Genomic DNA, 144,179 nt, shown 5'->3' with positions numbered 1-144,179 from the left:
CCTGCCCTTTAAAGTCCCACCAATAGGAAATTCCCCATTGTGTATCTATAGACAGGGATGTGGGCAAGGTGTCTCTTTCCACTAGGTCCCGGTCACTAACCCATGTTGGCAGTTAGGGGTGGAGTTTTGGTCGAAATGTGTCTTTGCACGCATAATATATCGCTGTTGTGCTCTAGAGCTGTTTTCCACAAGGAGGCCCTCTTGGCAGGGTGGTTTAAACCCTTGGCATTGATGGATAGTACATTGAAAGCCATTGTAGAAAGGCGGATGTCGGTGTCACAGTGTTAGAAGAAGAGAAAGAAAAGGAAAACTCACTGTTGATGGATGGACGATATGTGCATAGATGGTTGCGGATGCTGGGTTCCACAGGGCAATCTGCTGGACTCTGTCGGTTGGGAAAGAGTAATTTCTGTGTACTGCAGTGTCTATAGTGGGGAAGTTGAATAAAAGAAGGTTATATTAGATCACAAACTTCACTAAGATGTGTCAAGGTAGGTCCTGACCGTATCTTGGGTGCTGAACGGTTCTTGTGGATAGTAGATTATTAGGTACTGTGCTCCACTGTTGTATAATGGAATAGAGAACGATAAACCAGAAACAGTTAACTGTAACTCAAAGGTTAGTATACCAACGTGTGATACTTACCAATTCAAGGGGGAAAGTTCAAAATAGGTGTTACTCAGCTTGACCTATGACCGGGGTTCTAACACGCTTGGCGAGTTGCTGCCTGCGGGATATTCATTTACCTCTGGAGTTGCGGAGGTCTTTGTGTTGGAAGCCTGTTTTCTGATGTTTAGCAGCGTGCTGCATCATAGTGTTTGGGAGTTCCGGGATTATTCCCCAGGACTGCAGAAGAAGTAGACCATCGTCGATGTTAGAAACTGTGTGGGACGCCCCATTTTTGGTGACAATCACTGTGGCAGGATGACGCCATTTATATGGGATCTTGTGATTGTTTAGGGCTTTAGTGAGTGTTTTCATCTGGCGCCTCATGTTGAGAGTGTATTGGGAGAGATCGGCGTACAGGTGTATGCCAGAGTACGGAGCCGGGAGATCAGGGGTTGATCTCGCTTTTGCCAGGAGTTTCTCTTTAGTGGGGAAAAAGTGAATTTTCATTAGGACATCTCTGGGAATAGATGCCTCTAGGTGTTTTGGTTTTGGTATGCGGTGGATGCGATCGATACTTCTTTCAATCGGAGATATGTCTGGTAGTAGTTGAGCTATCATATCTCCCGCAAATGTTTGCAGATCAGTCGGGGCTACGGACTCGGGAACCCCCCGCAGTTTAACATTGTTTCTTCTCGAGCAGTCCTTGAGGTTCGCGAGTTTTGCTTTAATCCAGCCACTGTCATCAGATTGCTCTTTGTAAGCGTCTATGAGGTCGTTTACAGTAGTGGTACAGGCATCCATTTTGTGCTCAATGTGCTGTACCCTCTCTCCCAGTCCCTGCATGTCAGATGAGAATTTGCCAATCATGGTGGAGATATTGAGCATTAGAGATGATTGTAGGGAGAGGAGCATGTCCTTCATTGTGGTGTCCAGGACCGGTTGGCCAGATGTGGGGTAGTTAGCTATTAGTGCAGGTGCGTTTAGGCCTACCTGATCCGGGGAAGAGGCAGAGCATACAGCACCTGAGGCCTGTGCCGCGGGATCCATTCTCATCCGCGCCTTAGCTGGGCTGTTTGGCTCCGAGGAGGGAGGATGCGGGCTCCGGGCTAGTGGGAGATCGTTTTCAGCCGCCCATGTTCGAGGATTGTCATCCGGGGGATCCGTGTAGGATGATGATGCCTGTGTACTGTCCCCGCCGGCGCCATCTTGCCAGGTCTCTCCGGCTGTCGCTGGCATCGTGAAGAAGTCGGTGAGCTTCTTAGGGTATCTATCTTCCTTACGGGACTGCATAGGGTGGGCTCCGGTAATGCTGTGGAGCTGTCGGATGGCTCCTAATGTGGGTCCTACCACTGGTTAAGTCGCTTGTCCCCGGCGCTTGGTCAAAGCTGTTAGCTTAAGCGGCCATTTCGATTGCGCCACGCCCTCTTCCCAGCAATCTTTCATATTACTATTTCTGGCCTCAAATATCTGTGTGCTAAGCATACCTTTTTGTTTCATTCTCATAGGGGGGCAAAGACTCGGGACATCAGAGGACACAGGGACCCCCCCATTTCCTGAAGAAGGGGATCAGAGGTCACAACCTGAGGATGTGGAGGAAGGGGAAGTGGTGGAGATTGTCATCGCAATAGGTGAGTGTCTGACACCACAGTTTCAGGTAATAGATGTATGCCTGCATATTTATAATACATGGTGTGTATTTTATTTTTTAGGTGATGTACAGGTTGTGGAAGAACAATCTCATCATTTCACCAGTGACAGTGCCCAAAGGCTAATCCAAGAGATAATGTGTTGTATTCGGGATTTAGACTGTATAAAGCAAAAAACAATTGCGATTGAACAAAAACTGAAGAACATGATTGATGTGCTAGGAAGAATCTAAATACCCAAAATATGCCAACTTTTTTTTATTTTTAAAACACAAATTTTTTACATATTTTAAAAGCCAAATTTTGAAGAAGCACACAGTCAACATGGGCTATCTGCCATCATGGTCGATCAATGTACGCGTTTTGTGGCTGCAACCCCTTCCTTGAAACTCTAGTAGGTGAGAAGAAGGGGTTGCACCTCCAAAACACGTCCATTGATCCCCCATGATGGGAGATAGCACATGCTGACATTAGGCATGAGATCAGGAGGGAAATCCCCAGTTTGACTTCCAATTTGTGTGCATCTTCAAAATTTGGCTTTTCCAGGGGTGACATCACTCCATCTGATGAAGGCAATATCAACACATTTTGGACACTATAATGTCTGATATTGCCTTCAGTGTTTCAATGTTGAACTTTGTAAGTCCGTGAGTTGTGTATGTTATGTTTTGAAACATGCCTGTTTATGTACCCTAAAAAATCTAAAAAAAAAAATGAAACCAAGAATTGGTGTTTTTACCAAAAAATATGTTTTACAACGCACATGTACATGTGCACAGAATAAAAGATTTTATACTCAACAATGTGTGGCTTCTTCTTTCAATGATCAATAACAGTTTTTGTGTTAAGTTGGTGTTTGCAGTGAAAATGTTTTTTTTTAATAATGGAAAAACCACTACAAGTGCACTAGGAGAACCTAGGAGACAGCAAAAATATACCCAAGCAGTAAATGAAAATCAAGATTTTATCTGATAAAAAAGAATATTTATTCCAAATGTGGTGGCAAAGCAATGGCCCCCCCACCCGTAAAATATTGGACATAATTTTCTCTCACTTCACGGATACTTTGGGGGGGCAAGCCAGGACGGCCCGCTTCCAGGGCCATCATTGGAACTTCTGAAAGTCCGGTCTCAGGTCCAACGGAGGCAACAGAACTAGCATTATGTTTTTTAAGAAAATTGTGCAGGATGCAGCAACTCAAAATTATATGGTTCAGTTTGTATTCCGCCATATTTATGGCTGTTTGAAACAGGCGGAACTGACTGGCCAGGATCCCAAATGCATTCATCATGACTCTTCTGGCTCTGGCCAGCCGGTAATTAAAAACCCTCTTCTCCGGGGTGAGGGTCCTCTGGGGGAATGGCCTCATCACATGGTCACCCAGACCGAATGCCTCATCTGCAACTAACACAAATGGCAGTCCTTCCACGTTCTCCGGAGGTGGCAATCCCAAGCCATCACTCTCAAGACGTCGGTAGAACTCGGTCCGGGCAGATACGGCCATTCCTCCCCACATCCACATATAAAAACTCATATGTCGCAGACACCACCACCATCAACACGATAGTATCAAACCCCTTTTGTAATAGTATGTAATAGTATGACCCCGAATGGGGTGGTCGGACGATGTGGACGTGTTTCCCATCAATTGCCCCTCCACAGTTGGGAAAGTCCCACCGCTCGGCAAACTGGGAGGCCACAGTCTGCCATTCCTGTGGCATTGCAGGAAACTGTGGAGTCAAACAAGAAAAAAAATGTGTCATTTTGCACATAAACATTGCAAGCAGATTACACACAAACATTCTTGGCCAACATCCGTATAACATTTATTTGAAGGAATATTAAAAGGCCAAAATATAAGGTCCACTTATCAGATTCATCACCCCCTCTGATGGCCATTGTAAAAATTTTAGGGGGGAGATGTTTTGGACAGGTAACTCCACTTCATTGAGAGCTGAATGCCTAAATAATGTGTTTTACTTTGGCCAGCCCCTCCTTACTTACACTATTGGCAGCCCACTGGACAGGTAGGAAGTGTCATAATAGAAAAATCTAAATACACACTGTAAAAATTGAAGCACATTTTTACATTCTGCAATTACCTATCAAGATAATAATAGGAGAACAAAACTTTAAACAGTACCATTTGAAAGTATTCAGGCAGGCCCTTTCACTACATGCTTTGGGGAATTCATCCAAAAACATGACCACAAAGGAGGTAGGTATAGTTTGTATGGGTTGGCAAAGTCAGCAGATAGAGGATTGGTATGGGTTGACTTAGTGGTTGGGGGGGGAGGGTTCCAAATGAATTTGGGACCCCCAAAAAAATCCTATGGCACTCTGCCTGAATTTTAGGACCCAAATAACATTTGTACACATTTTAGGGGGTGTTTAGGGTAAAGCACTACAATGGAGCTGACAAAATACATTGTTAAGTGACTAGGCTAGGTGTATATGGGCCCAGGATAGCATGCTGGGGAGGTAAGTGAAGGCAAATATGCATGAAGGACAAAAAAGGAGCATTAAAAGCTTCCAGCATGCATGAGAACAAAGGGGACATTTGCTGCATATTACAATAATGGTAATTAGTGAATGATTAAATAAATACATTACATTAGCAAACATTAAATACATATAATGTGATGTTAAAGGAGAAAACCTACCCTAATATAGTCCTTCTGCAGGACCTGGATGATGGCAGAACAGGTCTCTGGGATAATGATCCCCAGAGCCTGGGGGGAGATGCCTGTCGAGAACTTGAGGTCCTGCAGACTTCTCCCCATCACCAAGTACCGCAAGGTGGCGCCTAGCCTCTGCTCCGGAGTGATGGCTTGCCGCAGGCAGGTATCCTGCCTGATAATATAAGGGGACAGCAAAGCCAACAGACGGTGAAAAATGGGGTCCGTCATCCTAAGAAAATTCCTGAAATCATCAGGGTTATTCTCACAGATCGCACGAAGCAAAGGCGTATGAGAAAATTGGTCACGCTGGAGCAACCAATTCTTGGTCCATGAACTCCTCCCCACCCTGTCCATGGACTGGGCTTGGGCCAAAGTAACAACCCCAACACCAAGCTTCCGCACAGCACGAACTCTACAACAAGTACGTAACCGTAACATGGCTTCAAAACGGTCGGCTAGTCAGAACGAAGTAACAGAACGCACTGAAGAACAGCAAGGCCTGTGAAGAGCGAGCTGAAATTCAGCAACGAGCGGACAAGAACGCACTGAAAAAACAGATTCAAACTGTCAACACGCACTGAAAAGCAGATACAAACCCACAAGCACAAACTGAACAGCAGTAAAACGATCTGAAAAGCACGAGTCTGAAAAGCGCGAATCGTCTCTCACCAAACTTTTACTAACACAAGATTATCAGAAGGAGCCCAAAGGGTGGCGCACTTTGTATTGAACTCCCCTTTTATAGTCCCGTCGTACGTGTTATACTTCACTGCGTTTTTGGCGGTCGGAATTTGGTGTGACCGTGTGTATGCAAGACAAGTTTGAGCAGAATTCCGTCGAAAAAACCATCATAGCCTTTTCCGACGAGAAGTCCAATCATGTGTACGCGGCATTACAATATTCATGTATGTTTTATTAAAGCTTGGTTATGGAGAATGTTTGGATGAAGATGAGACATTTACCATAATGTTTTGTTTTACAGATGGGAAAACGGTCAGCGTCCCTGAAACAAAACTTCCAGAGTAAGAAACAGCCACATAAAAAGAAAATCATCCTGATGAGCTCTCCTCCTCTGTGACCATCCTTCTGATGAGCTCTCCTGCTCTGTGACCATCCTCCTGATGACCCCTCCTGCTCTGTGACCATCCTCCTGATGACCCCTCCTGCTCTGTGACCATCCTCCTGATGACCCCTCCTGCTCTGTGACCATCCTCCTGATGACCCCTCCTGCTCTGTGACCATCCTCCTGATGACCCCTCCTGCTCTGTGACCATCCTCCTGATGACCCCCCTGCTCTGTGACCATCCTCCTGATGACACCTCCTGCTCTGTGACCATCCTCATGATTACTCCTCCTGCTCTGTGACCATCCTCCTGATGACCCCTCCTGCAATGTGACCATCCTCCTGATGACCCCTCCTGCTCTGTGACCATCCTTCTGATGACATCCCCTGCTCTGTGACCATCCTCCTGATGGCCCCTCCTGCACTGTGACCATCCCCCTGATGGCCCCTCCTGCACTGTGACCATCCTCCTGATGAATTCTCCTCCTCTGTGATCTGTGATTTTAGTACAAGGACTGCAGTTCCTTTTTAACCACTTGACCACTGGACACTTAAACCCCCTTCCTAATCAGACCAATTTTCAGCTTTCAGCACTCTCACACTTTGACAATTACTCAGTCATGCAACACTGTACCCAAATGAAATTTTTGTCCTTTTTTTCACACAAATAGAACTTTCTTTTGGTGGTATTTAATCACCACTAGGTTTTTAATTTTTTATGCTATAGATGAAATATAAGAAATAAAAAAGAAAAAAATTCTGTAAAGAAAATACATTTTTCTTTGTTTCTGTTATATAAATTTTCATAATAAATTTTGTCCAAGCTTTATACTGCTACATATCTTTGGAAAAATAATCCAAATCTGTATTATTTGGTCTGTGTGAAAGTTATAGAGTCTACAAGCTATAGTGACAATCACTGAAAATTGATCACACCTGATGTACTGACGGCCAATCTCATTTCTTGAGACCCTAACAAGCCGGAACAGTACAAATATCCCCCAAATGACCCCTTTTTTGGAAAGTAGACATTCCAAGGTATTTAGTAAGAGGCATGGTGAGTTTTTTGAAGTTGTAATTTTTTCCCCAAATTCTTTGCAAAAAAAACAAGATTTTTTTTCTTTTTAAACAAAAGTGTCATATTATCAGGTTATTTCTCACACACAGCATATGCATACCACAAATTACACCCCAAAATACATTCTGCTACACCTCCTGAGTATGGCGAGACCACATGTGTGAGACTTTTACACACCGTAGCCACATAGAGAGGCCCAACATGCAGGGAGCACCTTCAGGCGTTCTAGGAGCATAAATTAAACATCTAATTTCTTGACTACCTCTTTTGAAGGCCCTGGAGCACCAGGACAATAAAAACGCCCAAAATGACTGCATTTTGGAAAGAAAACACCCCAACGTATAATCTATGAGGCATATCGAGTCTTTTGAACATGTCATTTTTTTCTACAAGTTTTTGGAAAATGTAGAAAGAAAATGAAAACGCATTTTTTTTACACAAAGTTGTCCATTTATACAATATTTCTAACACATAGCATATACATGGCAAAAAATACACCCCGAAATAGATTCTCCAACTCCTCCTAAGTACGGTGATACCACATGTGTGTGACTTTTACACTGCCTGGCCACATACAGAGGCCCAAAATGCAGGGCCTGTAGTCAGGCGTTCTAGGGGCATACATTTCAAATCTAATTTGACTACCTTTGAGGCACTGTAGTGGCATGGATGAGCCGTGGATGGGGATGGCTAAGCATGGTTGAGCCATGGATGTGGATGGCTGGGTATGGCTGAGTATGGATGGGATGGCTGAGTGGGTATGGCTGAGTAAGAATGGGTGGGTATGGATGGGATGGCCGGGTATGGCTGCGTATGGCTGGGTGGGTATGGCTGCGTATGGCTGGGTCGGGTATGGCTGAGTGTGGATGGGATGGCTGGGTCGGGTATGGCTGAGTGTGGATGCGATGGCTGGGTTGGGTATGGCTGAGTATGGCTGGGTATGGCTGAGTGTGGATGGGATGGCTGGGTATGGCTGAGTGTGGATGGGATAGCTGGGTTTGGCTGAGTATGGATTGATGGATGAGTATTGCTGAGTATGGATGGATGGATGAGTATTGCTGAGTATGGATGGATGGATGAGTATTTCTGAGGATGAATGGATGGATGAGTATTGCTGAGGATGGATGCATGGCTGGATGAGTGCTGGAATGGGCACAGATCAGCGCTATGGGCAGTACACATCCAGCCCACAGCGCTGCTGCACCTGATCTCTCCCCTCTCCCCTCCCTCTGTACCGATTCGGTATGAGGAGGAGAAAGATGAACCGGATATGACGCCGGTTTGTTTACAAGTGATGTGGTAAACGCCCGCTGTCAGCGGCCATTTACTGTGATCCGTGATGCGCAGGGTCAGGTCATGGATATTTCCAGGTGCGTGCACCAGGGGGGCATAGGAGCAAGATTCTGGGAGGACATCCATGGATGCCTTCCCAGAATAAGCTGATCGCGCTGTAGCCGTCTTTCGGCTATGGCCCGGTCGGCAAGTGGTTACTATTGTACCATGAGGCTTTTGAAAGCAATTGATTTTCACTTTTCTTCATTGAGGTTTCATGTCTAGTTTGTATTACTATCTACCTTTAGCCAATCTCCTTTGCATAATGTTTTAACATAGAAGCACATTGATAGGATTTATTGCACTCAGTTGATCACTTTTACGGGTAAAAAGCTATACATCCCCTGCAGGCGACATTATTTCAGGTGACACATTGAGGGAGCTTTACTAAAACTGGAGCACTCAGAATCTGGTGCTGCTGTGCATGGTAGTCTTTTAACTTCAGCTTGTTCAATTAACCTCCCTAGCGGTCAGGGCCATCTTTATTATAGATTGGACCCTGTGCAAACAGTTTCTTGCCCCCCCACCTGCTCTGAGTCTGAGACATACAAAAAAAAAACAGTTTACTTAATCAAATCAGGCAGCTGTTGAGATTGGTTACCAGAGGTTACAGTGTATCATTACCCCAGGTTACAGCACAAGTTATGGCTCACTTATTATTTGATAGAGGCTACAGCACATGATTTCTGCTTGTTTAGTGGTTGCTAGAGGTTACTGGACATCCCTACCACTCACTAATTGGTTGCTAGAGGTTACTGCACAGTATTACTGCTCACCAATTGGCTGCTAGAGGTCACTGCATATCCTTACTGCTCAATGATTGGCTGCAAGAGGTTAGTGTACATCATTACTGCTCACGGATTGGTTGCCAAAGGTTACAGCACATAATCTCCATTCTGCCTGCACAGGAGGGGTGGTGATCAGTGGCAATTCTTGGGGGTTGATGGGATTAGTGGCAGTGGTGGTGGTGGGGGGGGGGATTAGTTAGGAGACAGTACACTGTGGCAAATTCTGAATCATGTAGAGCAAAGCTGGAAATCTTTAGGGACTGAAGATTCCCACTGAGGCAGATCGTGCGGACGGAGCGGAGAAGAAGCCTGGAGGAAGATGCAGGACGGGAAGAGCAGAGGAAGAAGAAGATGGAGAAGAAGATAAAGAAGATGGAGGAATAAGAAGAACACCGAAAGAACACCAGAAGAAAGAAGATGGAAGAAGAAGCCGAAAGAAGAAGAAATTAATAAAGGACTTGTCAAAAACCATCTCTTGTGTTTTTTAACATTTTTGACACTTTTTTTGTGAAATGGTAGGGGTACCCCATTACCTATTCACACAGGGGGGGGCGGTATCTGGGGGTCCCCTTGTTAAAGGGGGCTTCCAGATTCCGTTAAGCCCCCCGCCCGCAGACCCCCACAACCACCGGCCAAGGGTTGTGGGGATGAGGCCCTTGTCCTCATCAACATGGGGACAAGGTGCTTTGGGGGGCTACCTCAAAGCACCCTCCCAATGTTGAGGGCATGTGGCCTGGTACGGTTCAGGAGGGGGGGCGCTCTCTCTCGTCCCCCCCTCTTTTCCTGCGGCCTGCCAGGTTGCGTGCTTGGATAAGGGTCTGGTATGGATTTTTGGGGGGACCCCACGCCATTTTTAAAAAAAATTTGGAGCGGGGTTCCCCTTAAAATCCATACCAGACCTGAAGGGTCTGGTATGAATTTTGAGGGGGACCCCCACGCCATTTTTTTTTAAAATTTTGGCGCAGGGTTCCCCTTAACCACTTAAAGACCAGCCTTGTTTTGGAATTCAGGTGTTTACAACAGTAAAAAACAGAAAATTTTGCTAGAAAATTACTTAAAACCCCCAAACATTATATATTGTTTTTTTTATAACACCCTAGAGAATAAAATGGCGGTCATTGCAATACTTTTTTTCACACTGTATTTGCGCAGCAGTCTTACAAGCGCACTTTTTTTGTAAAAAAATCACTTTTTTGAATAAAAAAATAAGACAACAGTAAAGTTAGCCCAATTTTTTTTTAAATTGTGAAACATAATGTTACACCGAGTAAATTGATACCCAACATGTCACGCTTCAAAATTGCGCCCGCTTGTGGAATGGCGTCAGAGGGGGCAGGGCCACCCGGTTACATAAACGGGTGACCCGCCCCCTCTGACGCCATAGGGAAGCTATGAGGAAGTCCCCCTGACATCAGAGGGGGCGGGGTCACCCTCAGTTATATAAGAACTGTCAAAGGCAGAGAAGTGTCACACGGCGGGAGCCTCCCATGGAGGCGGGTCGGTTGCTGATTTTTCTTTTTCGGTCCGTCGCGGCGAGATAGAAGATGAATGGACATGGTGGGACTTTTTTATTTTTTAATAAAGGACTTGTCCCCAAGCTGTGTTTTGTCGTTTTTTAACATTTTAACACTTTTTTTGTGAAATGGTAGGGGTACTTGTACCCCGTTACCATTTCACACATGGGGGAGGCCCTCTTGTTAAAGGGGGCTTCCAGATTCCGATAAGCCCCCCGCCCTTAGACCCCCACAACCACCGGGCAAGGGTTGTGGGGATGAGGCCCTTGTCCCCATCAACATGGGGACAAGGTGCTTTGGGGGGCTACCCCAAAGCACCCTTCCCATGTTGAGGGCATGTGGCCTGGTACAGTTCAGGAGGGGGGCACTCTCTCGTCCCCTCTTCTTTTACTGCAGCCTGCCAGGTTGCGTGCTCAGATAAGGGTCTGGAATGGATTTTGGGGGGACCCCCACACCATTTTTTTTTCAATTTTGGTGCAGCCCCCCCCCCTGAAAATCCATACTAGATTTTGGGGGGCCCCTACGCCATTTTTAAAAAAAAATTGGCACAGGGTTCCCCTTAAATTCCATATCGGACCCGAAGGGCCTGGTATGGATTTTAGGGGGCCCCCATGCAATCTTTTTTTAAATTTTGGTTCGGGGTTCCCCTTAATATTCATACCAGACCCAAAGGGCCTGGTAATGGACTGGGGGGATCCCATGCTCTTTTTTTCAATGAGTGTTATCTATATTGCTGAGACCTGACAATTCATTACAGCCACGATCAGTTTTAGATGACAATTTTTCCTTTAGTAATGTCATTTTGTGCAGGCACTGTTCTAAAAAAAAAAAAATGCGCCACTTTACAGGCATACTATTGACACCCCCCAGGCACAATATTTAAAGGAATATTTAATTTTTATTGTTTCACTTTAGGCTCGGTTCACACTGGAACCCGCTGCGGATCGCACAGGAGCGCTGTGCGTCCCTGTTCCCCGTTTCAGGGATGAATCAGGGTCGATTTTATGCCTGAATTCGACCCTGAAACTGAGCCAAAGATGCACAGCGTTTCTGTGCAGTGCGCTCCACAGCCGTAACGGAGCTATGTGAACAGGCTTCATAGGGAGCGAGTCACATTCTCCTGCTATGCGAATTAGATGCAGGGAAACCCACATCTAATTCGCATAGGTGTGAACCCAGCCTCAAGCATTAAAAAAATCACTGCTCCCGAAAAAAATGGCAATTTTTTAAAAAAATGTTTTGCATTGATCCATGTCCCCTGGGGCAGGACCCGGGTCCCCAAACACTTTTTATGACAATAACTTGCATATAAGCCTTTAAAATGAGCACTTTTGATTTTTCTTGTTAGTGTCCCATAGACTTTAACGGTGTTCCAGCGGCTTTCAAATTTGCCCCGAACACCGCATATTGTTTGCTGTTCGCAGAACATCCGAACAACCAAAGTTCGGCCTGAACTTATGCTCAGGCCGAACCGTTCGCCCATCCCTATTAATGACCAGTTGTAGGCAAGACTTTGAAGCATGCCCCTTTAACTCCCCAGTGGGCAGCATTCAGCAGAAGTGATGGTGGATATCATCTCAAGGGGGCATGATATACATATGAATGCTGCTGGTCCGCAGCTATTTACATAGTAATGCCACTGCTATTTACATAGCAATTCAGGTTATTTACACATAAACACAGGGTCTGCAGTTGAGTCATCTGTACACAGCAATAGGGCAGAGCTAAGCAGCATTAGTAACATAACTTCACACTGAGATATCAGGACACAGCACGGGACTAAAACTTCAAGGTGAAAGAGAATTCAAACTGGGATAGTTGGCAAGTAGGAGGCAGCTGCTAAGGGCCCCACAACAATAACTGGGCCCAGGGCAACTGCCCCTTTTGCCCTGCCTTAAAGACAGCCCTGCTAGCAGTATTCCCGAGTGTGGCTCGGGGTGAATTTTCAGTACCAAAAGCGGTAACCCCCGAGTCACACTCGGGATCGCATTGCAGGATTCAGGCAAAGTTACTTACCTTGTCCCCAGGATCCTGCGATGTCTCCCCGCTGTGTGTGCGTGCCGTGTCCTCCACTCGATTCATCACAGCGCCAAGCTCCGTTCCCTGCGAGCGTTGCGACACACGGGGACGGAGCACAGTGCCAAAGGTAAAAACACACAATACATACAATACACTGTGATCTTACAGATTACATAACTGTATTACATTACTTCACATCCCTTTTGTCCCTAGTGGTCTGTCCCGTGCCCTGCATGCAGTTTTATATGATATATACTGTTCTTTCTGCCTGGAAACTGGAGATTGTCCATAGCAACCAAAAAGTGTCCCTTTACGTCAAAAGTGGTTTTAGACCAACTAGAAAACAGCGATAATAAATTAGAACACTTGCAGAATTGAGCGATAGTGAATCGTGGGGAAGTCCGTCATCAAACACTGAAAGTAACGACAGCGACAATTCTGCAACTGAGCAAATTTCAGGGTTTTTGCTTTGATTACATTATTGAATAATTTTTATTATTGTTATTCCTAATGCCGCGTACACACGATCGGACTTTCCGACAACAAAACCGTGGAATTTTTTCCGACGGATGTTGGCTCAAACTTGTCTTGCATACACACGGTCACACAAATGTTGTCGGAAATTTCGAACGTCAAGAACGCGGTGACGTACAACACGTACGACGAGCCGAGAAAAATGAAGTTCAATAGCCAGTGCGGCTCTTCTGCTTGATTCCGAAGCATGCGTGGAACTTTGTGCGTCGGACTTGTGTACACACGATCGGAAATTCCAGCAATGGATTTTGTTGTCGGAAAATTTGAGAACCAGCTCTCAGACATTTGTTGTCGGAAATTCCAAAAGCAAATGTCCGATGGAGCCTACACACGGTCGGAATTTCCGACAACAAGCTCACATACAACATTTGTTGTCGGAAATTCCAACCGTGTGTATGCGGGATAAGAATTACAGGCCTACAATATAAAACGCCAAATTTTCATGCAAAACAATTGTACCGCTTTGAGAATCAAAAATCTGACATAATCATCCCGCCAGGGAGGTTAAGCTTTGACAATAAAACCTGGAAGCTGATTGGTTTCAATGCAGAACTGCACCAGATCACTCTCCAAGTCTTAGTAAATAACCCCCATTGCAGTACCGATATTGTGAAATCAGTAATCTCTTCATACCCTTCATACTGTGATAGTGAACTAAAGTCTCCCTGACCAATCTGGTTGGCCGTTTTTGCAGAGTCTCAAAAGCCCCCAGTCTTGCTTATCCACCCCTCACAAGTAGGGGCAGATGTGATTGGTCCTGGGTTGCAGAGCACAGATTTGCTGGCATTCCACCGCTAACGTTTGCTACTGTAATGGCTCTGTCTGAGGTGCCCACCCAAGCCAGTCCCACCATCAGGAACCATCTAGATATATTTGTAAATCCATTGTATTGTACACAAATTGTTCTACTACCTAAAAACAGATGGCGTAAGAAACCAAGGAGGTCTATTAAGAAAGGTTTTCACCCAAGATTCACACAACTTGTACTCAAGATTCACATGTGTAATAGAATCCAGTTGGAAAAACGGCCAAACCTTGTGTATAAACGCTTATAAATAGACGTTCAAATGTTATGTAACTTCAATATATATTATATATTTTATACTTTGTTACATTTTTGTAACAGGACTTTTCCAAAGCCTCTCCAATCCTATGGAATGCCCTACCCCAATCTGTCCGCTTATCTTCTACCTTATTAGCTTTTAGATGATCCCTAAAAACCTTTCTCTTCAGAGAAGCCTACCCTACCCACACCTAACAACTGGATTTTCATCTTCTCCATCAGCTCATCCCCCACAGTTATTACCTTTCGTTTCCACTTGACCCTCCCTTCTAGATTGTAAGCTCTAATGAGCCGGGCCCTCTGATCCCTCCTGTATTGATTTGTATTGTAATTGTACTGTCTGCCCTCCTGTTGTAAAGCGCTGCGCAAACTGTTGGCGCTATATAAATCCTGTATAATAATAATAATAATAATTTTTGCTAATGTCTAAAGCAACTTAGTGATTGTAAAGGATTGCTTTTTTATTTTTATTTAAATAACAAGCATGTCATACTGACCTGCTCTGTGTAATAGTATTGCACAGAGCAGCCCCAATCCTCCTCTTCTCCAGTCCCCCACCAACGCTCCTGGCTCCTCCCTCCTGCTGAGCGTCCCCAGAGCAAGCCACTTGCTATGGGGCACTTGTATGTGCTCGCTCCTGAGCCGCCTTTGTCCCTCTGGCTGTGATTGAGAGCAAATATGAACAGAAGAAAAGTATTTCTCCTGCGCTCGTGCAGGCGGTATTGATATAAAGTGGTAGTCATTTTCGAATGGTGGGTAGTATAGGATGATCATGCGCCATGTGATACATCTCCCAATCAGCCACTCCTCTCTATGTATATCTACCACATTTTACAGACTTTTCTTTTGCTCTCCAAGGCTCTGATGAAGAGGGAACCCCTCGAAACGCGTTAGCTTACCGTTGAGCATTTGCCCTTGCATGGGCATGATTAATTCTTTATGAACATTTTGTAACCTAGTTTTTATGAATACGTAGTAATTTCTTTGTACTCATCCACTTTGTGTTTGAGAGCAGCAGGAGCCATTGGCTCCTGCTGCTGTCTCTGAGCCAATGAGGATGGAGAGAGCCGCTGCTCTCGTGCACAACGCTGGATCGGGCTCAGGTGAGTATTATTGGGGGCATTAAGATAAGAAAAAAGTTTTCTCTGTTGCACTTTATAAGTATTGGGTTACTCCTTTTTTTTTTTTGCGAGGTAGTAATCTGTACACAGTATTGTGAAGACAGGATTGTATTATGCTTTCTGGAACACTTGTGCGGTGATCCCAAGTTTTAATATAATCTGTGAATAGTTTTTTTTTCTTGCTACAGTCAGAATGATCCATTCCTTAAAGAGTAATTCCTCCGGGTGATCTGTGTACATTGGAGGGATTTTACCAAACTTGTTTTCATTATTAGTCAGCTGCTGTACCTGCAGGGCTCTAATGAGGAAAGTGGCAGGGTGCGTATGCCTTTAGATGTAATTTCCCTTTGGGAGCATCTCACCAAAAATGACATTTATGTTGCAGGGGATGCCCGAAATCTGACTTGTATCTGAGTGTAGACTTCTGGGAAAATTAGTGAGCCAATCACACGAGCAGGAAATTACATTTCTGGGGGGGGGGGGCTCTGTATACCATCTGTGTACAGAGCGCCTCCAGGTGGCCATATTGCATTTTACAGAAAATTACAGCTCTGCGGATTGGGAGGTAAAGATCACTTAAATTACATTCAGGCCGGGTTCACATATGTGCGGCGGCGTCGCATTTGTGTGAACCCGGCCTTAATTACAATATCACTTGTGTCGCAATTGTATGTTTTATTATTTTTTATTTTATTTGCTAAAAAAATTAAGATTAAAAAATTATATATATATATAAAATTAGGATATATATTAGTTTTTTTTTTTTTTGGTCATTGATAATAGTGATAATATTTCCCTTCCCTTTCTGTCCCGGTATCCAGTGCAGTTTGTAAATTGGCCCCCCCGATGTGTCCTCCACCTTGGAGTTTCTCCAGTGGCATAACTAGAACCCTCAGGGCCCCAATGCAAGAAACCATGAAGGGCCCCCCTGACTCTTTTCTCAGAGCCTGATGGCAGAACACCAGGGCCCGGTCACAAGTGGGTGGCCGCATATAAAGGAACCAATTTCTCCAACCCCCCCCCCCCCCCCGCTTCTCCTCCTCCTCTCCCTCCCACAGGCATTCAGCGGCTGCAGGAAGAAAATGGAGAGATTGTTTTCCTCTATGTCGGTGTTTCTCAATCTTTTTCCAGTCAGGGCACCCTTGAAGTACACCCCTAGGGGAATGGAGCTGCACTGCAACCACCTCGCAACTGTGTGCATTGCATGCAGTTGCGGGATAGTGATGGTGCATTTAAGAGGTTAAAACAGGCGGTCAGTAGGCAACATATTGCCTCTTTACCGGCTGTCAAATGCCTCTGAAATGCGATCTGAGCATGGATCGCTTTTCGGAGGAACAGCATTTTTTTGCTGGTACTATGAACAAGCAAAAAAAATAAATAAAAAAATCGGTTTGGATTGTACACATATAGAGGGTCAGGATTAAAAGCGCATACATAGAATGTGCATACATACATGTAAACACACACACATAATACACACACATATATAAACACACACATATATATAAATGCACATATGCACGCACATATAAACCAGTGGCGGCTGGTGCTCAAAATTTTTAGGGGGGCGCAAGCAAACTGAAAAATTCAGAAAAAAAACATCAATGTGTGCCCATCAAACTCTGCCGCTGTGCCCATCAAATGCCGCCAATGTGCTCATCAAATGCTGCCAGTTTGCCCATTAAACGCTGCCACTGTGCCCATTAAACGCTGCCACTGTGCCCATCAAACGCTGCCACTGTGTCCATAGGAGTCTGCCACTGTGCCCATCAAATGCCGTCACTGTGCCCATTAAATGCTGCCACTGTGCCCATCAAATGCTGCCACTGTGCCCATCAAATGCTGCCACTGTGCCATCAAATGCCGTCACTGTGCCCATCAAATGCTGCCACTGTGCCATCAAATGCCGCCACTGTGCCCATCAAATGCTGCCACTGTGCCATCAAATGCTGCCACTGTGCCCATCAAATGCTGCCACTGTGCCCATCAAATGCTGCCACTGTGCCCATCAAATGCTGCCACTATGCCATCAAATGCTGCCACTGTGCCATCAAATGCCACCAGTGTGCCCATCAAATGCTGCCTCTGTGCCCATCAAATGCCGCCAGTGTGCCCATCAAATGCTGCTGGTGTGCCCATGAAATGCTGCCAGTGTGCCATCAAATACTGCCACTGTGAATCCCCCCCCGCCCGCTCACTGTCTGCCCAGCACTTACCCTGTCTCGGTGGGGCAGCGGGTGATGCCCACGAGTGGGGTCCTCCATGCGTCTCCTGCCATCCTCATCTCCCATCCTCTCCTCCTGATAGGCATCCAATAGCCACACCTGTCGTTTCAGCCAATCAGGTAACGCTTAACAGATCCGAGCACCTCATTGGTGGAGAGTCAGTTCAGTGTTAGGAAAGTGAATATTCATTTGCTTTTCTAACACACCTGGGTGGACTGTGAGCGCCAAGCATGACACTCGCAGTTCACCTATTTTGAAGCCTATTAGAGCCTATGGCTCCAATCAGGTGCTTTAAACCCCCCCCCCCCGCCGCTGTAATTTAGGTGCCCGAAAAGGGGCCGGGGGCCTGAATAGGGGCTGGCAGCGCTGGCCATGGATAGATTCATGCTATGCATGAATCTGTCCATTGGTCATAGACAGGGTGGCTGGAGAGAGGGGGCGGCACCTGTGTGCCCTTATGGATGCACCGCCACTGATAAACACATGCACATACATGCACACTCACATACATGCACACTCACATACATAAATGCACACTCACATACATAAATGCACACTCACATACATACATACATGCGCACTCACATACATGCACACTCACATACATACATACATGCGCACTCACATACATGCACACACACATTCATACATACACACACACACATATAAACACACATACAGTAGATAGATAGATAGTCTTATAAAAAAATGGCAGACCCTTAGTTCTTCCTGCCGGGTACTGCACTGTAGGGGGAGACAAAGAGCACAGCACACACTGCTTTCACTTTAGGTTAATGTGACGAGCTCCCTGCACAGCGCCGATTACAGTTCGGCTAACGATCGAGGAGCTCGTCTCAGCTGCCCCTGCTGTTCCTCTTATCGAAGACTACGGGGGGCCCTCAAGCGCCCTCTACAGCAAGGGGCCCGGTCGCCATGGCGATCTCAGCGACCCCTATAATTCCGCCACTGAGTTTCTCCTCTCTCATATTCTAAGAGAGAGAGAGAGAGAGAGATGTTCATTGAGAAATACATTGGGATTGATTTACTAAAGGCAAATAAACTGTGCACTTTACAAGGGCCTTTGCTCCAGAGCTTAGTAAATGAGATGAAGCTTCACTTTGCAAAGAATACCCAATCGTGTGCAAAGATAAAAAAACAGCATTCTTGCACATGATTGGATGATGGAAGTCAGCAGAGCTTCCCCTCATTTACTAAGCTCTGGAACAACTGCCATTGCAGAGAGCAACTGCACTTTCTGAAGCGCCTTTAGTAAATCAACCCCGTAATGTCCCACCAGAGACTGTCCACCTAAAATACCCCCGTGTTATTAGATGAATACATAGGTGTGTGCACAGGGTGTGCCGGATGTGCCTGGGCACTCTAATCGCTTCCCCATGCTTCCTGGCACCATCTTCCCTCTTCTCCCTTCCCTCTGGCTGCTGAGGGAAATGTTTCAGGATGGAGAGCAAGAGAAGGGGAGCGGTAAATATTTCATTTATGGGCCCCTTCCTTTTCTGAATGACCACGGTGAGTGATCTGTACCGATCGCTCCTGTGTTTATTCTTAACTGAAGCATAGTAAACTACGCCACTCAGCACAGAGCACTTCCCAGTCCTTCACTGTCCAGTGCAGCTGAGGCTGCAGAGAAAGGGACTGGGGAAGCTCTATCCTCAGTCCTCTGTCCTCAGTCCTCTGTCCTCGGTACCTAGTCCTCTGTCCTCAGTACCTAGTCCTCTGTCCTCTGTACCTAGTCCTCTGTCCTCTGTACCTAGTCCTCAGTCCCCAGTACCTAGTCCTTAGTCCTCGGTCCTCAGTACCTAGTCCTCAGTCCTCTGTCCTCTTTCCTCAGTATCTAGTCCTCAGTCCTCTGTCCTCAGTACCTAGTCCTCAGTCCTCGGTCCTCGGTCCTCTGTCCTCAGTACCTAGTCCTCTGTCCTCAGTACCTAGTCCTCAGTCCCCAGTACCTAGTCCTCAGTCCTCGGTCCTCAGTACCTAGTCCTCAGTCCTCTGTCCTCTGTCCTCAGTATCTAGTCCTCAGTCCTCTGTCCTCAGTACCTAGTCCTCAGTCCTCGGTCCTCAGTAAATAGTCCTCAGTCCTCTGTTCTCTGTCCTCAGTATCTAGTCCTCAGTCCTCTGTCCTCTGTCCTCAGTCCTCAGTACCTAGTCCTCAGTCCTCGGTCCTCAGTCCTCTGTCCTCAGTACCTAGTCCTCAGTCCTCGGTCCTCAGTAAATAGTCCTCAGTCCTTTGTTCTCTGTCCTCAGTATCTAGTCCTCAGTCCTCTGTCCTCAGTCCTCTGTCCTCAGTACCTAGTCCTCAGTCCTCGGTCCTCAGTCCTCTGTCCTCAGTACCTAGTCCTCAGTCCTCTGTCCTCTGTACCTAGTCCTCAGTCCTCAGTACCTAGTCCCCAGTCCTCTGTCCTCAGTACCTAGTCCTCTGTCCTCAGTACCTAGTCCTCTGTCCTCTGTCCTCAGTACCTAGTCCTCAGTCCTCTGTCCTCGGTCCTCGGTCCTCAGTCCTCAGTACCTAGTCCTCAGTCCTCTGTCCTCGGTCCTCAGTCCTCAGTACCTAGTCCTCAGTCCTCTGTCCTCTGTCCTCAGTCCTCTGTCCTCTGTCCTCTGTCCTCTGTCCTCAACCTTTCTCTTTCTCAAAACTGAGACCTCAGGGGTCTAAAACAGTTTTATACTGCGCTAAAGTGCAACACAGAAAAAATAGCTACAACAAAAACCATCAAATATCTCTATGGTGTAAGTGAAATAATAAAAAACCTAAGTTGCGCTAAATATGAAAAATCACAGATTAAGTGACATATAGTGCAAATTAATGAATTAATAAATAATGAACATTCAAAAAACATCCATAAACCCAAAAAAGAATATAGAAAAAATTGAAAGTGAGACAAAAAATTGGTGAATGGATGAGAAAATGAATGAAAAAAAAGAGTCAGTTGAGGTAGTAAATTGGCGAGGTTATCCACCTTCACCAGAGGAGCGGAAGGAGAGGGGGAGAAGGAGAAAGGATCTCAATCTGAGGAGAAGATCCCACTCCGTAAGTGGAAACCCTTACCCGAACAGGTGGACCCCCTCAAGAGCGTGGTCATATACGCAGGCAGATTAAGCCCGAGAGCCTCCTATTATGGACGGGAGCCACTCAGTGGGGTATGATGGATCCAGACAAGCAGGAACGCCACTCAATACACTCCAAGGGTCCACATCATCCAGAGAAAAAGGGGACTGGACCACCAAACCCACACCACTGTCTTCCCTAGGGCAGGTTTGGAGGCAAAAGAGGTAGCAGCTCTCTGGTCTGTGTATCTGCTTAGGAAACAGAGATAACCCACAAGTTCTTTTTTTTTTTTTTTACCACTACTATTTTGCCTTTTACGGCTTTTGAAATGTACAAATGCAGCAATTTAGAAATCAGATGAAAGGTTTAGCTCTGGGAAACACTTTTTCAAAGATTAAAAGTGCATTTTCTATACAACTATATAGATCAGACCAAAATGAGGGACAAATGAGGAGGAAAGAGGGACAGAGGGACATTGCTCCAAATCAGGGACAGTCCTTCGAAATCAGGGACAGGTGGGAGCCATGTAATCCTATGTGTCTTTCTTGAAGTCCAAAAATATATAATTTTTTGTGTATATTTGCCTACGATTGGGATAAGGTATTTAATATATGTATAATTAGATTTAGTCCATACATACATATACAGTAGAGGACTTGTGGAAAAAGTAAGTACACCCCAATGCATCTATCACCACTTCAAATCCATCAAAATTAGAATCTGGAGTTTCTTCAGATTAGATCATCCAAGGGGAGTAGGGATGAGCCGAACACCCCCCTGTTCGGTTCGCATCCAGAACATGCGAACAGGAAAAAACTTTGTTCGAACACGTGAACACTATTAAAGTCTATGGGACACAAACATGAAAAATCAAAAGTGCTAATTTTAAAGGCTTATATGCAAGTTATTGTCATAAAAAGTGTTTGGGGACCCAGGTCCTGCCCCAGGGGACATGGATCAATGCAAAAAAAGTTTTAAAAATGTCCGTTTTTTCGGGAGCAGTGATTTTAATAATGCTTAAAGTGAAACAATAAAAGTGTAATATTCCTTTAAATTTTGTACCTGGGGGGTGTATATAGTATGCCTGTAAAGGGGCGCATGTTTCCCATGTTTAGAACAGTCTGACAGCAAAATGACATTTCTAAAGGAAAAAAAATCATTCAAAAGTGCTAGCGCTAGTGCCGGCTATAATGAATTGCCGGTCCGACAATACACATAAAAGTTCATTGATAAAAAACGGCATGGGAATTTCCCCACAGGGGAACCCCAAACCAAAGTTTAAAAAAAAATGAACGGGGGTTTCCCTAAATTCCATACCAGGCCTTTCAGGTCTGGTATGGATCTTAAGGGGAACCCCCCGCCGAAATTTAAAAAAAAATGGCGTGGGGTCCCCCTCAAAATCCATACCGCACCCTTATCCGAGCACACAACCTGGCAGGCCGCAGGAAAAGAGGGGGGATGAGAGAGCGCCCCCCCCTCCTGAACCATACCAGGCCACGTGCCCTCAACATTGGGAGGGTGCTTTGGCGTAGCGGTTCTTCTTTCCCCGTTTCTTCTTCTATCTTCTTTCTTCTGGTCTTCCTTCGGTGTTCTTCTTCTTCCTCCATTTTCTTCTTCCTCCGCTGCCTTCTCCGGTCTTCTCGTCCGCCATCTTCCTCCGGCTTTTCTCCCCCTTGTCCTTGTCCACGATCCGCCTCAGTGGGAGTGTTCTGCTGTGTGATGCTTCTGTTGAGGTGACAGTTCTTATATAATGGAGGGCGGGGCTACCCAGTGATCCTGCCCCTTCTGACGAATGGGGATATCCCTATGGCTTTCCCTGTGTTGTCACAGGGGGGCAGGGTCACCCGTTTACGTAAACATGGTGACCCCGCCCCCCTCTGACAACACGGGGAAAGCCATAGGGATATCCCCATTCATCAGAGGGGGGCAGGGTCACCGGGTGGCCCCGCCCTCCATTATATAAGAACTGTCACCTCAACAGAAGCGTCACACAGCGGAACTCTCCCACTGAGGCGGATCGTGCGGAGGATGAAGGTGGAGAAGAAGCCAGAGAAAGATGCCGGACGAGAAGACCGGAGAAGGAAGCGGAAGAAGAAAAAGATGGAGGAAGAAGAAGATGTAGGAAGAAGAAGAACACCGAAGGAAGACCAGAAGAAAGAAGAAGAAACGGGGAAAGAAGAAGAAATTAATAAAGGGATTGTCAAAAACCGTCTCTTGTCTTTTTTAACATTTTTTACCTTTTTTTGTGAAATTGTAGGGGTACATTTGTACCCCATTACCAATTCACACAAGGGGGGGTGGCATCTGGGGGTCCCCTTGTTAAAGGGGGCTTCCAGATTCCGATAAGCCCCCCTGCCCACAGACAGGTTGTGGGATGAGGCCCTTCTCCCAATCAACATGAGGACAAGGTGCTTTGGGGGCTACCCCAAAGCACCCTACCAATGTTGAGGGCATTTGGCCTGGTACGGTTCAGGAGGGGGGGGCATTCTCTTGTTGCCCCCTCTTTTCCTGTGCCCTGCCAGGTTTCGTGCTCGGATAAGGGTCTGGTATGGATTTTTGGGGGGACCCCACGCCATTTTTTTTTACATTTTGGCACGGGGTTCCCCTTAATATCCATACCAGACATGAAGGGCCTTGTATGAAATTTAGGGGGACCCCCACGCATTTTTTTTTTTTTAATTTTGGTTCGGGGTTCCCCTGTGGGGAAATTCCATGCCATTTTTATCAATGAACTTTTATGTGTATTGCCGGACCGACAATTCATTATAGCCGGCACCAGGGCTAGCACTTTTAAATTACTTCTTTTTCCTTTAGAAATGTCATTTTGCTGGGGGCGTGGTTTGGAGCCGCTCTAAGATGGACGCGTTGTGCTGAAGCTCCCATCCATGAGGTCTAGCTTCTTTAGCGAACCGCCACCATACAACACTCTGCTATGGTAAGGACAGCTCGCAGTATCTCCGCATCCAGATCCAGGTCCCCTCGGAACCAAAATCCCCCGCGGGAAGGGCATATTCCTGAGATCTTCCGATCCCAGCCCAGAGGCGCCATGCAGGCCGTTCAGCCAGCCGCCTCGAGTAGATCACAGCCCCAGAGCGCCAGCCCCCTCAGCTCAGGTAACCAGAGCCAATGGGGTCAGAGCAGAGACATCCGCCCGCAGTCAATTTGGATGACCTCCATAATGTTGCTGCGGACATTAAGAACACCCTGATGGCAGCTATCTCAGACATGAGGTCTGATTTACAAGCAATATCGCTCAGAGTGGAGGAGGTTGAAACAACTCAGACGCGCCACGAGGCCTCCCTGTGCCATGTGCAGCAGCTCACAGAGTCTCACGCCGTGCACCTGAGAGACATCAATCACCACATGGAGAACCTCGACAATCGCGGGAGACACCGCAACCTTCGATTTAGGGGGATACCAGAATCGATCGATTCACAGCAGTTATCTCAATCGGTTACAACCATTGTGAACGAACTCCTAGACAGACCCCAAGATGCCCCGGTAGTCTTTGAACGCATCCACAGGGCACTACGGCCAAGAGGGAGGGACACAGATCCCCCCAGGGATACAGTATGCTGCCTTATAGACTTCTCGCTTAAGGAAGACATTTTGAGGTCATCCAGAAACCAAAATCAGATAATCTTTCAGGGCTCAAACATCAAGATATATCAGGATCCCTCAAACATCACCCTGCAGAGGAGACGCGAATTAAGGCCGCTACTGGACACTCTGAGAGCCAGATCTATCGTATATCGGTGGAAATTCCCCTTTGGCCTGTCTGCAACACACCAAGGCCGAACGGCACTCCTCAGGGTCCCAGAAGACTTGGAACACTTCTGTTCTACACTAGACATCCCAATTGTTGCTCTGCCGGACTGGTACAGTGATTTCCGTCTTCCTCAGATGCACAGAGCTACATCGATGGATGGCATTGCAGAAGCAGGCAACTTCCACCTTGGACGTCGCCGACATCACCAAGGGCCGCACCTCTCACCGCTAAGAGATCCAGGCATGCCGAGGAATGGCAGCCCCACAGCCTCCCCTGCACATCGCAGAGCCCGGATCACTTAAAGGAACGGTAATATCTCTCTCATCCTTTTGTATGACCCAGGAGACAGTTTGAAAGTGACCCTAATTGACATTCTTTCCCGATAAATGATTACAAATACCTGTAAAAGTCATATAGACATGCCAATGTCCTCTTCCGTGCATCACCGTGATTTGAGACAGCCCCATTACCCAACCCGACGTTGCATACCACCTATGGACCCTCACTACTTCCGCCATGGTAACACCATTGAGAGACAATGACATTTTTGCTAACCGAATAGAGCTATACAAACAGGGGCGTAACTACCACCATAGCGACCCATGCGGGCGCTATGGGGCCCGCAGCTGAGTGGGGCCCAGTGAGGATGAGAGCACCGCCGGCACAGTCTCCCAGCCAGGGGAAGAGAGAGGAGAGGAAGAGGTGAGCTGTCCGTATCAGCAGAGAGCTGAATTGCCGGATGTAAGAGCTTTCATTAGAACTTCCAGTGTTCCCGGGGCTCACGTCACATAGCTCCACCTCTTAGCCCGGTGCCTTTGATAGACAGAACGCCGATCCAATGGGGGATGTGTGACGTCATCAAAGGCGTTGGGCCAAGAGGTGGGGCTATGTGACGATGAGCCCCGGGAAGACAGGAAATTTAAATGAAAGCTATTACAGCGGGCAATCCCGCTCTCTGCTGATCCGGGTGGCTCGTGCAAAATAGAAGCTACTGTCAGTAATGTTTACTTTGTCCATCTACACAGATCCGGAACTCAAATGCCGCCTAAACAGAGGGTTAAGAGAAGCTGCTTTGATATGTTATTAAGGACTCCTACAGTAAATATATATATCTCTCTAACTCCTTCCTTCCCCCTGCACACCTCTGCTCTCCTCCTCCTACTTATTCTCATCTCTCAGGGTCTTCTCCCTAGCTCTCTCCCTCTTAGAAATATTTCAGTGACTCACCCTATAGCCTATACTCTCAAACAATGATCTCTCATCCTAAAAACAACAATTTACTGGATATATGAGGGCATTACTATTACTATTGTGTTTAAGTTTAGGTGTTATGCCATATTGCTCAGCACCCCCCTAGTTTTTTTCTTCTTTGTTTTTTTTTTCGGGTGAATAACTCTAAAATTTAAACCCTAGGTAATTTGGAACGTCTTAGTCTGTCTGGAAGTCAACAGGGGCGGGCTCAGGTAAGCGAATTACATCAAAACAACCTACTCATCCACACACATAGTACACACAAAATTAATTTGACCCTTCCCCACAAAACTTATAGTACATTTTAATCAACAACCCTCGGAGGGCAAAACACAGGGTTAACACCCAGAGATTATAACTGAGCAAGCCCCTCTCGATACCAGAAAGAGTTTGCTGAGGACTTTTCTTTTACAGGTACGAATATTAATGGTAACCTGTTGCTAAGTTTAGCTCGTTTAGAATGCAACTGAGCAAGTTTGCTCAATTTTTTGTATGTTTCCTGGTTAAATTGGGTTAGGTTGTTTACACACCCAAGAATTTTACTACACGCTTGCATATTTTTGTAAGTGCAGGTAACAATAATTACTTTAATTATTTTAACATCACCTAACCACAGTCCATCTGGCATAAGAGGCAGAATGACATTGATACCATTTCACAGACATATGGTACACATACTAGGCACCGACAACCCCCTAAAGCACACCGTCTAAACCAGAACCTCTCAGAGACATGAGACTCAGAACACCCTTCACGACATACAGCTCTCCTACATTAAGGATGCAATAATAATTCTATTACACCATAGTCAGAAAACAATTAAATTTCCAATCGGGCTCACAGTTAGACCCCTTTAGCATACACGGCAGAGCCCCAACCCGCAAATCAAGCAACTACATAGATAGCTCCACATGACCTCTATGGGACACAGGACATCCGCCGTCTGTCGAATGTCACCTTCCACTCCCGCAACCAGCGGAATCCAGTGGTTCCTGCTGACTCACACCGGTCCCCCTCATAGTTAATAAGTGGGTTTGCAGGCCAGCCCACACAACCGGTTATCCTAGTGTACTTTCCCTAAAGTTACACCTTCATACACCCTCCCCTCACTCCTCTACACCAACCCTTACCCCCAATCCTAAGCTGATAGCCCTCAACCCCCAACCCCGACACAATCACAGCCCAGTCTCTGACTCCTCTTAGATATAATCACAAACTTTGGTAACCAAGCCTTAATAAGGATAATAATGGCCCGTTGCCAAGCTCCATCAGTTACCCATTCGCTGAAAGTCATATCTATCAACGCAAAAGGCTTAAACATCCCTGAAAAGCGATCGCAGCTACTTGCTCAAATGCGTAGCTCGAAAGCGGACGTAATTTTCATACAGGAGACTCATTTTTCCAGCACAAATATCCCTAAACTGACGAACCATTTCTTCCCCTATTGCTATCATGCCACCGCACCAACTTCAAAGACAAAAGGGGTTTCTATACTCCTCTCCAAGAATGTACATTTGCAAATATCGGACACATTGACAGACGAACAAGGCAGATTCATCTTTCTTAAAGGCACATTCAAAAACAGACCAATTACCTTAGCAAACATCTATAGCCCTAACACTTCCCAAGTACCATTCTTCCGCACAATAACAAGGGAATTAATAACCTTTCAGAAAGGTCTTTTAATCCTGGGGGGAGATTTTAATGTCCTCCTAGACCCTATTGTACATTCCTCCACAGGAAAATCCCACTTACCGTACAGAGCCCTAAAACAGATCAAAAATTGCCTACAAGAACTATCACTGCATGATTCGTGGCGAACCCTACACCCAAAGGACAACGACTACACCTTCTTCTCTGCCCCCCACAATAAATATTCCCGTATTGACTACTTGTTCCTATCACAACCGGACCTCCCTACCCTCTCAACAACGACCATTGACCCTATGACACTCTCAGACCACCATCCCATTTTAATGTCGCTCAATCTCTCAGACACCCCACACAGACCCTACTTGTGGAAATTAGATCACACACTCCTAACGGACGAGCTACAGGTAGAAGAAATCCGTTCCTGTCTGAAGGATTACTTCAAATAACACCCCAGACACGTCCCCCCTGACGCAATGGGAGGCGCACAAATGCGTCATAAGAGGGAAATTGATATCCCTCACAGCTTCCATCAAAAAAGCCAAGAAAACCACTCTATACAACCTTTTCACGAAACTAAAGAAACTCGAAGCGTCCCATAAACAATCGTTAGCACAAAACACCCATGTAGAACTAACGGAGATCCGCACACTTATCAAATAAGAAATATATTCCAACCTTAAGAAAAAATTCATTCTTTCGCACAAGTTATTTTATGAGTTTGGTAACAAGAGTGGCAGACTCTTGGCAAGGGCCTTACGTAAACAAAAAGCTAATAATTCAATACACAAACTGCAATCCGCCTCCGGAACGACCCTTACACAAAATGACATAGCAAAGGAATTTGCAAAATATTATTCCTCCCTTTACGACCTACATACATCTGAACCCACACCTACCCCAGGGTCATTAAGAAACCGAAACATTAAATCATTCTTAGATCTATATACCCCAGAGAAAATAACGTCAGAGGTAGCAGCATCTCTTGAATCACCAATTACTTCTACGGAATGGTCTCAAGCACTTAAACAGCTTAAACCTGGTAAAAGCCCAGGCCCAGATGGCCTACCGGCCGTCTATTACAAAACATTTACTGACACCCTTCAAACTCCATTCCTTAGGACCTTTAACTCTCTCTCCCCTACAAATCCCCTCACAGGTGGAATGTTAGAAGCCCATATAGTGGTTATCCCCAAAGAAGGTAAGGATCCCTCCCACACGAGCAATTATAGACCGATTTCTTTATTAAATGTAGACATCAAAATCTTCTCTAAAATATTAGCCAACAGATTACTAACCCTTCTCCCCTCCATCATATCCCATGATCAAGTAGGTTTTATCCCTGGACGAGAAGCCAGGGATAACACGTGCAAAGCAATTAACCTACACCACACCTACACATACAAAGCAAAAGGGATTCTTCCTGTCACTGGAAACGGAGAAGGCGTTCGACAGAGTATCTTGGGATTACATGCTGGCAGTTTTACAAGCCATAGGGCTTGGTCCTCAGATGATTGGACTTATTATGTCATTATACAGCACTCCTTCAGTGAAAGTGAGGATCAATGGTACTCTGTCGCACCCCTTCCCGATCCGTAATGAAACGAGACAGGGGTGCCCTCTGTCACCCCTCCTATTTGTATTAACCCTAGAACCCTTCCTACGAAAAATTAAACTTAACCCAGACATAAAGGGAATTCATTCACCAGAAAAGGAATACAAGTATGCGGCTTACGTGGACGACATATTATTATTCCTCTCACAACCATTAACCACTTTACCAATCTTACTAGCGGAATTTAAGCTCTTCCAATCCCTATCTAATCTGAAGATCAACTTCACTAAATATTTTGCTCTTAACATATCACTAACCCAAAATATAGTGGACCAATGTAAACACAACTTTCCGTTCCAATGGAAACAGGACTCATTAACATACTTAGGGATACAGATCCCATCCACACTCTCTGATCTATATACTAAAAATTTTCTCCCCCTTTTAAACAGATTATCCTCCGACTTCGAAACATGGAACAAATTGACATTCTCATGGTTCGGCAGAGCAGCCATCCTAAAAATGAAGGCTCTTCCCCGTATACTATATCTACTACAGACGATCCCGATACAGATTCCTCCTCTGTTTTTCAAGTCATATAGACAGATCAGCTCTAAGTTCTTATGGGGTAAACACAGACACAGAATTAGCCACCACTTGCTCTCTCGCCCGAAAAACCGAGGAGGAATAGGCCTTCCCAACATTTCCAATTACCACACGGCCACCCATCTTACCAGGATAGTTGATTGGAATGTACATATCCATCAGAAAGACTGGGTCTCCCTTGAAGCCTCCTTCACGAAATTAGAGTGTAAATCACTTCCGTGGATTTCTCTTAACCAAATTCCACAAGAAATCCAAACACATCCGACGGTTGGTCCCACCTTACGTTGTTTTCACCTAACATGCAAAACTGTCCCGATATCTTCCACCCCCAGTCCATTGACACCAATAAAATTGAACCCGGACTTTCCACCAGGTATGCATCATCAGTTTTTAGATGGCAACCTACCGCAAGGACAGACCAGAGCTCACCACTTCCTCCAACAGGGCAAAATTCTCTCCGCAACGCAAATCGCAACGCGCTTTGAAAAAACGCCTATCCCACAATGGACATTTCTAATGATAGCACACTACATCCAAACTCTCGACAAGAAGGGTCAATGTTCCAGACAACTCACACCCTTTGAAACATTATGCACCAAAATAACACCACAAGCACACCTTATCTCTCAAATACATAACATGCTTTTCGCTGACCTTAAAGCAAATGACAGTCAGTTCTGCAGGAAATGGGAGAAGGACTTATCCATACAAATTACGGAAGAGAGCTGGGGGCGAATATTCTCACACATACACAAAGGCTCAATTAATGTCTCCACTCAAGAAAATGGTTTTAAAATTCAGTCGAGGTGGTACCACACCCCAGCATCGTTACACAAATTCAAAACCAATATCCCTGAATCATGCTGGAGGTGCCACCAAGAAAAGGGCACTTTACTCCATATTTGGTGGTCCTGCACCCCCCTCCAAGCCTTCTGGTCAGAGGTTCACAGAATAATTGGACAGATCACCACCTACAATCTAGATTTCACCCCAGCTCAATTCCTCCTCCACCTATCTCCTTATCCACACAACACCTACCATAAATCACTTATGATGCATTTGATCAACGCAGCAAAACAATGCATCCCCATACGTTGGAAATCAAACAAGATACCCACTCTGGCAGAATGGTTCGTCAGAATAAACAAAATAGCAGAAATGGAAAAATTAATACATATCACTCAAGATACACCAACGAAATTTAGCCACAAATGGGCATGCTGGACCCACTTTCAGACTCAGCCTGAATACAAGACATCTTGAACTCTCCTACACAATGAGACATGGTCAACTAGGGTCACCACCCACACACACAAACTAGATATACTTATCTTTTACCCCTACCTCGACGAAGACTTATCCCCTTATATAAAAATACTCAGACACTCTGGAAATATCAAGACACTCCTACCATTACCTAGAGGAGTCAGAGACATCCCAGTCCCACCTTTCCCATCCCTCCTGCCCCCTTTCCCATGTCCTACCTACCCCCTCACCCGCCCCTCCTTCCTCCCCCATCCTCATTCTCTCCCACGCCAGGTTTCTCATAACCAATACGAGACTGTAAGTCACTCATGCCACATACCAATTAAATACCCAACTTGTGATATACGTGCCAGAGACATATGAGAGGGTCTGATACGAAGAAAGAGGGGTCCCTACTCCTCGGATCGAGTTCTTCCATGAATAGCAAACCAACTATCTACTCCACACTGAATAGATGACAGTGAACAGAATACAAGGTAGTCCAATGCCGCGTACACACGGTCTGACTTTTCGGCTACAAAAGTCCGACAGCCTGTCCGACAGACTTTCGACTGACTTTTGGCGGACTTTTGGCGGACTTTTGGCAGACTTTTGGCGGACTTGCGGCAGACTTTCTTACGAACGGACTTGCCTGCATACGATCACACAAAAGTCCGACGGATTCGTACGTGATGACGCACACCGGACTAAAATAAGGAAGTTGATAGCCAGTAGCCAATAGCTGCCCTAGCGTGGGTTTTTGGCCCGTCGGACTAGCATACAGACGAGCGGATTTCGGGGTCCGGCGTAGTTACGGCGTAAAGATTTGAAGCATGTTTCAAATCTAAAGTCCGTCAGATTTGCGGCTGGAAAAGTCCGCTGAAAGTCCGGGGAAGCCCACACACCATCGGATTGTCAGCCAGCTTTAGTCCGTCAGCGTCTGTCGGACGAAAAGTCCGACCGTGTGTACGCGGCATTAGTTCTTAGGCTGTTAAGACCCTCTCACAGATACATGTTGGGTACTATACCCCTTATCAACTATGATAGTATGTTTGCGACCTTCAAGCCCGGCTGGGATCTCTCTTAAGTTTTAAACTCATACTGTAATAGTATTCATGATCTATGTTTACTGTTGTTTGTAACACAATTGCTGTAAAGACTTTATAATCTTCAATAAAATATTTGAAACAAAAGAAATGTCATTTTGCTGTCAGACTGTTCTAAACACAGGAAACATGCGCCCCTTTACAGGCATACTATAGACACCCCTCAGGTACGAAATTTAAAGGAATATTACACTTTTATTGATTGACTTTAAGCATTATTAAAATCACTGCTCCTGAAAAAACGGACGTTTTTAAAACTTTTTTTGCATTGATCCATGTCCCCTGGGGCAGGACCCAGGTCCCCAAACACTTTTTATGACAATAACTTGCATATTAGCCTTTAAAATGAGCACTTTTGATTTCTCCCATAGACTTTTAAATGGTGTTCTGCTGCTTTCGAATTTGCTGCGAACACCCCAAATTGTTCGCTATTCAGCGAACGGGCGAACAGCCAATGTTCGAGTGGAACTCATGTTCGACCCGAACAGACAGCCCATCCCTAGTGGGGAGTATGGAGGTGGAACCTGTCTTAATTAACCACTTCAATACCAAGCACTTTTACCCCCTTCCTGCCCAGGCCAATTTTCAGCTTTCAGCGCTGTAACATTTTGAATGACAATTGCGCGGCCATGTAACGCTGTACCCATATGACATTTTTATAACTTTTTTCCCCACAAACAGAGCTTTCTTTTGGGGGTATTTGATCACCTCTGCGGTTTTTATTTTTTGCACTATAAACAAAAAAAGTGTGACAATTTAGAAAAAAACGCAATATTTTTTACTTTTTGCTATAATAAATATCCCCGATTTACTTAAGAAATTCTTTTTTCTCAGTTTAGGCCGATACGTATTCTTCTACATGTTTTTGGTAAAAAAAAAAATCGCAATAAGCGTATATCGATTGGTTTGCACAAAAGTTATAGCGTCTACAAAATAGGGGAAAGATTTATGGCATTTTTATTATTATTATTATTATTTTTACTAGTAATGGTGGTGATCAGCGATTTCTATCGGGACTGTGACATTGCGGTGGATAGATCGGACACTTTTTTGAAACCATTGACATTTATACAGTGATCAGTGCTATAAATAGCCACTGATTACTCTGTAAATGTCACTGGCAGGGAAGGGGTTAACACTAGGGGGCGATCAAGGGGTTAAGTGTGTTCCCTGACTGTGTGTTCTAACTGTAGGGGGGATGGGACTGACTGGGGGAGGAGACCGATCGTTGTTCCTACATACTAGGAACACACAATCTGTCTCCTCTCCCCTTAACGGACGTGGATTTGTGTGTTTTCACACACAGATCCAAGTTCCTGCTCTGTCACGAGTGATCGCGGGTGCCCGGCGGACATTGCAGCCGCTGGGCACGTGCATCGGCTCTTTGGTGCAGGCCCTATGCTGGTGGGAAGCCAAGGACGTCATATGACGCCCACCTTGCGGAGAGCCACCTTGCGGACGTCATATGACTATGGGCAGGATGGGAAGTGGTTAAAGGGTAACTCCACTTTCCTGGGAAAAAAAATAGCAAATAAAATAAAAATAATAATAATATAGAGTATACAATTGCGACACAAGTCATATTGTAATTAAATGTTATAAAAAATGACCTTTCCTTTTCCGTCTGCAGACGCTCTGATTTTCTGTAAAATTCAATATGGTCACCTGGAGGCGCTCTGTATAGAGAATGTATACAGACACCACTCAGAAACTTCATTTTCTGCTTGTGTGATTGGCTCACTGGTTTTCCCAGAAGTCTGCACTAAGATACAAGTCAGATTTCTGGCATCCCCTGCAACAAAAATGTCATTTTTGGTAGGATACCTCCAGTAGGAAATCACATCTAAAGGGATGCAGACCCTGCAATTTTCCTCATTAGAGCCTTGCAGGTGCAGCAGCTGGTTGATAATTATCTAAGCGCTCCCATTAGGCTCATGTCCGCACATGAACACAGAGAAACACACAGGGATTTCTTCAGAATAACAAAAGGTAGGAATCTGCAACAAGGTTTGTTAATATCCTTGCAAGGTACAGAGATCACCCAGAGGGGAATGTTTTTTTCTCAACAAAAGTGGAGTTACACTTTAACCACTTGAACTCTGGAAGATTTACCCCCTTTCATGACCAGGCCATGTTTTGCTATACGGAACTGCGTTACTTTAACTGACAATTGCGCGGTCGTGCGACGCTGTACATATATGAAATTGATGTCATTTTGTTCCTAACAAATAGAGCTTTCTTTTGCTTGTGTTTGATTACCTCTGCATTTTTTTTTAATATTTTGCTCTATAAACTTAAAAAGACCGTCAATTTTGAAAAAAAAAACAATATTTTTTACTTTACTTTACTGCTATAAAATGTATCCAATAATTTTTATTTTTTTTTAATCAAATTTTTTCTTCAGTTTAGGCCAATGTTTTTGGTAATAAAAATCAAATAAGCGTATATTGGTTTGTGCAAAAGTTAAAACGTCTACAAACTTTGAGATATTATTAATATTTTTTTTTTACCAGCAATGGTGTCGATCAGCGACTTATAGCGGGACTGCGATATTGCATCAAACAATCTGACACTAACTGACACTTTGTGGGAACCATTGACACTAATACAGTGATCAGTGCTAAAAATATGTATTATCAGGGCCGTCTTTAATCACTTTTAGCCCCGGAAGATTTTTCCCCTTAATGACCAGGCCATTTTTTGCGATACGGCACTGCGTCACTTTAACTGACAATTGTGCAGCCGTGCGACGTTGTACCCAAACAAAATGTATGTCCTTTTTTTCCCATAAATAGAGCTTTCTTTTGTTGGCATTTGATCACCTCTGCGGTTTTTATTTTTTGCACTATAATAAAAAGAAAGCTACAATTTTAAATAAAAAAAACACAATATTTTTTACATTTTGCTATAATAAATATTAAAAAAATACAGTTTAGTCAGATATGTATTCTTCTACATATTTTTGGTAAAAAAAATGCACTAAGCGTATATTGATTGGTTTGCGCAAAAGGTATAGTTACATATACAAAATAGGGGATAGATTTATGGAATTTTTATGGCATTTTTATTATTATTTTTATTTTACTAGTAATGGCGGTGATCAGCGATTTTTAGCGGTACTGTGACATCGCGGCGGACAAAACGGACACTTTTGACACTTTTTTGGGACCATTGACATTTATACAGCAATCAGACCTAAAAATAGCCACTGATTATTGTATAAATTTCACTGGCAGGGAAGGAGTTAACACTGGGGGGGGTGATCAAGGGGTTAAATGTGTTCCCTCGTGTGTGTTTCTAACGGAGGGGGGGGGACTGACTGGAGGAGGAGACCGATCGTTGTTCATAATTACTAGGAACAGCAGATTTGTCTCTCCTCTCCTGTCAGAACGGGGATTTGTGTGTTTACATACACAGATCCCCATTCTGGCTCTCGTACCAGCGATCGCGGGTGGCCGGCGGACAAACGGGGCAGCTGCCCTGGACCCAGATATTGTTGTGGGGCCCAACATCTGGTCAGATAGTGCAGCTGTAGCTGAAGGGAAAAGGAAGCAGTAAGCCACACCATGACGGACACCGGAGCTGGCCGAGTGGAGAGACACACTGACAAGGGGCTGCAGGGGCTGGAGGAGTGAGGGAGGACAGCAGAGAGAAGGCAATGACATTTCTCAGGCAGCATGGATGAGCGGAAAGTCAATGGACGGGGAGAGTTCTGACTTGTCGGCAAGGATGACCAGACAGCTGGAATGTTCAACAACCTGAATTAGCTCATTTGTCCTGCTGAGTTGAACTCTTTCACTGCTTTAGCCACTGAATTATCACTCATCTCTGCCTCTTTGCTTGCTGTGATCACTGACAGGATTGTTTTGAAGGTAATCCTAGTCGGCTTCATTATCCCCATCTTTTCTGCCACATGTTACATTCTGTTGCACTGCAAGGCAACACTTCTACTCTGGCAAGGGGACTGCTGTGTGAGTTTGTATCATATTCGATCTAACAACCAATCAGTTAGCAGTAATGGTGTGCAGTAACCTCTGGCAACCAATTAGCAAGCAGAAATGATGCGTGGTAACCTGTAGCAACCAGTCAGCAAATAGAAAATATATGCTGTAACTTCTAGCAACTAGTCAGTGAGCCTTAATGTGTGCTGTAAACTCTAACAACCAGTCAGTTAGCAGTAATGATGTGCTGTAATCCCTAGCAACTAATCAGAGAACCGAAATGTGTGCTGTAACCTCTGCAAGCCAACCAGCAAGCAGAAATGATGTGCTGTAACATTTATCAACCAGTCAGCAAGCAGTGATGATGTTCTGTAACCTCTAGCAACCAATTAGTGAGCGGTAATGATGTGCTGTAACCTCTAGCAACTAATCAGTGAGCCATAATATGTGCTCTAACCTTTAGAATCCAAACAGCAAGCAGAAATGATGTGCTGTGACCTCTAGCAACCAGTCAGTTAGCAGTAATGATGTGCTGTAACCTCTAGCAACTAATTAGAGAGCTGTAATGTGTGCTGTATCTTCTAGTAACCAATCAGCAAGCATAAATGATGTGCTGTGACCTCTAGCAACCGATCAGTTAGCAATAATGATGTGCTGTAACCCCTAGCAACTAATCAGAGAGCCGAAATGTGTGCTGTAAGCTCTGCAAGTCAACCAGCAAGCAGAAATGATGTGCTGTAACATTTAACAACCAGTCAGCGAGCAGTAATGATGTTCTGTAACCTCTAGCAACCAATTAGTTGGCAGTAATGATGTGCTGTAACATCTAGCAACTAATCAGTGAGCCATAATATGTGCTCTAACCTCTAGAAACCAAACAGCAAGCAGAAATGATGTGCTGTGACCTCTAGCAACCAGTCAGTTAGCAGTAATGATGTGCTGTAACCTCTAGCAACTAATTAGAGAGCTGTAATGTGTGCTGTATCCTCTAGTAACCAATCAGCAAGCAGATATGATGTGCTGTAACCTCCAGCAACCGGTCAGCAAGCAGTAATGATGAGCTGTAACCTCTAGCATCCAATCAGTGAGTGGTAATGATGTGCTGTAACCTCTAGCAACCAATCAGCAAGCAGAAATGATGTGCTGTAACCTCTAGCAACCAGTCAGTGAGCTGTAATGATATGATGTAACCTCTAGTAACCAGTCTGTGAGCGGTAATGATATGTTTTAACCTCTGGCAACCAATCGCAGTCACTACCTGATCTGCTGCAGAAAAAACGTATTTTGACTCTATCCGCCATTTATTGTATGTCTCAGAGGTGGAGAGCAGAATTGAATGGTAGGGGGCTGGGGGGCCCAAGAAAACGTTTGCCCAGGGTCCAAGCAATATTAAAGATGGCCCTGTGTATTGCCTCTACTCCATGATATTGGTTTCTTCACTCTATACTGAGCCATTTTAAATGGGCTGCCAACAAACCAGAATGCACAAAAAAGCACATGTGGCATTTTGTTTGATGTAGAGCACTATACTGAACGGTGTTGTATTATGGTGTGGTATGACATGTTGGAATTGCCAAATTTTCTAAGCTTTTAAAGGATCTATTTATGTGCACTGATAATAGAGCGAATGAGGTGGTCATGACAGTACGAGTGGTAACAGCATGAAGTTTATGCTGATTGTTGGCAGATATGTAATGGAAGCAGAAAGTAAATGTTGGGTGTAGAGAGGAATGTACTCTAATTGGAGGGTAAATGTTGGGTGTAGGGAGTAAATACATAAGGGGGATATGATCACCATGTATAAATACATAAGGGGGGATATGATCTCCATGTATAATACATAAGGGGGGATATGATCACCATGTATAAATACATAAGGGGGGATATGATCTCCATGTATAAATACATAAGGGGGATATGATCACCATGTATAAATACATAAGGGGGGATATGATCTCCATGTATAATACATAAGGGGGGATATGATCACCATGTATAAATACATAAGGGGGATATGATCTCCATGTATAAATACATAAGGAGGGATATGATCTCCATGTATAAATACATAAGGGGGGATATGATCTCCATGTATAAATACATAAGAGGGATACGATCTCAATGTATAAATACATAAGGGGGGATATGATCACCATGTATAAATACATAAGAGGGATACGATCTCAATGTATAAATACATATAAGGGGATATGATCTCCATGTATAAATACATAAGGGGGGATATGAACTCCATGTATAAATACATAAGGGGGGATATGATCTCCATGTATAAATACATAAGGGGGGATATGATCTCCATGTATAAATACATAAGGGGGGATATGATCTCCATGTATAAATACATAAGGGGGATATGATCTCCATGTATAAATACATAAGGGGGGATATGATCTCCATGTATAAATACATAAGGAGGGATATGATCTCCATGTATAAATATATAAGGGGGGGATAAGATCTCCATGTATAAATATATAAGGGGGGATATGATCACCATGTATAAATACATAAGGGGGGATATGATCTCCATGTATAATACATAAGGGGGATATGATCACATGTATAAATACATAAGGGGGGATATGATCTCCATGTATAAATACATAAGGGGGGATATGATCTCCATGTATAAATACATAAGGGGGATACGATCTCCATGTATAAATACATAAGGGGGATATGATCACCATGTATAAATACATAAGGGGGGATATGATCACCATGTATAAATACATAAGGAGGATATGATCTCCATGTATAAATACATAAGGGGGATATGATCACCATGTATAAATACATAAGGGGGGATATGATCTCCATGTATAAATACATACGGAGGGATATGATCACCATGTTTAAATACATAAGGGGGGATATGATCTATATGTATAAATACATAAGGGGGGATATGATCTCCATGTATAAATACATACGGAGGGATATGATCACCATGTTTAAATACATAAGGGGGGATATGATCTATATGTATAAATACATAAGGGGGATATGATCTCTATGTATAAATACATAAGGGGGATATGATCTCCATGTATAACTACATAAGGGGGATATGATCTCCATGTATAAATATATAAGGGGGATATGATCACCATGTATAATACATAAGGGGGATATGATCTCCATGTATAAATATATAAGGGGGATATGATCTCCATGTATAAATATATAAGGTGGGATATGATCTATATGTATAAATACATAAGGGGGGATATGAAAAAAATGATAAAAATGTAATTTGGGTACAGTGTTACATGACCGCCCAATTGTCATTCAGCGCTGAAAGCTGAAAATTGGCCTGGGAAGGAAGGGGGTAAAAGTGCCCGGTATTGAAGTGATTAGCAACAATCCTGTAAGCATTTTTTCTTCTATGTATAAAATATGCAACGACGCTTAAGTAAAGAATGTTCACAAAGAAGCAGAAGTGAGTTAAAGGAGTTAAATGTTTGTGTCTCCATTTGCGTTTGTTCTTCTAACAAAGTATTTCAAAATATGTTACAAAAGACAGGGGAACGTGTGTGAACAAGTCTTGTTCCACAAGAACTCAGGAAGCAGAGAAAGCAAATCTTGTGACGGAAGTTGATCAAACATTAGAAATCATAAACCAAAAGGATAAGTGACAGAGAGAAGGAGCCGAGCAAGACAAAGCCAGCTGAAAGAAGAGAGAAGATCTGAGGACATTTTCCAGTTAGAAGGTACACCACCCATATATATATATATATATATATATATATATATATATATATATAAAGAACAGCTATGGATATACACAAGTAGCACATAGTAGTGACGAATTGCACAGATTGAGGCATGGGGTTATTAGTGATTGATCTCTACTCCATGATATTGGTTTCTACGCTCTCTATGGAGCTACCTCTATTGGTTTCTACACTCTTGTTTTTGTGGTGGAGCTACCTAGGTTCATTTACCATCCTAAATCTGGGTCCAGCACCTCATACGAACTTGATTCTTGGTTACTTATCTCCATGGAAGCTCACAGTGTGTGGTGAAATCAGCGTAAGCCACTTCAGTACAGGAGAGGAGCCGGTACAACTGTGCAAGACTGAAGGGAAGGTTGGAGGTCAGATTATCGGATCTGGCATTCAGTATATGCTATATGTGTGTTTTTATTGGTGAAATGGTTTGGACAGCTACCTGTCACAGCAGATGCTAAAAGGTTTATGTTGCAGAGATGGGGGATGGGGAAATTGGTCCTGTTCATATAGAAAAGATTACAGGATTTTCAAAATCAAAGTGTTCCTTGACGGTAACTTTTTTTCTCTCTCTATCCAGGTGTAGTATCTGTTCTGACCATGCATATCATAAAGGTAATACATAAATTATACTTTTAATCCTGAGATACTATTAACAGACCACTATTATAGTGTACTGATGGAATGTCCTACAGAACCATCTAGAGCAGCATTTCTCAACCAAGTTCCATGGAAGCCTAGAGCTCCTTCACAGGTTGCTAGGGGTTCCATGGAATCCTAGGGTTCCTCCAGAGGTTGCTAGGGGTTCCATGGAATCCTAGGGTTCCTCCAGAGGTTGCTAGGGGTTCCATGGAATCCTAGGGTTCCTCCAGAGGTTGCTAGGGGTTCCATGGAATCCTAGGGTTCCTCCAGAGGTTGCTAGGGGTTCCATGGAATCCTAGGGTTCCTTCACAGGTTGCTAGGGGTTCCATGGAATCCTAGGGTTCCTCCAGAGGTTGCTAGGCGTTCTATGGAATCCTAGGGTTCCTCCAGATGTTCCTAGGGTCTCTTGAGCAATTGAGCAATTTTTTCTTCTCAGATATGTTCCCACTGATACCATTGATCTTTTTAGCTATGTGCAAGGGGGGAATTCTTCCCGATGACCACAAGTGTAAGGGGAATTCTTCCCACTGACCATCACACTAATCTATCATGAGTTATAGATTCAATCATTTTTAGCAGAGGTTTCCCAAGCCTGAAAAGTCATTTTAAGGTTCCCCTGTGTTGACAAGGTTGAGATAGGCTGATCTAGAAAGAATGATGGTCCACATGATGCAGATGCAGGGCTCTTGGGTTCCTGCATCACTGAGTCTCCATGTCACTTGCCCTTTAAACTATTTCACAAACTATAGAAAATGTTTCTTGAGTTTCTAACAGTAGAGCTTGTGACGCATTGGGGTTACTTAGCTCAATGGTAGCACCAAAACAGTGAGTTTACTCCACGCCAGATATAGTTTTCAGGGCTCTCCTTCCCACTTTTATTAAACGGACATCAAAACTTCACATAGGTTTGTCTTCTCTCACAGGGGGTTCTCACCATCACTACAAAAACCTAACATTCAGCCTCCTGGCCCTCTTCTGGCAGCTTTACTGCTCCAAGCACCTCTTCAGAGTCTTCCTGACCATGAAACATATCCCAGTGTTTATGCGCAGATGTTGCACCTCAGCTCTGCGTTTTCCTTACAGCTTCCTAGCTGCTTGGTCTCTTCTGGACTCTCTCTTAGGCTCAGGCCTTGCTCTGTCCCAACCTGGACACCATGGTGCACACTCCACACCAGCATCTCTCAGGACTTCCTTTACACACTGACCTCCTTGAGGGGGTGAGGCCCTGACTATCTCTGGCTCTCCTACAAAGCCAGCTCACACCTGTGCCATTAGTGTGCTTGCTTTTCCCAAAATCTAGCGTAAACCACCATATTAAACCTTGGCACGGGGTCATCCTGCTACAAGCTGTATGGATCACTAATTTTTTCCTGGGAGATGCTAATACTTGGTTACTGTGTCTGTATTTTATGTCCTCTTTATTGGTGAGGGAAACATTCCATGTCATGTCAGAGCCATAAAGGAAGTAAGTGGGGACCATCACCCTTGTTCTGATAGATCTCACATGGTAGGCGATCACAGTGGCAACTTCAGTCTACACAATATGCCAATACCCAAAATTTCCCCCACAGGAAACAAAGGCCCCCTTGTTTGAGAGCAGGTCACAATCCCTGCAAACATCAGCCAGGCTTTACCCATCATCAGTCCCAGCATCCACACAAGGAGTCTAACCTTAGCCTAGAGTCCATCACAAATGATTCCTCACAAGGACACCAGACCTGGGAGACCCATTACCTTTTCTGTTTAGCAGTGTAATGGTGGCTTCCATACTCTAGTCCACAAGTGTTTGAGGGTCATCTCATGTGGTCCTTGCACCTCATCTGCAGTTGTGGTGCCCCCCTTGTCTCCGCCCCACCTTGTCTCAGCCATCAGCAGGAGAGAGGAGGACAGAACTCCTCCACCAGATACTGCACTTCTCTGTGCAACCACAGAGAGGCTTGTCTCTGCCCACCTCCTGTCTCAGCAGGTGGCAGCAGAGAGGAGGACAGCACCCCCTCATCTCTGGTTCCCTTGGTCGCAGCATTCAGAAGACCCTGTCAGGTGACTCCAGTCCTCCTCTGGTCCTCCTCCAGACCCTGCACTTTTTGCTTCCCAGCTCCTCCCAAAGCTTATTCCTGGCAGAAACACAAGATGCACTGTGATGTAAGGGAGGGTGGGGTACTCTTGACTTCTGATGGTGGTGGTGGGGGGGCTCTTGATATCTGATGTTAGGGGGGCTGGGAATCTCTGCACATCTAGTCTTACAGAAACAACCGGCTCTTTGTGGGCAACGATAATGCTGATGCAACCAGCAATGAAACTGAGTATGTGTCAGAAACCATGAATCAGACCAAGACAGAAGTACAGTTAAATCACACTTGTTTAATAATAATAATAATAATAAAAAAAAGGTAAACAGAGTAAACCTAGTCAAAACATAGCCAGAGTTCAGGAACGGATAGTCAGACAAGCCAAAACGTAGGGGAGCCAGAGATCAGCGTAGTAGAACAGCAAGCAGGATCTGGAGCCATAAGGAATGTCAGCCAAGCGAGTCTTTAACAGGAACACAGGCGAGCGTCTCTAGAGATGTGACCAAGGCGAAGGCAGAGATCATCTGGGCTAGACTGACGAGCAGGACATCATCAACAGGTGACTCACTGTGGAGAGATAAGAGCTGGCAATTAGCCGACAGCTGAGCGGCCAGCTTTGAGAAGGAAGGGCTGAGCCCAGTCCTGACAGTATGACACCCCTGCTTTAATCATTTCTGATCCATTACCCTGAGATGTATCTCATTCTCTCCCAATATAGCCATCAAGCACTGACTGTCTTGTACTTGAATTCTCAGTCCAACTCCTGCCTCCCAAGATCCTAACATACTCCATCTGCCACTCGCAGGCTCTAAGTTAGCTCTGCTAGAATACAACACACCAATGCTAAATACATAGGGCACACTAATTGTAGATACTGTTCATTGGAAACACCAATACACTATATTGTCAAAAGTATTGGGACGCCTGCCTTTACACACACATGAACTTTAATGGCATCCCAGTCTTTGTCCGTAGGGTTCAATATTGAGTTGGCTCCGCCCTTTGCAGCTATAACAGCTTCAACTCTTCTGGGAAGGCTGTCCACAAGGTTTAGGAGTGTGCCTATGGGAATGTTTGACCATTCTTCCAGAAGGCCATTTGTGAGGTCAGGCGCTGATGTTGGACGAGAAGGCCTGACTCGCAGTCTCCGCTCTAATTCATCCCAAAGGTGTTCTATCTGGATTAGGTCACGACTCTGTGCAGACCATTCAAGTTCTTCTTCCACCCCAAGCTCGCTCATCCATGTCTTTATGGACTTTGCTTTGTGCACTGGTCCAAACAATTTGGTGGAGGGGGGATTATGGTGTGGGGTTGTTTTTCAGGGGTTGGGTTTGGCCCCTTAGTTCCAGTGAAGGGAACTCTTAAGGCGTCAGCATACCAAGACATTTTGGACAATTTCATGCTCCCAACTTTGTGGGGACAGTTTGGGGATGACCCCTTCCTGTCCCAAGATGACTGCACACCAGTGCACAAAGCAAGGTCCATAAAGACATGAATGAACGAGTTTGGGCTGGAGGAACTTGACTGCACTAAGTCCTGACCTCAACCCGATAGAACACCTTTGGAATGAATTAGAGCGGAGACTGCGAGCCAGGCCTTCTCATCCAACATCAGTGCCTGACCTCACAAATGCTCTTCTGGAAGAATGGTCAAACATTCCCATAGACACCCTCCTAAAACTTGTGGACAGCCTTCCCAGAAGAGTTGAAGCTGTTATAGCTGCAAAGGGCGGAGCCAACTCAATATTGAACCCTACGGACGAAGACTGGGATGCCATTAAAGTCCATGTGCGTGTAAAGGCAGGCGTCCCAATACTTTTGACAATACAGTGTATATGTGGAACACAGCAATACGATATACACAGGACACAGTAATGTTATACACGGTATACAGTAATACCTTAAAATGGGTATTACAGTATACAATGTGAAAGCAAAGCCAAGCTGCTCCAGGTGAGAGCAATCCCATGCTTCAACCTCATGGTGCCGGTCCAGTCCGCAATCTGGATAGGAGCCACAGGAACAGGAAAAGGTTTGACCGCAATCACAGGATTGAAGCAAAAGTGAGGTTGGAAATCATCAGACAACATTGTAGACATCATGACATCAATGCAGACCTGGCAGAGATCAACGCGTTTCATGAATTGGAATCATTATACTATGTGCCCTAAAATTAATTTGTTCCTAAAAATCTAGATTTGATAACCAGTAGTAATTATTGTGTGACATAAAAAGGTGTAACTGCCACAATTTGGCATAAATATAGCTTTCTGAATTTTTTTTATTTTTTCGGGGGGGGGGGGGGGGTTTAGTCCTAAAATGTGTATATGAGCAGAAAAACTCAAAGAACAACACTGGTGGCAAAAGGGTTAAACATGAATGAATATTTATATATACATTTCCATATTCAATTATGAACACCTGAAAAAAAAGTAACAAACTGATAACAAAACTCCCGAATTCTCAAAAAAAACCCTACATTTCTGTTTGTGATTGAGACTAATAGTGCGATATCAGGTGTGCTATGGAGGCCCCTAGTGGTCACATATCACCATTACACATAAAAAAAAAAAAAATTCTTGTTGATCCTGCCAGAAATCTTTCCTGTGCTCTCAGCCTGTGTTGATTTATATTTATTACATTGTTCTTAGTGTAGCTCTGAAGAATATGGAGCCCCTCTTCTGACAGATCAGGTGGATGATGACAGCTGATTTAAATAAAGGAGCAGGGTCTCTCCTTAAATTCATACCAGACTTGAATTTGGGGGTGACCACCATGCCATTTTGGGGTCGTTTTTGCACGGGTCCCCCTTTAAGTTCATAGCAGACTTGAATTTGGGGGTGACCACCATGCCATTTTTGGGGTCGTTTTTGCACGGGTCCCCCTTTAAGTTCATAACAGACTTGAATTTGGGGGTGATCCCACGCCATTTTTTGGGGTCGTTTTTGCACGGGTCCCCCTTTAAGTTCATAACAGACTTGAATTTGGGGGTGACCCCACGCCATTTTTTGGGGTCGTTTTTGCACGGGTCCCCCCTTTAAGTTCATAGCAGACTTGAATTTGGGGGTGATCCCACGCCATTTTTTGGGGTCGTTTTTGCATGGGTCCCCCTTTAAGTTCATAACAGACTTGAATTTGGGGGTGATCCCACGCCATTTTTTGGGGTCGTTTTTGCACGGGTCCCCCTTTAAGTTCATAGCAGACTTGAATTTGGGGGTGACCCCATGCCATTTTTCGGGGTCGTTTTTGCATGGGTCCCCCTTTAAGTTCATAGTAGACTTGAATTTGGGGGTGACCTCACGCCATTTTTTGGGGTCGTTTTTGCACGGGTCCCCCTTTAAATTCATAACAGACTTGAATTTGGGGGTGACCCCACGCCATTTTTTTGAGTCATTTTTGCACGGGTCCCCCTTTAAGTTCATAACAGACTTGAATTTGGGGGTCACGCCACGCCATTTTTCGGGGTCGTTTTTGCACGGGTCCCCCTTTAAGTTCATACCAGACCTACTGCGAATTATAGAGCAACCCCCCCACACATAGACAGTAGATGTCCTCTGGTAACCTCTATAGCAGAGCCTCATCTAGGATAAGGGTCTGGTATAGATGAAGGGAATCCCCAGCAGCTTTGTTTACAAACAGAAGGAAGAGGCCGGGAAATGTCATTTACCGGCAATTCAAACACATTGTTGTCTTTGTAAGTGTCGGCGTTGCTGTAGAAGGTTGTATACAACATGCAGATGAGCCACTTCACAGGCAGGGTCAGGGCACCCCCCACCAAATGTTATTTATTTGAGTTTTGCGTTTTTAACCTTGCACTTTAAGCAACAATAAATTTCAAACTGCTTATGGTACATTTTCTCCAGGGCAGTGCCCAGCCTTCCCCCCCCCCCATGCCACGTGTTTGACAATCCCTTGCCTATTATTGTAGGAATGAGTTAGCATGGTCACCAGTGGTGGCTGGTTGTATATATTTTTCGGCAGGTCACCCGACCTCCCGCCACAATCTCCCTTCTCCCCCCCCGGTTGGTTGGGTCACCACACGTACCTAGGTTGCAACGGCAACGGGTGGCGGCTTCCCCTGCGTCACCTCATCCCCTGCATAATGCAGTGCGTCTCCTCCTTCCATCTCCTATTGGCCAATCGAGTGACGGGTCTCAGGAGCCACTTCCTGATTAGCTGGGAGGAGAATAAGGAAAGCTATTATCACACAAGTCGGTGTGCCACCCTCATTCGAAGCCTTTTAAAGCGCCAGGCTCTAATTATGTGCTTAATAACAAAAACAAACAAAACCCATTGGAATTCATGGGTCCGGTGCCCTGCATGTAGAAAACGGGGCCTGACAAACAGAAGGGGGGGTGGCGCTCCAGCGCCCCTTAAGGACAGGCTGCCACTGATGGTCACCTCAAGAAAGGAGATATGCTACTGGCAGGATCACCAGGTGAAAATAATTTCCAACCTTGTGGTAACAGTTTAGTGAAGACCAAGGCCAGTTCCATAAAGACACATCCAAAGAGAGCAGAAGTACACTAGGGCTGAAACAACTAATCGATTAATCGACAACTAATCGATTATGAAATTAATCGATTACTATTTTCATAATCGATTAATCGGCCAGTAACATAATGGGGTTAGGAAAAGCTAAAATGAGCCCGTTATAGTACAAAAAGAGCAAGTAATCACTACTGTAAATATTACTTTCACAGTTCTACAGTAAAAAAAATGAACCCCTTACAGTAGTGATTATCTGCTTTTTTTTGTACTATAAAGGGCTAATTTTAGTTTTTTTTTTTAACTCCATTATGTTACTAAACGTCTTAGACCTGGTTGCACTACAGTTCATTCACATGGTTTCCTATGGGACGCGTTCACATCTTTGCTTTTTTTTTTTTAGCCGCTGCGTATTTGGAAAGGGTCAGGGACTTTCTTTTTAACGCAAAACGGTGCTTTTTTGGTTCAATATACTTCAATGGAGAAGCTGCAGAAAAGCATGTAATGCGTTTTTGCAGAAATTTGTGTTTTTTAATCTGCCCAACAACAAGTTGGCCAAAAAAAATGCAAAAACGCAAATCACAGCAAAATCACGTGTGCAAAAATCAAAATGCACAGCAAAAAGCACTGCAGAAACAGATCAGAAGCAAACTGCACAGGTGTATACTGAGCTTTCTGCTGGCCACACGGATCAATTTTCAGACAAGAATATTCAGACGGAAAATCTTTGTACATTCGCTGAATGAAAGAATGTTTGAAATTTCCACTTGGTTTTTAACATTCTGTTTTTAAAATGAAGGAAAATCACATACACCGTCTGAAAATTCCTTTGACCAAGAAGTTTTCACCATGGTTGAAAATGAACGTCGATTTGACCCCACTAACGATTAGAAAATCGAACTAACGTTCTTAAAATGCCTTTTTTTTTTTTTTTTTTTTTTTAAGGAAGGCATTGTTTTTTAAATAAAAAAAATTTGATCTCTGAGTCTGATGATATTTACAAGATTCACCCTTTAATAGTATATATCCTCCAATAGCGTATACATACAAATACGCATATACATATATATATCTCTTCTGTCTGTTATTCTCAGAGTGGATTAGATATTTTGCTCCCTAACCATAGTTATTTATATTTACCACTGCATAGAGATATTTAAGGATAAATTGCCTTTTTTTAAAACTTTACATATTAACTAAATTATACACCACACTTTTTTTTTTTTTTTTAAGCTTATTAACCGATTAATCGATTAATCGAAACAATAATCGGCCAACTAATCGATTATGAAAATAATCGTTAGTTGCAGCCCTAAAGTACACACTGGGAAACCACCCAGTTAAAGGAGAAACATATCGGTTTCAGCGTGTTTCCTCCTGAAGCCATGACTCCTAACGTGTTTCACCAGCACAGTCCTCTTTGAAACCTGGTAGAGGTGCATGACTTTAGGAGGGGACACGCTGAAGCCGATATGTTACTCCTTTGACCGGGTGGTTTCCTGATGTGCACTTCCACGCTCTTTGGATATGTCTTTATAGAGCCGTTTTGTACGGAGGGGCGCAGTTATGGGGGGAAAAGAGAAGGTTCTTCATCAAACTTTTACCACAAGGTTGGAAGGGATTTTCACCTGGTGATCCTACCAGTAACACACATCCTCATTAAATATTCTCACCTCAGAACTACTGAACACCTTTGGGATGGAATGCTGATGGTGAGCCAGGTCTTCTCATCCAACATGAACTCACAGATGGGCACACATTCCCACAGACACCCTAAAAAATCTGGTGGTAAGCCTTCCCAGAAGAGTGGAGAATGGTATAGCCACGAGGGGGGCGATTACACAGTATGTTAATGGCCATAGTTTTGGGATTGGATGTCCAACAAGCTCATGTTCGTGTGATGGTCAGGTGTCCTCACACTATTACCCATATAGTGTGTGTAATATGATGGCCAATCCATTACTTTTGCATCCTGCCTGACAGGTCCTCGATGTACATTGTAACTTGTATGGCCACTTTAAATCGTAGTGTATCTGGATTTTGCAAAAGCATTTGACACAGTTCCCCATAAACGTTTACTGTACAAAATAAGGTGCGTTGGCATGGACCATAGGGTGAGTACATGGATTGAAAACTGGCTACAAGGGCGAGTTCAGAGGGTGGTGATAAATGGGGAGTACTCAGAATGGTCAGGGGTGGGTAGTGGGGTTCCCCAGGGTTCTGTGCTGGGACCAATCCTATTTAATTTGTTTATAAATGACCTGGAGGATGGGATAAACAGTTCAATCTCTGTATTTGCAGACGATACTAAGCTAAGCAGGGCAATAACTTCTCTGCAGGATGTGGAAACCTTGCAAGAAGATCTGAACAAATTAATGGGGTGGGCAACTACATGGAAAATGAGGTTCAATGTAGAAAAATGTAAAATAATGTATTTGGGTGGCAAAAATATGAATGCAAGCTATACACTGGGGGGGAGAACCTCTGGGGGAATCTAGGATGGAAAAGGACCTGGGGGTCCTAGTGGATGATAGGCTCAGCAATGGCATGCAATGCCAAGCTGCTGCTAACAAAGCAAACAGAATATTGGCATTAAAAAGGGGATCATCTCCAGAGATAAAACGATAATTCTCCCGCTCTACAAGACTCTGGTCCGGCCGCACCTGGAGTATGCTGTCCAGTTCTGGGCACCAGTCCTCAGGATGGATGTACTGGAAATGGAGCGAGTACAAAGAAGGGCAACAAAGCTAATAAAGGGTCTGGAGGATCTTAGTTATGAGGAAAGGTTGCGAGCACTGAACTTATTCTCTCTGGAGAAGAGACGCTTGAGAGGGGATATGATTTCAATATACAAATACTGTACTGGTGACCCCACAATAGGGAGAAAACTTTTTCGTGGAAGGGAGTTTAATAAGACTCGTGGCCACTCATTAAAATTAGAAGAAAAGAGGTTTAACCTTAAACTACGTAGAGGGTTCTTTACTGTAAGAGCGGCAAGGATGTGGAATTCCCTTCCACAGGCGTGGTCTCAGCGGGGAGCATTGATAGCTTCCAGAAACTATTAGATAAGTACCTGAATGACCATAACATACAGGGATATACAATGTAATACTGACATATAATCACACACATAGGTTGGACTTGATGGACTTGTGTCTTTTCTCGACCTCACCTACTATGTAACTATGTTCAGAAGGATTTAGGTTGTACATAGATGTCACAATTTCTAGGCAGTCAAGTGACTAACTCTAAAGTGATTTGTCTTCTGATCACATTGTATCTTTTTCATTCTAGATTCTGAGTTTACTCTTTGCCTTTGCTGATGTCATACTGTCTGGTAAGTCGTTCTTGAAGGACATTTTGAAGCCAGCTTGTCCTGTTTGAGTATTTCCATTATTTGTCCTTTTGAAAAAAGATTCTGATGAAATCATTTTTTTGCTGATATTTAGGCACCATGCACACAGGGCAATAGATAACTTTTCCTAAACGCCTTTCCGCTCATCAGCCTCCTTTTTGCAGGAAACTAATTGCATTGACCATTAATTCATTGTGTTGGCCAAAACGATGCTGCTCCTGGATGGGGGAAGGGGGGGTCCTGCCTCTGAACTCCTGTAAACATCTTTGTGTGCATGGGCAAATAGGCTGACATACAGGGGCAAGTAGAGGTAGAAAAAAAAAAAAAAGGACAGGCACCCCTAAAAGCAGCCTTAAAGCGGGGTTCCACCCAAATTTTGAACAATATCTGTATGTATTCTCTTCCTTGCCTAGATGCTGACATGCCGTTTAAAAAAATTTAAATCGCAGTAATTACCTTTTTATTTTTCTATTCTTCTTTGCACTTCCTGGTTCTCCTCCCGTGGGAGTAGGCGTGTTTCTAGCCTCTCCCAGACTCCCGGGAGCTAGTCTCAGGCTTCCCAGGATGCCACTGAGCATGTGCGGGAACGAGCGGTGAATGCTGGGAGCACAGCATTCACCACATCCAGGAAATAAATGCTTGTGGGCTTCAAATGCCCACAATGAAGATGGAAACCGCCTGCAGTGAATAATATAAGTTATTCTTTCCGACAAAATCTGACACAGGCGGACATATTACACACAATATGTGAGTATGTAATGCTGAGAAGAAAAGTTTGTGAATGAACTCAAAAAAAATAAAACGATAGATAGGTGACACTGGTGAGCACTGCTTAGCAGTACTGATATGCACTGGTAGGTGGCACTGGTGAGCACTGCTTAGCAGTACTGATATGCACTGGTAGGTGACACTGGTGGGCACTGCTTAGCAGTACTGATATGCACTGGTAGGTGACACTGGTGGGCACTGCTTAGCAGTACTGATATGCACTGGTAGGTGACACTGGTGGGCACTGCTTAGCAGTACTGATATGCACTGGTAGGTGACACTGGTGGGCACTGTTAGCAGCAGTGGCTGTCAGTGTGCGGGAAAAAAAAAAGCCGATTACCGGCTTCTGTTTACATCACATGATCAGCTGTCATTGGCTGACAGCTGAGCACGTGGTAGAGGCCTTTACTCCAATCTGTGATCAGCTGAGTCCCATGGATGATCACAGAGCACACTGCTCACTCCGTACATGGACGCCCTCCCGGCAATTTAGGCCCATGCTGTAGTCTTTCGGCTATAGTGTGGGCGGGAAGAGGTTACAAATGCGTGTGTATGAGTCCCTTAGGCTGAGGACCATGGAACCATATGAAGGAAAATGGAATCTGGATGGATGTCAATCCCACTGTTCATGTCCTGCGATGATCTGTAGATGTTTCCAGTTTATATGTAGTGTAAATAGGAACGCGGCTTTATCAGGGGTGCCATCAAGATGCCAACAAATGGCAACATTTGACCCCCAATGACAATGACCCTCACACTGTTTTCGTTTTTTTTTACATTTTACACCGAGGTGCCTCAAGATTTTGCATACTTATAAAGGGAGCTACGACTATAAAAAAAGTCGAGAAACATTGGGCTGTGGATTGTAAAACTGGATATAGTGATAACTTGTTGCTTCATCATTATGTTTCCAGAAACGAAAGTGTTGAAATTTGTTTCAAAGTTTAGTAACAGATTAAGTGCCGGTTCACACTACAGCGACTTGGGATCCGACCTGTAAGTCCTCAAGTCGCCTCAAGTCGCTGGACATAAGAAATTACATAGAAGTGAATGAGAACCATCTTAATGTACACTACTGAAGTCACTCCGACTTCAGAAAAGGTTCCTGTACTACTTCTAGGCGACTTGTACCCATAGATTTCAATGGAAGTCGCCTCCAAGTCAGATCTCCATCTATATTGAAGCGACAGGTAAAAGAAAATAATTTACCCCGGTACTCCCCACGTTTACCCGGGCACCCCCCCCCCACGGAGCTGATTATTCTGTGATTGGCCACAGCCAAAGTCCCCTGTCCTGGAGGCGACTTTAAGTCGCATTGTAAGTTGCTCAAAGTCGCACTGAAGTCACCTCCAAAACGCCTTGCAAAGTTGTGCTGTAAGTCGGGTTGCCCCTGTGTGAACCGGCCTTTGGAGAACTATTTTTGAAGCATCATTTGAAATGTCAACATTTATTATACCAGATCCCACTTCCAGTAAATGACCTCCCTGGAGTGATGGACATGTGATGGACTTGCGGTGCACATGTGATGGACATGTGGTGGACTTGTGGTAGACATGTGATGGACATGTGATGGACATGTGGTGGACATGTGGTGGACATGTGATGGACATGTGATGGACATGTGATGGACATGTGGTGGACATGTGGTGGACATGTGATGGACATGTGATGGACATGTGGTGGACATGTGGTGGACATGTGATGGACATGTGATGGACATGTGATGGACATGTGATGGACATGTGGTGGACATGTGATGGACATGTGATGGACATGTGATGGACATGTGGTGGACATGTGGTGGACATGTGATGGACATGTGATGGACATGTGGTGGACATGTGGTGGACATGCGGTGGACATGTGATGGACATGTGGTGGACATGTGGTGGACATGTGGTGGACATGTGATGGACATGTCCGATGTAGGCAGATTATTTGGCTTCACAAAGTGTATCTAAACCTAAACAACAATGTAACACTGTATAATGCAGCTTACTGATCATTAGCTGTATTGGCTGCATTCAGTGGCGGTGCATCCATAAGGGCGCGCGGGCTCTGCCCCCTCTTTCCAGCCACCCCCTCTATCACCAATAGATAGATTCATGCATTGCATGAATCTATCTATGGCCGCCACTGCCATCCCCTATTCAGGCACCTTTTTGGGCGCAGGGCGCCTGAATTACAGCGGCGGGGGATGTTTTTGAAGCACCTGATTAGAGCCATAGGCTCTAATAGGCGTCAAAAAAGGTGACCTGCGAACGCCATGCCAATCAGGTGCTCAGATCTGTTACCTGTCACCTGATTGGCTGAAACAACAGGCGCTGTGATTGGACGCCTATCAGGCCTCCAATCATAGCAGAGGACGGGAAGAGAGGACAAGGAGCTGTCCCATCGCCACCGAGACAGGTAAGTGCAGACGGCGGGCGGGGGGCACACTGGCAGCATTTTATAAGGCACAGTGGCTGTGTTTGATGGGGCACAGTGAGGTTGCATTTGATGGGCATAGTGAGGCTGCATATGATGTCACATTGGCTGCAAATGATTGGCACAGTGGCTGCATTTGAGGCTGCACATTGGCTGTATTTGATGGGGCACAGTGGCTGCATTAGATGGACACAGTAGCTGTATTTGATGGGGCACAGTGGCTGCATTTGATGGGGCACAGTGAGGCTGCATATGATGGGCACAGTGAGGCTGCATATGATGGGCACAGTGAGGCTGCATTTGATGGGCACAGTGGCTGCATTTGATGGGCACAATATCTGCGTTTGGTGGCACAGTGGCAGCAATTGATGTTTTTTTTTCAGAATTTTTCAGTTTGTTTGCATCCCCCCAAAAATTTTGAGCACCAGCCGCCACTGGCTGCATTCATTTTCTTTTCTCAGGCTTTTCTTTTACTTTAGTGGTGATTCTTCTAGTAACCCCTCCTATCCTAAGGTGACAAGTTGACACCAGATCATTCATTTCAACAACAATCACCCCATACTTTATTATATGTGTATGTAACTGATTTTATTCAGTTGTTTACTTGTAAAAGCCTCCTTTGTGTAGACACCCAAAAGTTCTGCAATAAAAAACCAAGACACCAAAGTGCTAAAGTCCAAAAGAGTCAATGAGAAAAATTAAGATAAATGATGAGATTATAATGGGAGTCCCACAAAAGTTGTTGTAAATGAGAATATAAATCCTCAATGGTGAAACGACAATCAGTGTCTTGAAATGTCAAAGGAAGGGGTTAAACCAATATGGTTGTAGAGAAGTCTCAAGCCCCTAGAGGCCTAATGGTGACCTCCAGAGCCAGTGACTGCTGACATCCTTCTGTGTAGAGTGGGTTACGAGGCATGGTGGGTGTAATGCAAGGTGGATTGATGAGCGCCAGACACTTGTTGAATGCAAAGTGATTTATTGTCACTTAAACAGAACTGTGGGAGAGAGGGTTAGGGCCAGGACACCGTTAGGTAGATGCAATGTTAATTGTCAGACTCCGAGACTTCTATAGGTAGACAGCCATGCAGGGAAAGGCATCCAGCCAGACACCACATCTGTAGGAGTAGGACCGTTGTCTCCTTTGGCAAGAATCTTGTAACAGTTTCTAACAAAAGTTGCAACAAACTTCTTTACTTCCTCTACAATCTCCTATTGTAGATCTTCACTCAACTGAGTTCCCAGTCTTTCACTAGACTTGCTGATCCACTGCCACTGGATCCCCTGAGCTCTTCCAATCTTCTCATTCAGTATCTTCCTCAAGCGTCACCCCCGCGTCCCTGCTTGGTCCCTAGTTTGGCACTCACAGATACTCTTCAAGGGTCACCCCGCTGGCCTGCTCGGTCCCTAGCTTGGCACACAAGGCTGCTCTGCAAGTGTCTCCTCTGCTGGCTGGGACCCTGGCTTGACACTTGCTGAAGTTTCCCACTTCACCGTCCCCGGTTGGTGAGAATACTGCTCCGGCACTTGCTTCAGCCGCTCACAGTGGTTCCCTGTAACAAGGTGGATGGTCCCTTAGTGGCAACAGCTTCCCCTCTACCTCCGACCATGACAGATTCTTCTGCCGGCAGAACCGTCACTTCTGGTTGGACTGCAAACCGCAATCCCAACCCTGAGCTGCTCTCTTGCTTCTGGATAGGCCCTCAGACAGCCTAGCAGCCAGATGTTGCCGGGATAGGCCTCAGGCTCCGGCCTAGCAGCCCAGGGCAGCACAACACACGTCCACCCAGACAGCTGTCCAGGTGGCACAGAACCCCGATCACCTGACTTTACCCAAATATATAGGCCCTCCCAGCAGGCCAAGGGATCCAAGAAAATCCATGCACATTGGCAGAGATGCGCTATTCATTCTTAATCAGTCCTTGCAATGCCCTTGTCCTATCTAATGTTACCAGGTACCGGCCACCTAGCGAAAGAAGAGAGAAGTGCAGCAATTCCAGAGTTAGGTCAAAATCAATTGATCCTCTAACAATTGGCCAAGGCAACTACCACCTGGAAACTAAATTTAATAGCATCCTTGCCTAAACATCAGGGTGCTACATGGTGTATGTTCATTTGCCGTGCTGCTCCATCAACCAGAGGGAGGACTGATGGCTGCAAACATAAAGATAAAAGAGAGAGCGCACCGGCCCCTAGTGCAACACCGTTTATCGGATACAATTAAAATCAAAAAAGTAACAATGAACACTCACATGTGTTGGTATAATTAAGTGCGTCTGTTTTTGGCTGTAGTGGCTCTCCTGAGTTCAAGATTCCAGTAATCCAGGCTAAATGCACGGTAAGCTGACAGTCTCTGTCTGTGATGCATCTGCGAGCAGCCGCCGACAAGCTGCAGGAGAGCCGCCCGCTCACAGCGAGGATCCTCAAAAAACAGGAAGACTACACGGATGCATGTGCACGTGATTCTCAAACAAAACCAGCTGGTAAGTGACGCTGGTGGTTGCTAGGACTACATGTTTCAGAGGATGTAGCCTCCTTCTTCAGGTCTCTACCACTAGCCTCACTTACCAGCTGGCTTTGTTTGAGGGTCACGTGCACGTGCATCTGCATGGAGTCTCCCTGTTTTTTCAGGATTCTCGCTTTGAGCGGGTGGCTCTCGTGTAGACAGAGATTGTCAGCTTGCCTTCCCCTATATAGACCAACTGACTCCCCCCAGGCACCAAGGAATCACCCCCCCTCCCAATAACCCAATTCAATGAATATAGGCCCAGGAAAGGGAACTCGTGCACATGCATCCGTGTAGTCTTCCTGTTTTTTGAGGATCCTCGCTGTGAGCGGGCGGCTCTCGTGCAGCTTGTCGGCGGCTGCTCGCAGATACATCACAGACAGAGACTGTCATCAATGCAGCAGTCTCAACATTGCCATCAATGCAGCCTTATCAATGCCCATCTGCAGCCTCACCATTGCCATCAATGCAGCAGCCTCACCATTGCCATAAATGCAGCAGCCTCACCATTGCCATCAATGCAGCAGCCTCACCATTGCCATCAATGCAGCAGCCTCACCATTGCCATCAATGCAGCAGCCTCACCATTGCCATCAATGCATTAGCCTCACCATTGCCTTTAATGCAGCAGCCTCACCATAGTCTTTATTGCAGCAGCCTCACCATTGTCTTTATTGCAGCAGCCTCACCATAGTCTTTATTGCAGCAGCCTCACCATTGTCATCAATGCAGCAGCCTCACCATTGTCATCAATGCAGCAGCCTCACCATTGCCATCAATGCAGCAGCCTCACCATTGCCATCAATGCAGCAGCCTCACCATTGCCATCAATGCAGCAGCCTCACCATTGCCTTTAATGCAGCAGCCTCACCATTGCCATCAATGCAGCAGCCTCACCATTGCCTTTAATGCAGCAGCCTCACCATTGTCTTCACTGAAGCAGCCTCACCATTGTCATCAATGCAGCAGTCTCAACATTGCCATCAATGCAGCAGCCTCGCCATTGCCATCAATGCAGAAGCCTCACCATTGCCATCAGTGCAACAGCCTCAACATTGCCATCAGTGCAGCCTGATCGATGCCCATCTGCAGCCTAGAGGGGACAGGGAGGGGGGCGGGACAAGCACCGACAGATTACATACAATGAGAATCTCCTATGATAGACAGAACAGTGGTCCAATGGCGGCCCAGGAGACGGGACTTCCTATTACAGAGGACGCCATGTAAACAGGAGATTCTCACTGTATGTAATCTGACGGCGCTCATCCCGCCCCCCTCCCTGTCCCCTCCGAGGCAGCTAAAATTTAAGTATCAGCGTATAACACGTACATGCTATTTGCACCCGATTTTCAGGGTGAAAAGGTGCATGTTATTCACCAATAAATGCAGTAATTCACCCCTGATACCATTAGGAGACACTAATTATTTTCCACCAAGGAACTTGAGATTGTTTGGAAATTGGATAAAAAAAGATAACGCACAACTAAAAGATATAATGGAGAAGGTTAAAATGCGCACATTACAGGATTTAAAACACAAAAAAGACCTACTGATAACTGATGAATGGTGGTACTCCCAGCTGAAACACTTTGTTACCACATTGCCCCAACCAATAGGATCCGAAGAGAACCTACGGCCGTTTGAGCAGCTATGTACAGTTGCAGGTTCAAAGAAAGGGCATCTCAAGGATCTATAAAGTACTGGTGGGGCTGAATGGGCCGGAAACACCACCATTTATCGGAAAGTGGGAAGAAGAACTGGGAAAGCGAGAGAAAGATCAAGACCTAGGGAAAATACCGCGGCTGGTACATACCACGGCTATAGATAGTAACACTATAGAAATGAACTACAAATGCCGGGCACGCTGGTATTTAACACTGGATAGGCAAATGTCAAAAAGGGGTTTCGCAGCTATATTGGCGATGTTGCAACATAGTTGGAACCACGGCCCATATATGGTGGACATGTCCTAAAATAAAAAAAATATTGGAGAGAGGTGTAACAGACAATAAAGGAAATTACCAGCATAGAAATATTGGAGGATCCTTGGGGGTGTTTGTTCCCTCAGGGTTAGAATGGCAATCAAACAATATATGAGAACATTGGTCCCCCAGCTAATAAAAGCAGCCAAAAGTTTAATCCCTCGACAGTGACAGGAGAAAGATAGCCCCATGATGGAGTGTTGGTGTAAAAAAATAAACAAAACATATAAAATGGAATATCTAAGGTTCAGTGGTGAGGAGGGAATGGTCGGTTTCGAAGAGATGTGGAGAGTTTGCACAGAGTTTAAGCAGACAAGGAGATTATTATTCACAATTTATATAGCGCCAACAGTTTATGCAGTAGAGAGGGGACAGCACAATAAAAGTTCAATACAAAAGGTACAGGAGGGCCCGGCTCGTACAGCTTACATTCTAAAGAGAGGGGGTGGTGGAACAAATGGTAATAGATGCGGGCAAGGATTTGATTGGGGTGGCTCGGGGACAGTTGTTAGGTGGGTGTGGGATAGGCTTCCCTGAATAAGTGAGTTTTCAGGGATCTCTTAAAGTGGACAGGTTAGGGGCTGATCGGATATACCAGGGGAAAGCAAATTCCGGAGGATGGGAGAGGCTCTGGAGAAGTCCTGAAGACGAGCATGAGAGGAGGTAACAAGGGAGCTAGAGAGCAGGAGGTCCTGGGAGGAGCGGAGGGGACGATTTGAGCGATATCTACAGATAAGGTTGGTGATGTAGATGGGGGCGATGTTGTGGATGGCCTTGTACGTTGTGGTTAGCATTTTGAATTTTATACGGTGGGGTAGGGGAAGCCAGTGAAGTGATTGGCAGAGAGGGGCAGCAGTCATGGATTGGTTAGTGAGGTGTATTAGTCTAGCAGCAGCATTCATAATAGACTGAAGGGGGGAGGAGCCTGCGTAAGGGTAGGCCATTAAGGAGAGAGCTGCAGTAGTCAGGGCGGGAAATAAGGAGTGAATAAGTTGCTTTGTGGTGTCATTAGTCAGGAAGGGTGGAATTCTGGAGATGTTGCGAGGTTAAGGCAGCAGGATTTAGCCAGTGATTGGATGTGGGGGCTGAAGGAGAGGTCAGAGTCAAGGATTACACCCAGGACCCTGGCATGTGCGGAGGGACCAATGGTTGTGCTGTTGATCTTAATGGTAAAGCCATGGGGGGGGGATTGGGGAGGAGGAAATATTACAAGCTCAGTTTTAGAAAGATTAAGTTTGAGGAAGTGGTGTGACATCCATACCGAAATGTCATTCAGTAAGTTTGAGATCCGTGAGGAGATCGAGGGGGTGAGTTGAGGAGTGGAGAGATAGATCTGTGTGTCATCAGCGTAGAGGTGGTATTGGAAGCCATGGGAGGTTATCAACTGGCCCAGGGAAGAGGTATAGAGTGAGAATAGGAGGGGCCCAAGAACGGATTCTTAGGGTACCCCAACAGAGAGAGGAAGAGGAGTAGAGGAGATGGAGTTGTAAGTGACACTGAAAGTGCGCTGAGATAGGTAGGAGGAGAACCAGGATAAAGCAGAATCTCGGAGGCCAAGGGAGTGTAGTTTGCTGAGGAGGAGCAGGTGGTTAACTGTGTCGAAGGCAGCAGAGAGGTCTAATGCCCTGTACACACGATCGGACATTGATCGGACATTCCAACAACAAAATCATGGATTTTTTCCGACAGATGTTGGCTCAGACTTGTCTTGCATACACACGGTCACACAAAGTTGGTTGGAAATCCCGAACGTCAAGAACGCGGTGATGTACAACACGTACGATGAGCCGAGAAAAATGAAGTTCAATAGCCAGTGCGGCTCTTCTGCTTGATTCCGAGCATGCGTGGAACTTTGTGCGTCGGAATTGTGTACACATGCTCGGAATTTATGCAAAGGGATTTTGTTGTCGGAAAATTCGAGATCCAGATCTCAAATTTTGTGCGACGGAAATTCCAATGGAAAATGTCCGATGGAGCCTACACACGGTCGGAATTTCCGGCAAAAGGCTCCCATCAAATATTTTCCGTCGGAAAATCCAACCGTGTGTACGGGGTATAAGAGTATGGAGTAATGGCCATTGAGATATGCCGAAATGTTGGGATCGTAGGATGGGGAGAAGTTTGGAGAAATGGGAGACGTCAGGTAATTAAAGGTTGGAAGAGAGAGGTCAGAGAGGAGGGGGAGGGAGGGATGGGAGGGGGGAGAGGGTTGGGGGGTACATTTTTGTAAAATGTGATGGTGTTGGCGAGAATTTTTTCTCGTTTTTTCTAAATATTTTAGATATTAAGAAAATCAATAAAGAAATTGAAAAAAAAAAAACAAAGAAACGTTGCCTATGGAGATTTTTAGGTATCTATTTAGTTGGCGTAACATCATCTTTCACATCATATAAAAAAATTTTGGTAACTATTGTGTTTTTTTTTCCTAACTCATTAAAGTGTCATTTTTCCCCAAAAAGTTGCGTTTGCAAAACCGCTGCGCAAATACTGTGTGACATAAAAAATTGCAACGGTTGCCATTTTATTCCTTAGGGTCTCCGCTAAAATATATATATAGTGTTTGGGGGTTATAAGTATTTTTCTAGCAAAAATACTGATTTTTAAACTGATTTAAACAAAATGTGGCAGAAAAAGCCTGGTCAGTAAGTGGTTAATGAAATATTTTGTCTCTTTACTCAACAGAAGAAAAGGACTTCTCTCACTCATCAAATGTCTCCCTTGAGATACTGACAGGCAATGGGCACACAGAGCCACTATCTGGGTTCAATGCTGAATATGATGGTAAGATTGTTGTTAGTTCTGCTCCTTAAGGGTCCATACTGTATATTTTAAGCATACCAAATGCCTGCTAAATATCTAATAGAATACCTACCATAACATAGAAATAATGCAATTGATAGCCCAATCCGGTTAAACAGCAGTGCCACATCCCAGGACTGAATACGAAAAAATTTTTTAGGGCACCATAAGAAAAAGACAAGTATAATATTTATTATAGTAAATAGTTAAAAAAAAACACAAAACACTGTGCATATAAAAACATGATAGAAACGGGTCCATATAAATTACATGAACCACAATGAGAGGCACAAGCATAATAATGCATTTAAAACCCCAACGCGTTTCAATTCTTGACATAAATCTTCATCAGGGGGATGTATCACAGTGGTAAAATCTACGAAGTAAGCATACATGTCACAGATACTATATCAAAAGAAAGAAATAACCCAAAAAAAAGGAGTGATATGAAGATTATCATCAACAACTTATAGGACCAATTTTTGTATAGTTATCACATTTCCTGAGAAGGGAGAGAACCTCCCCAAAAAGAAATGAAGGTTCGGGCTACGGGAGTGCAAAGGACACCAAAGATTTTCCCACTAGGCAGAAAAAAAACATATAAACCACATAAATAAAAAAAAAAAAAGAGGCACTAAATATACCTGAAAAAAATGTTCAAAAAAATGTGCAAAAAAGGCTTCAGAGTCCACTCATGATTGGTATAAAAAATGCAAAAGTAAATATATTCAGCAGCAACGGAAACAAAAATAGTCAGTGACTATGAAACTGCAACCGCAGACAAGTAGAGCATGTCCCCATCTGAAAAAATAATTATAAATGATAAGTAGGAAAGAGGAGGGAATAAAACATGCTCAAAACCCCAAATCATAAAAAACACACAGAGGCACCTCCAGCAAAACAAGGCGAAGAAGTTTTGTATGCACAGTGTTTTGTGTATTTTTAACTATTTACTATAATAAATGTTATACTTTTTATCTTGTGTTTTTCTTATGGTGCCTTAAAAATCCCCAATTTTGCTATTTTTCTATGTAGCACAGAAACGATGTTGTAGTAAGTCACAGTGGTCACACAGCCTCCCTCTCTGCTCTGAGATGCATCAGAGGTAACGTTCTCTCCTGATGCCCCAACATTGGACCAAGGCAGGTGGCTCCATTCATTAATGCCTTCCCTCCATCGGTCATTCACTGGCAGTTGTGAAGTTGAAACATAGAAGAGTGATGGCAGAAAAAAAGACCATCAAGGCAATCAAGTCTGCCCTATTTTTCTTTTAACTTTTTTATGCCAGAGTATGGAGGGATTGGATCCCCTCTTCACTCAGTCCTTCCAGGCAAGACCATCTTAGTCCTCCATCACCTATAGACTCCTGCTCATAGGTGTGCGCAGCCTAATGCATTAGGGTGTGCACCCTTAAGTTCAAACACACATGCATGTGTATGTATCTACATATATATGACTCTGGCACATTGATCTCCCTGCTGGCACAGTGAAAGAGAAAAGGATAAACACTTCTCTTATGGCAGAGCCGGTAAGAGGGAGATCTTTCCCATGTTCCTGTTGCTACACAGAACGATAACACTAATGCGCATGGGGGGATTAGGGTGTGCCTAGGCACACCCGGCACACCCTGTGCGCACGCCTATGCTCCTGCTACTGCCTTCACCACAGCTCCAGCTTTCACTTCAGCTCTTGCAAAAAACAGTTGTCCACCCAAAAATATTCCCATCGATGTTCTCAAAATAATTTGCGTTTCTCTAAAGCAGTGGTGTTGCTAGGGGGTGGCTTTTGGGGCTAAAGCCCCGAATTTGGAGCCCATAGCCCCGAGTCTCTGGAGGGGTCCCCAAGGGGAGGGAGGGGAGGCTCTCTGGGGACCCTGATGTAAGTTCGGGGGTCTCTGGGGACCCTGATTTTAAGGGGGAGGCTCTCTGGGAACCCTGATGCAAGTGGGGGGCTCTCTGGGGACCCTGATGCAAGGAAGAGGCTCTCTGGGGACTCTGATGCAAGGGGGAGGCTCTCTGGGGACCCTGATGTAAGGGAGGCTCTCTGGGGACCCTGATGTAAGTGGGGGGCTCTCTGGGGATATATATATATACACACACACACACACACACACACACACAGACACGTATATTACTGTATATACATGTGTATGCCCGCCCAAGCGTATGACTTTCTTTACTACGCTGCTATGGGCTCCAGCCCCAGATCTTTTGTAAATCTAGCAATGCCCCTGATCTAAAGTATAACTAAAGGCAAAACTTTTTTTTTCAGTTTTGGACAGAGTGGGGATGGATTAGAACACCTGTCAGTTTTTACTGCTGGCTTTCCCCCCATTAAGGAGGTTTACCTTCTCTATTTGTCATTGTAGCACACCTCCTAGATAGGTTGCTAGAAAGGTTTTGGTAAATTTAGATTTATTTGGCTCTCCTGTAGTCAGTGGAGCAATGTGTGATTATTTTGGGCTGTTCTATGCTTCACTGGCTGTGGGCTCAACTGCTTCGCCCCCGTCTTCTGGTGGATTCTAGAATGTAGTGGGCTGGAAGAGGCAGACCCACTGCCTGAAAATGTATGCGTTCTTGGCCAATCCCTGGGGGGAGGATGCCCAGTAGGTGGCTGAGGAGTACATAAATAGGCTGAGGCCTCATGCAGAGGAGTCTTGTCCAGGAGGAGAGGTTCCCAGCCTAAAGGGCTGCTGTCCTTCTGGGCAGAGCAGCTGAAGTTCTTACAAGAGCTCATCGACGTTCCAGCTAAGCTAGCGATGATTGGAGCTGCACGATTCTGGCCAAAATGAGAATCACGATTTTTATGCTTAGAATAAAAAGATCACGATTCTCACGACGTAAAATCTTTCGCATTATACAAAAAAACTTTACTGGTTAGTTTTTCTTTTTTTGATTCATTAAAGTAATTTTTTCCCAAAAAAATTGCATTTGAAAGACCGCTGTGCAAATACAGTGTGACATAAAATATTGCAACAACCACTGTTATTCTATAGGGTCTCTACTAAAAATATATATATAATGCTTGGGGGTTCTAAGTAATTTTTCAGCAAAAAAATGATTTTAACTTAACCAACAAATGTCAGAAAAAGGTTTAGTGTTTAAGTGGTTAAACTTCCCTCATTTACACACAAAGTCTATTCCTTTGACAAATTGTTACAATGTTTATACTTAAGTTCCACTTAAACTAAAGAATGTTGTGATTCTTGGCAGACTGCCCGTTTTTTTTCTTCCTTTCTTTTGTTGGCTGTGGCTTCACAAGAGCAGAGGAGGAATTCTTTGCATAGCTAGAATCGTGAAACGCTTTTGTCAAGATCGCAACGGGGAAAAAATTGCGATTCTTGACGATTAATCATGCAGCTCTAGCGATGAGGGGGTCTATTTTCCGATATTAGCTGGAGCTGATCAAGGTATTTTACTGAGGACCTGGTCTGGGTGTTCATGGGAGAAGTGTCAGGCAAATGGCAGAAGAAGGACTGGCAAGTTCGACAGATGTGGGCAATACTTCCGGGTCTATTTAAGCCTGCTGTTGGAGCCACCCCTTGCTGGAATATCATCAGTTTCCCAGTGTTTCCTGTGCTCCTGTGTCTCTGTGATCCTGTGTCTCCATGATCCTGTGTCTCTGTGATCCCGTGTCTCCGTGATCCCGTGTCTCTGTGTTCCTGTTTCTCCGTGATCCTGTGTCTCCGTGATCCTGTGTCTCCGTGATCCCATGTCTCCGTGATCCCGTGTCTCTGTGTTCCTGTTTCTCCGTGATCCTGTGTCTCCGTGATCCTGTGTCTCCGTGATCCAGTGTCTCTGTGATCCAGTGTCTCCGTGATCCTGTGTCTCCGTGATCCCGTGTCTCCGTGATCCCGTGTCTCCGTGATCCCGTGTCTCTGTGTTCCTGTTTCTCCGTGATCCTGTGTCTCCGTGATCCTGTGTCTCCCTGATCCTGTGTCTCTGTGATCCTGTGTCTCCGTGATCCTGTGTCTCTGTGATCCTGTGTCTCTGTGATCCCGTGTCTCTGTGATCCTGTGTCTCCGTGATCCTGTGTCTCCGTGATCCTGTGTCTCCGTGATCCCGTGTCTCCGTGATCCCGTGTCTCTGTGTTCCTGTGTCTCTGTGTTCCTGTTTCTCCGTGATCCTGTGTCTCCGTGATCCTGTGTCTCCGTGATCCTGTGTCTCCCTGATCCTGTGTCTCCGTGATCCCGTGTCTCTGTGATCCCGTGTCTCCGTGATCCCGTGTCTCCGTGATCCTGTGTCTCCCTGATCCTCTGTCTCTGTGATCCTGTGTCTCCGTGATCCCATGTCTCTGTGTTCCCGTTTCTCCGTGATCCCGTGTCTCCGTGATCCTGTGTCTCCGTGATCCTGTGTCTCCCTGATCCTGTGTCTCTGTGATCCTGTGTCTCCGTGATCCTGTGTCTCCGTGATCCTGTGTCTCCCTGATCCTGTGTCTCCGTGATCCTGTGTCTCCGTGATCCTGTGTCTCCGTTATCCTGTGTCTCCGTGATCCTGTGTCTCTGTGATCCTGTGTCTCCGTGATCCTGTTTCTCTGTGATCCAGTGTCTCTGTGATCCAGTGTCTCTGTGATCCTGTGTCTCTGTGATCCTGTGTCTCTGTGATCCTGTTTCTCTGTGATTCTGTGGCTCTGTGATCCTGTGTCTCCGTGATCCTATGTCTCCGTGATCCTGTTTCTCCGTGATCCTGTGTCTCCGTGATCCTGTTTCTCCGTGATCCTGTTTCTCCGTGATCCTATGTCTCCGTGATCCTGTTTCTCCGTGATCCTGTGTCTCCGTGATCCTGTTTCTCCGTGATCCTGTTTCTCCGTGATCCTGTGTCTCCGTGATCCTGTTTCTCCGTGATCCTGTTTCTCCGTGATCCTGTTTCTCTGTGATCCTGTGTCTCCGTGATCCTGTGTCTCCGTGATCCTGTTTCTCCGTGATCCTGTTTCTCCGTGATCCTGTGTCTCCGTGATCCTGTTTCTCCGTGATCCTGTGTCTCCGTGATCTTGTGTCTCCGTGATCCTGTTTCTCCGTGATCCTGTTTCTCTGTGATCCTGTGTCTCCATGATCCTGTGTCTCCGTGATCCTGTGTCTCTGTGATCATGTGTCTCTGTGATCCTGTGTCTCCGTGATCCTGTGTCCCCGTGATCCTGTTCCCTGTTACTGACCCGGCTTGTTTGACTTCTGCTTCTGATCCTATCCTGATTAACCTCTGGCTTGCACCACCGACTATGCTCCTGTCTGCTTCTTTATCTGTACTTCGTCTCTGGCATTTCTGGACTGATCTCTTGTGTATGACCCCCCTGGCTTGACTTCAGTTCCTGCTACCGGTTTGCGGCTACTGACGCCTTCTGCCCAGCACCCCGCGCTCAGTGGCCCTGCGGGTCATCCCAGCAACTACTAGTGCACTCCAAGTGACCGGCTCATCACCAACAACACCTGGCAAACCGTGCACCTTTGGGCGCTGCTCCCTCTGTATCACTCCCAGGGGAGCACTGCATTTAGCCGTAAGGGGCGCCCGCTCAATCGTCCTTCTCCTCAGAACCTGACAAGAATTCTCTGATGTTGGAAGGAAGCATCCAAGGAAGAGTGTAGGATCCCAGTGACTGTGTGCTGATACTATCCCTTGTACATCAGTGCCGGTGCTCACTTGGGACATGCCTTCTGAGGCTTAGATGCTTCTAGAGCAGGGGTCTCAAACTGGTGGCCCTCCAGCTGTTGCGTAACTACAAGGCCCATCATGCCTCTGCCTGAGAGAGTCATACTTGATACTCTGATTGTTGCACTGTGTTACTGGAATATCCCACAGCTCCCTATCCAAGTTCGACTTACAATAAAGCATCAAAATATTCCCCTTGTCAGGAACCATAAACCAGATGGAGACAGAAAGTCCAGGTATAATCATATCTTTAAAGGGTAAGTTCACCTTTGTACACTTTTTTTTTCTTCTAAATTCCAGCCCCCTATGCACCAACATAGTAATAATGTACTTTTTTGAAAAATATCAAAGCTTTCCATTAAATCTACAGTCACTTACTTTTCTTGTGCTCATCCATGTTTCCAGACATTTCCATTAGTAATGTCTTCTTCCCGATCAGACTGGAGGTCATGACACAGGAAGGAGTTGGCCAGTAGACATGTGCAATTCGTTTGGTTCCAAATTCGTTTTTTAACGAATTTAGACAAATTCGTTAATTCCAAAATTTCCGTATTTCCGAATTCTCCAATTTCCGAAATTTCACATTTTGGAAATTCGAAATTTCGGAATTTGAGAAATTCGGAAATTTGGAAATTCAGAAATTTAGAAAATCAAAACTAATAATAAATATTAAATTATAGGTATTGGAGTTTCCTTTCAAATTCGGCTGTTAGTGAATGTAATGAGCATGAATTTATCCGAATTATCTGAAATAACGAATGCCGTATCTAAATGAATGGAACGTAACGATCTAATAATAATAAATAACAATAATAATAATAAAACCTTTTTATAATTATTATTTATTAATAATTTGTTCCATTCCATTCGTTTAGATGTGGCATTCGTTATTTCGGATAATTCGTAACTTCAGAAAAATGTGTGTTTGTTAAGTTCATAAATATTTGAAAGGAAATTCCAATACCTATAATTTAATAGTTAGTTATTAGTTAGTTATTATTTCGAATTTTACTGATTTTCTTTCTTTTTTTTCAGATTTTCACATTTTTGAATTTCCGAATTTTGGAATTCAGAATTTCCAAAAAAAGCAAAAAAAAATTCAAAATTTGAAATTCGAAAAGCAAATCCAAAAATTCGGAAATCCCAAAATGTGAAAATTCAGAAATGCGAAAAATCGGAAATTCGGAAATTTGAAATTTGAAAATTCGAAAATTCGGAATTCGAAAATTTTGAAAATTAAATTCAGAAATTCGAAATTTGAAAATTCGGAAATTCGAAAATTAGAAAATTCGCAAATTTGGAAATTTGAAATTCACAAATTTGAAAATTTGGAAATTTGAAATTTGGAAATTTGAAAATTTGAAAATTTGAAAATTCAGAAATCCGAAAATTAAAAATTTGCAAATTCAAAAATTCGGAAATTTGAAATTTGAAAATTTGAAGTTCGGAAATTCCGAATTTCTGAATTTCGAATTTCTGAATTTTTGAATTTCTGAATCTCCGAAAAAACGAATGAAACGAAAACGAAAATGAAACAAATTTTTTGTCAGTGCACATGTCTATTGACCAGCTGACCTCATTAGGACACACCGCCGGCATCATCCTCCCTCCCACTCCCAGGTGCACGTTTTTTAAATGAAATGATCACCCTTCTCACTAAATACACAATATACAATCAGATTCTATAGTGTATGGCCATCCTTTACACCTAAAATTACTAGCTGCCCTTTCAGTGCCATTAATTGTTAACGGCACACCAACCAGAGAAGCAAACACACATTTTGCCATGTTAAAAAACGAGGGGCAAATGCTGCAAAATGCACAGCAACCCACAAAACACCAAAATGTCCCATTAACCACATATAACCAACAGGCTGCCCTATGCAGGTCACAGGAAAAAACCCAGACACAAAACGTTCGCTCCCCACTATGCTAGATGTGAATGGAGCCTGGAAGTGATATGGGTGCGATAACACGAGAACAATGCGGCTCCATTGACATCTGTGCATTTCCTTTGATTTTTCACCAAAAATTGCAGTAAAAAAAAAACCACCAAGCCTCACGCTAAAAAAAAGTTCTGAAGTTTCTTCGGGGCGATTGCTGCGCGTAGGGTGGCTCATTCAGGGGGAGGGGCTTCCCTATGTGTGATGAGTGAAAATGCTCCAAAACGCCTCCCCATCTCGCTAAAAAAAACCCCAAAAAACGCATGGTGGAATGCGAGTTCCCGCTATGCAGAGATGTGAAGGGGACCTGACAGCTGAGAGTTTCTGTCCTCTCCCTCCGATATAATGAGAGCTCACCGCTCTACGGTAATCACCTCTCCCAGGATCAGCCGTCTGGGGCCATCTCCGGGTGCAACAGGAACTTGAAAATAAAAAAACGCTGGATAGCCGCACTCCAAATGTTCACCTTTTATTTCATGAAAACAGAATCCAAATATATCCAGGGGTGAGTACAGACCAACTCACACACCGCTAACGCGTTTCACACCAATCACGGTGCTTGCTCATAGCCAAAGTGCTTCACCTACATACAGGCATATATATATATATATATATACTCTATACCACTCTATACCACTCTAGACAATAAAATAAATCAACAATTAAGACATAAACATGTGAAACGTTGATTGTCCATGAACATCACCTGAGAATATCAAAATCACGGATAGCCGATGTCTATTAACCATTAAATCTATAATTTAATTAATTAAATTAATTTAATTTAATGAACTTTTCACAATAGTTTTCATGTTTAAAAGAAAAACGGAAAGAAATGAAAAAGAAAAAAATGTTTACACATGATATAAAACTTTGTATGTAGTAAAATTTCTCTGCATATATATATATATATATATATATATATATATATATATATATATATATATATATACACACATACAATGGGGGGGACAAAAGAATAATAAAATAGAAAATAATAATACAAAATGTATCCAACCCTCCCCCATGTGTATAAAAAAGGGGTGTGTATATATCGCGCTGTCCCCTTAAAATAAATAAATAAGCAGCCGGTACAGCAAGTGATCAAATCGTGCAGAAAGTAACATATAGTGTAAAAAAAAGTGCAGCGCTAGAAAAAATGAAATACTCAGATAGCCAGTAAGACGATTAGATACAATTCTACCAATGGCTATACATCCAGTGAAGTAAAAAAAAAACAGTAAAGATATTGCACAATGATATATGTGAGAAATTGCTGAGTAGTGCAGTTGATACGATTGACATAAATGATAATCACAATCATAGTGTATTAGTCAATGTAAAATGCCAAAAGTGACACAAAAGTGGCAAAGATGAAAAAGTGGCTATAGTGAAAAAGGATGTAGATAGAAGATCTACCACCATGTACTAGTAAATGCTTACCAGAGGGATTGGACACAGATGGGTGTATACCCACTGGGTCAATCAAGCTTAAAAAGTGGTGATCCTGAGTGGCAGCTACCGCAAAGGACGCGGATTCCAGGAGGTATTTCTGGAGATTGAAAAAGCGCTTTGGTACATAAAATAACGGCAGTGTCAGTGGTATCAGAAGTCCGTCCCGACGCGTTTCGTCCTCTAGGACATCATCTGGGGTCCCCCATGTGTATACCTGTGCACATATCAGCAGAACCTATATTCTATGTACTTGTATAACCGCTTCAGACCCGGAAGATTTGACTGCTGAATGACCGGGCCATTTTTTTTGCGATTCGGCACTGCCTCACTTTAACTGACAATTGCGCGGGCGTGCGACGTGGCTGCCAAAAAAAAAAAATTTACGTCCTTTTTTTCCCCACAAATAGAGCTTTCTTTGGGTGGTATTTGATCACCTCCGCGGTTTTTATTTTTTGCGCTATAAACAAAAAAAAGAGTGACAATTTTGAAAAAAAAAACCCACAATATTTTGTACTTTTTGCTATAATAAATATCCCCATTTTTTTTTTTTAAAAGCAAATCTTTTCTCAGTTTAGGCCGATATGTATTCTTCTACATAATTTTTGGTAAAAAAAAAAAAACGCAATAAACACATATTGATTGAAAGTTATAGTGTTTACAAAATAGGGGATAATTTTATGGCATTTTTATTATTATTTTTTTTTTTACTAGCAATGGCGGCGATCTGCGATTTTTATTGGGACTGCGACATAATGGCGGACACGTCGGACACTTGTGACACATTTTTGGGACCATTGTAATTTATACAGCGATCAGTGCTATAAAAATGCATTGATTACTGTGTAAATGACACTGGCAGGGAAGGGGTTAACCACTAGGGGGCGATCAAGGGGTTAAGTGTGTTCCCTAGTAGTTTTTTTTTAAATTTAATTTAATTATATCCACATACAAAATATAAAATTCCATATATATATATATAGGGTTGTAAAATATGCACATTGTAAGTATTTATTTATTTTTATATATATATATATATATATATATAAAAATAAATAAATACTTACAATGTGCATATTTTACAACCCTAACCCCTCCTACCCCACATTCCCCTCCCCAGTCCCCTCTTTCTCCATTTCTCCCCATTCTTCTAGTCTTGTCTTCCCACTGCTTCTGCGCATCTAAGCGTTTTCTTAAACACCTTTCATTCCTTCATCTCCGCAAAATCTCAGATATTCCATATTATATGTCTCTTCTACCTTTACTAGCCAATCCTTTTATATTAGGGCTTTTCTCTTTCTTGCCAATGTCTTGGGATCAGACTTTTAGCGGCATTGTGTGTGTTTCTAACTGTAGGGGGAGGGGATTGACCTAGAGGAGATGACAGATTGTGGTTCCTAGTTATTAGGAACTCACGATCTGTCACTCCTCACAGAACAGGGATTTGTGTGTTTACACACACACACACACAGGTCCCTGTTCTGCCTCTCGTGCTCGCGATCGCTCGTGGCCGGCGGACATCGCGACCATCGGCCATGAGCATCGGCACCTGCCGCAGTGCAGCGGGCGCAAGCGTGTGCACTCCTGCTATCCTGATCCCGCAAGCCAATGTATAGCTTCGCGGGGTCGCGTGGACCTGCCGCAGTATAATGATGGCGGCTGGAAGGCAATCGGTTAAAGATGGCCATATGTTGAGCAATCTGTGTATATTGTGTACTTAGTGAGAAGGGCGATCACTGATTGATTGCACTTCATTTAAAAGGTGTGCAGCTGGAAATGGGAGGGTGGATGATGGAGGGTGTGCGCTAATGAGGTCAGCTGGTCAACTCCTTCCTGTGTCATGACCTCTAGTCTGATCAGGAAGAAGACATTACTAATGGAAATGTCTGGATTCATGGACACAAGAAAAGTAAGTGACTGGACTGTAGATTTAATGGAAAGCTTTGGTATTTTTGCAAAAAAAAGTACACAAATGCTATATTGGTGCATAGGGGGACTGGAATTTAGAAAAAAAAAAAAAATAAGTGTACAAAGGTGAACTTACCCTTTAATGAAATGCCAAAAAAACCACAGTTCAGTAATGTAGTCAAAATACAGAAGCCAGGGTTTGGATGCCAGAGTAGGTAATCAGATGAGCCGGTGGTAAGGAAACCAGAAGTCAGCATAGTTGGGAGCAAAAATCAGGAACAGGAATCGGAAGGGAAGTCAGCCAGGCCAAGTCATACACAGGAGCCCAGGAAAGAATGCACTTAGAAATTATAGACCACACAAGGGCAAAGAGGAAATGAGAAAAGCTGCTTAAATAACAAAAAGGGGCTGGCTGCAGGCTGGACATAAGAGGTAGGTTAATGGTAACCAGGTGAGTCACTGTGGTAAGAACGAGTGGCTGTTAATAACCAACAGCTGAGACACTTCTGAGCACTGAAAGAAAAGAGCTGCTCCACCTTCCCTGGAGATTCACCACTTTGTTATTCAGCATCTCTCGGGTTGAATGATGGCCAGCATTACCCAACCCACGTACTTGGGGCCCAAGCTGTCATGGACGCACCTCCTGGGAGCCGCACTATCAAGCTGCCTTGGGCTGAGAGGAGAATGCTGTAGGAGTGAAGTGGATCTTATGAGTCTTGTGATTTGATTGAAGACTGCAAGGATATAAAGTAATATGAAATTATCACTGCATTATGGTAAAAAACACCCCACTACCTTTATGTGCCCCCAAGTCCCCATCACCTTCAAGTCTTAGTAATCTGTGCCACTTCTCTGATCTTCTGGGTGCAGAGGAGGACACCGAGGGTAGTGGAGCAATAGGCTCCTGCTGCTTACATTCAGATTGTTAGCAGGAGAAGCAGGGATATGGCTTGGTTGGGTGCTATGTATGTCAATGGATGCACCCAGCACTGTCCAGGAGGATGCACCCAAGGGTATCTCCTTAGCAGCTAGTTAGCTAAGGAGACACCCGCAGACAGGATGGGAGCAGCATCCTGGAGACCAGCAGAAGAAGAACAATCATTTCACATAAGAATGGACATGCCTTTTCATAAAAAAATACAAAACAAAGGGTTCACTATCACACAACGATCAACAAATAATCAAAAAAATACATGTGAAGTTGTGTAGCTCCTAGAAAATCTGGTGTGTGTGTGTATGTGTGTATATATATATATATATATATATACATATATATATATATATATACATATATATATATATATATATATATATATACATATATATATATATATATATATATATATATATATATATATATATATATATATATATATATATATATATATATACTGTATATGTGTGTATAGTAGCAGCTAACAACAAATTCAAACAATAGCTATATATATATATATATATATATATATATATATACACACTCACCGGCCACTTTATTAGGTCCCCCTTGCTAGTAGTAGGTTGGACCCCCTTCTGCCTTCATTCTTGGTGGCATAGATACAACAAGGGGTTGGAAACGTTCCTCAGAGATTTTGCTCCATAGTGACATCATAGCATCACACAGTTGCTGGAGATTTGTCGGCTGCTCATCCATGGATGCCAATCTCCTGTTCCACCACATCGCAAAGGTGCTCTATTGGATGAGATGTGGTGAGTGTGGAGGCCATAGGAGTACAGGGACCTCATTGTCCAGTGGTGAGATGATTGGAGCTTTGTGACATGGTGCATTATCCTGCTGGAAGGAGCCATCAGAAGATGGGGACACTGTAGTCATAAAGGGATGGACATGGTCAGCAACAATACTCAGGTAGGTCGTGGTGTTTAAACCATGATCAATTGGTACTAAGGGGCCCAAAGTGTGCCAAGAAAATATCCCCCCCCACACCATTACACGCCCACCACCAGCCTGAATCGGTGATACAAGGCAGGATGCATCCATTGAACATCATGGAGGGGTGGCCTCAAGCCCCACTTTCTGCGCTCCAAGGAACGAAACTGACCTAGCTTGCAAGAAATGGAAGTGGCTCTAACCACTTACATCCCAAAGGCTGGATATTGTTACACCAATGAAGGTAAAATAGCATCCTTCTGCCCCGGCATCAGTTCTCCAAAGACCAGAACTGACTGAACCCACTGAAAACGGAAGCTGCCCTGCCCACATGCGTTCCAGAGGCAGGAAATAACCAGGTTAAAGAGAAGAAAGGTACAATTCATTTCAATGTCAGAACATTGAGTTTGATATAGACCTCACCTAGAGGCAAGTGTGATATGTACTGCATTCAGACTATCGATATCTTCAAGACAATAAATATATTACAAATTCATGACTAGCACAATACAAAATAATAATTTTAGGCGCTATTTTTATATATTTTTAGAAAGCTGCGCTTTATTGAATGTAGAGCATATATGTACAGATGGTGGACAACATGTGTGACTAGAGTTGGGGCTTTAATGAAAACATAAGTTCATTAATCAGTGTTATGTCTGAAGGCAAGTTTGAACTTCCTATCTCTTTAGCACACAGAGCTTGGCTTCCCTGAAGACCTACTAATGACACAGATCTGGTAAATTTTTGGTAATATTTGTACTTTGTCCTACAGATGTCACATATAATGTAAGCACTTCGCTATATGGCACTGCCGATCTACCGTGCTCATTCGCCTTTATAGAAGGACTGGAGCACTTGATATTGGTCTGGAAGAAGGAAGAAGAAAAAAATAAATCATACATCCACTCGTTCAAGATGGGCCAGGAACATCACTTAGAACAGGATTCTCGGTATAACGGACGTACAGAACTGTCCAAAAATTTTAAACAAGGAGACCTGAGCCTGACAATCAGAGGAGTCACATTCGCTGATGTGGGGACTTATTACTGCCACGCTGCTAATTTTCGGAACACAGGCAAACAGAAGGTAGAATTATCGATAAGCGGTAAGTTGTGATTCTCTATGACAAAATTGCATTTCTTTGAGGTTTCATCCCATTGATGGATGGCTTTGAGAAGTACATAATTCATCTGGTCTAGGAAAATCAAATCCCAGCCTGCAACCAAACCCTACTGGGGTGTGAACACGTATGACTGCAAATGCAAGATGAGACCAAAGGCCGTCACAGAGCAGGGACAGCAGAGGGCGTACAGACACAATTAAGCGATCCTAAGGCATTTATAGTGGTAGCTGGGCCACTAAAAAGGAAAGGCCACATTGGAGTAGATGCTCAAAACAGGGGGAAAAAAGGGAAACAGGGAACAGGGAATAAAGATGTATCAAAACAGGGAAAAAAAAACTGGACTTTTTGACCCCTTCAGTTCTCATATTTAAGAGGCCCTGTCATGTTTTTTTCTATTACAAGGGATGTTTACATTCCTTGTAATTGGAATAAAAGTAATCCAAATTAAAAAAAAAAAAAACAGTGAAAAAATAAATAAAATAAAGTAAAATAAATAAGAAAAAAAAAAAAATTTAAAGCGCCCTGTCCCGACGAGCTCGCGCGCAGAAGCGAACGCATAAGTGAGTAGCGTCCGCATATGAAAACGGTGGTCAAACCACACATGTGAGGTATCGCCGCGACCGGTAGAGCGAGTGCAATAATTATAGCTCTAGACCTCCTCTGTAACACAAAACATGCAACCTGTAGAATTTTTTTAAACGTCTCCTATGGAGATTTTTAAGGGTAAAAGTTTGAACCAATTCCACGAGCGGGCGCAATTTTGAAGCGTGACATGTTGGGTATCAATTTACTTGGCGTAACATTATATTTCACAATATAAAAAAAAAATTGGGCTAACTTTACTGTTGTCTTATTTTTTTATTCAAAAAAGTGAATTTTTTCCAAAAAAAGTGCGCTTATAAGACCGCTGCGCAAATACGGTGCGAAAAAATGTATTGCATTGACTGCCATTTTATTCTTTAGGGTGTTAGAAAAAAACAATATGTAATGTTTTGGGGTTCTAAAGTAATTTTCTAGCAAAAAAACCTGTTTTAAACATGTAAACACCTAAAATCCAAAACGAGGCTGGTCCTTAAGTGGTTAACTTCTTCAGATCCGCGCTATATCTTAATGACGGCTACAGCGCGGGCCTACGTCAATAGATGTCCTCCCATGCACGAGCGGTCTGAGCGCCCCCTGCAGGGCGCGCAGCACGTCCTGTGTTTAGCGAGTCTATGAGACTCGGCTGATCACAGATCAGAGTGAGGGGTCAAGCCCGACCCCTTACCACGTGATCAGCTGTCAGCCAATGACAAAGCAGGTAATCGGCTATTTTTTCTCCTCATACTGATAACGTGAGGAGAAAAATAAAATATACTCACTGGCGGCTCTCAGAGGGACATCAGTCCCGATCAAGGAGAGCTCCCACCAGCTCATCTGTGCCCATCTGTGCCACCTGCCAGTGCCACCTACCAGTGCACAACAGTGCCGCCTACCAGTGCCCACCAGTGTCACCTACCAGTGCACAACAGTGCTGCCTACCAGTGCCCACCAGAGCCACCTATCAGTGCCCACAGTGCCATCTATCAGTGTCACCAATCAGTGCCTCATCAACAGTGCTGCCCATCCGTGTCACCTACCAGTGCCCATCAGTGCCACCTATCAGTAGTACCTATCAGTAACACCTTTCAGTGCCCATCAGTGTCACCCATCAGGGCACATCAGTGCCATCTTAACAGTGGCCATCAGTGCCGCCTTATCTGTGCCCATCAGTACCTCCTTATCTGTCCTCATCAGTGTCGCCTTATCTGTGCCTATCGGTGCCCATAAGTGCAGCCTATCAGTGCCCACCAGTGCCGCCTCATCAGCGCATATCAATGAAGGAGAAAAAGTACCTGTTTGAAAAATGTTATAACAAACTATAAAACATGATTTTTTTCTTCTTCTAAATTTTCCTTTTTTTTATTTGTTTAACAAAAAATAAAAACCCCAGCTGTGATTAAATACCACCAAAAGAAAGATCTATTTGTGTGAAAAAAATGATAAAATTTTCATTTGTGTACAGTGTTGTATGACCGCGCAACTGTCATTCAAAGTGCAATATTTATATATAAAAATCCGCGCTCAGGACAGACAAAAGGCTGCTGCCTATCTCAAATTAGTGCCCCTAAGGGTCTAATTAAGGAATCAATAAATAATTAAAGAGATAAAGATGGCGCTGCCCTCTAAATAACTAAATAATAAACTAAGGTCTAAGTGGGGCCAAGATATATGGAAATTGTATCACTACTATTAATGTACAGAATAAACAATCTGTATATCAAGACAATTAAGATATTGAACCTGTAATACAAGTATGATACTTCTGCATATAACGTGATACCGGGAATGCAAAACCGGTGTATGAAAATTAAGAAAAACAAAAAAATTTTTTGAAAAAATATTATAAAAAATACACCAATAGTGCAAAAATATTGGGACAAAATGGCGTCTCCCTCGCTGAAAATTTTTTGAAAATGTGAAAAATATGTGAAAAATATTATCAGTGCTATGTTAATGGAGCTCCCATAAAACTAAGTGATACAAAATATAAGTGGAAAAAATCCTCAAAATTATTGTGACATAGAGCCCTATGGTGAGTTCAAAGTGACGAGCTCCTTATTATGTGTCTTATACTATATATTCTCCATGCGTACCCAGCATAAAAAAACACAATCCCGGATTTCTCATTAACAAAATATGAAAATCAAATATTATAGAAATAAAAGCTGGTGTAAATAAATTTCTAACGAATAAGTGATTAATTCTGTGCAAACAATAATAAAATAAGTTCAATATTTTTTCACTCCTTGGGAATTGCTATCCGTGACTTCTGTGCTTGTAGTTCAGAATGGTGACTTGAGGTGCTCAGCCCCCCAGTGCTCCCCCACTCACCAGAGTTGATCACCCCTACAGGGGTACCGAGCGATAAAGTGGGTGCTCTTGGGGTAGTTGTTGTTCTCTCCTCTTGAATTGCTGTTACTTGATTCAATGCGATCCTTGATAAGTAATCCTGGTTAAGCAGTGTGCTTCAGCCTGACATAATCACTCCATGCCTCCTTAGCTGTAAAACTCTTCGGAATACCCAGAACCAGGAGAAAAACAAAGAGGCTGCCTTCGTGAAGTATGTCAAATAAGTTTTATTATATAAACTTTAATCCAGTCCAATACTGATGGTAGATGATAACAAACTAAGCAGAAAATTAAACCGGAACCGCTGTATGCAAGGATAGGACCAAACACAAGCTGTAAGCGTGCGTTCCACCTTGCGTTCCAGCATCCACTTCCTGATCTGACGTGTGAGCGTGACTCCGCCTTACGCGTTTCGTCATCGGACGTTTTCAAAAGCGCTTTTGAAAACGTCCGATGACGAAACGCGTAAGGCGGAGTCACGCTCACACGTCAGATCAGGAAGTGGATGCTGGAACGCAAGGTGGAACGCACGCTTACAGCTTGTGTTTGGTCCTATCCTTGCATACAGCGGTTCCGGTTTAATTTTCTGCTTAGTTTGTTATCATCTACCATCAGTATTGGACTGGATTAAAGTTTATATAATAAAACTTATTTGACATACTTCACGAAGGCAGCCTCTTTGTTTTTCTCCTGGTTCTGGGTATTCCGAAGAGTTTTACAGCTAAGGAGGCATGGAGTGATTATGTCAGGCTGAAGCACACTGCTTAACCAGGATTACTTATCAAGGATCGCATTGAATCAAGTAACAGCAATTCAAGAGGAGAGAACAACAACTACCCCAAGAGCACCCACTTTATCGCTCGGTACCCCTGTAGGGGTGATCAACTCTGGTGAGTGGGGGAGCACTGGGGGGCTGAGCACCTCAAGTCACCATTCTGAACTACAAGCACAGAAGTCACGGATAGCAATTCCCAAGGAGTGAAAAAATATTGAACTTATTTTATTATTGTTTGCACAGAATTAATCACTTATTCGTTAGAAATTTATTTACACCAGCTTTTATTTCTATAATATTTGATTTTCATATTTTGTTAATGAGAAATCCGGGATTGTGTTTTTTTATGCTGGGTACGCATGGAGAATATATAGTATAAGACACATAATAAGGAGCTCGTCACTTTGAACTCACCATAGGGCTCTATGTCACAATAATTTTGAGGATTTTTTCCACTTATATTTTGTATCACTTAGTTTTATGGGAGCTCCATTAACATAGCACTGATAATATTTTTCACATATTTTTCACATTTTCAAAAAATTTTCAGCGAGGGAGACGCCATTTTGTCCCAATATTTTTGCACTATTGGTGTATTTTTTATAATATTTTTTCAAAAAATTTTTTTGTTTTTCTTAATTTTCATACACCGGTTTTGCATTCCCGGTATCACGTTATATGCAGAAGTATCATACTTGTATTACAGGTTCAATATCTTAATTGTCTTGATATACAGATTGTTTATTCTGTACATTAATAGTAGTGATACAATTTCCATATATCTTGGCCCCACTTAGACCTTAGTTTATTATTTAGTTATTTAGAGGGCAGCGCCATCTTTATCTCTTTAATTATTTAGTCATTCAAAGTGCGACAGCGCTGAAAGCTGAAAATTGGTCTGGGCAGGAGGGGGGTTTAAGTGCCCGGTAAGCAAGTGGTTAAAGTGTAAGTAAACCCTCCTATCGTTTTCAGCCAAAGAAGCCGCCATCTTGGCCTCTGTTTAATCTACAACTGCCAGGATGCTGCACATGTGATCAGTTATGATGCCAGTTATTGGATGGTTTGACAGTTTGGTTGAAAGCACAACCAATGGGAGTGTTACATTTCCGGAAAGGTAACTGTTTTATGGATGGGTTTACTTCCGTTTTAACGATATCCACACCACCCACCACTGTACAGTGTGTGATTCTTCAGATGCCACTCCACCATAGACAAAGTGCTCGCTTACCAGCTTGCACTGACCTCCTACCACAGAAGGTCCGTGACACTTGTGGCTTCAAACCCAACCAGGGACTTCACATCATCCGGAGAACTCCCTTGTGGACACACGGACCACCAATCCAGGAAGCGATAGGATCTCCAAAATATAAAAGGCTCAACATAGCGCAAAAATCCCTAAAACGTTTATTCAATGTATACAAAGTATTGCACTTATATCAAAGGGAATGAATATGCCTAAGACGAAACGCGCGTGCTGACGTCACCGCAATTCTCCAGTCCCATGGGGGGTTGTTGCTTTTTCGGCTGGCTGGCTTATTTAGTTTTAAAGCGTATATACATTCCTTTTGAGGTGAGTGTAATAGTTTGTATATGCTTTGTATGAAATACTTTGTATGAAAGCGCCGTCCTCCTGTGCTTGTGCTCAAAGGCAAACGCGCACTTTTGGTCCCGCACGCACGCAAACAGAGATTATCCCACACATGTGAGCTATCACCACAAACGTCAGATTACGGGCAGTAATTCTAGCACTAGACCTCCTCTGTAAATACAAAGTGGTAACCTGTGAAGGCTTTCAAAGCGTCGCCTGTGGATAGTAAAATGTACGTCAATTGGTGTGCAATTTTAAAGTTTGACATGTTTGGTATCTACTTACTCCACATAACTTCATCTTTTATATTTAACAAAAATATTGGGTTATGTAGTGAATTTTTTTTGCATTACAATTAAAACAACTGCATTTTTTCACAAAAAATGCGTTTAAAAAAACCACTGTGCAAATACCACGTGAAATTGTAAAACCCACCAATTTATTTTCTAGGGCCTCTGCTTTAAAAAATATATATGTCTGGGGGTTCAAAGTAATTTTCAAGCAATAAATACTGATTGTTGGACTGGAAATAATTAAAGCAACACGTTAAAAGTCGTTTTTTTTCTTAAATAAAATATGTTCCTACTTACCCTTTATTAATCCTTAGTTGACCTGAATTTAACTTAATCAACTCCTTTTTCCCTTTATCCCCTTATTTATTATTTTCCTGTTGATTTATTTATTTATTTTTATTTATTTCTTTCATTTTCCAAATATTAAAAGTTAATCTTTTTTTTCATCTGTGTTAATTCTTTTATTTTTTTCCAAGGCTGCATTTAAAAAAAAAAATAATTTAGTGTCTTGTTGTGAAATAGCATCAATGTTAAAAGATTTAGCCTCTTAGATTTTCTGGTCTGACAAAGAGCTGCGTGATTAATCGTTAAAAGATCAAGATCTCGATTCGACCCCCCCACACAATCTTAATCCAGTATTTACATGATTCGTGTAACAAGTGTAAAGCAGTTTCCCTGCTCACGCCTGTCAAAAAAAAAAAAAAAAGCAGCCGGCAATGTTTAACAACAACATTGCTCAGCGTTGAAACAGACAGATAAAAGGAAACATAGGGGTTGATTTACTAAAGGCAAATCCACTTTGCACTACAAGTGCACTTGGAAGTGCAGTCACTTTAGATCTGATCTGAGGGGAAGCTCTGAAATGAGGGGAAGCTCTGCTGATTTTATCATCCAATCATGTGCAAGCAAAAATGCTTTTTTTTTTTTTATCCTTGCATGTCCGCCTCAGATCTACAGCGACTGCACCTCCAAGTGCACTTGTAGTGCAAAGTGGATTTGCCTTTAGTAAATCAACCCCTTTACATCTTCTTAGCTGTCCTTCTGTTTATTCATTTATACAGTCAGGTCCATAAATATTGGGACATTGACACAATTCTAATCTTTTTGGCTCTATACACCACCACAATGGATTTGAAATGAAATGAACAAGATGTTCTTTAACTGCAGACTTTCAGCTTTAATTTGAGGGTGTTTACATCCAAATCAGGTGAACGGTGTAGGAATTACAACAGTTTGTAGATGTACTTCCCACTGTTTAAGGGACCAAAAGTAATGGGACAGATTAACAATTATCTATCAAACTTTCACTTTTTAATACTTTGGTTGCAAATCCTTTGCAGTCAATTACAGCCTGAAGTCTGGAACGCATAGACATCACCAGACGCTGGGTTTCATCCCTGGTGATGCTCTGCCAGGCCTCTACTGCAACTGTCTTCAGTTCCTGCTTGTTCTTGGGGCATTTTCCCTTCAGTTTTGTCTTCAGCAAGTGAAATGCATGCTCAATCGGATTCAGGTCAGGTGATTGACTTGGCCATTGCATAACATTCCACTTATTTCCCTTAAAAAACTCTTTGGTTGCTTTCCAAGTATGCTTTGGGTCATTGTCCATCTGCACTGTGAAGCGCCGTCCAATGAGTTCTGAAGCATTTTGCTGAATATGAGCAGATAATATTGTCCGAAACACTTCAGAATTCATCCGGCTGCTTTTGTCAGCAGTCACATCATCAATAAATACAAGAGAACCAGTTCCATTGGCAGCCATACATGCCCACGCCATAAGACTACCACCACCATGCTTCACTGATGAGGTGGTATGCTTTGGATCATGAGCAGTTCCTTTCCTTCTCCATACTCTTCTCTTCCCATCACTCTGGTACAAGTTGATCTTGGTCTCATCTGTCCATAGGATGTTGTTCCAGAACTGTGAAGGCTTTTTTAGATGTTGTTTGGCAAACTCTAATCTGGCCTTCCTATTTTTGAGGCTCACCAATGGTTTACATCTTGTGGTGAACCCTCTGTATTCACTCTGCTGAAGTCTTCTCTTGATTGTTGACTTTGACACACATACACCGACCTCCTGGAGAGTGTTCTTGATCTGGCCAAATGTTGTGAAGGGTGTTTTCTTCACCAGGGACAGAATTATTCGGTCATCCACCACAGTTGTTTTCTGTGGTCTTCGGGGTCTTTTGGTGTTGCTGAGCTCACCGGTGCGTTCTTTCTTTTAAAGGATATTCCAAACAGTTGATTTGGCCACACCTAATGTTTTTGCTATCCCTCTGATGGGTTTGTTTGTTTTTTTCAGCCTAATGATGGCTTGCTTCACTGATAGTGACAGCTCTTTGGATCTCATATTGAGAGCTGACAGCAACAGATTCCAAATGCAAATAGCACACTTGAAATGAACTCTGGACCTTTTAACTGCTCCTTGTAAATGGGATAATGAGAAAATAACACACACCTGGCCATGGAACAGCTGAGCAGCAAATTGTCCCATTACTTTTGGTCCCTTAAAAAGTGTGAGGCACACATACAAACTGTTGTAATTCTCTACACCGTTCACCTGATTTGGATGTAAATACCCTCAAAATAAAGCTGAAAGTCTGCAGTTAAAGCACATCTTGTTCCTTTCATTTCAAATCCATTGTGGTGGTGTATAGAGCCAAAAAGATTAGAATTGTGTCAATGTCCCAATATTTATGGACCTGACTGTAGGTCAAAGGGATGAACTTCGGTCTGTAAATGAAGTCACTTTAAAGCAACCTTGTCAAGTAAATAAAATTTAAAAAAAAGTATTTGGTTTTATTAAATAGTTTCTCTGTTTAACCCCTTATTAACCCTTAATTTACTCCAATCAGCCTTATTAACTCCTTATTCTCCTTCTCCATTTCATTATTTATTTCCTGCTTATTTTTTATATTACTTCTATTTTATAAACTATTATTAAAACTTTTTTTTTGTTTGCTTTGTCCACTAATATTTTTACACCTTTAACATATACATCATCTCACAAAAGTGAGTACACTCCTCAGTCACATTTTTGTAAATATTTTCTTCTCTCTTTTCATGTGACAACACTGAAGAAATGACACTTTGCTACAATGTAAAGTAGTGAGTGTACAGCTTGTATAACAGTGTAAATTTGCTGTCCCCTCAAAATAACTCAACACACAGCCATTAATGTCTAAACCGCTTGCAACACAAGTCAGTACACCCCTAAGTGAAAATGTCCAAATTGGAAAAAAAAAAATTATAAAAATGTGAGGGGTGTACTCACTTTTGTCAGATAATGTATATACATGTATTTCATTTGTAAATAACTTTTCAATGCTTTGTACATTGCTGACAGCTGAAGTGAAAACAAAAAAGTTGCAGTAGGTATCGGTAATCGGTGAGTACTAAAAAAAAACACACTAATATAACTTAATGGTAATTTTTTTATTTATTTACACATTACATTATTTTTTATTACATTTATTTAAATTTTATTGAAGCAAATAATATTATGACTTATTTAATTGCCATCTTGTTTGATAACCTAATGTTCAGGGGTTGTAAATCTTTAAAAAAAAAAAAGTTCTTCAGAATCGTGATCTTTATTCTAAGCCAAAAAATCGTAATTCTCATTTTATCCGGAATCATGCAGCTCTAGTTCCCTCTCCATTCTATCCCAAACTAAAAATAACATTTGACTAGAAATACATTGTAAATACAGTATGTGTATGATCCTGGGATTTGTGTTTTATTGTCAGGGTTAAATGTGCACAGCAAGGCCGGCACTCTGTCTGATGTTGATGGGAAGAAGCGTCTGATGTGTATCATCATCGGGATGTTCCGGAATCCATGGATCAGGTGGTACGATGTGAAAAACACAACCCTGACCAAGTATGAAACCCATCACATTACCGACCAGGCTGATGGGATGAAGAAGGTGGAATCTGTACTCAGATATGATGATAAAATAAATGAAGCTTACCTCTGTCAAGTCGGAGAGGGGACACTACACACAACCACCTGTATTGTGAGATCAGGTATTCTCATCACCTAAGGTTGAAGTTTAATTTGCCCTTCCTGGTTCCCCCACTCATTAACCACTTGCCACCCGTATAACTTACTTATACGGCGGCAAGGTGGCGCTGCATGCCTAGTAGTACGAGATCTGACACTTCCAGGTCTGGGGCGTGCATGTGCGCTGCCGGCAGCCCACTCCCGCTGTGATTATACACAGTGGGAGCTGATCTGCGGGTACCACGGACTCAATGTCCTCTGGCACCCATCGATCATCCAGCACAGAGACAGAACAACGATTTAAGTATAACAGATAAAAACCAAAGGGCAAAAACCCCTAACAAGGAGTAATCAAAAGAAATGGTCCAGTCACCAACTCATCCTCAGGATGAGGAACCTCAACCACTGGTCATATGTAACCAAAAAGCAAAGGGGAACCAGGAACAGATCACCCAACAAAAAGTTGTAAATGAGGACCACCTGCAGTTTTACCGATTAGAAAAACTTTGTTGAAAAGTTTAAAAACCAAAGGGCAAAAACCCCTAACAAGGAATAATCAAAAGAAACCGGTCCAGTCACCGACTAATCCGAAGGATGAGGAACCTCAACCACTGGTCATATGTAACCAAAAAGCAAAGGGGAACCAGGAACAGATCACCCAACAAAAAATTGTAAATGAGGACCACCTGCAGTTTTACCGATTAGAAAAACTTTGTTGGAAAGTTTAAAAACCAAAGGGCAAAAACCCCTAACAAGGAGTAATCAAAAGAAACCGGTCCAGTCACCGACTCATCCTAAGGATGAGGAACCTCAACCACTGGTCATATGTAACCAAAAAACAAAGGGGAACCAGGAACAGATCACCCAACAAAAAGTTGTAAATGAGGACCACCTGCAGTTTTAAAAACTTTGTTGGAATGCAAAAAAATTGCAGAGAACACGGCCACGTGACCGTAACCCTCCAAACACCAAGATTTTAACACCAGATTGACAACGTTGTCACCATTAAAAGCACGTACACCAGGCCCCCAGACAAGCACTCATGAACCCAACAGACCGCAACACAGCAGAGCTGAACCAGATGGAATGGCAAGGCTAGATTACCAGGGCAGGTGGATCAAGGACTGCATGCCTTGCCATTCCATCTGGTCCAGCTCTGCTGTGTTGAGGTCTGTTGGGTTCATGAGTACTTGTCTGGGCCCAGGTGTACGATCTTCTAAAGAAAATTCTTTCAAAATTCGACCCGTGTATGGCCTGCCTAAAACACTGACTAGGCACACACAATAACCCTTTGATCACCCCTGATGTTAACCCCTTCCCAGCCAGTGACATTAGTACAGTGAACGTGCATATTTTTAGCACTGATCACTGTATTGGTGTCACTGGGCAAGGATGTGGAATTCCCTTCCACAGGCAGGGGTCTCAGAGGAGAGCATCAATAGTTTCAAGAAACTATTAGATAAGCACTAGGGATGAGCCGAACACCCCCCTGTTCGGTTCGCACCAGAACATGCGAACAGGCAAAAAATTTGTTTGAACACGCGAACACCATTAAAGTCTATGGAACACGAATATTAATAATCAAGAGTGCTAATTTTAAAGGCTTTTATGCAAGTTATTGTCATAAAAAAATTTTGGGGACCTGGGTCCTGCCCCAGGGGACATGGATCAATGCAAAAAAAGTTTTAAAAACGGCCATTTTTTCGGGAGCAGTGATTTTAATAATACTTAAAGTCAAACAATAAAAGTGTAATATTCCTTTAAATTTCGTACCTGGGGGGTGTCTATAGTATGTGTGTAAAGGGGCGCATGTTTCCCGTGTTTAGAACAGTCTGACAGCAAAATGACATTTCAAAGGAAAAAAAGTCATTGAAAACTACTCGCGGCTATTAATGAATTGCCGGTCCGACAATACACATAAAACGGCATGGGAATTCCCCACAGGGGAACCCCGAACCAAGATTAAAAAAAAAAAATGACGTGGGGGGTCCCCCTAAATTCCATACTAGGCCCTTCAGGTCTGGTATGGATTTTAAGGGGAACCCCGTGCCAAAATTTAAAAAAAAATTGGCGTGGGGTCCCCCCAAAAATCCATACCAGACAGGAAAAAGAAGGGGGAACGAAAGAACGCCCCCCCCTTCCTGAACCGTACCAGGGCACATGCCCTCAACATTGGGAGGGTGCTTTGGGGTAGCCCCCCAAAACACCTTGTCCCCATGTTGATGGGGACAAGGGCCTCATCCCCACAACCCTTGCCCGGTGGTTGTGGTGGTCTGCGGGTGGGGGGCTTATCGGAATCTGGAAGCCCCCTTTAACAAGGGGACCCCCAGATCCCAGCCCTCCCCCTGTGTGAAATGGTAAGGGGGTACAAAAGTACTCCTATGTCATGGATCTGCCACCTAAGGGTTAACTTAGTCCAGGCTGATTTCAGTATAGCAGACACTCCTCCAGTCTGCTATACTTACCTACTGCAGCCATCCAGCTTCATTCCCAGTCTGCTTACCTGTCTGCTGATCCATCCAGTCTGCTCACCTGTCTGCTGATCCATCCAGTCTGCTCACCTGTCTGCTGATCCATCCAGTCTGCTCACCTGTCTGCTGATCCATCCAGTCTGCTCACCTGTCTGCTGATCCATCCAGCCTGCTGGTCCTGTCTGCTGTGCTGGCCATTTCACCCATCTGCTGTTGATCCTGCCAGGCACTCATACCATTCTGCACTCCCGTGCCACCTGTCTGCACTAATAGGGGCCGCGAGTCAGATACGTAAGGGAGGCCTTCCTCTGCACTATCGGGCTCATCAGTCAGGTACGTGAGAACTTGACACCCTACCATTTCACAAAAAAACTGTCAAAAATGTTAAAAATGATATGACGCTGTGGAGGAAGATGCCGGACGAGAACACCGGAAGAAGAACCAGAAGAAGAAGAAGATGGAGGAAGAAACCGAAGGAAGATAGAAGTAAGAAGATAGAAGAAAGAAGATAGAAGAAGCATTTAAATAAAGGAATTGTCAAAAACTGTCTCTTGTCATTTTTTACATTTTTGACAGTTTTTTTGTGAAATGGTAGGGGTACTTTTGTACCCCCTTACCATTTCACACAGGAGGGAGGGCCGGGATCTGTGGGTCCCCTTGTTAAAGGGGGCTTCCAGATTCCGATAAGCCCCCCATCCGCAGACCCCCACAACCATAGGGCAAGGGTTGTGGGGATGAGGCCCTTGTCCCCATCAACATGGGGACAAGGTATTTTGGGGGCTACCCCAAAGCACCCTCCCAATGTTGAGGGCATGTGGCCTTGTACGGTTCAGGAGGGGGGGTGCTCTCTCGTCTCCTCCTCTTTTCCTGCGGCCTGCCAGGTTGCGTGCTCAGATTAGGGTCTGGTATGGATTTTTGGGGGGACCCCACGCCATTTTTTTTTAAAAAATTGACACGGGGTTCCCCCTTAAAATCCATACCAGACCTGAAGGGTCTGGTATAGATTTTGAGGGGGACCCCACGCCATTTTTTTTTAAATTTTGGCGGGGGTTTCCCTTAATATCTATACCAGACCTGAAGGGCCTGGTATGGAATTTATGGGGACCACCCACGTCATTTTTTTTTACATTTTGGTTCATGGTTCCCCTGTGGGGAAATCCCATGCAGTTTTTATCAATGAACTTTTATGTGTATTGTCGGACCGGCAATTCATTAATAGCCGCAAGTAGTTTTAAATGACTTTTTTTCCTTTGAAATGTCATTTTGCTGTCAGACTGTTCTAAACACGGGAAACATGCGCCCCTTTACACACATACTATAGACACCCCCCAGGTACGAAATTTAAAGGGTTATTACACTTTTATTGTTTGACTTTAAGCATTATTAAAATCACTGCTCCTGAAAAAACGTCCGTTTTTAAAACTTTGTTTTGCATTGATCCATGTCCCCTGGGGCAGGACCCAGGTCCCCAAACACTTTTTATGACAATAACTTGCATATAAGCCTTTAAAATTAGCACTTTTGATTTCTCCCATAGACTTTTAAATTGTGTTCTGCGGCTTTCGAATTTGCCCCAAACATCCCAAATTGTTTTCTGTTCGGAGAACTGGCGAACAGCCGATGTTCGAGTCGAACATGAGTTTGACTCAAACTCAAAGCTCATCCCTAATAAGCACCTGAACGACCGCAACATACAGGGATATATAATGTAATATGACACATAATCACACACATAGGTTGGACTTGATGGACTTGTGTCTTTTTTCAACCTCACCTACTATGGTCCTCAAAAAAGTGTCAAAAAGTGTCACTTAGTGTCCAACTGTCCGCCACAATATCGCAGTCCCACTATAAGTCACCATTACTAAGAAGTGAGAAAATTAAAAAATACATAAATATATACCATAGTTTGTAGACGCTGTAACTTTTGCGCAAACCAATCAGTATGATTATTGGGATTTTTTTTACCAAAAATATGTAGCAGAATACATATTGGCCTAAATTAACCGCTTCAGCCCCGGAAGATTTTACCCCCTTCCTGACCAGAGCACTTTTTACGATTCAGCACTGCGTCGCTTTAAATGACAATTGCGAGGTCGTGTGACGTTGCACCCACACAAAATTGACGTCCTTTTTTTCCCCACAAATAGAGCTTTCTTTTGGTGGCATTTGATCATCTCTGAGATTTTTATTTTTTGCGCTATAAACAAAAGAATGGCGACAATTGTGAAAAAAGCACAATAATTTTAATTTTTTGCTATAATAAATATCCCCCCCCCCCAAAAAAAAAAAAAGATTTTTTCCTCAGTTTAGGCTGATACGTATTCTTCTACATTTTTTGGGGAAAAAAATCGCAATAAGCGTTTATTGATTGGTTTGCGCAAAAGTTATAGCGTCTACAAAATAGGGGATAGATTTATGGCATTTTTATTATTATTATTTTTTTACTAGTAATGTCAGTGATCTGCGATTTTTATCGTGATTGCGACATTATGGCGGGCGCGTCGGACAATTTTGACACTATTTTGGGACCATTGGCATTTATACAGCGATCAGTGCGATAAAAATGTACTGATTACTGTAAAAATGTCACTAGCAGTTAAGGGGTTAACACTAGGGGGCGATCAAGGGGTTAACTGTGTTCCCTAGTGTGTGTTCTAACTGAAGGGGGGATGAGGACTGTGTAGGGGAGATGACAGAAATCTGTCACTTCTCGGGAACTGTGTGTTTACACACACAGATCCCGGTTCTCCGTGTGCCCCGAGTGATCGTGGTAGCCCGGCGGTGATCGCGACCGCTGGGCACTCGCATCAGCTCTGTGGGCGAGCAGGGGGCGCGCGCCCCTAGTGGCCACAGGGCAAAGCGATGTTACATAACGTTGTTTTGCCCAGCCGTGCCATTCTGCTGCAGTACAACTGCGGCGGCTGGTTGGCAAGTGGTTAATGAAGACATTTTTTTACTTTTTTCTTATTGGATGTGTTTTATAGCAGAAAGTAAAAAATATTGTTGTTTTTTTTTTTTTCAAAATTGCTTTTTTTTTTTTTGTTTGTTTATAGCGCAAAAAATAAAAACCGCAGAGGTGATCAAATACCACCAAAAGAAATCTCTATTTGTGGGGAAAAAAAGGACACAAAATCTGTTTGGGTACAGCATTGCACGACCTGCGCAATTACCAGTTAAAGCGACGCAGTGCCCAAATTGTAAAAAGTGCTCTGGTCAGGAAAGGGGGTAAAATCTTCCGGGGCTGAAGCCGTTAAATACAATACAACCAGTGGTGGTCAGAAACCGTCCAATAGCAATTTGAGGTTGAATCTACTGCAGTACTACTGAGAATGAAAGAACTGGGCAGTATGGGCATCGTGATGATTGATGTTTTGCCTTGCGATGTATTCCATATTAATGTGAAAATTGGAAAGAACGGGCACTGTGGATCGTCGTTCTTTACAGATTTCCCATGACTTTCTTCACACATAGCTCTGTCCAGGGGCGGACTGACCATTGAGCCACTCGGGCACTGGCCTAGGGCCCCGGGCCACTAGGGGGCTCCATTAGGGTTGCCAGCCTCAGTAAAACCAGGGACAGTATGTAAAAATCTGTGTTTTTTTTACATCTGTCTCTGAAATGTCCCTTACCGACATCCTTTTGGTCTAAAAAATCCCGAGATTATAGCTGCCCCACCTCTCCAGTACCTTCTCAGCCAATAGAAACATGTCTGTGTATACTGTGTGTACATGTATGTGTATACTGTGTGATTGCCTGGGGGCCCCATAATCTGCTATTGCTGGGGGGCCCCATGAGTTGTCAGTCCGCCCTTGGCTCTGTCTGGTTTATGTTCTGTAGAGGCTCTATAATAATTCTTGTATCTTGTGTTACAGATGGAAAAGTTTCTGTTAAAATTCAGGATCCAAACTCTCATCCACCATAATGCCGGAATCTGAGTGTGTTCCAAAAACCAGCAGCATTTAAGGTGTCGTCATGGAGCCATGGCAGAAGAATAGGTCTTTCTTGTCTTGTGCTACAAGATGGATTTTCAACAATTTTGTTTTTTTTTTTTTTTTTTTACAATAAAGATTTTTATTGAATTTTCAAAAGTAAAACAAGAATATTCCAGTTACATATTGAAACAGTGTTGTCACAGAAATGCCTACTTAGGATTCCAAATGAAAGAATTGCTTAAAGTAAGTTACTATACAATACTATAGTCAAACTAGAAACTCTTAAAGTGGTGTTCCGGCCGAAATTATACTTTTTAAATAAAAATACCCCTATAATACACAAGCTTAATGTATTCTAGTAAAGTTAGTCTGTAAACTAAGGTCTGTTTTGTTGGTTTATAGCAGTAATTTGTTGTTTTATAAACTTATAGCAGGCCGTGGCCATCTTAAGCCATCTTAAGTGTGGGCATCCTTGCAGATCTCGCACATGCTCAGTGCAGCGCAAGCAGTGTGATGGGTTTCAGGTCAGGTTTCCATAGCAACGGCAGTGTCAGAGGAAGTTGCCGCCCCTTCCCAGAAGGCACTGCAAACAGGAAATGATGCGATGGACCGCGGCCAAGGAGGAGGAAGTGAAAAATGAATACAGCAGATATACAGTAGGTGCTGAGAAAAAAAAATTTAAAATATCCAATTCGTTTACAGCGCACGGTTTAGTGAGGGATGCTGAAGAGTTGTAAAAGTGGGTGGAGCTCCACTTTAAGGTGTTTAACCACTTGCTTACAGGGCACTTAAACCCCCCTCCTATCCAGACCAATTTTCAGCTTTCAGCGCTGATGCACTTTGAATGACAATTGCGCGGTCATACAACATTGTACCCAAATGAAATTTTTATCATTTTTTCACCACAAATAGAGCTTTCTTTTGGTGGTATTTGATCACCTCTGTGGTTTTTACTTTTTGTTAAAAAAATGTAAAAACCTGAATTTTTAAAAAAAAAAAAAATTATTTTTTTATATTTTGTTATAAAAAATTTAAAATGGGTCATTTTTCTCCTTTATTGATGTACGCTGATGAGGCGGCAGTGATGGGCACTGATAGGCGGCAGTGATGGGCACTGATGGGTGGCAGTGATGGGCAGCATTGCCAGGTGGCACTGATTGGCACTACAGGTGGGCATTGATAGGTGGCACTTGTGGGCACTGTTAGGTGGCACTGTGGGCACTGTTAGGTGGCACTGTGGGCACTGTTAGGTAGCACTGTGGGCAGTGTTAGGTGGCACTGTGGGCACTGTTAGGTAGCACTGTGGGCAGTGTTAGGTGGCACTTATAGGTGGCACTGATGAGGCAGATGTGCCTCTTCCACTTGGGGACTGATGTCCCTGGCATCCGAGCCGGTGATCGGCTTTTTTTTCTACTCGCGCTGTCAGCGTGAGTAAAAAAAAAAAAACGATTCCCTTTTTTTTGTTTACATCATGTGATCAGCTGTCATTGACTGACAGCTGATCACATGGTAAGGGGCCGGGACCGGCCCCTTACACGGATCGGTGATCAGCCGAGTCTCAGTGTCTCGGTGATCACAGCGCGCCCGGTGCGCGCACTGCACAGGGGAGGCCGTCATGTGACGGCCTCCTGGGAATGCAAGTCCGCGCTGTGGCCGTCATTCGGCCACAGCACGGATAGCAGGTGGTTAAATATTTATACAATCCCTGTTTACTAGACATGTGCACACTGAAACATTTTGTTTCGGAATTTCGTTTTCTTCCGAAAAATAAATTTATTTAGTTACTCCCGAAATTCTTTTTTATTTATTTTGTTTCGTTAAAAAATGCATTCGTCCGAAAATCCGAAATAATTAAGGTGGAATCTGTCATTGAAGGCTTATGGTGTCTGTCGAATGTTCTAAGAAGATTCGACGGAGCAGCTAAACTGTACGACGCCGCGATCGCACATTTCCGGTCGAATGTTCCGCCTACAAGCTATAGTAGAATTCTAATGTTGTATGACACGAGTAATAATTATATTTATTCATTATAATTACTAGTCAACCAACATTAGATTTCTTCTATAGCCTATGGGCGGAGCATTTGACCATAAATGTCCGCTCACCGCGACTGCTTTGTCGAATCTTCATGTGGAATCTTTTCTCTCTATGTCGAATAATCTTGGACTAATAGAGTTAGGTTAGGCACATTCAACCTTTTTTGCTATTGTCTCTATAATGTCGAATCTTTTCTCTCTATGTAGAATCTTTTCTCTCTATGTAGAATCTTTTCTCTCTATGTAGAATCTTTTCTCTCTATGTGGAATCTTTTCTCTCTATGTGGAATCTTTTCTCTCTATGTGGAATCTTTTCTCTCTATAATGTCGAATCTTTTCTCTCTATGTAGAATCTTTTCTCTCTATGTAGAATCTTTTCTCCTGGAATCTTTTCTCTCTATGGCGAATCTTTTCTCTCTATGGCGAATCTTTTCTCTCTATGTTGAATCTTTTCTCTCTATGTCGAATCTTTTCTCTCTATGTGGAATCTTTTCTCTCTATGTAGAATCTTTTCTCTCTATGTCAAATCTTTTCTCTCTATGTAGAATCTTTTCTCCTCTATGTAGAATCTTTTCTCTCTATGTAGAATCTTTTCTCTCTATGTCAAATCTTTTCTCTCTATGTAGAATCTTTTCTCTCTATGTAGAATCTTTTCTCTCTATGTAGAATCTTTTCTCTCTATGTCAAATCTTTTCTCTCTATGTAGAATCTTTTCTCTCTGTGTAGAATCTTTTCTCTCTATGTCAAATCTTTTCTCTCTATGTAGAATAATCTTGAACTAATAGAGTTAAGGTTAGGCACATTCGACCACAGGTTCGATAGACACAGATTGTTATTGTCAGCGTCATGTCGAATCTCCTATCTATATCGAACTGTTGCCGCAACGAAAATGAAAATAAAGCATTTCTTTATGTCGGATCTTTCGGTTTTCAGATTCTGCACGTTTGTTATCGTTTGTTAAAACGATAACGAAAATACCCGAAATTCGGACGAAAATGCATTCGGACAAAAACTAATGCACATGTCTACTGTTTACGCCAAAAGGGAACTCACTGTAAACAAGGGATTGTAGCTTTATGTATTTGTAGTGGTACCCCCATGGGACTGCTGAGTTGGTTATAGCAATTTGCCAATCACTCCGCTTCCGACCTCCCATCACCAAACACATGGCACCAAACAGTCAATATTTAAGTCTCCTTGCTCTTTATTTGTAGGGACAGCGTGGGTTATTCATAGGTAGATATGAGATGCTCCACCAGATCCCACTTTGCGAGGGTATAATTCATAGCTGTAGCTTTTGTTGCTGGACTTTCCCTTGTACAGCACTCCCAAGGTTGAACAAAAGGCATTACTCTGAATAATTCCCTCTGCTTGACTGATAGAATTCCTTTGGGGTATTAATTCTAGAATCACAGGCCTTCACCGCCTATTTTCCATGACCCTCATACTAATGCCCCTCAGTCTTTGGAAGTTACTGTTATTATGGCTTATACTGTGTTCTGTAGCCACACAGCATGTCACTTCTCTCGCTCCTGCACTTGCTTCCTTGGGTTTCATTGACCTGTTCTCCACGATCGACAGTCTGTTTTTCTGGTCACAGAAAGTCTATCCACCAGTCTTCTTCTTCCACCTTACCCCCACTTCCTCCTCGCTCGGCCGGCACATTTCCCGGCACTACATGCTGGCTCCTCTGCACTCCAGGCGTCCACCCTGGACTTCCTTTGAGAGCATTACTCAAGACTCTCCTCCTTCAGGGCCCCAGGCCCTCGGCCTCCTGGAACTCTCTCTCTCGACCTCCTCCTCTTTCTCGGGCCCCAGGCCCTCCCCCCTGTGGAGCATGTAACCCCCCCCCCTTATATGAGAGACCTCCTCTTGACCAAGCAAATTAATGATTGGTCAGAACTCTCGCATGAGTTTCCTGCCACTCAGATCTCAGCCCATCCTCTTCTTTTCCAGTACAATTCACCATCAGGCAGAGGAGGTATCTCTGAGCCTAAGTGTAGGTGGCCACACCCCCCGCTACTCTGACCCTCCCACTCCTGAATCAAAACAACCAGGCCTAGAAAAGGACCATAGGCCTGGCCAAATTTACCTATAACTAGATCCTGCACTACCAAACTACACTATAGCACCTAGCCTAAAGTAGAGGGCGCTACATATTAAAAGGAAGAGGAAGGAAAGGAGAAAAAGATGGAAAAGGAGATGGTTGGAAGTTACCTTATTAATCAGAATACTTTAGAGAAGATAATGGATCAGGAACAAATTTAATGGTTCTTAGAATTTTTCAGAAAATTTGAAGCCCTAGGAAGTAAGATCTATCTATTCCAGCTTTTAAGGAATTTAGCTGCGGAGCCCTTTTTGTGCGCTAACATTATTTCTTAGTCAGCCTGAGTGTTAAGTCTCAAAATAACATCTGATAGGTTAGGGGCATAGGTGTGCGCAGCCTATTGCATTAGGGTGTGCACTCCAAAGCTCAAACACACGTGCCTTTCTTTGCAGCCTCAGGTGCACAGGGCAGGGAACAAATGGTAGGTGCTCTGTGCTGAGCGACATCCTGTGCATTCAAAAACACAGTTTACTATGCTTCAGTTATAATGGAACACAGTGAGTATGTTCACTGTGTTCATAAAGAAAGGGAAGGGGCCGGTATATCATATGATTAGCCCCTCCCCCCACTCTTCATCCTGAAACATCCCCACAGCAGCCGGTGGGAGAGAAGAAGAAAGGGGGGGACATCACAAGGGGAAGCCTGGGTGAATTGGCTCTGCTCAGAGTGATTAGGGTGTGCCCAGGCACACCTGGCACACCCCCTGCGCACGCCTATGGTTATGGGGCTAAGGTAGATTTCCATAGTTTAGTAATGGTGAGCCTTGCGGCTATTAGGACATTAGCAATAATAATTCAATGCTGTGGTGGGTATAGGTCTAGATTTAGACCTAATAAGGCTGTTTCAGGTGTGAGTGCCTTTAAGTTTCCTGTGAGGGACGCGATAAAGGAGCAGATTGTTTTCCAGAAACTAGATAAAGCCTTACATCCCCATAGTGTACAGTATCTTACAAAAGTGAGTACACCCCTCACTCACATTTTTGTAAATCTTTTCTTCTATCTTTTTATGTGACAACACTGAAGAAATGACACTTGTCTACAATGTAAAGTAGTGAGTGTACAGCTTGTATAACAGTGTCAATTTGCTGTCAGCCATTAATGTCTAAACAGCTGGCAACAAAAGTGAGTACACACTTGAAAGTGAAAATGTCCAAATTGGGCCCAAAGTGTCAATATTTTGCGTGGCCACCATTATTTTTCAGCACTGCCTTAACCCTCTTGGGCATGGAGATCACCAGAGCTTCACAGGTTGCCACTGGAGTCCTCTTCCACTCCTCCATGATGACATCACAGAGCTGGTGGATGTTAGAGACCTTGCGCTCCTCCACCTTCCGTTTGAGGATATCCCACAGATGATCAATAGGGTTTAAGTCTGGAGACATGTTTGGCCAGTCCATAACCTTTACCCTCAGCTTCTTTAGCAAGGCAGTGGTCATCTTGGAGGTGTGGTTGGGGTGGTTATCATGTTGGAATACTGCCCTGTGGCCCAGTCTCTGAAGGGAGGGGATCATGCTTGGCTTCAGTATGTCACAGTACATGTTGGCATTCATGGTTCCCTCAATGAACCGTAGCCCCCCAGTGGCGGCAGCACTCATGCAGCCCCAGATCATGACACTCCAACCACCATAATGCTTGACTGTAGACAAGACACTTGTCTTTGTACTCCTCACCTGGTTGCCCCCACACACGCTTGTCACCATCTGAACCAAATAAGTTTATCTTGGTCTCATCAGACCACAGGACATGGTTCTAGTAATCCATGTCCTTAGTCTGCTTGTCTTCAGCAAACTGTTTGCAGGCTTTTTTGTGCATCCTCTTTAGAAGAGAGTTCCTTCTGTGTTGACAGCCATGCAGACCAATTTGATGCAGTGTGCGGAGTATGGTCTGAGCACTGACAGGCTGACCCCCCACCCCTTCAACCTCTGCAGCAATGTGAGAGCGATAACACCAAATTTAACACACCTGCCCCCGTTCACACCTGAGACCTTGTAACACTAACGAGTCACATGACACGGGGAGGGAAAATGGCTAATTGGGCCCAATTTGGACATTTCTACTTAGGGGTGTACTCACTTTTGTTGCCAACGGTTTAGACATTAATGGCTGTGAATTGAGTTGTTTTGAGGGGACAGTAAATTTACACTGTTATACAAGCTGTACACTCACTACTTTACATTGTAGACAAGTGTCATTTCTTCAGTGTTGTCACTTGAAAAGATAGAAGAAAAGATTTACAAAAATGTGAGGGGTGTACTCACTTTTGTGAGATATTGTATGTACTAAATTGCCTGTATGGGTATTACATCTCCAGCAAGTGGGGGATGAGGCGGGAAATATTTTGGAGAGTCTGTATGGGGTCAGATACCAGCGGTTTAGTATTTTTTGGGTGTTTTCCCAATGTTCAATACATGATGTTGATATACTATTGATATGTATGGCGTCCTGTCATTTTTCCCATGAAAAGGTTTGAGAAAGGTCTTTCTCCCATTTATTCATGTTTGTAGTTTTGGTTTGGAGTGGAAAAGATGAGAGGAGTTTAAAGAAATGGGATATGCCTTTTTTCTTTCTGCTTTTATAAGAAGTGAAAAATTCCCATAGTTCACAAGGGAGTTCTAAATTCTTTTCGGGGTTAAAGTTCTTATTAAATGTTTTAGTGTTAAGCTTATTTGTGATTCTGATTTTATGTTCATCAGGTAGATGATGAAAAAAGTTGATTCCCTGTTTGGATCAGGATGTTATATCAAGACGCGCTTTGCAATATTTTGGTTGGAAATTCCGACCGTGTGTATGCTCCATCGGACTTTTGCTGGCGGAATTTCTGCCAGCAATAGATTGAGAGCAGGTTCTCTATTTTTCCGACGGAAAAAGTTCCTATCGGAAATTCCGATCATCTGTAGCAATTGCGACACGCAAAATTCCTACACATGCTTGGAAACAATTCGACGCATGCTCAGAAGCATTGAATTTCATTTTTTCAGCTCGTCGTAGTGTTGTAAGTCGCCGCGTTCTTGACGGTCGGAAGTTCAGAGAACTTTTGTGTGATCGTGTGTATGCAAGCCAAGCTTGAGCGGAATTCCGTTGGAAAAACCATCTAAGATATTTCCCACGGAAATTCCTCTCCTGTGTACGGGGCATAAATGGTATTGGAATCTGAGCTGGGGTGTTTATTGGTTGTAGCTTTGTTAAAGCAAACTTCCTGGCTGATAAGGTAGATTTAATAGTTAGGAAATTGACGTATATCAGGGAGGTTCATGCCTCCTTTGGATTTAGTCATAGTCATAGTTGATAAACAATCCTTGTTTTTTTTCCCTTCCAGATCAAGTTGTTTAATTTTGAGTTGATTTGTGTAAAAAATGTTGTTAGTAATGGGATTGGTAGGGATTGGAAGTAATATAGGATCTTCGGCATTGTGTGCATTTTAAATACTGCTATCCCTTCCAATCCAAGACAGCTGAGTTTTTTTATCGATTGCATATCTAGGTTAATTTGGTCTAATAGAATGGGGTAATTAACCTCATATAGTTTAGATGGTGGGTAGGCAAGTTGGATTCCCAGGTAAGTAATAGAGGGATTATCTCAACTGTATCTAGAATTTTGTCGTAGGTTGTCAACTAGATCTGGTGGGATATTCATAGGTAAAAAAAAAACATTTGTTAGGATTAATCTTATAATAGGAAACTGATCCAAAGGCGTCCAGGACATTCCTTACTTCGCTTAGTGAGGTGTCAGGTATGGATAATGTTAGGAGAATGTCATCCGCAAATAGTCCTAATTTATGGTCTACTAGTCCGATTTTAATACCTGTTATATTGGGGTTAGATCTAATGGATATCGCAAGGAGTTCAATTGCTAATGAAAATTTGATGGGCGATAGAGGACACCCTTGTCTGGTTCCATTAGATAGATTAAAAGGTTTAGAGATTTTGCCTGATGTGTATACCCTGGCTGTAGGTATCGTGTAGAGCGACATTATGGATTCATAAATGAATCCAGAGAATCCAAATTTCTTAAGAGTCTCCGCTATATAGCCCCAATGCACTCTGTCAAATGCCTTCTCTGTGTCTAGTCCAAGGAGCAGAGAAGGAATTTTGTTATGATCTATATGATTGAGCAGGTCAATCATTCTTCTGGTACGGTCCGGGCCCTGTCGTCCTTTAACGAATCCAACTTGGTTCGGTTCAATTAGATAGGATGTAATTTCTAAAAGTCGGTTGGCTATAACTTTAGCGTAAATCTTCAGATCAGAATTGAGTAATGAGATGGGTCTGTAATTGGTGACACCGGGTCTTTCCCTTGTTTCGGTATTGTAATGATAATTGCCTCAAGTATCTCCTCGGGAAATTAGTGAGTATTTACAGCGTAACTAAATACTCTGCATAGATAAGGAGATAGCATTGTTTCAGACGCCTTAAAGTATTCGCTGGACAAACCGTCTGTTCCAGGAGCTTTATTTAATGGCAACACTTGAATGACTTTCTTAATGTCATCTACAGTTATTGGTTCATTTAATTTTTCCAGGTTATTGGATTCTATAGTAGGGACTGTAATCTTATTTAGAAATTGGTTTAGATCTAATGGTTGAGGTTGGGGAATGTTTTGGTCATCTTTTAGATTGTATAAACCTTTATAGTATTCTGCAAATGTGTCTGCTATATTTTGTGGGTTGTATAAGACTTTTCCTGATTTATGGTGAATGCTTTTTTGAATTTTCAGTTTTTTCTGTCTGTTACGTAATTGAGAAGAGAGATGTTTACCCACTTTGTTCCCTTGTGAGCAGTGATTTAGTTTAAATTTTTCGCGGTTAGAAATCAGTATCGCTCGAAGTTCGTTTCTGGTATCGTTGAGTTGTTGGAGAAGAGGAAGGTGTTTAGGGGAGGCTTTATGTTCTTTCTCAAGTTTCGAAATTTTGGTTAGTAGATTGCATACTACCTGTGATCTTCTTTTCTTTTCCCTAGAGGCCATTTGGATCAGTAATCCTCTGATGTATTCTATGGGCACACCATACACTAGAGATAGAGACTGCATCATTATCATTTATTTTAAAGAATTCTTCCAATCTTTCTTTCATCACTGTCAGAGTCTCCTTTTGAGACAAGATATAGGTATTGTTTCTCCATAGAAAATGGTTGGAATTTTGTTGCCCTAGGTTAATGACCATTGAAATTGGGGAATGGCCAGACCCTGTTATATTTTATATATACAGGCATCTGTGATTTTTTGTAGGAGAGCTCTGTCAGTAATTAAGAAATCAATCCTAGAATAGGACTTATGAACATTAGAATAAAAGGTGAAGTCCTTTTCTGTTGAGTGGAGGCACCTCCATGGGTCATGGAGGTGTCCTTCAGTATTTTCCTCTTGAATTGAATTCCTTTAGTGGTGTCCAGAAGCAGATCCATTATGGCATTAAAGTCCCCACATAGAATAACATTACCTTTCTGTATTTTTTTTGTTATTTTGAGTACTTTTTGGAGGAATTGAGGGTTCTTGTTTGGTGCATAAATGTTGGTGATCGTCAATATTGAGTTTTCAATATTTGCAACCAGGATGACATATCTTCCCTGACAATCAATTTTGCAATCCAGAAGTTGAAAAGAAATTGAGTCTTTGATCGTCAGGACTCCTTTTTTCTTCTTGCAATAGTGAGATGAGAATATATGAGGAAATTTAGGGTGGGCGAAATGAGGAGGGTTATCTCTTGCAAAATGTGATTCTTGAATGCACAGGATATCGCTGCCAAATTTTAAGACCTCATTCCATAGGGCTTTTCTCTTAAAGGGGCTTTTGAGACCTTTCACATTCAGTGATAGAAGGTTTAGATTAGCCATGTTGGATATATTTCTCATATTTGAACAGCTTAAGATATAAAGATAATAGAACCATAAAGTAATTGCGAGTTCCAGTGGATTCTTAACTTCCAAACAAAGGAGAGATTGTTCGAGAAGTCTTGAGGAGGAGGATAGTAAGTAAATGAGACTCGGCCGTTCGTCGAATTACGAACATTATGGGCCGTTTGCACCAAATTCGAGTGGCGCGTCACGGCCCATAATTCACTGCGGCATCACAGTGCATTGCTGGCTAATGATTGGCCAAGCATGCACTATGACCCGCATGCTTTGGCCAATCACAGCGCGGTAAGGACAGAGAGCCATAATTGGCTAAAGGCAGGATGGCTTTGGCCAATTATGCCTCAGGGGATTTAGTACACGCCCCACACTATATAAGGCCACCTGGAAGTCAGCCTTGTGTAGTGTGTTCCGGCGTGCTGAGAGATAGAGAGAGAGACAGTGTCATTTCATTTAAGTTAGGTAGAGCAGGCAGGCGAGTCAGTTAGCTGCAGTCAGTGTATTGTGTATATATATATATGCATCCCAGGTGTTGTGCATATATATATATATATATATATATATATATATATATATATGTATACACACTGTATTAAGTTTAGCTAGATCCGTTCCTGTTATTCCCTTCCTAATATACTCTTACAGGCAGGCAGCTGCAGTATTTTCAGTTACTGTACTGTATCCTGTGCACAGTGTGCAACTAAAACTAACTGCAGACATTTGCTGGTGTTCTCTTTCTAATAATACCACAGGCAGGCAGCTGCAGTATTTTCAGTCAGTGTACTGTATCCTGTGCACAGTATGCAACTAAAGTTAACTGCAGACAATTGCTGGTGTTCTCTTCCTAATAATACCTCAGGCAGGCAGCTGCAGTATTTTTAGTTAGTGTACTGTATCCTGTGCACAGTGTGCAACTAAAGCTAACTGCAGACAATTGCTGGTGTTCTCTTCCTAATAATACCACAGGCAGGCAGTTGATTCAGCTAGCTGCAGTATATTAGTGTACTGTATACTGGGCACAGTGTGCAGCTAAAGCTAACTGCACACCATTACTGTTGTTTTCTTCCTAATAATACTACAGGCAGGCGATTCAGCTAGCTGCAGTATAATCAGTATATATATACATCCCAGCTTTATGCAGCTACATCTCACCACAGGTCATTCCTTGTGTACCTATTCCAATGCATCAAAGACAGTATGTCTGGAAGGCCAACAAGGAGAGGCAGACAGTCACAGGCCAATAAAAGAGGGCAAGCAGGCTCTGTGTCTAGAAGCAACAGTGCTGGTCATGGACACAGTGCATCCTCATCAGCACGTGGCCGTGGGGCACGCTTGTCCATTTTCTCGGCAGCTGTCCGTGTTGAGCCACAACATGCCGAAGAGTTGGTAGAGTGGATGACCAAGCCGTCCTCATCTTCCTCATCCTCTGTCACCCAGGCTACCTTGGCTGCCAATGCAGGTGCCAAAGCGGCCTATTCCTTGGACTCGAGGTTATCATCAGTTACTCCTTCCCTAGCCCCACCGGAGGAGTCCCCCGAACTGTTCGACCACAATGTCGGGTACATGCTGCAGGAGGATGCACAGCATTTTGAAGGCTCCGATGATGGTACCCAGCTTAAGGAAGGCAGTAACGTGAGCCCAGAGAGAGGGGTTGCCAAAGAAGCACAACAAACTGGCAGTCATGTTCCCCCAGCTGCAGCATACTGCCAGGTTTGCTCCAGTGACAATGAGTGAGGGGATGATGAGCTCACTGACTCTACGTGGGTGCCTGATAGGAGAGAGGAGGAGGAGGCACATCTCCAATGAGGCAGGATGCCCTCCAGGGGCCAGCTTAAGGGCAGCCAACCGAATGCATTACACCGCAGAGCTCCGCAAGTGCAGGGCACTGGTGACTCAGCGCATTATTCCAAAAGTTCTTCGGTGTGGGCCTTTTTTGAGACGTGTGCAGCAGATTGCACTGTTGCTATTTGCAACATATGTCTGAAGCGTATCAAGCGTGGACTAGACAGTAAGCGCTTGGGCACTACATGCTTAATCAGACATATGTCGAGCTCCCATGCAACCCGTTGGCAACACCACCTAAAAGACCCACACCAAAGAACAAGGCGTACCTCTCCTTGTTCCTCCTCATCAGCTGGGATCTCCATCCCCACTATACCTTCAGTCCTCTCAGAAACCTGCACTGAGAGAAATGAAGGTGTAGAATTAGGTGTGCCACTGCCAAGTACTTGTGGGCAATCTGTTATCGGTACACCAACGTTCAATTCTAGCAGGCAGATTTCCCTACCCCATTTGCTACACCAGCAAAAGAAGTTCGCTCCCAGCCATCCACATGCCCAGTGGTTGAATGCTAGCTTGGATAAATTGCTAGCACTATAACTGCTGCCTTTTCAGTTAGTAGACTCTGCCCCCTTCCGTGAGTTTGTGGAATGTGCGGTACGTCAGTGGCAGGTTCCCAAACACCACTTTTTTTCACGGAAGGTGATTCCGGCTCTCTACCGGCAATGTCCATGCCTCGCTGGACAGGGAAGTCAGCGGTAAGGTGCATATTACCGCTGACTCATGGTCCAGCAGGCATGGACAGGGACGTTACCTATCTTTCACCACACACTGGGTGACTCTGCTGGCAGCTGGGAAGGATGCAGGACAGGGTGCAGTAGTGTTGGAGGTTGTTCTGCCACCACGCCTCCAAAATTCTACTAGTGGTGATTCTGCCACACCTCTCTCCTCCACCCCCACTTCTTCTTCTTCCTCCATGGCCTCTTCCTGTGCTGATTTGTCCTCAGAACCATTGGTGCTCCGTAGGCATTTAAGGAGCTATGCAAGCACGCAGGCAAAAAGATGCCATGCGGTGCTTGAGCTGGTGTGCTTGGGAGACAGGAGCCACACTGGGGCAGAGATTCTGTCAGCTCTACAGGGGCAGGCTCAGAGGTGGTTGACGCCATGCCAGCTTAAGTCAGGAATGGTGGTTTGTGACAATGGCACCAACCTCCTCTCCACCCTCTGGCAGGGGCAACTGACCCATGTGCCCGGTTTGGCTCATGTCCTTAACTTGGTGGTGCAGCGGTTCTTGGGCAGGTACCCGGGCTTACAGGATTCCTGAGGCAGGCCAGGAAAGTCTGTGTGCATTTCCGCCAGTCATATAATGCCAGTGCTCGGCTGGCTGACCTCCAAAAGGAATTTAATCTGCACAAGAACTACCTAATTTGTGACATGCCCACCAGGTGGAACTCAACGTTGGCCATGCTGCAGTGGCTGCACATGCAGCAGAGGGCCATCAATGAGTACCTGTGCGACTATGGCACCAGGACAGGGTCAGGGGAGCTTATTTTTTTTCCCCATGCCAGTGGGCCATGATCAGGGATGCATGCACTGTCCTGTCACTATTTGAGGAGGCCATGAGGATGGTGAGCAGTGACAGTGCATGCATCAGTGACACTGTCCCTCTTGTCCACCTGCTGGAGCACACGCTGCGTGGAATAATGGACAGGGCACTTGAGGCAGAACAGAGGCAGGAAGAGGAGGACTTCCTTACCTCTCAAGGCCCCATTTATCCAGACAGTGTTCCTGTGTGCCCGCCGATCACACAGAAAGAGGATGAGGAGGAGGATTGTGTCAGCATGGAGATGGAGCCACTAGCACTCAGCATCAGCAGCAGTCTTCAAGGGATCATTTACAGTCCGAAGAAACCCATGGACTTGTACATGGCTGGGAGGAGGTGGCTGGATCATGTCGTCCTTAGTGACCCAGAGGACTGCGGACCGAATGCCTCAGCAAAACTATGCTGCATGGCCTACCCTGATCCTGCAAAGCCTACGGAAGGATCCTCCTATTCATGATATCAAGGAGAGGGATCATTACTGGCTGGCAACCCTCCTTGATCCACGTTACAAGGGTAAGGTTGCGGACCTTATCTTGCCGTCGCAGAGGCAGCAGAAGATGAAACATCTTCGGGAGGCCTTGCAGAAAGGTTTTTGCAACGCGTTTCCAGAGCCTGGGAGGTTACAATTTCCTGGTCCTCCTGGACAACGTGTTGCTAAGGCTTCGGTCAGTCACAGAAGGAGGGGTGGATAAGGTGGCCGTCTGACTGATGCGTTCAGAAATTTTTTTAGTCCGTAGCCCCAAGGTAGATAGGTTCCAGCAACCATTACCAGCATCTGATTCACATGGTGCAGGAATACCTAGGAGCAAGATCAGACTTGGACACCTTTCCCACTGAAATTCCTCTGGGTTTCTGGGTCTTGAGGATGGATCACTGGCCAGAGCTTGCACAGTATGCAATTGAGCTACTGGCCTTTCCTGAATCCAGCGTTCTTTTGGAACGCACATTCAGTGCTGCTGAAAGCTTTGTAACCGATCACAGGGTGCGCCAGTCCACCGAATCGGTCGATCGGCCGACCTTCATAAAAATTAATCAGTCTTGGATCACCAGCTACCAAGCACCTGATGCTGATATAACCAAATAATTTTTTTTTTAATGTGAGATCCCTTCAAGACCTATGCTGATGCTGAGTGACTATCCTGTTATGCTGAATGACTATCCTCTTCCTCCTCAATGTTCATACTGATAGCTTGTAAGAACATTTTTGGTTCTGGGCACCGCTACCAGTAGCTAAGGCCCAATTTTTCAGCCCCTGTTTAACAGGAGCGTGTAATTACAATTTTTGATGCAATACTTTGCAGCAGGGCTCATTTCTGTGCTCCAACTAGAGCACGGGTCTCAAACTGGTGGCCCTCCAGCTGTTGCGAAACTACAAGTCCCATGATGCATTGCAAAGCCAGTTTGAGACCCCTGAACTAGAGTATCTGCCTTAGGCCCAATTTTTCAGCCCCTGTTTAACAGGGGCATGTAATTACAATTCTGGATCTAATATTTCACACCAGTGCCCGTTCCTGCGCCCACCAAGAGTAACTGTGAGGCCTTACAGTTTTGTGGCAACACCACCACACTGTCCACCACCAAAGGCCCAATTTTTCTGACCCTGTTCAACAGGGGCATGTAATTACTATTCGTGATCTAATATTTCACAGAAGGGCCTGTTCCTGCGCTCAACAAGAGTAACTGTGAGGGCTTACAGTGTTGTGGCAACACCAACACCTAAGGCTCAAATTTCTGCAGAGTATATAGGGCAGGACCCTACTTTCAAACATCCAACTTACAAATGACCCCTACTTGCAAACGGAAGAAGACAACAGGAAGTGAGCGGAAATCTACCTTTAGGAAGGGAAATTATCTCCTGTAAGAGTTCCTTGTTTCACTAAAACCCCCAAATTTTCAAAATCCAATTGTCATTCGGACAGAAAGTGAGGTGAAATATTCTGAACAGGTGCACAGACGGCAAAACAAATGTTACAGGGGTGATAACCTTTCCCTATGTTTTCCAAAAAGCTTAAAAATAGATTTTTTTTGGCTGGAGCTAAACACGTAAAAAATGTACCAGTTCAAAATTACAAACAGATTCTACTTAAGAACAAATCTACAGCCCCTGTCTTGTTTGCACCGCCTGTATACTGCTGTTCAGAGTATATAGGGCCTGGGGGCCCCACGCCTTTCCTTTTTTGGGTTCCCCTTAATATCCATACAAGACCCAAAGGGGCTGGTAATGGGCTGGGGGGGGGTTCTCAATGATTTTCATCCATATTGCCGAGACCAGACATGACATTAAAGCCGCAAGCAGTTTTAAATGACTTTTTTACTTTTAGAAATGTCATTTTGAGCAGGGACTGTTCTAAACATGGGAAACACGCGCCACTTTACAGGCATACTATAGACACCCCCCAGGCATGATATTTAAAGGAATATTTCACTTTTATTTCTTCACTTTAAGCATCATTAAAATTACTGCTCCCGAAAAAACGGCAGTTTTTAAAACTTTTGTTTGCATTGATACATGTCCCCTGGGGCAGGACCCGGGTCCACAAACCCTATTAAGGACAATAACTTGCATATTAGCCTTTAAAATTTGCACTTTTGATTTCTCACGTTCGAGTCCCAAAGACTTTATCGCGGTTCGAAAGTTCGCGCAAACTTTCGGTCCGTTCGAATGTTCTGATGCGAACAGAACTGGGGGGTGTTCGGCTCATCCCTATTCTAGAACAAAGGGAAACATAAGAACAATTGAGTTGCCAAGCAACTCTTGTGTGCAATACAACTTGCACTTTCATTGTGGGGGCTTGTTTAGCCAGAAGTTAGAGGATGAGAGATTGAGGTCTCCCTGTGTAACAAAAAGCCTAAGGTGGTTAGGCATTGGCATTTTTGGAGGGACAGGGATGGTATGGTCTCCATTGGGGGTTAGCAGACGGACAAATCATCCATGACTAACATTCCATTAAGATGTAATTTTTTCCTTGGGGTTTTTATTGGCAGAAAGGTTTTCTTCAATGGGGAGTAGTTCACACGATTTCAGCGTTTTGAGGCCTTCTTCAATCGTATAGATTGAGTGAGACATGTTATTTCTTTCTCTAATCAATTTTGTCAGGAATCCCCATCTGTAGATTATTTTATGATTGCGCAATATTTTAGTGATTGAGTTTGGATTTTTCCGCGCTAGGATGGTTGCCTGGGAAAGGTCGGAGTACAAGACTATCCCTGCATAGGGATCTGGGAGTTGTGTGTGATGTCTTGCGTATTGCATCAACATATCTTTCATTTGGAAAAAATTGATCTTGGCGATCACATCTCTTGATAATTTTTCCAGTATGTGCGGTGGTTTCGGCAACCTATGGGCTCTATCAATCACTAATTCTTGGTTTTGTAGCGCGGGGATGAGATCTATGATCATTATTTGCAGAAAGTTTTTCAGGTCATTATTTTCGACATTTTCAGGGATGCCGCAAAATTTGATGTCATTCCATCTAGATCTGTCCTCGAGGTCTGCGACTTTGAGTTTTAGTTGTTTGACTTCCTCTTCGAGTATAAAATGATCATCAACTAGTTTGTTATGAGCTTCAGTGAAATCGGTCATTTTATTTTCAATGTAGTCTAATCTTTCACCCAAATCATCCATTTCCATTTTGGATTTTTGCATAAATGCTTTCATGTCATTCTGAATTGCCCCTCTTAGTGATTTGAGCATTTCTTTCATGTCTCCAAGAGGAACTGATCCCCTCCTCCTGCAGCCACTGAGTGCCCGCTTCTCCTCCTTTCCCTCCCAAAGGCATTCAGTGGCTGTAGGAGGAAGAGATCAGTTCCTCTATATGCTGTCGCCTCGCTGCCCCTCCTATCCAGCTTCCCTCTGCTCCATGTATAAATACATAAGGGGGATATGATCACCATGTATAAATACATAAGGGGGGATATGAACTCCATGTATAAATACATAAGGGGGGATATGATCACCATGTATAAATACATAAGGGGGGATATGATCACCATGTATAAATACATAAGGGGGATATGATCTCCATGTATAAATATATATGGGGGGGATATGATCTCCATGTATAAATACATAAGGGGTATATGATCACTGTGTATAAATACATAAGGGGGGATATGATCTCCATGTATAAATACATAAGGGGGGATATGATCTCCATGTATAAATACATAAGGGGGGATATGATCTCCATGTATAAATACATAAGGGGGGGTATGATCTCCATGTATAAATACATAAGGGGTCCATATAGTGAACTTGGTGTTGAGTTATTCACTTTAAGGTCATCACAGAGGACAAGGGGACACTCTCTACGTCTAGAGGAAAAAAAGATTTAATCTCCAAATACGGAAAGGTCTCTTCACAGTTAAGAGCTGTCAAACTGTGGAATAGACTCCCTCCCTTCTGGCAAGCTCAGTAGATTGCTTTAAAAAAAGGCCTGGATTATTTCCTTAATGTACATAATATAACTGCGTAGTAACATTTATAGGTAAAGTCGATCCAGGGAAAATCCGATTGCCTCTCGGGGGATCAGGAATTTGTTCCCCTGCTGTAGAAAATTGGATCACACTTCGCTGTTTTTTTGGGGGGATTTTTTTGCCTTCCTCTGGATCAACTGTGGGTGAAGGATTGTGTATATGGGATTGTATTTTTTTAATTTTTGGTTGAACTAGATGGTCTTGTTTTTTTTTTTACCTGACTAACTATGTAACTATGTATCGGTACAGGTCCTATGTAGGTAAAATGAGTCCTGACACATACTGGCAATGGGGAAAACCATTAAGGATATTAATGAAATTGGATTCAAAATGGGCGGGTCCTAATAAAGCTTGCACAAGTAGATCTGTTTGCTGTTACAATGTACTAAAACACTGGAAAACGCCACACTGTATAATATGTCATAGATTTGTATGTATATTTTGTTACAATGTACTGTCTGTTCATAAAACCATTCCTAAGAAGTCATACATTTCTGTGGTATGAGTTTACCTTTCGAATGCTGAGTGTATGGCTGGTTTTATTTATTTATTTACAGTACCACCAGCATTAAAAAGGGGGCAGACTTGATGCATCACTCAGGTACTAATAAAGAATTTATAAAGAATTTTCATAGCTGTTCTTCCATCAACATTGCATGTAAGCTCATTCTATGCTAATGGGGCAAAATGAAATGTTCTCGGGCAATATTCTCTGCAGATCGAATGTTATTCTTGAGGGGAAAAAAACAAACAACAACAACAACCACTTCTCATCCAACGATGTACCCGTTTTTTTGTTTTTTTTTGTTTTTGTTTTTCATGGTGACACTGAACTACTCTAATGAGAGTATGTAAAAAAAAAAAAAAAAAAAAGAAAAATGTTAAAAAAGGGAAAAAATCTGAGGGGTGATCAGGGGATTTTTGTTTTTTATTGCTTATAACAGTGACGATCACTGCAGCAGTTTTAACTTTTATGAATGGCTTTCATTCATGGCAGCTTGCTTACTATTGTGATGCTGTGATTGGTTACAGCTAATCACATGGTACAGGGTGTTGTGATCGACTCAGGAACTTTGTGATAGCTGTGGGCCAATCACAGCATCACAATAGTAAGCTACATGTGATTGCTATGATTGGTCATACTGATCACATGATACCCCGGCTGGGTACCGAGCACCATGATCTGCTGTGTTCACCGGACACAGCAGTCATGGGACTGAGCGTCCCAGAGGGGTGCCAGTGTGCATGGGCTTAGCCTGGAGCTGCCAACTGCCTGCAGTAAATGTACTGTATAGGAGGGAGGAAATTCCTTAAAGCTTAACACCAGAAACATAAAAAAGACAGAAAATACAGCAACTCTGTAATCAATAATGAATTATTAAATATATTTTACTTTTAATACAGACAGTAAAAGTACATGAATGTGTCTTAAATTAGCCTCTTGCAGTCTACTGTACAGCTGAGCTCAGACTGCGAAAGAAAGAGGTAGGAAAAAGTGCTCCAAGGCCCTGTTCCCAGATGAGGGCTGGAGGACACCAAGACTGTGTTGATCAACTTTTCGTTTCAAACTTGACAATATGGAGGAGCACATGGATGGTGCACCCCAGCTCCATCTCTAATGGGAGCTCATGGAGGATATGATTGTGGAGTCCCAGAGGTAAGTCCCAGGCGCTGTAAGTGATAGCGAGAATTTGTTTGCAGATGTCCCGGTTAAGGGCTGGAGGACGCCAAGACTAGGTTGCTCAGCTTTTGGTTTCAAACTTGACATTATGAAGGAGAACATGGATGGTGCACCCCAGCTCCATCTTTAATGGGAGCTCATGGAGGATATGGTTGTGGAGTCCCAGAGGTAATCATGTAAGTCCCAGGCGCTGTAACGGAAACTGAGAATCGGTTTGCAGATGTCCCGGTTAAGGGCTTGGGGATGCCAAGACTAGGTTGTTCAGCTTTTGGTTTCAAACTTATGGAGGAGCACACCGAGGATGAGTCTCAGAGGCCATTATAAGAGTCCCAGGTGCCAGAAGTGAAACTGAAGATTGTTTTGAGGAAGTCCTGGAGAAGGGCTGTAGAATGTCCTTCTTGATGTGGACCCGGCTGGGACTGAGCTGTTGGTGATGCGGCTGTTATTACTAAAGGAAAGAACTTTGCTACATCAGATGTGTAACCTGGATGACTTTTTGGTGGAGAAGGAGCGTTGCCTTTCTTCTCAAGAAGTTCAATATTATTCCCTTGGTGCTGAGTCTGGACAGCGCAGAGATCCTTCTACAGTTAGTTAATGTAGTCATTCACACTAAGAAAAACCCTGTACATGAACTGGTGAGGGCCACTGATACCTCCACAGATATTTGTGGTCCTATGACTAGCTTTTGGAAGCCTGGAAGAGTGAGTGAGAAAAAAAAGAATATTATTCCTTCTGCCTATTGCCACATTTGTAAATAGTCATTGAAAATAGAAGGAAGGAGGAACCCAAGGGCCAGACGTAAGAGGCAAATCGGACCACACTGATTGAATAAAAATAAAAATGTTATTTATAAAACTAGAAATATAAAATATAGCACATAGAAACATGCCATTAAAGACGTGTATACACATATATACAAAATAAGGCCAACAAAGGCCTAATATTTCAGATAGGTTACATGATATCAAGTGAGTGAGCCCCTGTCGTCAACGTGTTTCGCTGATCCACTTCTTCAGGACAAACGAAAGGGGAAATGGAAGAAAAACAGGCCTCACTTGCCTGGGTCAAAATGTGCATGCGTAGGAGTCATAAGGGGGCAGCAGAGGAGGGCTGTATCACCAAAGGTGCAAAGCCAATTTACATAGGTGACATAGGTGACCAAGGGAGCTTGTCTGACAAGGGTTTATATAGGGTTTTTTTTTTAAACCAAGGGATGCCCTTAGGGACAGTCTCTGGCAATCTTAATGCTCTCCACTCTGATATATTACCATGGGATGGACATTGTGTGGCTCCTCCCTGTACTCCAGCGCCCGCCCAGGGAGACTCCTACGCATGCATATTTTGACCCAGGCAAGTGAGGCCTGTTTTTCTTCCATTTCCCCTTTCGTGTGTCCTGAATAAGTGAATCAGCGAAACGTGTTGGTGCACAGGGGCTCACTTACTTGATATCATGTAACCTATCTGAAATATTAGGCCTTTGTTGGCCATATTTTGTATATGTGTATACACGTTTTTACTGGTATGTTTCTACATGCTGTTTTCTATAGTTCTATGCTTATCAATAAAATTTGAATTTTATTCAATCAATGAGGTCCAATTTTCCTCCAAAGTCCGACCTTGGGTTCCTCCTTCCTTCTATTTTCAATTATTCCTTCTGCCTGACTCGCTTCTGCATGGTCTTAGAAAAATCCCCCTATAGAGAGAGAGACTTACCCTTCTCTGGAGGCGGTCATACACCATGATGGATGCTAGACCTGATATTAATATAAACACCAGAAGGACCCGACAAGGGAGCAACTGCTGATACAGGCGAATTCGAGGATCTGTGAGTGAAACTGGCAGGAGAATATCAGTTAGAAGAAAAGTCAACAAAAGCACTAAAATTAAGGTGGTTGTAAAGGCAGAAGGTGCATTCTATGCATTAAGATAAAAAAACCTTCTATATGTAGCAGCCCCCCCAGCCTCTCTAATTACTAACCTGAGCCCCATCTCTCTGCAGCGATGTCCACGAGTGTCTTAACTGTAGACATGTGCAATTCGTTTAGTTCCGAATTAGTTTTTTAACGAATTTCGACAAATTCGGTAATTTGGAAATATCCGAATTAATGAAAACCCATTTAACAAATTTTTCCGAATATTCGTAAATTCGAAAATTTCGAAAATCCGAACATAAGAAAAGATCTGAAAATTTGAAAGATTAACTAACTAACTAATAATAACTAACTATTAAATTATAGGTAAATTTGTAAATTCGAAAATTCGTAAATTCAGAAATTTGAAAATCTTAAAACCCGAAAATTTGAAAATCTTAAATAATAACTAACTTATAATAACTTAACAATTACTAGCTATTAAATTATAGATATTGGAATTTCCTTTCATATTTGGCTGTTAGTGAACGTAACAAATACAAATTTATCCGAAGTTACGAATGATCCGAAATAACGAATGCTGTATCTAAACAAATGGAAGGTAACAAATTAAAAATAATAAATAACAATAATAAAAACATTTTATTTTTATTATTAATTATTAATTTGTTACGTTCCATTCATTCAGATTCAGCATTCGTTATTTTGGATAATTCGTAAAAGAGGTTTAACCTTAAACTATGTAGAGGGTTCTTTACTGTAAGAGTGTCAAGGATGTGGAATTCCCTTCCACAGGCGGTGGACTTGATGGGTTGTGTCTTTTTTCAACCTCACCTACTATGTAACTATGTAACTATGTAACTTTGGATAAATTCGTATTCCTTACGTTCACTAAAAGCTAAATTTGGAAGGAAACTCCAATACCTATAATTTAATAGTTAGTTATTATTAGTTAGTTAGTTAATCTTTTGAATTTTCGGATCTTTTCTTATTTTCGGCTTTTCGAAATTTTCGAATTTACGAATTGTGATCGGAATGACCCGAAAAACAAAAAAACAAAACAAAACAAAAAAACAAATGAAACGAAAATGAACACATTTTTCGGCAGTGCACATGTCTACTTTGCTGTCCCAGACACTCCTCCTGATTGGCTGAGACACAGCAGCGGCGCCATTGGCTCCCGCGGCTGTCAATCATAATCAGTCAGCCAATCAGGGGAGAGAGGGAAAACATGTTTTACCCCAAATGGCTTCCAATATAGCAATGTTAGTAACTGCAGAAAACACCAAAAATCCAAGAGATTGATTGGACTAAAATTGCCACTCGGCCTACTGAAGATCTGTACCCATACTTGGTCACCCAACACATATTCTAAAGCGCTGTGCAAACTGTTGGCGCTATATAAATCCTGTACAATAATAATAATAATATCAGACTTAGGCCAGAATACCCCAACATTTCCAAACACTGCATGCAGGAGCAGAGCAGAGAATGCCCCTCTTGCTTGTCTTCATAGATCTCTCTTATTCTAATTGTCCTGTTAATGTTTTATCTGTGGGCAAAATCTGAAATATTTTTTTGTTGTTGTCAGTCAGTAACATTAGAGACATGCATGAAGATAAAATGTGTTTCATTTTATATTCCTTTGTTAAGGTAATTATTTTGTTTCATCAATCGTTATGTTAGAATCGTTTATTTTGGGAATTTGTTTTGTATATTCAGATTTGTTTTTTATATTCCCTATTTTCAAATTGATACAAAATTAATTTAAAAATGAATTTATAGGCTCAGCAATGCCAAGCTGCTGCTAACAAAGCAAACAGAATATTGGCATTAAAAGGGGGATCAACTCCAGAGATAAAACGATAATTCTCCCGCTCTACAAGACTCTGGTCCGGCCACACCTGGAGTATGCTGTCCAGTTCTGGGCACCAGTCCTCAGGAAGGATGTTCTGGAAATGGAGCGAGTACAAAGAAGGGCAACAAAGCTAATAAAGGGTTTGGAGGATCTTAGGTATGAGGAAAGGTTGTGAGCACTGAACTTATTCTCTCTGGAAAAGAGACGCTTGAGAGGGGATATGATTTCAATTTACAAATACTGTACTGGTGACCCTACAATAGGGAAGAAACGTTTTCATGGAAGGGAGTTTAACAAGACTCGTGGCCACTCATTAAAATTAGAAGAAAAAAGGTTTACTCTTAAACTACGTAGAGGATTCTTTACAGTAAGAGCGGCAAGGATGTGGAATTCCCTTCCACAGGCGGTGGTCTCAGCAGGGGGTATCAATGGTTTCAAAAAACTATTAGATAAGCACCTGAACGACCGCAACATACAGGGATATACAATGTAATACTGACATATAATCACACACATAGGTTGGACTTGATGGACTTGTGTTTTTTTTCAACCTCACCTACTATGTATGTAACTATGTAACTATGTCATTTTGAATTTGAAAGTGAATTCTTTTTCAAAATGGAAACATATTTCAATAAAAAACAATAAGGTATAAAAGTGAAATAAGATGATGATTCCTACTTAGGCTGCTTTATAAAAAAAGAATATAATAAAACAGAATAGAACAAAACATAATAGAAAATAAGTAGAAAAGAATAGAACAAAACAGAATAAAATAGAATAAACAAGAACATAATAGAATAGAAAAAAACATAAACTAGAATTAACCAGAATAGAAAAGAAAATAAAGTAATGGAAAAGAATAAAATAGAATGGAATAGAACAAAACAAAATGGACTATAATCGAAAAGAACAGAATAGAAAAAAAAATTATAGAATAAAAAAAAAGAATAGAATTGGTTAGAATAGAATAGAAAGAATAGAATATAATAAAATAGAATGACTATAGCTGTCTTACGAAATTCAAATCTTTTGTATTTTTCTCTATTCTATTCTTTTCTATTCTACCCTATTCTTTTCTATTCTATTTTACTCCATTATATTATTTTCTATTCAATTATTTTATTATATATTCCATTATTTTATTCCATGCTATCTTTTATTTTCTATTCAGTTTTTTCTTCTCTAGTCTTTTATTTTCTATTCAATCTTTTCTTCTCTATTCTTTTATTTTCTATTCAATTTTTTCTATTATATTATTTTATTTTCTATTCCATTATTTTATTCTATGCTATCCTTTTTTTTCTATTATATTTTTTCTTCTCTATTCTTTTATTTTCTATTCAATTTTTTTCTTCTCTATTCTTTTATTTTCTATTCTATTTTTTCTATTCTATTCTTTTATTTTCAATTCTATTATTTCTATTCTTTTTCTTAGCTATTCTATTCTGTTCTATTCTATTCTTTAAAACAGCCTAAGTAGGAATCATTATTCCATTTCACTTGTATACCTTACTGTAGTTATTGCAATATGTTTCCATTTCAAATTCTAATTCAAATTCATTCTGAAATTTAAATACATTTTCAAATTCAAATAATTTGATTCGTTATAATTTATTTTGGATTAGTTGAAATTCGGTATTATTGTGATCCAGAAATTCCGATACATCTGAATCGCCGAATAACGAAAATGTATTCCGAATTTAGATTCGTAATAAAAGGAACGCACATGTCTAGTAGCATTAACATGGCGTATTTCCTTCTCTGGAGTCTCCTATAACATAGTTTTTAATGCTAGTTGATCCTGCCAGTAGGGTTGATATTTTTTCCACTCCTCGTAGGAGGCCAGGCTGTCCCGTAAAAGCAACAGTTAGAGTTGGTTCAAACAGATAACCTTTTTTCCCAACTAGTGCTAGCTAGAGTTGGGCTTTAATGTTCAATTTGCCCATTTAAAGCTGAATACCAGTACACCTATTGGGGTGGAAGGGGGGTGCTGTGTTTTCCCGGGGTTCCACTTGAATCCCTCATCCCATCTCTGTTCACAAGCACTACTCACCATGCCGGTGGAGGGTCGTATTGAACATGGTATGATATAGGTGACAGCTGACGCTCTCTCCTTGCATCTCCTCTGTGATGGTCAGTCTGGATGTCTTGGTGAAGGTTCCATCCTCGTTCTCCATCAGGTCCTCCAGGGTTTGGTTACCCTCTGGCTGGACTCTCCAGGAAATGTTTAGATCTGGAGGGTAAAACCTCTCTGCCTGGCAGATCAGAAGATGATTCTCGGTGTCTTCTCTCAGGGTCATTGCTGGGGTTACTGGAAATGACATACTGGGATAGTTAATAGAACGCTAATAAATGAGACATTAACCACAAACATGTTACACTTCCCCTTTAAATCTGAAAAAAAAACAATCCAGTGCAAGCAAAAAAAAAAAAAAAACATTAAACGGGGTCTGATGCAAGGTCATAATCACATATAGACCAAGCTGGAAATCCACCAACCAGACCACTATAAGGTAAGAAAAATCATCTCCTCATCAATATCAGATTTATATTGTAGAAGAAGGGGACAACGAGCATAATCTAGTCAAATAAAACTTATTAAAAACACCAATGAGCACTTATAAAGGGAGAAATGTTCACAGCTAATAATAAAAAAAACTCCACCCTCCAGCATGCGTGATGCAGGCCCGGACTGGCCATAGGGCAGACCGGGCATTTGCCCGGTGGGCCGGTGGGCTGCATGTCTTGGACATGCAGAGTCGGCCGCGGGTTCTGACATGCAGGACCGGTGTTCTAACACCGGCCGCTGCTGTTGCGCCAGTGGCGTACTAAGTGGGGGGCGGGCCGCCAGTGACAGGCGCTTTGAGAACTGTAGTTGCGCTTTGCAGTGGGGTCTGGGTGCGTGGGAGCCTCGAAGCCACACTCGAATGACACCCGTCAGCACATCAGGGGGCCGGGACCTGCAACGATCCCCTTCACTCTGGCCTGATGGCCGCGGCTCTGATCAGTCTTGGCTCGGCTGTCTCACACAGTCGAGCAGAGTGAAGCCGCCTCCCCCTCCTCCTTTATGTCTACACAGGGGGAGGGGACCCGACAAGCAGTCCCACTCTGATCTGAGGTACATTATGGGTCTGAAGGGGGGGTCTGTGTTGTATGGGGGGTTCAGTATTGTAGGGGGATTCTGTATTGTAGGGAGGGGGTCTGCACTGTAGGGAGTGGGTCTGCACTGTAGGGAGGGGGTCTGCACTGTAGGGAGGGGGTCTGTACTGTAGGGGGATCTGTTTAACATGCAGGGGGTCCAGAACTGTTAGGGGGGTGTCTGTGTAACAAACAGGGGTCCAGAGGTGCGGGGTGCTGTGTAATGTAAAGGGGTCCAGGGGTGCAGGGTGCTGTGTAATGTAAAGGGGTCCAGAGGTACAAGGTGCTGGAACCCCACATTCCATCATCAACTGCTGCCACGAAGCACCACTGCCGAGCCCCCCCCCCCGGGCTGCTCAGTCTAAAATGTCTGGGCCTATTTTTTGTCCCAGTCCGGGCCTGGCGTGATGATGTCAGTCTGCCAAGCACCAGCCAATGCGTTTTGTCACAAGTGGACGTCATCAGTGGGCGATTCTTGACAGTTTCTTGATTCTTGACAGTTGCAGAGAAGGCCGGACAGGTGGTGGCGCCTCCTTAAGGTACCCTTTTGACCTTGCACCAGAGGCTTTAGGGTTATGGCTTTTTTGGTGTGGTGGTCATCACACGGAAAGTGATCATGCATGAATATTGTTTATACAGCATTATCGTCAGACGCAGTTCTTTTGCATTGCATGATTTTCTTTCACTATATTGTTTCATGCTTTTTTGCTTGTGCGGCACATTTCCTAAGGATTGTTTATTTTTTCACATTTCAAAGGGAAATGCAACTAATGCCGCATACACACGAGCGGACTTTACGGCAGACTTTGCCCGGCGGATGGGATTTCGTCGGGCAATTCAATGTGTGTGGGCTCCAGCAGACTTTGTTTTCTCAAAAGTTGGACGGACTTAGATTTGAAACATGTTTTAAATCTATCCGTCGAACTTGAGTCCGGTCAAAAAATCCGCTCGTCTGTATGCTAGTTCGACGGACAAAAAGCCACGCTAGGGCAGCTATTGGCTACTGGCTGTCAACTTCCTTGTTTTAGTCCGGTGAATGTCATCACGTACGAATTCGACAGACTTTGGTGGATTGTGTGTAGGCAAGTCTGTTCATTCGGAAGGTCCGTCATAAAGTCCGTTGAAAAGTCCGCCGGGCAAAGTCTGCCGTAAAGTCCGCTCGTGTGTACGTGGCATTATTCATGCTTAAAGCTTCTGATGGTATCTTGTATTCAGATATTTCTGTGAGTGCGGCTCCCATGTTATTGTCATCATTATCAATATTTTTCACATTTAACTGTTTTTTCCCCACATATTAGTATATACAGTATCTCAGAAAAGTAAGTACACCCCCCACATTTGTGTAAATCTTTTCTTCTATCTTTTCATGTGACAACACTGAAGAAATGACACTTTGCTACAATGTAAAGTAGTGAGTGTACAGCTTGTATAACAGTGTAAATTTGCTGTCCCCTCAAAATAACTCAACACACAGCCATTAATGTCTAAACCGCTGGCAACAAAAGTCAGTACACCCCTAAGTGAAAATGTCCAAATTGGGCCCAATTAGCCATTTTGCCTCCCCGATGTCATATGACACTTTAGGGTTACAAGATCTTAGGTGTGAATGGGGAGCAGGTGTGTTAAATTTGGTGTTATCGCTCTCACTCTCTCATACTGGTCACTGGAAGTTCAACATGGCACCTCATGGCAAAGAACTCTCTGAAGATCTGAAAAAAGAATTGTTACTCTACATAAAGATGGCCTAGGCTATAAGAAGATTGCCAAGACCCTGAAACTGAGCTGCAGTACAGTGGTCAAGACCATACAGGGGTTTAACAGGACAGGTTCCACTCAGAACAGGCCTCGCCATGGTCGACCAAAAAAGGTCACGTGCTCAGCATCATATCCAGAGGTTGTCTTTGGGAAAAAGATGTATGAGTGCTGCCAGCATTGCTGCAGAGGTTTAAAGGGTGGGGGGGGTCAGCCTGTCAGTGCTCAGACCATACACCGCACACTGCATCAAATTGGTCTGCATGGCTGTCATCCCAGAAGGAAGCCTCTTCTAAAGATGATGTACAAGAAAGCAAACAGTTTGCTGAAGACAAGCAGACTAAGGACATGGATTACTAGAACCATGTCCTGTGGTCTGATGAGAACAAGATAAACATATTTGGTTCAGATGGTGACAAGCGTGTGTGGGGGCAACCAGGTGAGGAGTACAAAGACAAGTGTCTCTTGCCTACAGTCAAGCATGGTGGTGGGAGTGTCATGGTCTGGGGCTGCATGAGTGCTGTCGACACTGGGGAGCTACAGTTCATTGAGGGAACCATGAATACCAACATGTACTGTGACATACTGAAGCAGAGCATGATCCCTCCCTTCAGAGACTGGACTGCAGGGCAGTATTCCAACATGATAATGACCCCAAACACACCTCCAAGACCCCCACTGCCTTGCTAAAGAAGCTGAGTGTAAAGATGATGGACTGGCCAAGCATGTCTCCAGACCTAAACCCTATTGAGCATTTGTGGGGCATCCTCAAACGGAAGGTGGAGGAGCACAAGGTCTCCAACATCCACCGGCTCTGTGATGTCATCATGGAGGAGTGGAAGAGGACTCCAGTGGCAACCTGTAAAGCTCTGGTGAACTTCATGCCCAAGAGAGATAAGGCAGTGCTGGAATATAATGGTGGTCACACAAAATTTTGACACTTTGGGCCCAATTTGGACATTTTCACTTAGGGGTGTACTCACTTTTGTTGCCAGTGGTTTAGACATTAATGGCTGTGTGTTGAGTTATTTTGAGGGGACAGCAAATTTACACTGTTATACAAGCTGTACACTCACTACTTTACATTGTAGACAAGTGTCATTTCTTCAGTGTTGTCACATGAAAAGATAGAAGAAAATATTTACAGAAATGTGAGGTGTGTATTCACTTTTTGAGATACTGTATAGTGTTACCTAGCACAGAGTTGTTCGCTTTGCAAATAGATGAAACCTAACAGAAGGTCCAATGTGGCACTGGATTAAATGGGTGATCACAAAGGTAATGCTGGATTTTTAAAATTTAAATTCAGTTTATTGCATTCAAACAATTCTACATAAAGAAAAAAGCACATGAATATACACAGAAATAATGAGTATGTGCAGTCAACTGGATACAGATATATAACCAGATCTTTTTTCTCCAAAAATAGATGCAGAAACTACTCCTTTTCCAAGTCACCCATTTGACTCCACCCCTACCCACCTATGAGCACAGTTCCTTGTTTCCACCCATACCCACCTCAGAGATCCGTTCCTTGGTTCCACCCATACCCACCTCCAAAGAAAATTTGTGTTCCACCCCTACCCACCTCTGAGCACAGTTCCTTGTTTCCACCCATACCCACCTCCGAGAACCGTTCCTTGGATCCACCCATACCCACCTCCAAACATTGTTTCTTTGTTCCACCCCTAACCACCTCTGAGCATCGTTCCTTGGTTCCACACAGTCATACCTTTGCCAGGGCATAGGCAGGATTCAGCCTGTATGTCCTCTCCACGGTCTTCTTTCCAGCCACCGATGTCATCCTATCAGGAGGTCAGGGGGCGGGAGAAGCTGCAGATCTGGACGGAGTGTGGGAGCTGCCCAACTTAGCATGTTAACAAGCAGGTGATTACCTTTTTGTTAATATGAAAGACCCCCATTCTCTTTCTCTTTGCAGATCTCCAGCTGCTCCCGCCCCCTGCCCTTCTCATAGGATGACATCATTGGCAGGGAAGCCGGGAGAGAACAGGCATGGCTGCACAGCAAGAGTTGAGCGGCAACCGCGGTCTGTGATAGCCCTCTCTAGGTCACGGTCGCAGCTCACCTTCTGCTGTTCGGCCCAGTCAACAGCCCATGGACCAGTATCGGACCATGGCCTGTGGATTGGGAACCCCTACCTTAAAGGATAAGTTCACCTTTTTGGAGCATGTCATGTCACATGTTCTACCTGTTTTTAGGGTAAGCTTTAATTTATCCCCTTCCCCAGCAACTCCTCTCAAGTCTCATGTTTATCTATCCTTGGTCCTCCAAGTTCCTACCTCCTGGTGGGAGTTTCACAGGTAAGTAATATGTATTCGTAGGTCATCTAAAGTATAATTGTACAAGAAGTTCAGTCCTCCTTAACATAAAGTCCCCCTAGATAAAGCATTGTCTTTTACATTATCAGATTATATCATTGTATTAGACTTTTAGATGGTCACCTCACCTGTCACCAGCAGATGCGTCCCATTGCCCTGGTAGGAATCTAGCATGATATCCAAGAATGAGCAGACATAAAGTCCTGAGTCTCTGGGAGTGACGGAGGAGATGGTTAGAGAGAGAGGTGTGACGGTGATTCTCGATGTGTTCACCAAGGCATTCTTGGGTCCATTCATGTGCCAGTAGTGATGTACAATCTGGAATTCTTTGGTGCTACTGATATTACAGGAGATCCAGGCAGTTTGACCCTCTGATAGGTAAAGCTCAGGAGGATGTTGGACCACTGTCACCGAGCTGCCTCCTGTGAGTGCTGATTGTCCTGTTATATGTGAAATAAAAAACTGTATCAGGGTTCAATGGGGTGTAATTTTTATCAATGAGTGTCCCTGTCTGGTCTGGGATAAGAGCCTTATCAGGGTCATACTCCTACATAGCCAGCGGCCACTCTCTCCTTTCAACCAATTGAGCTCCCAGCCCTCATTGACCAGCAGCAAGCGCCCCCCTCCAGCAATGCCCAGGCAATGGTTGGGTGAGGCCACCCAGCCTCATCTTTCCTGATAGGCTGAGCTGCTGTGGCACTCTATTTAACCACTTAAATACTGGGCACTTAAACCCCCTTCCTGCCCAAGTCACTTTTCAGCTTTCAGTGCTCTTGCATGTTGAATGACAATTGCCCGGTCATGCAGCACTGTACACAGATGACATTTTAATAATTTCTTTAACACAAATAGAGTTTTCTTTTTGTGATATTTAATCACCACTGGGGTTTTCATTTTTTGCTAAACAAACAAGAAAATTTTGAAAAAAAAGTTTTCTTCATTTCTGTAATACAAGTTTGCAAATAAGTATTTTTTTCTCTTCACTGATGGGCACTGATATAGCTGCAATGGTGGGCACTGATGAGGCTGCATTGATGGTCAATGATAAGGCTGCATTGATGGTCAATGATGAGGCTGCACTGATGGGCACCGATAGGTGGCATTAATGGGCACTGATGAGACTGCACTGATGGGCACTGATTGGCACTGATGAAGCTGCACTGATGATCACTGTTAGGCACTGATGAGGTAACACTGATGGGCACTAATGAGGCTGCATTGATGGGCATTGATGAGGCTGCACTGATGAGCACTCATGAGGCTGCATTGATTGGCACTGATGAGGCTGCATTGATGGTCAATGGTGAGGCTGCACTAATGGGCACTGATGAGGCTGCACTGATGGGCACTGATGAGGCTGCAATGATAAGGTGGCACTAATGATCACTGATAGGCACTGATGAGGCAACACTGATGGGCTCTGATAAGCTGCACTGATGGGCACTGATGAGGCTGCAATAATAAGGTGGCACTAATGATCACTGATACTCACTGATGAGGCAACACTGATGGGCTCTGGTAAGCTGCACGGATGGGCACTGATGTGGCTGCGCTGATAAGCTGGCACTGATGGGCACCGATAGGCAGCACTGACAGGCACTGATAGGTGGCACTGATGGGCACTGAAATGCTGTACTGATGGACTCTAATATGTTGCACTGATGGGCACTGCTGTACCATGGCCCTGTTACCTACCGTTGAATTTTTTGCCGTCCCCTGACAACCCCATTTACTCCTTGGATTGCTACCTGAACATGACCTCAGATTGTATTCCGGGCTACTCTGCCCTGACCACAGAGTCGTCTCTTCGTTTGCACCTGTTGGCTACCCTGACTCGAACTATATTCAGACTACACTTGCCCGCTACCTGCCCTGACCTTGGACTGTCCCAGAGTTTCCATTACCAGCCATTGTCTACTACCTGATCAGCCTCAAGACTCTGGTACCCTTCTGTATCTCATTTGTTCAGTCCCAGTGCTATGGTATCCCAAGTACAAGTAGACCTCCTCCCCTGTAGGAAATGAGGGCTGCTAAAGGCAAAAGAAACACCAGCCAACTATATTTCCCAACCTCGACATCAAGTTGTGTGCTACACCCTCGTGTTAAGTAATTGATGAATCTAGAGAAGATTGTACAATCATATTGTAAGATGTGTGGTCATACTGCAATGCTATTTTAATCATGGCTGCTAATTTGGTATCACCTGGTATTACCCCAAAATAATCATGAACTATATCAGTGGTCTTCAAAACTGCGGCCCTTGGGCTGGATATGGCCCTTTGCTTGCTTTTTCTTTGGCCCTTGGGGCACTATTCCTCCCACTGATACGAGACATTATTCTGCCATCTGACACCGACAATGGAGCACCATTTCTCCCACTGACACCACTAATGGGGCACTATCCATCTCTATGATACCAGATGTTTACTCCCACTGATGCCAGGAAAATGTCCACTCCCGTTGGCCACAAAACGAACCATATATCCCTTAATTTTTTTTTTTTGAAAATCTTTTTATTGAGTATAATGCCGCATAAACACGAGCAGACTTTTCGATCGGACTGGTCTGACGGTCTATCCGATGGACTTTCCAAACAAACGGACTTGCCTACACACGATCACACCAAAGTCCGATGGATTCATACGTGATGACATACACCGGACTAAAATAAAGAAGTTAATAGCCAGTAGCCAATAGCTGCCTAAGCATCAGTTTTCGTCCGTCGGACTAGCATATAGATGAGCGGACTTTTCCACCGGACTCGAGTCCATCGGAAAGATTTGAAACATGTTCCAAATCTAAAGTCCGTCAGATTTTCGACCGAAAAAGTCCGCTGCAGGTCCGATGAAGCCCACACACGGTGGAATTGTCCGCCGGACTCGGTCTGTCCGACCAGTCCGGATGAAAAGTCTGCTCGTGTGTACACGGCATTAGACATACAAGCAAACAACAACAGTAAACCTGCCACAGCATTGGGACTAGACCCACACAGGAGTCAGTACCAGCCGGCCATTGGGCTGCTTCCAGCATTAGTGTCATACAGCTGTAGCACGTCTGAAAAAAAAAAAAACAACCTAGTGCTGTATTGGCTCCTACTCAATTAAAGTAGCTCAGGATCAAATCTATCAGTCAAGACCCAAGGGACAATAATAGATATAAAAAAAACCCATATCAGAGATTACATTACCAAAAAAATCAACCAATGTATCAATATCACTTTCTCCCATAGAGTGGTATTATGTACACATTCAATCAGTCTGCGGTTGCCGTGGAGGCCTCAGCTAACAATTTGGCCCACACTCTATCGTATTTTTTGAGGCATCCCCCATTTTGGTAGGTTTCCTTATAGAGTGGTAATTCTTTATTGATATGTGTTTTCCATAACAATAGGGATGGTGGGGCACATTTTTTGCAGCAGAGACTGATCATTTTCCTGGCATAGAAGAGCAGGAGTCCTATGAGGGTTCTCTCTGCTATACTGGAGCTAATTCTTCCACTAAACCTAGAAGGCAGATCTGCGGGGTTGGGGCTATATCCGTTCCTACTACTTCTTGTATTACAGATAGTACTTGTGGCCAGTAGTTTTTAATTGCTGGACAGGACCAGAAGATGTGCATACAATCTCCTGGATCTCCAGTACATCTCCAACCTTCCGAGGACAGGTAGGTTCTCATTTTATGCAATCTATATGGGGTGATATATGCCCGATGTAGTATTTTGTATTGTATGAGATGGTCTCGAAGTGAGACCATGATTTTGAAGGGGAAATCCCACATGTCCTACCAATCCTCGGAGTCTAGTCCCGGGATATCGTGCATCCATCGCTGCCGGAGCTTGGACAGATCTGGAGAGGAAACTCGAGGTCGGTTTCCTGGTGCTTTCACATCTTGTGACCCTCTCCAGATCTGATTGCACTATTTGCGTGTCGTTGGGTATTATTTGGGCTTTAAACGCATGAGAGTTTCATATAGCAAAATAGGTGCGAAGGAGGCACATTGTTGTGGCAATCTAGGTGATTGAAGGAGTGTATGGCGGTGCCGGTGGTGAGGTCAGATATCAGTTTAATACCGCATTTGGCCCATATTTTAGGGTCTGGTAGTGAGCAGAGATGGAGTAAGGTAGGGTTGTTCCATAGGGGGGTGTGCGGGGAGACTGCATTCCGTGGGAACTTCTCAAGTCCCAGTCCCACCCTCCTGGATCTTAGAGTTGTGTGCATGGGGGTGATCAAATCATATGGAGCCTTGGGACCTCGAAGGGGTAAATGTGTTAGGGCTTCCACAGCCTCCAGAACCGCAGCGGGGTTGGACACATCTGGTACTAGCCACCAAACTGCCGTGACCAGCTGGGCTGCCAGAAAATATTTCTGGCAGTCCGGAAATGCCAACCCTCCTGCGACACTGGACGCATCAGTGTGGAGAGTTTAAATCTAGGGGGATTTGGGCCCCAGAGGAAGGAGGAGAAAATTTGGTTCAATTTCGTGAAAAATGAGCAAGGTATCCATTGTGGGGAATTCCGAAATAGGTAGGTAAATTTAGGTATGATTTTCATTTTAATGAAGTTATTGCGGCCTAATAGGGATAGAGGAAGGTTCTCCCAGGCTTTTAGTTTGGCCTTGACTCCTTGGGCCACCGGCTCTAGGTTAAGGGGGATAAAGCTGGATGCGTCTCTCGAGACGCGTACCCCCCAAGCACACCATTTCATCCACCCATTGCATCTGCAGATCTGGCGGGGCTAGTCTTTTTGCCTCAGGGTCAACAGCCAGCAACTGGGATTTTGTCCAGTTCACCGGTAATCCTGTTACCCTGGAGAACCCAGTCAATACTTGCAGTACTCCTCTAAGAGAAGAGTCCTCATCGTTCAGAAAGAGCAGGGGGGGTCGTCTGCATACAGAGCTACCCTCTCCTCAAGAAGAATATCTGTTTAACAATTTTCTGCATAGCAAAACATTATTTAATGTACATTAAACCTTTGTAGACACATCAAATGCTGTGCACACCCAAAAGTTTCCATAGATGTACTTGGAGCCAGAGCTGTGTCTTGGCCTAGGCCGACAAGGCCTAGGCCTAGGGCGGCACTTTGCGGGGGGGCGGCGGCTTTTTGCCCCCCCCCGCACAAACCCCCCCCGCACGAAACCCCCCCCGACCCGTACTCCTCAAGTCCCGCACATGTAAAGCCTACCGCGGCCGGCTCCCTCACAGATATAGCCTCCCGCAGCTTGCCTTGCTATGCATCAACACAGCACTTGCGTGTACTTGGCGGGGGGGGGAGCGTCTGCCGCCCCCTACAATGGACCATGAGTGACCGTCAGTGTCACTGCCTGGCCATACTTGTTGCTCGATGCACTTATTGGCTTAAATGACAAGACGGTGGGGCGGAGCCTAATGCTCCGCCTACCCACCTCCGCGCGGCATCATTACAGGTTCTCGGGGAGGCGGACGGGGACGGGTCTCTCTCTGTAACCACTGCCAGAGCCCAGAGGAGGAGGAGGAGGAGGAGCGAGAGAGAGGAGGACAGCGGCGGGAATGGCTCAGGTAAAGATGACAGAGAGTGAATGGCCCCCAGGTCCTGGATATTTATAACTGAATTGAGTGTCAGCAGTCAGCTTTAGTAAAGCAGCCACTGTGCCCATCAATTGCCACCACTGTCCTATCAAACGCCACCACTGTGCCATCAAACGCCACCACTGTGCCATCAAACGCCACCACTGTTCTATCAAACGCCACCACTGTGCCCATCAATTGCCACCACTGTGCCATCAAACGCTGCCACTGTGCCCATCAATTGCCACCACTGTCCTATCAAACGCCACCACTGTGCCCATCAAACGCCACCACTGTGCCATTAATTGCCACCACTGTCCTATCAAACGCCACCACTATGCCATCAAACGCTGCCACTGTGCCATCAAACGCCACCACTGTCCTATCAAACGCCACCACTGTGCCCATCAATTGCCACCACTGTGCCATCAAACGCCGCCACTGTGCCCATCAATTGCCACCACTGTCCTATCAAACGCCACCACTGTGCCATCAAACGCCACCACTGTCCTATCAAACGCCACCACTGTGCCCATCAATTGCCACCACTGTGCCATCAAACGCCGCCACTGTGCCCATCAATTGCCACCACTGTGCTCATCAATTGCCACCACTGTGCCATCAAACGCCGCCACTGTGCCCATCAATTGCCACCACTGTCCTATCAAACGCCGCCACTGTGCCCAACAATTGCCACCACTGTCCTATCAAACGCCACCACTGTGCCCATCAATTGCCACCACTGTGCCATCAAACACCGCCACTGTGCCCATCAATTGCCACCACTGTGCTCATCAATTGCCACCACTGTGCCATCAAACGCCGCCACTGTGCCCATCAATTGCCACCACTGTCCTATCAAACGCCGCCACTGTGCCCATCAATTGCCACCACTGTCCTATCAAACGCCACCACTGTGCCATCAAACGCCGCCACTGTGCCCATCAATTTCCACCACTGTGCCATCAAACGCCGCCACTGTGCCCATCAATTGCCACCACTGTCCTATCAAACGCCACCACTGTGCCCATCAATTGCCACCACTGTGCCATCAAATGCCGCCACTGTGCCCATCAATTGCCACCACTGTGCCATCAAACGCTGCCACTGTGCCCATCAATTGCCACCACTGTCCTATCAAACGCCATCACCGTGCCCATCAATTGCCACCACTGTGCCATCAATTGCCGCCACTGTGCTATCAAACGCAGCCACTGTGCCCATCAATTGCCACCACTGTGCCATGTGCTATGTGCCCTGATGTGCCCTGTGCCCCGATGTGCCCTGATGTGCCCTGATGTGCTATGTGCCCTGATGTTCTATGTGCCCTGATGTGCCCTGATGTGCCCCAATGTGCCCTGATGTGCCCTGATGTGCTATGTGCCCCGATGTGCTATGTGCCCTGATGTGCTATGTGCCCTGTGCCCTGATGTGCTATGTGCCCTGATGTGCCCCATGCCCTGATGTGCTATGTGCCCTGATGTGCCCTGTTCCCTGATGTGCCCTGTTCCCTGATGTGCTATGTGCCCTGATGTGCTATTTGCCCTGATGTGTCCCGTTACCCGATGTGCTATGTGCCTTGATGTGCTATGTGCCCTGATGTATAGATAAATAGAAAACAGCGCTCGCAAAAAATAAAAATAAATTACATATATACCATCTAACGTGTTGCAGCTGCTGGATACAAGTGCTGGGACTTTGGTTGGAAATATAAACAAAAACCTGCGCTGGCAACTTCTACAATAAATATATAAATATAAAAAATATATATACAAAAATACGAAGAAATGTGTATAATTGGCGATAATGCCGCTGAAAGCAGTGCGACTGAAATAGATATGGTGTCGCTACGCTAATGCGATTAATCAAAAAATGTGACAAATTGGTTGTTGTTGTTATTCGTGACCAAAAATAAATAAATGCATAGAACCTCCAAAGATATAAATACTACGTATCCCTAAGTGAAAAGTATAAAATGAATAAAGAATATAGAGAAATTAAATAATAACTTCCAAACTGTTTGCGGAGAGTCCTTTGGAAAAAGGTATTCCTTCACAGAATAGATCAGCAGACTTCAATCTTCCCATCCGCAAACTATGTTAGACATAGAGATTGAGCAAGGCTTGTACTGCTGATACTATAGCGGGACCTTGGGAGCCACGGACCTCACATTCCACCCAAAAAATGAAAGGAAATGCATATAGTGTAAATCCTATAACACCACAAGATCACCTGCGCATAACAACGCTACTCACGGAACGAACATGCAGAGCAGGCATTCAGATATTCAAAGTCTTTGATAACGCCCTGGGGGAGGGGCGAAACGCGTTGACGCAACATCCGGCTTACGCCTGAGAATCAGTGACATTACTTCCTGTAGTCGGTGGAACGCACGCTGTTCAGTGGCGAACACTGACTGAATATCTGAATGCCTGCTCTGCATGTTCGTTCCGTGAGTAGCGTTGTTATGCGCAGGTGATCTTGTGGTGTTATAGGATTTACACTATATGCATTTCCTTTCATTTTTTGGGTGGAATATGAGGTCCGTGGCTCCCAAGGTCCTGCTATAGTATCAGCAGTACAAGCCTTGCTCAATCTCTATGTCTAACATAGTTTGCGGATGGGAAGATTGAAGTCTGCTGATCTATTCTGTGAAGGAATACCTTTTTCCAAAGGACTCTCCGCAAACAGTTTGGAAGTTATTATTTAATTTCTATATATTCTTTATTCATTTTATACTTTTCACTTAGGGATACGTAGTATTTATATCTTTGGAGGTTCTATGCATTTATTTATTTTTGGTCACGAATAACAACAACAACCAATTAGTCACATTTTTTGATTAATCGCATTAGCGTAGCGACACCATATCTATTTCAGTCGCAATGCTTTCAGCGGCATTATCGCCAATTATACACATTTCTTCGTATTTTTGTATATATATTTTTTATATTTATATTTTTATTGTAGAAGTTGCCAGCGCAGGTTTTTGTTTATATGTGCCCTGATGTGCCCTGATGTGCTATGTGCCCTGATGTGCTATGTGCCCTGTGCCCTGATGTGCCCCATTCCCTGATGTGCCCCATTCCCTGATGTGCCCTGATGTACCCTGATGTGCTATGTGCCCCGATGTTCTATGTGCCCTTATGTGCCATGTGCCCTGATGTGCTATGTGCCCTGATGTTCTATGTGCCCTGATGTTCTATGTGCCCTGATGTTCCCTGATGTGCTATGTGCCCCGATGTGCCCTGATGTGCTATGTGCCCTGATGTGCCCCAATGTGCCCTGATGTGCCCTGATATGCTATGTGCCCTGGTGTGCTATGTGCCATGTGCCCTGATGTGCCCTGATGTGCTATGTGCCCTGATGTTCTATGTGCCCTGATGTGCCCCAATGTGCCCTGATGTGCTATGTGCCACGTGCCCTGATGTGTTGTGCCCTGATGTGCTGGGCTCTGTACCGTGCCCTGATGTGCACTGTACCCTGATGTGTTGTGCCCTGGGCCGGTCTGGATGAAGTCCAGGGCCACATTTTTGTCTCAGTCCAGCCCTGGCTCCCAACTGTCCCTGATTTGGAGCAATGTCCCTCTGTCCTCCTCATTTGTCCCTCATTTTGATCTGATCTCTATAATTGTATATAAAATGCACTTTTTATCATTCAGAAAGTGTTTCCATGTGCTGATAGGTATCCCTCATTCCTATCGTAAAAAGTTGGGAGGTATGCCTTCCCTACTGACAGAACAGCGATATGCTGAAGACATAGGCAGACCGTTGTTCTGCTTCTCTCCTGAGCGATCGGTGGGCCCGGCGGACATTGAGTTCACCAGAACCGCTGATTGGCTCCCGTTGTGCTCAATCACAGTGGGAGCGGGTTGCCAGGGCCACGCGTGTCTGCTTCCCAGACCCAGAAGTGCAGAATCACGTACAGGTATTTATGTACAGTATCTGTCAGCAAGTGGTTAACTTAGGGCTCTTTCACACGGGGCGGATCAGTGGTGATCCGCCCCGTGAACACCCGCTTGCTCAGTGGGGATTGCTCCGCCGATCCCCGCTGAGCAGGAAAATGACAGCAGCGACGGACCTGTCAGAGCGCCGCTCTCCCCTATGGGGGATCGGATGATGACCGGATCGGAGCTGGTCGGATGTCAGCGGACATGTCACCGCTGACATCCGACGCTCCATAGGGATACATGTATGTCCGTTTTTCATCCGAAAACGGAAGGATGAAACACGGACATACGGATCCCCCGTGTGAAAGAGCCCTAAAACAAATTCCCACATAATATTACGTATTAGCTAAGATCAGTAGTATATTTCTTCTCTACAGCATACTGTACAATGTGCAATGCATATTATAATGCGAAAACTCGATATGATCTCAAAACTGAATTTCTCATTGTTAATTCTTGTAGTTATTAAATGTTTTATAATATGCATATTTTTATTGTGTGTATATGTATATATATATATATATATATATATATATATATATATATATATATATATATATATATATATATTCTTTATCTTAATGCATACTATGTATACTATGCAAGTATGCATACTATACGGCTGTCCAAGACTCTCCCTCCTGATTGGCTGAGACACAGTAGTGGTGGCTCCTGCTGCTGTCAAAGTCAGCCAGCCAATCAAGAGAGAGAGGAGGCAGGGCCGGGCCATGGCTCCATGTCTGAATGGACACAGGGAGCTGTGACTCGGCTTGAGTGCCCCCATAGCAACCTGGTTGGGGGCACCCAGCAGGAGGGAGGGGCCAGGAGCACAGAAGAAGGACCCAAGAAGAGGAGGATCCGGGCTGCTCTGTGCAGGAAAGTATAACATGTTTGTTATTTTTATGGAAAAAAAAAACAAGACTTTACAATCACTTTAAGGCTTGGTTGTGACTTGCTGTCACAGCCATAAGAAGCTCTGGGCATCTGTACATGCTGAGATCTCACTGATCTCAGCATGTACAGTCTGTCTGAGAGTTTTAGGCAGGCTGTAGGTGTTTATTTATACTTTACCACGCTTAGTGGTTGGCTAACAATATATTGATAGTAGCTATATGGTACCACCCATGTCTGTGTTTCTTTTTATATGTAGATGAGAGCTACGCAGGTATCTTGCCTGGAAAAAAAGAGTGATCCTGTCACCATTAGTGGCTTGCTGTGTAGTTGGGCCTTAACAGCCATGAGTGATGGGAGAAAAAGGCTAAGCGGAGCAGAGTACAGAAAAAATGCAAAAATTAGGCGTGACAAACAAACCAAGGAGATTAAACAGACAGGAAAAATTGATCTATTTTTCACAAAACCTATGACTCCTTCTAGTACTGAGCAGGGTGAGGAGGTGGAGGAAGAGGTAACTGATGATGTAGTAGCTACATGCAGTTATGATACTTCAGAAGCAACCAGCAGTATTATCAGTGAAACTGAGGCTTATGAATCTGGTGCAGAACGACCTTCAAGTTCAAAAGAACTTGATGATCCTGTTGTACTATTAGGCGTGAGCTCTGATCCTGCTGAATGGGTTCTAAATGATTCTACCCGAGACCATGTGGCTAAACATGGAATAATACAAAATGAGAATCTGTACTTCACACAGTCTAGAAGGCTCTATGCTGACAAAGCTCGGGTGCTAACTAAACACCTGTTTCAAAAAAACTATTTTAATGGAGAGAAACAACAAAGGAGCTATTTGGTTTACTCCCAAAGCAAAGGAGTAGTGTTTTGTGCTCCATGCCGCTTGTTTGGTGGCAAATCCCAGTTGGCAGAGAGTGGTTTCAATGACTGGAAAAATGGCACAGCACGATTAAATGAACATGAGCATTCAGCTGAACACAAATCCTGCGTGCTCGCTTTAAAATCAAGAACATGTATATCGGGGAGAATTGATGAGAGACTTACAAAACAGCTCTCTGATGAAATCCAATATTGGAGAAATGTTTTAAAAAGGGTTGTTGCTGCCGTTAAGGCACTTGGCATTCGAGGGCTTGCTTTCAGAGGCAAAGATGACCATTTTGGTTCCACACACAACGGAAACTATATGATGATGTTTGAATTTCTTTCAGAATTCGACCCATTTATAGCCGAACATATTGCCCGTTATGGCAATGCAGGAAAAGGAGTCACATCCTATCTCTCATTTGCTACATGTGAGCAGTTCATTCAGCTAATGGCTGATAATGTTACAAAGCAGATAGTTCAAGAGGCAAAGACTGCAAAGTATTTTTCTATCAGTATCGATTCAACACCTGATAGCTCCCACACGGATCAGCTGGCCTTCATCTTAAGGTATGTCAAGGAAGATGGTTTACCCATTGAGCGCTTTCTACGCTTCATTCCAAATCCTGGACATAAATCGGAACAATTGGCTGAAGTGGTCCTTGCCACCCTTAAGTCATATGGCCTTGATATTGCCAATTGTCGTGGTCAGTCATATGACAACGCAAGCAATATGTCGGGTCATTATACAGGCTTGCAGGCCAGAATTCTTGAAAGAAACCCACTTGCTGTGTACATTCCATCCTCTGCACACTCTTTAAACCTAGTAGGAAAGCACGCTGCTGAAAGTTGCAAAGAAGCCTGTGCATTCTTTTGTCTCCTACAGTACCTTTATACCTTTTTTACTTCTTCTACTCACAGATGGGAGATTTTACAAGAGCATTTGTCATCTGTGCCTAACACTCTAGCTTTAAAGAGACTATCTGACACACGGTGGTCAGCCAGAGAAGATGCCTGTCAAAGCTTAAATCGGAACTGGACTCAAGTAATCCAAGCTTTAACAACAATTAAGGAAAATACAGCAGAGTCACCAGGAACGTGCAAGGAAGCAGAAGGTCTACTGAATAAGCTGTAACATCTGGAGACTGCACTTATGAGTGGTTTGTGGGGTACTATCCTCGAAAGGTTTGGTGCAGTTAGCAAAAAAATCCAAAGTATTGCCATTGATGTTGGAATTGTGGTGGAGCTATATGAGTCACTGATCCAATTTGTTCGAGACACCAGAGAAATATTCCTTACTTACGAAGCTACAGCAATAGAAAAATCAAGTGTGAAGGATTATGAGGTTAAAAGGAAAGGTATTCAAGCGAGGAAAAGCTCAGCAACTTCCGGCAAGACGCAAGAAGAGGAAGCTCAAGAAAAGTTCCGGATCAACACCTTTTATGTCATTTGTGACAACTTGGTTGCTGAACTTGAGAGAAGAAAAACTGCATACGACTCTTTCTTTGGAAAGTTTAAATTTATTACGGACCTCACAAAAATTGAGCCATCAGCAATATTAAAAAATGCTACAGAGCTTTGTACTTCTTACAGCAAAGACTTGGAACAGGAGTGCTTTTTTGATGAGTGCCTCCACTTTCGTTCCTATCTCCTAAGTTCTGCTGTAGAACATACCTCTGTTCTAGATATGTCCCAAGTGATAAGAGAGAGAGAATTGCAAAGTATTTATCCAAATGTGGACATTGCTCTCAGAATCAAACCACAAAAACTATGCGCTTAGGACATAAAGCAGAAATAGGAGAAAGGGGGGGGGGGGGGGGGGGGGGAAGACGATAAGATAAAGGGAGGGGGGAGAGATGGGAGAAAGGAAAGAGAATAGAAGGTATGCTGCCTCCCCAAGTTGAGCCCTCAAAGAGAACTAACATGTAATGAATAGTTAATGGGGATATGGCGCTCCCTTGTGGGCTATGCAAATTCCAATGACATAAACAGTGACTATATAAATAAATAGTGATCCAAACCCAAACGATGAGAACTGTGAAATCCTTAGTGGGTGAAACTCATAATAGATCATAAAAAATTATTTGTGGAAGTATACGTGTACGTGTTGGCAAACCTTAGTTTTAAAAAAGAAGAAAACTACTACAGTGCTGCTGCTATGCAGCTAATTAAAAATACCAACTTCTATATATGCAAAATTCGTGGCATGTGTATGTAGACCAGTGCAAGAATGAGCATATGACAGTGCAATATATGTAATATGACAGTGCAATAATGCACCTACATATATATTTGACCGTACACTCCTACTTTTAAATCTGCAATACAGTGCAGTATAGTGCAATCAAGTCCAACAAGACTCTAAATGACCAGTGCAAAAACAAGTGTATAACAATGCAGTATGACAGTGCAATCCCACACATACGTGTATATGTACCCAACAATCCAACTTATAAATGTTCAATAAAGTGCAATATGTGCAATCAAGTCCAGCAAGACTCTAGATGACATCAAAATTTCAAATTAAGCAAAAAAGAGAGAAAAAGAGTCTGTCTCAAATAGTGCATTCCAATTTTGAATGGCAGCAAAAAAGTTCCAACAGCTTAGTGACTTTTGGTGCCCACAGAGGTAGATCCGTGACTTCTGTGCTCCCCTTTGGCTCCCCACTCACCAGCTTCCACTACCCCTGCAGGGGTGATAGACAATCTAGGATCCCAGAACCGTCCTCTTATTCGGTATCCCGTGGTGCTGCGGTGGAATGGCCTCTCTCCCAGGAGTTCCGGATTACCATTTCATACGATATCCCGGATGGGGATCAGCAACTTTGCAGAACAAGCTGATGTTAGGCTGAATGACCACAGTTGCAGGCAGAACATTTAAGCATGCCCCTTTATCTCCCCAGTGGCTGGGGAGATAAAGGGGCATGCTTAAATGTTCTGCCTGCAACTGTGGTCATTCAGCCTAACATCAGCTTGTTCTGCAAAGTTGCTGATCCCCATCCGGGATATCGTATGAAATGGTAATCCGGAACTCCTGAGAGAGAGGCCATTCCACCGCAGCACCACGGGATACCGAATAAGAGGACGGTTCTGGGATCCTAGATTGTCTATCACCCCTGCAGGGGTAGTGGAAGCTGGTGAGTGGGGAGCCAAAGGGGAGCACAGAAGTCACGGATCTACCTCTGTGGGCACCAAAAGTCACTAAGCTGTTGGAACTTTTTTGCTGCCATTCAAAATTGGAATGCACTATTTGAGACAGACTCTTTTTCTCTCTTTTTTGCTTAATTTGAAATTTTGATGTCATCTAGAGTCTTGCTGGACTTGATTGCACATATTGCACTTTATTGAACATTTATAAGTTGGATTGTTGGGTACATATACACGTATGTGTGGGATTGCACTGTCATACTGCATTGTTATACACTTGTTTTTGCACTGGTCATTTAGAGTCTTGTTGGACTTGATTGCACTATACTGCACTGTATTGCAGATTTAAAAGTAGGAGTGTACGGTCAAATATATATGTAGGTGCATTATTGCACTGTCATATTACATATATTGCACTGTCATATGCTCATTCTTGCACTGGTCTACATACACATGCCACGAATTTTGCATATATAGAAGTTGGTATTTTTAATTAGCTGCATAGCAGCAGCACTGTAGTAGTTTTCTTCTTTTTTAAAACTAAGGTTTGCCAACACGTACACGTATACTTCCACAAATAATTTTTTATGATCTATTATGAGTTTCACCCACTAAGGATTTCACAGTTCTCATCGTTTGGGTTTGGATCACTATTTATTTATATAGTCACTGTTTATGTCATTGGAATTTGCATAGCCCACAAGGGAGCGCCATATCCCCATTAACTATTCATTGCTCTCAGAATGTTTTTATGCACAGCAGCAACTAACTGCTCAGCTGAGCGTTCTTTCTCAACTTTGAAACGTGTAAAGAACTATTTGCGATCCAGAATGGGAGAGGAAAGATTGAACTCACTGGCTGTGTTGGCAATTGAGTGAGAACTCACAAAATCTTTGGACTACGATGAGCTTATCAACAGCTTTGCCACACAGAGAGTTCGGCGAAAGCCACTTTAGTTTGATTTTGGCATCCTCTGATTCAACAATTTGCACTTATTTCAGTTTAAAATAGTTCTATATTAGTTTAAAGTTACATACGTTATTAAAAACATCATCATGCCAGTTTCATGATGGATTGATTGCAATTTGCACTTATTTCAGTTTATATCTATATTTTAGGTTAATTAAAGTTATCTAAGTTATTAAAAACATCATCATCTCAGTTTCATGATGGAGTGATTGATGCAAGTATGGAGTGAATGGTGTGTGATTTTTTTGTGCTAATACAGAGAGGAAGAGGTGGAGCTCTAAAAAGAAAAGGTGGAGCCTAAAGAGGAAGGGGTGTGGTTTACAGATGACAGGGCGTGTCTTAAATAGGAAGGGGTGTGTCCTTGACAGGAAGGGTGGGTCGTATTTAAATTAGGGGTGCATGAGTTTAGTCAGGCCTAGGGCAGCACAAAACCTAAATACACCACTGCTTGGAGCGTATGTACTACAACCGTGCCTTCTGCCCCACTGCTGCCACCTCCTTTTATTTGCCAGCTACTCCTAGCTGTCCAAAAAAGACAATCTGACACAGTGTTTATAAACATTGATCAGACAGGAGATAGAGAGATACAAAGTAACATTGTTTATAAACATTGATCAGACGGGAGATAGAGAGATACAAAATAACATTGTTTATAAACATTGATCAGACAGGAGATAGAGAGATACAAAGTAACATTGTTTACAAACATTAATCAGACGGGAGATAGAGAGATACAAAGTAACATTGTTTATAAACATTGATCACACAGGAGATAGAGAGATACAATGTAACATTGTTTATAAACATTAATCACACAGGAGATAGAGAGATACAAAGTAACATTGTTTATAAATATTGATCAGACAGGAGACAGAGAGATACAATGTAACATTGTTTATAAACATTGATCACACTGGAGATATGCCCCGTACACACGGTCAGATTTTCCGACGGAAAATGTGTGATAGGACCTTGTTGTCGGAAATTCCGACCGTGTGTAGGCTCCATCACACATTTTGCATCGGATTTTCCGACCCACAAAGTTTGAGAGCAGGATATAAAATTTTCCGACAACAAAAACCATTGCCGGAAATTCCGATCGTGTGTACACAAATCCGACGGACAAAGTGCCACGCATGCTCAGAATAAATAAAGGGATGAAAGCTATTGGCCACTGCCCCGTTTATAGTCCCGACGTACATGTTTTACGTCACCGCGTTCAGAACGATCGGATTTTCCGACAACTTTGTGTGACCGTGTGTATGCAAGACAAGTTTGAGCCAACATCCGTCGGACAAATCCTAGGATTTTGTTGTCGGAATGTCCGAACAAAGTCCGACCGTGTGTACGGGGCAATAGAGAGATACAAAGTAACATTGTTTAAAACCATTGATCACGCAGGAGCTAGAGAGATACAAAGTAACATTGTTTATAAATATTGATCAGACAGGAGACAGAGAGATACATTATAACATTGTTTATAAACATTGATCAGACAGGAGATACAGAGATACAAAGTAACATTGTTACTTTTGTATTAACTCCATTTCATTCATCTTCAGATTAAAGGGATGAGCTTCCATCTGCATAGGATAACAGTATCAATGTATTAGGCTAGTTTTACACCTGTGCGGGTTCAGGAATGCATGAAAATCGCACGCTTTCCCGCATTTGCATGCAGCTGCACACAAAAATGCACTGCTTTTAGGAAAACACAAGGGTATGCTGTTACCTATTAATGGCACCCCCATCACAATGGAAGATGCAGTGCAGTTTCCTATGTACAGAAACTCATGGTACCATGTGTGGCCAATCACCATGTTGTGCCAAATCACCAAAATGCCAAAGCATTTAATGTAAGGCAGCATTTTATTAAAGTTGCAGGGACCTTTCTGCTGCAGGGAACGCAGGTACAGCAGCCCGATCAAATGAATGGACTGCTGTGCCAATGCAAATGCGGCATGCAGAACTGCGGAGATGTGAGCCTTATTATTGGATGCATTGATACCTATGGCTGTTATTGGGACGTGTACGTGGCTGGCTGTGGCTTCTGAGGCCATACAATTTAATGACAGGTTGGAGGCAATCACAGTCATTTGTGTCTGTCTGCACAGCCGGTGGTTGCTTGCACACAGCCGCAGGTAAGGACAGTCATGGATGTCTGTAGTGTATAGAACAATCCTGTCCTGTACATACCTCCCGTATAGAATAATCCCGTCCTGTACATACCTCCCCTATAGAATAATCCCATCCTGTACATACCTCCTGTATAGAACAATCCCATCCTGTACATACCTCCCCTATAGAATAATCACATCCTGTACATACCTCCCCTATAGAACAATCCTGTCCTGTACATACCTCCCCTATAGAATAATCCTGTCCTGTACATACCTCCTGTATAGAACAATCCCATCCTATACATACCTCCTGTATAGAACAATCCCGTCCTGTACATACCTCCCCTATAGAACAATACTGTCCTGTACATACCTCCCCTATAGAATAATCCTGTCCTGTACATACCTCCTGTATAGAACAATCCCATCCTGTACATACCTCCTGTATAGAACAATCCCGTCCTGTACATACCTCCCCTATAGAACAATCCCATCCTGTACATACCTCCCCTATAGAATAATCCTGTCCTGTACATACCTCCTGTATAGAACAATCCCGTCCTGTACATACCTCCCCTATAGAACAATCCCATCCTGTACATACCTCCCCTATAGAACAATCCCGTCCTGTACATACCTCCCCTATAGAATAATCACATCCTGTACATACCTCCCCTATAGAACAATCCTGTCCTGTACATACCTCCCCTATAGAATAATCCTGTCCTGTACATACCTCCTGTATAGAACAATCCCATCCTGTACATACCTCCTGTATAGAACAATCCCATCCTGTACATACCTCCCCTATAGAACAATCCCATCCTGTACATACCTCCCCTATAGAATAATCCCGTCCTGTACATACCTCCTGTATAGAACAATCCCATCCTGTACATACCTCCCCTATAGAACAATCCCATCCTGTACATACCTCCCCTATAGAATAATCCCGTCCTGTACATACCTCTCCTATAGAATAATCCCATCCTGTACATACCTCCCCTATAGAATAATCCCATCCTGTACATACCTCCTGTCACCAGCAGAAGGAGAAGCAGGAGGTCCATGGTGTCCTCAGAGACGTAACATCTAGAAGATGAAGCCGGTAATGACTAAGAATATCAGAAAGTCAATATATAGGACAGGAAGTCGCACGTTCTTAAGTGGAGAGAAGACCTGATGAGAACTTTCAGTTTCCTTTATGACCTGACAATGAGGGTGAGGGGAGGCAAGATCGCCCAAATGTAATCAATGTATGTGACACTCTAATGCAAAGCAGGTGAGACAGGAAAACATTTTTTGGTACTGCATACTAATATGAACATTCAGCCTAGGTTCTGTGATGCGGCACATCGCATGTGATTCACACAGAAATCGCACCGCATTCCCATGCAGATCACATCAATGTCTGTGCATTCTGAACCATTCATTCTGTATGGTTCAAATCGCACCACATCCGCACCAAATTGGTGCAGGACTCTTTTTTTAGCTGCACTGGGATCAAATCGCATGGGTGTGAACACCCAACATCCAATCCAATCCGATCTGCCAAGATGGAAGGGGATCCCCTTGTTTTTTTTGGGTTTTTTTTAGCGGATCAGATTGGAGGTAGGCGGGTGTAGACAGACACAAGTCCATTCACATCTGCCGTAATAACAGAAATCTATGGGTCAGTACAGGTAATAACAGAAGTCTATGGGTCAGTACAGGTAATAACAGAAGTCTATGGATCAGTACAGGTAATAACAGAAGTCTATGGGTCAGTACAGGTAATAACAGAAGTCTATGGCTCAGTACAGGTAATAACAGAAGTCTATGGGTCAGTACAGGTAATAACAGAAGTCTATGGGTCAGTACAGGTAATAACAGAAGTCTATGGGTCAGTACAGGTAATCACAGAAGTCTATGGGTCAATACAGGTAATAACAGAAGTCTATGGCTCAGTAAAGGTAATAACAGAAGTCTATGGCTCAGTACAGGTAATAAGAGAAGTCTATGGGTCAATACAGGTAATAACAGAAGTCTATGGCTCAGTACAGGTAATAACAGAAGTCTATGGGTCAGTACAGGTAATAACAGAAGTCTATGGGTCAGTACAGGTAATAACAGAAGTCTATGGCTCAGTACAGGTAATAACAGAAGTCTATGGGTCAGTGCAGGTAATAACAGAAGTCTATGGATCAGTGCAGGTAATAACATAAGTCTATGGCTCAGTACAGGTAATAACAGAAGTCTATGGGTCAGTACAGGTAATAACAGAAGTCTATGGGTCAGTACAGGTAATAACAGAAGTCTATGGGTCAGTACAGGTAATAACAGAAGTCTATGGGTCAGTACAGGTAATAACAGAAGTCTATGGGTCAGTACAGGTAATAACAGAAGTCTATGGGTCCGTACAGGTAATAATAGAAGTCTATGGGTCAGTACAGGTAATAATAGAAGTCTATGGGTCAGTACAGGTAATAACAGAAGTCTATGGGTCAGTACAGGTAATAACAGAAGTCTATGGGTCAGTACAGGTAATAACAGAAGTCTATGGGTCAGTACAGGTAATAACAGAAGTCTATGGGTCAGTACAGGTAATAACAGAAGTCTATGGGTCAGTACAGGTAATAACAGAAGTCTATGGGTCCGTACAGGTAATAATAGAAGTCTATGGGTCAGTACAGGTAATAATAGAAGTCTATGGGTCAGTACAGGTAATAACAGAAGTCTATGGGTCCGTACAGGTAATAATAGAAGTCTATGGGTCAGTACAGGTAATAACAGAAGTCTATGGGTCAGTACAGGTAATAACAGAAGTCTATGGGTCAGTGCAGGTAATAACAGAAGTCTATGGGTCAGTACAGGTAATAACAGAAGTCTATGGGTCAGTACAGGTAATAACAGAAGTCTATGGGTCAGTACAGGTAATAACAGAAGTCTATGGGTCCGTACAGGTAATAATAGAAGTCTATGGGTCAGTACAGGTAATAATAGAAGTCTATGGGTCAGTACAGGTAATAACAGAAGTCTATGGGTCAGTACAGGTAATAACAGAAGTCTATGGGTCAGTACAGGTAATAACAGAAGTCTATGGGTCAGTACAGGTAATAACAGAAGTCTATGGGTCAGTACAGGTAATAACAGAAGTCTATGGGTCAGTACAGGTAATAACAGAAGTCTATGGGTCCGTACAGGTAATAATAGAAGTCTATGGGTCAGTACAGGTAATAACAGAAGTCTATGGGTCAGTACAGGTAATAACAGAAGTCTATGGATCAGTACAGGTAATAACAGAAGTCTATTGCCGCGTACACACGGTCGGACTTTTCGTCTACAAAAGTCCAACGGACGCCGACGGACTAAAGCTGGCTGGTAATCCGATCGTGTGTGGGCTTCTCCGGACTTTCAGCAGACTTTTTCAGCCTCAAATCCGACGGACTTTAGATTTGAAACATGCTTCAAATCTTTACGTCGTAACTACGACGGACCCCGAAATCCGCTCGTCTGTGTGCTAGTCCGACGGACAAAAACCCATGCTAGGGCAGCTATTGGCTACTGGCTATGAACTTCCTAATTTTAGTCCGGTGTACGTCATCACGTACGAATCCGTCGGACTTTTGTGTGGTCGTGTGTAGGCAAGTCCGTTCGTTAGAAAGTCTGCTGCAAGTCCGCCGAAAGTCCGCCGGAAGTCTGTCGGACAGGCTGTCGGACTTTTGTAGACGAAAAGTCCGACCGTGTGTACGCGGCATATGGCTCAGTACAGGTAATAAGAGAAGTCTATGGGTCAGTACAGGTAATAACAGAAGTCTATGGCTCAGTACAGGTAATAACAGAAGTCTATGGGTCAGTACAGGTAATAACAGAAGTCTATGGATCAGTACAGGTAATAACAGAAGTCTATGGGTCAGTACAGGTAATAACAGAAGTCTATGGGTCAGTGTTGGTAATAACAGAAGTCTATGGGTCAGTGCAGGTAATAACAGAAGTCTATGGGTCAGTGTTGGTAATAACAGAAGTCTATGGGTCAGTGCAGGTAATAACAGAAGTCTATGGGTCAGTGTTGGTAATAACAGAAGTCTATGGGTCAGTACAGGTAATAACAGAAGTCTATGGGTCAGTACAGGTAATAACAGAAGTCTATTGGTCAGTACAGGTAATAACAGAAGTCTATGGGTCAGTGCAAGTAATAACAGAAGTCTATGGGTCAGTGCAAGTAATAACAGAAGTCTATGGGAGTTATCCTGTGAAGTATTCATGGTTCTAGAAGCACTCTATGGACCAAGATGGGACAATCATGGATTTGGTACAGAAGTAGAAGTGTTGGGAATAGACATGCTTTGATTAAGGGTAAAGTTCTGCATTGTTCTTGGGATGAACATGTGATTTGTTATAATGTGAAACAAATAGGGGGGAATGCCTTCTGTGTGTTTTCATAATGCAACATTTATGGAATACAATTGATTCTTTTTAATTCAGTTGTCTTTCTGGGAGACCACCCACCTTCTAAGCCTCTCACTTTGATCATCTAACATTTTTTGGAGAAGAAGACTTTACTCTACTATTTAGGATGTGCTGGGATTCCTCAGCTTTTATCCCTAAAATGCTGTTACCCTTTGTTAACACCTATGCGTTTTTTTAGTGCATTTTGCGTTTTGTAGAAATGCACTTCAGTCCATTTAACATGCTTTTCTATAGATGTAGTTCACATCTGTGTGTTTTGAACTGGTGCATTTTTAGGAAAGGGTCAGGGACTTTTTTCCCTGCAGCAGATTGCGTTTTTCATGTAAAAGACTTCAATGGACTTGCACCAAAAACACAAGTGTTGCATTTTTTTTTTGCTTCTTTGTTTCTGTTATAAAATTTTGTAAAAAAGTAAGTTTTCTCCTTCACTGACGGGCACTGATGAGGTGGCACCAATGAGGTGGCACTGATGAGGTGGCACCAATGAGGTGGCACTGATGAGGTGGCACCAATGAGGTGGCACTGATAGGTGGCACTGGTATGTGGCACTGATGGGCATTGATAGGTGGCACTGATGGGCACTCATAGGTGGCACTGATGGACACTGATAGGTGGCACTGAAAGGCTGCACTGATGGGTAATTATAGGTGGCACGGATGGGCACTGATAGGTGGGCACTGATAGGCACTGATGAGGTGGCACCAATGAGGTGGCACTGATGATGTGCACTGATAGGTGGCACTGGTATGCAGCACTGATGGGCATTGATAGGCGGCACTGATGAGCACTCATAGGTGGCACTGATGGACACTGATAGGTGGCACTGATGGGCACTGAAAGGCTGCACTGATGGGTACTCATAGGTGGCAATGATAGGTGGCACGGATGGGCACTATTAGGTGGGCACGGATGGGCACTGGTAGGTGGCACTGATGGGAATCACTGATGAGGAGACATCTGGCAGGCATTCGTAGTGGGCACTGACTGGCACCATTTGTGGTGACTCATCCCCCCTCCCTTCCTGACAAACTCTCAGGAGAGTGAGAGAGAGATCTGTGTATGATGTCATAAACAATAAAAAGAAAAAATACCGCGCTAGATAATGTGTATGAAGCAGCAACTAAAAACCATATAATATCTCCATGGTGAAAAA

At 43.6% G+C, this 144,179-nt stretch overlaps 2 protein-coding genes across 2 annotated transcripts; one reads left to right on the top strand and one right to left on the bottom strand.

Annotated features, from left to right (window-relative positions):
- Window positions 1–39,410: 39,410 nt before the first annotated feature.
- Window positions 39,411–90,944, top strand: LOC141129486 (butyrophilin-like protein 10). The gene is made up of 7 exons (XM_073617542.1): window positions 39,411–39,594; window positions 40,193–40,227; window positions 50,105–50,147; window positions 60,531–60,629; window positions 74,253–74,585; window positions 83,940–84,218; window positions 90,542–90,944. Exons 2-7 carry the CDS (start codon window positions 40,213–40,215, stop codon window positions 90,589–90,591), a joined length of 819 nt encoding a protein of 272 aa, XP_073473643.1. The 5' UTR covers window positions 39,411–39,594; window positions 40,193–40,212; the 3' UTR covers window positions 90,592–90,944.
- An 18,931-nt stretch (window positions 90,945–109,875) lies between these two features.
- On the bottom strand, window positions 109,876–139,691 carry LOC141130154 (uncharacterized). The gene is made up of 5 exons (XM_073618104.1): window positions 139,611–139,691; window positions 121,215–121,526; window positions 115,911–116,168; window positions 111,839–111,960; window positions 109,876–110,818 (listed from the first exon to the last, which is right to left on the bottom strand). The coding sequence occupies exons 1-5, from the start codon at window positions 139,645–139,647 to the stop codon at window positions 110,804–110,806; spliced, it is 744 nt and encodes a 247-aa protein (XP_073474205.1). The 5' UTR covers window positions 139,648–139,691; the 3' UTR covers window positions 109,876–110,803.
- Between the last annotated feature and the right edge of the window lie 4,488 nt (window positions 139,692–144,179).

Source organism: Aquarana catesbeiana, linkage group LG02, assembly GCF_042186555.1.
Source record: "Aquarana catesbeiana isolate 2022-GZ linkage group LG02, ASM4218655v1, whole genome shotgun sequence".
NCBI lineage: Eukaryota > Metazoa > Chordata > Amphibia > Anura > Ranidae > Aquarana > Aquarana catesbeiana.
The sequence above is the reverse complement of the archived record's forward strand: the minus strand, read 5'-3'. Positions and strand labels throughout refer to the sequence as shown.

Excerpts from the sequence above, each read along its gene's own strand:
- LOC141129486 (XM_073617542.1), top strand. Across the intron at positions 50,148-60,530 it reads TGCTGATGTCATACTGTCTG|AAGAAAAGGACTTCTCTCAC; the intron begins GTAAGTCGTTCT and ends TTTACTCAACAG. Across the intron at positions 74,586-83,939 it reads GGTAGAATTATCGATAAGCG|GGTTAAATGTGCACAGCAAG; the intron begins GTAAGTTGTGAT and ends TTTTATTGTCAG.
- LOC141130154 (XM_073618104.1), bottom strand. The coding sequence starts at position 139,647 with ATGGACCTCCTGCTTCTCCTTCTGCTGGTGACAGGAG. Across the intron at positions 116,169-121,214 it reads GACGCATCTGCTGGTGACAG|TAACCCCAGCAATGACCCTG; the intron begins GTGAGGTGACCA and ends TGTCATTTCCAG. Across the intron at positions 111,961-115,910 it reads TACGACCCTCCACCGGCATG|TTTCACTCACAGATCCTCGA; the intron begins GTGAGTAGTGCT and ends TTCTCCTGCCAG.